The sequence below is a fragment of the Opisthocomus hoazin genome, chromosome 10 (genome assembly GCF_030867145.1).
Source record: "Opisthocomus hoazin isolate bOpiHoa1 chromosome 10, bOpiHoa1.hap1, whole genome shotgun sequence".
Lineage (NCBI taxonomy): Eukaryota > Metazoa > Chordata > Aves > Opisthocomiformes > Opisthocomidae > Opisthocomus > Opisthocomus hoazin.
Window position 1 is genome coordinate 14457241 of NC_134423.1, and position 114389 is coordinate 14571629.

General features: G+C 53.4%; 19 non-coding genes across 19 annotated transcripts; 4 read left to right on the plus strand and 15 right to left on the minus strand.

The window, feature by feature from the left end:
• Positions 1-2775: 2775 nt before the first annotated feature.
• Positions 2776-2858, minus strand: TRNAS-AGA (transfer RNA serine (anticodon AGA)). Its single transcript has one exon. It is a non-coding gene; the product is annotated as a tRNA-Ser (tRNA).
• Positions 2859-19421: 16563 nt separating this feature from the next.
• On the minus strand, positions 19422-19493 carry TRNAM-CAU (transfer RNA methionine (anticodon CAU)). The gene has a single exon. It is a non-coding gene; the product is annotated as a tRNA-Met (tRNA).
• A 1510-nt stretch (positions 19494-21003) lies between these two features.
• Positions 21004-21085, minus strand: TRNAS-AGA (transfer RNA serine (anticodon AGA)). The gene has a single exon. It is a non-coding gene; the product is annotated as a tRNA-Ser (tRNA).
• Positions 21086-29576: 8491 nt separating this feature from the next.
• Positions 29577-29648, minus strand: TRNAM-CAU (transfer RNA methionine (anticodon CAU)). Its single transcript has one exon. It is a non-coding gene; the product is annotated as a tRNA-Met (tRNA).
• A 1510-nt stretch (positions 29649-31158) lies between these two features.
• On the minus strand, positions 31159-31240 carry TRNAS-AGA (transfer RNA serine (anticodon AGA)). The gene has a single exon. It is a non-coding gene; the product is annotated as a tRNA-Ser (tRNA).
• A 10034-nt stretch (positions 31241-41274) lies between these two features.
• On the minus strand, positions 41275-41356 carry TRNAS-AGA (transfer RNA serine (anticodon AGA)). The gene has a single exon. It is a non-coding gene; the product is annotated as a tRNA-Ser (tRNA).
• Positions 41357-49788: 8432 nt separating this feature from the next.
• Positions 49789-49860, minus strand: TRNAM-CAU (transfer RNA methionine (anticodon CAU)). The gene has a single exon. It is a non-coding gene; the product is annotated as a tRNA-Met (tRNA).
• Positions 49861-64005: 14145 nt separating this feature from the next.
• On the plus strand, positions 64006-64087 carry TRNAS-AGA (transfer RNA serine (anticodon AGA)). The gene has a single exon. It is a non-coding gene; the product is annotated as a tRNA-Ser (tRNA).
• A 420-nt stretch (positions 64088-64507) lies between these two features.
• On the plus strand, positions 64508-64579 carry TRNAG-UCC (transfer RNA glycine (anticodon UCC)). Its single transcript has one exon. It is a non-coding gene; the product is annotated as a tRNA-Gly (tRNA).
• Positions 64580-72484: 7905 nt separating this feature from the next.
• Positions 72485-72556, minus strand: TRNAM-CAU (transfer RNA methionine (anticodon CAU)). The gene has a single exon. It is a non-coding gene; the product is annotated as a tRNA-Met (tRNA).
• Positions 72557-73737: 1181 nt separating this feature from the next.
• TRNAS-AGA (transfer RNA serine (anticodon AGA)) lies at positions 73738-73819 on the minus strand. The gene has a single exon. It is a non-coding gene; the product is annotated as a tRNA-Ser (tRNA).
• An 8432-nt stretch (positions 73820-82251) lies between these two features.
• Positions 82252-82323, minus strand: TRNAM-CAU (transfer RNA methionine (anticodon CAU)). Its single transcript has one exon. It is a non-coding gene; the product is annotated as a tRNA-Met (tRNA).
• A 1181-nt stretch (positions 82324-83504) lies between these two features.
• TRNAS-AGA (transfer RNA serine (anticodon AGA)) lies at positions 83505-83586 on the minus strand. Its single transcript has one exon. It is a non-coding gene; the product is annotated as a tRNA-Ser (tRNA).
• A 9315-nt stretch (positions 83587-92901) lies between these two features.
• TRNAM-CAU (transfer RNA methionine (anticodon CAU)) lies at positions 92902-92973 on the minus strand. The gene has a single exon. It is a non-coding gene; the product is annotated as a tRNA-Met (tRNA).
• Positions 92974-95481: 2508 nt separating this feature from the next.
• TRNAS-AGA (transfer RNA serine (anticodon AGA)) lies at positions 95482-95563 on the minus strand. Its single transcript has one exon. It is a non-coding gene; the product is annotated as a tRNA-Ser (tRNA).
• A 1249-nt stretch (positions 95564-96812) lies between these two features.
• On the plus strand, positions 96813-96884 carry TRNAM-CAU (transfer RNA methionine (anticodon CAU)). The gene has a single exon. It is a non-coding gene; the product is annotated as a tRNA-Met (tRNA).
• Positions 96885-104619: 7735 nt separating this feature from the next.
• Positions 104620-104701, plus strand: TRNAS-AGA (transfer RNA serine (anticodon AGA)). Its single transcript has one exon. It is a non-coding gene; the product is annotated as a tRNA-Ser (tRNA).
• A 1676-nt stretch (positions 104702-106377) lies between these two features.
• TRNAG-UCC (transfer RNA glycine (anticodon UCC)) lies at positions 106378-106449 on the minus strand. Its single transcript has one exon. It is a non-coding gene; the product is annotated as a tRNA-Gly (tRNA).
• A 420-nt stretch (positions 106450-106869) lies between these two features.
• On the minus strand, positions 106870-106951 carry TRNAS-AGA (transfer RNA serine (anticodon AGA)). The gene has a single exon. It is a non-coding gene; the product is annotated as a tRNA-Ser (tRNA).
• Between the last annotated feature and the right edge of the window lie 7438 nt (positions 106952-114389).

Genomic DNA, 114389 nt, shown 5'->3' on the forward strand with positions numbered 1-114389 from the left:
CAGAAAATCAGTGAGACTATCTAGGCGAAGGTACCTTGTTGAAAAATTGCCTCCTCCCAAATGTCTTCCTCTGAGCATGCTTTACTTCTCTGTTTCATAAGCTGTAGATGACTGGGTCCTGCACTGCTCCAAGGGGGGGGACATAGAAGATTTGGGAATGAAAGAGTGAAGTTGAGCCCAGGCAAAAGGGGAAGGTGGGGGAAGGTGGTTTAGTTTTGTCTGTGTTTCTCACCATCCAATCTATTTTAGATGGCCATAAAGTAAATTAATTTTTCCCAAGTTAGTCTGTTTTGCCTGTGATGCTAATCAGTCAATGATCTCCTGGTTCTTACCTCAACATAAAACGTTCTTCATCTTGTTTCCTCCCCCTGTCCTGTCCTGTTGAGGAGGGGGCGTGAGAGAGCAGCTGGGTGGGAGTCTGGCTGCAGTCCAAGGTCAACTCATACATGTGGCTAGTAGAAGTTACAAGTGTTGGTAAGAGGGAATTTGAGAAATAAGAAACCGATAAAATGGGAAATAAAAAGAAAGGTGTGGAGTAGAAGAACAAAGTATTTTAATGCAGTGTGGGTTAGGTAAGTGGAAAGGTTTGAGTAGGCTACAGAAATGAAACAAGTTGTAAGTGGGATGGTCGGAGGATACTTCGATCTGTCAGATAACGTCGGACCTGAGCAGGACACAGAATGGAAATGTGGAATAAGGGGTGGAGATTCTACTGTGTCTGTCTGGGATGGAGTCAACTTTCTTCGTGGCAGCCTGAGTGGTGTGGTTTGCCTCTGTGTCTCAAACACCAATATTTTGGCTGTTGCTGAACAGAGCTTGTACAGAGTCAAGTCTTTCTCTCCAGTCCCAGCCCCAACAAAGACCAGTAGGCTAGGGGTAGGGAAGAGGCTGGGAGGGGACACAGCCGGGACAACTGACCCAAACTGCCCAAGGGGCTATTCCATACCACGTGATGTTTTTCTCAGCAATAAAGCTCAGGGAATGGAGGAGGAAGGGGGCAAGTTCATGATTAAGGTGTTTGCCTTGACTTGGACAGGTTAGCCATGCTGAGCCTCTGCTTCCTACAATGTGGCTGGACATCTGCCACGATGCTAGGTAGTGAATTAACTCCTTTTTTGCTTGTGTGTATAGCTTTTCCTCTCCTGATTAAACTGTCATTACCTCGATCCACGAGTCTTTTCCATTCCCTTTGTTTTTCTGCCCATGGGAAAGGGAGTGGCCAAGAGGTAGGATGCTTATAGAGTTGCAGAAAATTTAAGAATCAGCTGAGTCACTTGGCACTTTGCAATTAACCCACTCCCTCATACAAACAGTTTTCCATTCTTACATTTGTGTTAAGTAAATACCTTCTGCTTGTATAAACATGTCTTTGGTTGAAACATACATTCCCAAAGCTCTTGTTTGTGGTGTCCTGCTGGTGTGGAGCCTGAAGTCACCGCATCCCACACCCCCTGACACTTTGGTTCTCATTTGAACAGCGTGAATTTCTCCCCCAAACACAGTGAGTAGTCACGGGCCACTGAAGAAAGCTAACAAAGGCGGTGTAGACACAGCCTGCAGGGTGAAAAGATTAAACACCTTTGTAGGGAAATGTGGAAGGGCAGTGCCCACTCCTTTCGGGGTATCTGTTCTAGGGCCTTTTTCAGTGCGACAAGGGATGATAAGAAAGGGAGGAAGCGATGAACAAAGACTTACAGGGACACAGATCTGACCAAAAAATGACAAGGGAGGCAGTGAGGAGGACCAAACCTGATCAATCAATGACCCAATTGAGGCAAAACGAAGGGAGGGTAGACAGAACAGGGTGTAAAAGGGGCTGGTCACATGTAAAATGGGGCCAGCCAGTGCACTTCTCTGGCTGAGCCCTGCGCCTCATCTCTGGAGTCTGTCCCATCATCTTATATCTCCTTATTAAATGTTTTCTCAGCTGCTGGTGGGACCTCTGTGTCTGTGAGTGAAAATTGGTACCAGCTACTGGAGTCAGACTAGGGGTTTGGATGCCCTGCAGCCTGTGGTGTCAGCTGCTGGAGTGAGTGGGGTCATAGCATCAGTTACTAGAGCAAGTAGGGGTCTTTAACCTCCAGCCCCTGGGGTGGGAATGGTGTGTGACCTGAAAGCCAGCTACTGGAGGGGGCTGGCATGAGTGAAGCGAGTGAGAGGCTCTGCACCAGAGGCAGAGTGTCTGTATCTTTTCCGGTCCTCGGTTGCAGGGAGTGTGAGTGTGTATTCATCAGCAAACATCGAGGTGGACCAGCTGACAAGGAGAGGGGCCTTGGGTCCAGGTCGGGGTATCCTGGCCAGGATGCAACCTGGCAAGTGGGTGGTCCGTGCAGTACAGAATGGGGACTGTTGAATGTTGAGTGTCTGTGGGACAAGTGTGTGTGTGTGCATCTCAGATCCATGAGATGTCGTCCCTTCTTTGTTAGCAATGAGGGCCATGTTGTGCAAGCTCTCTTTGGACATGAGCAGCTCTAGTTTCAGGTGTAAGGTAGACAGCTGTTTGGGATGTGTGGTGAGGTCAGGTTCTGAAGTTCTGCTCATCAAACAGAAAAGTGGACATCTTACTGGTCCAGTGGCTTCTCCCAACTTGCCTACCTTGTAGATTTGGAGAAGAATTTCCCACCCGAGCAGGCATTGGTAGGGGGAGGAAAGGACAAGTGTGTAGACTAAGGGGTCTTGCTGTGTCCCTGGGTGCCCTGTGCAGCTGGAGGGACTGCATCTGTGGAGCTGAGTCCCATGTTTGCATGGTGGTGGTTGCAAAATGGGCCTGTGCCCTGTAGTTGGCAGGATTCGAACCTGCGCGGGGGAAACCCCAATGGATTTCTAGTCCATCACCTTCACCACTCGGCCACAACTACCTGCTCCAGCCCTCTCGGCCCTGCTGATCACGCGCCCTCTGCAATGACACCTGGCTCCCTGGGAGTTTCAAGGCCAGGTCCCTGCAACTGGGACCTGTGCTGAGCGCAACAGGCACCGGCTGCCAGCCTTCCCGAGGCCTTGCGAGGCGTAACCCCAGGGGCTATGGCTGTAGATGCCAGCGCCCTGTCCTCAGCAGGGCATCTGCGACATCGTGCCATGGGGGGATGGTTTCACTCCCCAGCGGCCATCTCTGCTGCTTCCAGGGAAGAAGGGAAGACAGCTGTGTGGAGACATCTACGGATGGTGGTACTTGTGGGGTGGGATATTAGACCCCACTGTGCTTCTCAGATTTCTCGGAGAGGGACTCCAAGCTGTCTGTGAGCGCTAGGGTGGGAAAATTCCTGCAGGGAACATGGGGACCTCCCAGCAGCACCTCCAGCCCCTTGGGGACGTGGGGTGGTGTTAACCCTTCAACAAAGAGCACAGCTGCCACGCAGGTGGTTGTTGTCTAGAGGGTACGGTTTGTGAGAGTGGGAGAGACCTATGGAAAGGGCAAGGTGCAGCCTGGCTGAGGATAAGAGTGGAGGGGCAAAGGGAGAATAAGTGCGAGGCATTAGAGAAGGAACATTTGGAAAATGGCGTTCAGGAGCCAGTGTGGAGGTGGTGCATCCACAGTGCCTGTCTGCATGCAGAGCAAGGGTGGGAAGTGGTTACAGCTGAGAGAGTGAGCATGAGGAGCGACCTGAGGATCTGTGTGCACTGGGGGCTGGAAGGAGGAGGCCGGCCAGTATGCTACCTGCGGGTGCGGTGGGAGGAGGTCTGTTCTTTACGTAATGGCCCAAAGGCCTGTCTGTCGGATGTGAAGTCACCCTGGAGGCGCTGACCTACGCCATCCAGGCTCCAGCATTGCAGAGACATCCTGAAGTTTACTGGAACTGGGTCTAACAACGTTCATGGTAACTAAGAACTGAGACACGCTCATTTCTCTTTCATTCACATGCGCACCCTCCCACCCCAGAAAGGGATGAGAAGAAGACAGCACTGTCTTCTTCACTCTGCCTGTCCACCTTCTCATCCCGATGCTGTGGCACAGAACCAAGACCAAGAAACATCCCAGGTGTTTGGAGACATGCATACGGTGACCCCTCAGCCTTCCCTTCTCCAGCAAACCAAGCCCAGCTCTCCCAGCCTGTCCTTGTAAAACAGGTGAGCCAAATCCATTTGGCATGGCTGACAGAGCCCCTAGACATGCAGAAATGGGAGTCGGCCACACAGAGACACCGGTGGAGTCCCTGTAATAGCACCTGGCACGCAGTCATCGAGGTCTCCTGCAGAGGAAGTACACATTGAAGAAGGCTTTCCACTTGCTGCTGGGAGCAGATTAGAGCAAGAGAGAAAGCAGAAGCCACAGCATTCAGTCAGGGGAGGACGTGCACCTGCCCCACAGTTCATGCACCTCGAGCAGCAATGACTGCTGAGAGGTTTTGGTGGTGCCACGCTGAGGAGAGAAACGCATCATGTGCGAGGCTGAACAGAGACACTAGATATTCCTTTGTGCTTGGCTGCGTGCTTGCATGTAGGAGGCCTTGCTTTACTGCTGAGCAACTTAGGTGCTTTTTCCCTGCAAAACACCTGGGAGGAGCAAGGTGCATCAGCAAAAGGAAAGGAGGCATCAACCTGACTTCCTAATGCCAGGGCTCTGACTGAGATTGAGGCTCACAAAGGCAGCTTGTCCCTGCATGTTTCTGAAGGCAGCCTCCACAGCTCAGCTGCACACACACGTATGTATTTTCCTGCCACCTCAGGAAGTGTTGTCATCTCAGTCCAGTTTATCAGCCAGCTTCTGTCCTCTGCCAGGGGGTACTAAGGACAGGAAAGTCCCCGCTTCCTGGGTGTACATGCCAGATGTGCTGGGTACACGGGCAGAAGAAATGAGCTCAGCTCTCAAATGTTTTCTGTGGCAGGACTCAAGGTTGACCCTCGGAGACATCACAGGGCCATGATAACCAGGTCAGAGACTCAGCGTCCAGTTCGTTGAGGCTTTTTGGTCTTTCTCTTGCCTGCTTGCTTATTTGTGGTGCTCTGCTCTCCGTTCAGGGAGGTCCACCCTCAACTGGCGGTAAGCTCAGGACAAAGGCCAGTGCTCTTTCTTGCAGAGCAGAGCAGGCGGCTAAATGAGACAGGAGGAGAACAAACTACCACGAGCCTCCAGCTATGCTGCACAAAGTCTTTAATGGGAAGGAACAAATGCAGTGGCACAGAACAGAGACCAAGAAACACGTCTGCAGGGTTCAAGGAGGCGCAGAGAATTTCCCAAGGACAAACTCCACACAAAGCGCTTGCCTTTTCCCATTCTCCTCTACTCCGCTGCAATCCCAGCCCACCAAGAGCAGTCCCGAGCATTGGCACCCTCCCCCTGTCAGCAGGAAATTGAGCAAAGCAGAAGAGAATGAGCCCATTCTCCCGGACATCAGAGCAAAGCAGGGCCAGAGGAGGCACGGCAAGTCCTACAATGCAGAGAGGAGCAGCAGGCTCAGGTTCCCTGTTGCCAGGTGCCTCAGGACACCCAGCCCATCTGCAAGCTGTGGCCACACTCCAGCTGATGTGCAGTCCCTGCTGTCTTTCCGGGATGATCTGCCAGCTTCAGCAGTTCAGACTGCAGCGGGGGGGAGGCAGACACAGCCCTGAGCCACCCAGGCCAAGGGAGCCTCCAGAAGAGATGGGCACCCCGCCGGCGCTGAGGGAGCTCCCAACAGCAGCTGACAGAGAGGATCCCACGGCTGTGCTCTGAGGGAAAGAGGTGAGGATGGGACCCGGCAGGGTCACCACCACCGGGGAGGCCTGGATGGCCACCGTCGAGTCAGCACAGCGGGCGACACAGGGCTCGCTGCAGCTGCTTGCCAGTGGGGTCGGGCCAGAGGAGCCGCAGGGCGTTGGGAGACAGGGTCTGAAGCAAGACATGTCTCCGTGAGGCAGACAAAGCTGAAACACAGAGCACAGAGAAAACACAGACCCCAACATCAGCTTATCTATCATTTCCTCAGCTCTCTCTGCAGATCCACTTTGCTGCCCTCCATCTCCATTATTAGCTCCAATGCCCAGAAAGGGCCTGCAGCTGATCTTGCTAACACGCAGAACAGACATGACATCTCACCTGAAGGCTAGATTTGAAGGACTGGGAGCAAAGATGTGCCTAATTAGCTACTTAATCCACCAGGACCTCCTCCTGCATTTTCCAGTGCAATAGCGTGCATGAAGGCTCTTGAAATGATCCCAGCACAAATAGGCTGGGTTGGACACGTGTCTCAGAACTCACCTCTTAACATCACACGCTATGCCTACAGCTCCCACAATACTCATCGTGCTCTCCAAGTGAACTTAAAGCACCTGTGGCAGGACTGATCCTTCCCCATCTCCCAAACAAACTTTGCTGCATGGAAAAAGGCACTGGAGGCACTTGGCCATTTTGGTACACACCATCTGCTGCAGCTGCACATTCAGGTGGGCAGTCCTCTCTGCCGCTGAACCCCAGTGATGTCTTTCTGCTTGAAAGAATAACCAGCTCTCCCCAGCCACCACCACCAAAACGGAAAGAGGTCACATCCTCCTTTGCTTTTGAAACAGTTCTATTGCAGGGCCAAGCTGAGGCAGCCCAAGTATCAAACGGAGCAGCCGCCATGACAGCAGTTCAGTGCACAGGGAGAGCTGGAGCAGAATCAGACTTACCTCGTTCCTCGAGGAAAGGGAGGCGAGAGAGGAGGATGCGGAGCCTGCAGCAGCACAGCCTTTTATGCTGTGTCCCAGAGCCCTGGGGGGCCACAAACATTCCTTGCTCATGAAGCATCTAAACATCTAGCAGTTGCCACTTGCCAAGGCCTCGCTGGTGATTAAGCCCTCGCGTCTTCCACCTGAAATATTTTCCTCCCACTTCTTACCCTGGAACACCAAAACAATTCATCTGTGTCCCAGCATCATGAGGTTTATTAGTGCCAAGGTCTGTGTCTCGCGTGCAGGAAGATTTTTAGGGGCTTTGCATGATGTGGATTGCCTTATCACATTGCCTTCTTCATGGTGAGTATGGCCATCAGTCACTCTCAAAGTCAGCTACGAGGGACACCTCAAGTCAACTCTCCAGTGTTTTCACTGCAGATGCTCACACTGACCCTGAGAGACATTTCTCCCAGTGGGTCACCATAGACATACAGGATACTGTGGGTAAGTTCAAGCAGAACATCAAAACTGCACAATCGCACATGGGAGAAGAGAATCATGTCTGAAAGGATGTGGCAAAGGCCGCTGTCAAGGCAAGACCACAGTGTGCTGGAGAGGAACCCCTTGCGGGCAGGAGTGATGGCCACGAGGATCCTTGCTTACGCTCATCAGGCTGTACTGGTTCTGTGATCAAAGATATGCCCATGTCCTTCTCTGAAAGGGACCCATGCCCAAATTGACTTGTTCTGCTCAGCAAGGGCATTCTGGAGACCAAAGACCTGTGTGGACGGCCTGCTTTTGAGGACAGGCTCAGGGCAGAGAGCCAAAAGCATATGGCCCTTTCTCCTGGGTCAGAATGGAGTGGCCCAATCCATGAAATTCAGATTTCAAAGGGACGTGGGATCGATCTCCCAGAGTCCCTGGGAGTCGTCGTGATGTGGAAGAGTTGGGAGAAACCCCGAACTTGAGGCAAACATAGGTCATCATGCTGTCGACTTCAGTGGACACGGTGCCCTGGCTGCAGGCTTTTGTGACTAAGTGCACACCAGAATAATAACAGTGTAGAAAGGACCTTTGTAGGTCCTCTGGGCTGACCTCCTGCTCCAAGCACACCAAAATTCCCCAGTACCTCAGCAGCCTCAGCAGTACCCCTCCAGGCCTTGTCCCGTTGACTTCCGCACACTGCTACTGTCAGAGAGGTCACTGCCTTGCGGGCAACTGTCCAGGGCTGCACTGTACTCCCTATGGGCTTCCAGGACATGGCAGTGAGGGTGCCAGCACTGGTGAGCAGATCGCAGTGATACGGGGTGTGCTCAGGAGATCGGCTGAATAGAAGTTTACATGGGGTGCATCTACTGTCACCTCAAGGAAGCCCACTTCTCTGTCTCATTCTCAGCGGCTTTTGAAGTATACCTAGTTCTAGGTTTGATCTGCAGGAACCAGGAGGTTGGAGTGTGCTCCATGGCACATGAAGAGAACCATGAAGAGAACAAGGGATGGATGTGTGCAAGGAATGCTACCCGCTCCGCATTTCACTTTCATGCCAGTGACTAGAAACCCCTAGTGGGTAGAAGGGCTGGGAGGAGGAGAGAGAGTCTGTCCCAGCACAGCTTTCACTGCAAATCCCAGCGGGAGCCTTCACTCTGAATCCTGATAGTTACTTCCTGTCCACCCCCACACATTGCCCCATAACCCTGGGATCTTCTCACCAGTGCTGGCACCCTCATTACCTTCTCCTGGTGACCTACTCGTGGGCCCGGGAGGCTCAGCTGGGAGAGACCCTGTCTGGTAAGGTGGGGACCAGGCCTCAAGCCCCTGCTCAGGTGAAAGCGTACCTCTTTGGTGGATACATGGTTGGAGTGGGTGATCTCAAAAGGTCCTTTCCAATTCAAGCTTTTTGATGACATCTGAGAGGAGGATACAGTTGGCCTTCTGTGCTGCAAGTGCACACCGATGGCTCATATTGATCTTCTCATCAACCAGTATGACCAAGTCCTTCTCCTCTCAGGGCTGCTCTCAATCCAGTCTCCTCCTAGACTGTCTTTGTGCTTGGGATTGCTCTAACCCACAAACAGGACCTTCCGCTTGGCCTTGTTGAACTTCATGACTTTCTCACAGGCACACATCTCAAGCCTGTCAAGGTCCTTCTGGATTGCGGTTGTCACATTGCCCTCCTCATGCTAACCATGGCCGCCATTCCATGGTAAAACTGAGCCATGAAGAACATCTCAGGTCAGCTCTCAAGTGCTTTCAAGTGCAGGCACTCAGGCTAACCTAATGAGACATTTCTCCCCACAGGTCATTGCAGACACACACGAGACGGTGGGTAAGTTCAGGCAGAAGTTCAAGACTGCACAATCCCATACAGGAGAAGAGACTCACCTCCCCAGGGGTGTGGCAAAGCTCAAAGGTAAGGAAAGATCATGGTGAGCTAGAGGGAAGCCCCTTGCGGGCTGCACTGATGGCCACGAGGACCTTGCTTACGCTCATCAGGCTCTGCCACAGGCTGGTTTTTCTGTCCACAAGCCCAGGGAAAATAAGGCAGATTCATAATGAGGAAGAGTAGACCAGAGAGTCAGGAAGGTCTCGTTCAAGTCAACTCTCCATGGGACCTCCGTTGGTATGTCTCTTGAGAACTTAAGCAGGCCCTCATACTTCTTACACCAGAAGTCTGGGCTCACCTTGGGAAGTGGAGAACCTGTTCGAAGCAAGCAAATCGAGGCGTAGGAGGATGATCAAAGAGATGTGCGCATACTTCCCTGAAAGAGACCCACACCCAGATTGACCTGTTTTGCTCAGCTAGGTCACCACAGAGGCCAAAGGCCTGCCTGGATGGCTTGCTTTTGAGCAGAGGTGCAGGGCAGGGAGCCAAAAGCTCTTGGCTTTTTTCCCAGGGTCAGGAATGGGGTGGCCCATTCCATACATTTCAGGTTTTAGAGGGACATTGGATCAGTCTCCCAGAGCACCTGGGAGTCATCGTGATGTGGAAGAGTTGGGAAAAACCCTGAACGTGAGGCAAACATGGGTCATCATGCTGTCGACTTCAGTGGACATGCTGCCCCAGCCTCAGGCGTGCCAGGCATGCCACAGCTCATAGCCTCTCTCCTCCAAAAATTCTGCTTTCCTCTAGGCCGTTTCCACACATTTTAGCACCATTCCTGAATCGGCTGATGCCTACTATGAAATACTGTGCTGCTGCCGCCTTTCAAGGCACTGCCTTCTGGTGGCTGCTTAAGGGCTCATGAAATTCAGTGCCCCCCACAATAATGAAGGTTAGAAGAGGCCTCTAGAGATTGTCTGGGCCGACCTCCTGCTCTGAGTAGACCAAACTTCTCCGTTAGCTCAGCAGGCTCCAGGACTTGTCCCATGGACTTCTGAATACTGTTCACTTTTGAAGAGCTCACTGTCTCTTGCGTAGCTCTTCCAGGGCTGCACTGCAGCCCCTGTCACTTCTTTTCCCACAAAGACAGCCGGCATTAGCCTTGTTGCATTTCTTGAGTCAAGTCATATTGAACCGGAACATCTGACAGGTATAAGAACCTCCTGTAAAACTGCATTCACCGTGCCTCTTATTTGGCTGGGACACCTCATGCACATCTATAGATATTTACTTTGTAACTCTATTCTTTGCATGCTAGCCTTTCTCCTCGGTCAGCAGGGTCCCGTTGCGAACTTTGGACGATGATTGCTTTTGGTGAATCCTTGTGGAGCTGGCCCAGAGTGGGTCATATCCCTATTCGCCACGGTGAGTCCCTTTGCCACTGACCACTTGGGACAACTGTAGTTGGTAGCAGAGGGAGAACTTTTACCCCAAATAAGAGGGTTGTGGTGAAACAGAATCGATTGGGTTAAATTAAATTATTGCCCACTGAAATACATTCGCGTAGTGAGAAACAAAAAGACAAACAGAAAACACGACCTTTCCTCCCTCGTATTCTGGCTCAACTTCACTCCTCTACTCCAGACTGCTGTACCCACCCATGTGGCACAGGGGAGATGCATCTTCCCTCTGCTCTTTCTGACCCTTGTTTTTGTTTGTTTTTTTGCTTCCTTCTCTCTCTCTTTGCCATTTTCCACTCTTTCTGGATTCTCTTTTCATAGGGGCCACAAACTTTGTTGATGGCTCAGCTGTGTCCTGTAGTGGGTCTTCTGTGGAGCTGGAGGTGGCTGTGTCCACCACAGGTCAACTCCTGAGCTCTTTACACCCAGGCCACCCTGCAGCACCCCCTCTCCCCTCCACTACCAACACCTAGCCCCATGTAGCCAACACAGTGCCCACTGGGAATATCTGCTGAGCCCTGCTCCTGGCTGGACTTGACAGTGGGTACAGCAGCAAACACACTAGGATGGAGAAAAACCCCAGGTGGTAAAGTCTGTCACATTGGTGTTTCCCACACTAGCACCAGCCTGGTCCTCCTGCCCTCCTGCAGAGCCCCGGAGGTCCCCACCTGTGGCAGGGAAGTTAGGCATGGAGCTGTCTGGAGCAAGCAGGCAGCCTTGTTGCTGTGCAGGTTGGAGAGGAACTGCTCTCCACCGAGCTCATGAGGGCTGCAACCCTGCCCAGAAATCCAACTCCTAGGGGCTGCAGGACTGTGCCCAGACACAACGACCTTGCCCTACCTGTGCTGAGCTCGCCTAACAGCTCCGGGCTTGTCCTCCCTCCTGACACAGCCCTGCCCTTAATGCAGCCTGCCAGAGAGCCAGAGAAACCCCTCCGCTCTGTGCCTGGTGCCATTCCTCTCCTTCCCAGTATTGCCAGGGATCGGGATGACTCCCGCTCACCCATGGCAGGGCCAGACCAGCAGACTGGGTGCTCACCCGTCTTAGAACCGGTCAGTGACGGCGAGGGATAAGGCGGCCATTCTGAGGCCAGTGTGTTTGTGCATGTGTCTGCTGGTTCCCTCTCCTACCCACAGGCCAGAGCATGCAGCAACCAGAGAGAGGAGACAAAAGCAAAAGTGGGGTGGAGAGGGCTGGGGTCTGGGTGCAAATGTGAACATGCGAGTGTGACTGCAACGGATTTCTAGTCCGTTGCCTTCACCACTAGGCCACGATTACCTGCTCCAGCCCTCTTGGCCCTGCTGATCACATGTCCTCTGCAATGACACCTGGCTCCCCTAGGAGTTTCAGGTCAATGTTCCACTCCAAGATTTGCAGTTGGGACCTTCACTGAGCATGACAGGCACCTGGTGCCAGGCTTCCAGAGGCCTTGAGAAGAGTAACTGCAGGGGCTACAGCTGCAGCTCCCAGCATCTTGTTCTCAGCCAGACACCTGAGATGTCCTGCCACAGGTGGATGGTCTCACCCCTCAGCTGCCATCTCTGCTGCCTCCAGGGAAGAAGGGCAGGCAGCTGTGTGGAGACATCCACGGATGGTGGTACTTGTGGTCTATCAGACCCTGCTTTGCTTCTCAAGTTTACCTGAAAGGGAAGCCAAGCCTGCTGTCAGCACTGGGGCCGGGACACTCCTTCAGGGCTGATGGCGACCTCCCGGTAGCCCCTCCAGCTTCTTGGGGACATAGGATGGTGTCTACCCTTGAACTAGGAACTACAACACCTTCCACGCAGGTGGTTGCTGTGTAGAGGGAACGGTTTGTGAGAGTGGGTGAGACCTATGGAAAGGGCAAGGTGGAGCCTGGCTGAGGAAAAACATGGAGGGGCAAAGGGAGAATAAAGGGGAGGTGTGGGTGAGTCATAGGACAGCAGAGGAAGCTTGATTTGGTGGAGTAGGTTTGTCCAGATCTTCTTGCCAGAGCTGTCAAGGAATGTCCAAGGCCAGAGCAGGGACCAGAAAGCCAAATAATCTGCAAGAGCGATCACCTCCATCACCAGATGACGGTAGCTCCAATTCCCTTTTGGCACTGGAGCAGGAACATTTGGAAAGTGTTTTTATGGAGTCAGCGTGGAGCTAGTGCCTGTGGCAGTGCCTGTCTGTATGCAGAGCAAGGGTGGGAGGTGGTCACAGTTAGTGGGTGATCATGGGGAGCAGCTTGAGGAAGTGTGTGTGTGCAGGGGGCCGGAAGGAGGAGGCCGGCCAGCCTGTGAAGTCGAGGAGCCGACAAGTGCATGGGTGGCACAGTGGTGAGCACAGCTGCCTTCCAAGTCGTTGGCCCATTGGCTGCGTGTGGCCTACACAGACAATCTTTTCTTCAGCCAGCCTGACTCCACGGTGTCTTGTAGCTTCTCCTGCTCAGGAACCTGACTGCTTTCTCCTGGGATTTCAAGCAGCTCTCCTCTCCTCCCCACAGCCTTGAGACCAACTGAAAACACTGATTTGTGCCTACTGAGAAGGCTCCAGGCTGGTCTTCTGTCTGCAGTGCTGGTACAGGACCCACGTGAGAGGGTTTTTTGGCCTGGCCCAGAGCTAGTCCTGCTGCTGCTGCTGGTTGCATAGGCAAGAAAAGCATGCCACTGTGGCAGGGTACAAACAAAGATCAGTAACCTAGGTAGGTATCAAGGGACACATTGTGCTTCATGAGGACAGGTACGCAATTTAGGCTTTCTTTATGTAAAAGTCTCACTGGAATGAATTTACTCTCCATCCTCCTCCAGCCGTTCAATCTCTCCAGTGGTGACTGGTCAAACATGGGGGTGGTCACAGTACAGTGCCCTCCATAATACAGCTGAGCACATGTGTCCAATTCTTCCTGCCGCCTCATTAATCCTCACCACACACCACGTATTTTGCATCACCTTTCCTTCTTGGCATGAACATCACTCTCAGGAGATGCCACATTGCCTAGTCTCCTGCTGCATTCCTTTACACCCTGTGCCACTCACCTCTCCCCATTTCATCCCTCTACAGCAGCACAGGGAAGAGCTGTAGCCATGTTGGCCTGCAAAGGGCTCCAGTATTTTCTTTGGCAGAACACGGGCAGCCTGGGGAGCTACAAACCCTATGAAAATGTGTTGTCACCTCAGCCCAGTTCGTAAGCCTGCTTCTGTTCTCTGCCAGGAGGTACTCACAACAGCCAATGAAAAGTCCCTGCTTCCCGAGCACACAAGCAAAAGCCCGCTGGGTACACGGGCAGAAGAAATGAGCTCAGCTCTCAAATGGTTTCCATGGCAGGACTCAAGGTTGACCCTCGGAGACATCACAGGGCCATGATAACCAGGTCAGAGACTCAGCGTCCAGTTCGTTGAGGCTTTTTGGTCTTTCTCTTGCCTGCTTGCTTATTTGTGGTGCTCTGCTCTCCGTTCAGGGAGGTCCACCCTCAGCTGGCGGTAAGCTCAGGACAAAGGCCAGTGCTCTTTCTTGCAGAGCAGAGCGGGCGGTTAAATGAGACAGGAGGAGAACAAACTGCCACGAGCCTCCAGCTATGCTGCACAAAGTCTTTAATGGGAAGGAACAAATGCAGTGGCACAGAACAGAGACCAAGAAACACGTCTGCAGGGTTCAAGGAGGCGCAGAGAATTTCCCAAGGACAAACTCCACACAAAGCGCTTGCCTTTTCCCATTCTCCTCTACTCCGCTGCAATCCCAGCCCACCAAGAGCAGTCCCGAGCATTGGCACCCTCCCCCTGTCAGCAGGAAATTGAGCAAAGCAGAAGAGAATGAGCCCATTCTCCCAGACATCAGAGCAAAGCAGAGCCAGAGGAGGCACGGCAAGTCCTACAATGCAGAGAGGAGCAGCAGGCTCAGGTCCCTGTTGCCAGGTGCCTCAGGACACCCAGCCCATCTGCAAGCTGTGGCCACACTCCAGCTGATGTGCAGTCCCTGCTGTCTTTCCGGGATGATCTGCCAGCTTCAGCAGTTCAGACTGCAGCGGGGGGGAGGCAGACACAGCCCTGAGCCACCCAGGCCAAGGGAGCCTCCAGAAGAGATGGGCACCCCGCCGGCACTGAGGGAGCTCCCAACAGCAGCTGACAGAGAGGATCCCACGGCTGTGCTCTGAGGGAAAGAGGTGAGGATGGGACCCGGCAGGGTCACCACCACCGGGGAGGCCTGGATGGCCACCGTCGAGTCAGCACAGCGGGCGACACAGGGCTCGCTGCAGCTGCTTGCCAGTGGGGTCGGGCCAGAGGAGCTGCAGGGCGTTGGGAGACAGGGTGTGAAGCAAGACATGTCTCCGTGAGGCAGACAAAGCTGAAACACAGAGCACAGAGAAAACACAGACCCCAACATCAGCTTATCTATCATTTCCTCAGCTCTCTCTGCAGATCCACTTTGCTGCCCTCCATCTCCATTATTAGCTCCAATGCCCAGAAAGGGCCTGCAGCTGATCTTGCTAACACGCAGAACAGACATGACATCTCACCTGAAGGCTAGATTTGAAGGACTGGGAGCAAAGATGTGCCTAATTAGCTACTTAATCCACCAGGACCTCCTCCTGCATTTCCCAGTGCAATAGCATGGGTGAAGGCTCTTGAAATGATCCCAGCACAAATAGGCTGGGTTGGACACGTGTCTCAGAATTCACCTCTTAACATCACACGCTATGCCTACAGCTCCCACAATACTCATCGTGCTCTCCAAGTGAGCTTAAAGCACCTGTGGCAGGACTGATCCTTCCCCATCTCCCAAACAAACTTTGCTGATGGAAAAAGGCACTGGAGGCACTTGGCCATTTTGGTAGACACCATCTGCTGCAGCTGCACATTCAGGTGGGCAGTCGTCTCTGCCGCTGAACCCCAGTGATGTCTTTCTGCTTGAAAGAATAACCAGCTCTCCCCAGCCACCACCACCAAAACGGAAAGAGGTCACATCCTCCTTTGCTTTTGAAACAGTTCTATTGCAGGGCCAAGCTGAGGCAGCCCAAGTATCAGACGGAGTAGCCGCCATGACAGCAGTTCAGCGCACAGGGAGAGCTGGAGCAGAATCAGACTTACCTCGTTCCTCGAGGAAAGGGAGGCGAGAGAGGAGGATGCGGAGCCTGCAGCAGCACAGCCTTTTATGCTGTGTCCCAGAGCCCTGGGGGGCCACAAACATTCCTTGCTCATGAAGCATCTAAACATCTAGCAGTTGCCACTTGCCAAGGCCTCGCTGGTGATTAAGCCCTCGCGTCTTCCACCTGAAATATTTTCCTCCCACTTCTTACCCTGGAACACCAAAACAATTCATCTGTGTCCCAGCATCATGAGGTTTATTAGCGCCAAGGTCTGTGTCTCGCGTGCAGGAAGATTTTTAGGGGCTTTGCATGATGTGGATTGCCTTATCACATTGCCTTCTTCAAGGTGAGCATGGCCATCAGTCACTCTCAAATTCAGCTACGAGGGACACCTCAAGTCAACTCTCCAGTGTTTTCACTGCAGATGCTCACACTGACCCTGAGAGACATTTCTCCCAGTGGGTCACCATAGACATACAGGATACTGTGGGTAAGTTCAAGCAGAACATCAAAACTGCACAATCGCACATGGGAGAAGAGAATCATGTCTGAAAGGATGTGGCAAAGGCCGCTGTCAAGGCAAGACCACAGTGTGCTGGAGAGGAACCCCTTGCGGGCAGGAGTGATGACCACGAGGATCCTTGCTTACGCTCATCAGGCTGTACCAGTTCTGTGATCAAAGATATGCCCATGTCCTTCTCTGAAAGGGACCCATGCCCAAATTGACTTGTTCTGCTCAGCAAGGGCATTCTGGAGACCAAAGACCTGTGTGGACGGCCTGCTTTTGAGGACAGGCTCAGGGCAGAGAGCCAAAAGCATATGGCCCTTTCTCCTGGGTCAGAATGGAGTGGCCCAATCCATGAAATTCAGATTTCAAAGGGACGTGGGATCGATCTCCCAGAGTCCCTGGGAGTCGTCGTGATGTGGAAGAGTTAGGAAAAACCCTGAGCTTGAGGCAAACATGGGTCATCATGCTGTCGACTTCAGTGGACACGGTGCCCTGGCTGCAGGCTTTTGTGACTAAGTGCACACCAGAATAATAACAGTGTAGAAAGGACCTTTGTAGGTCCTCTGGGCTGACCTCCTGCTCCAAGCACACCAAAATTCCCCAGTACCTCAGCAGCCTCAGCAGTACCCCTCCAGGCCTTGTCCCGTTGACTTCCGCACACTGCCACTGTCAGAGAGGTCACTGCTTTGCGGGCAACTGTCCAGGGCTGCACTGTACTCCCTATGGGCTTCCAGGACATGGCAGTGAGGGTGCCAGCACTGGTGAGCAGATCGCAGTGATACGGGGTGTGCTCAGGAGATCGGCTGAATAGAAGTTTACATGGGGTGCATCTACTATCACCTCAAGGAAGCCCACTTCTCTGTCTCATTCTCAGCGGCTTTTGAAGTATACCTAGTTCTAGGTTTGATCTGCAGGAACCAGGAGGTTGGAGTGTGCTCCATGGCACATGAAGAGAACCATGAAGAGAACAAGGGATGGATGCATGCAAGGAATGCTACCCGCTCTGCATTTCACTTTCATGCCAGTGACTAGAAACCCCTAGTGGGTAGAAGGGCTGGGAGGAGGAGAGAGAGTCTGTCCCAGCACAACTTTCACTGCAAATCCCAGCGGGAGCCTTCACTCTGAATCCTGATAGTTACTTCCTGTCCACCCCCACACATTGCCCCATAACCCTGGGATCTTCTCACCAGTGCTGGCACCCTCATTACCTTCTCCTGCTGACCTACTCGTGGGCCCGGGAGGCTCAGCTGGGAGAGACTCTGTCTGGTAAGGTGGGGACCAGGCCTCAAGCCCCTGCTCAGGTGAAAGCGTACCTCTTTGGTGGACACATGGCTGGAGTGGGTGATTCTGGCGGAGATGAGGCAAGGTGAGGAGGAGGGGATGGAATTGCTGTCCCAACCAGCTACAGAAGGTTGTGGAAAGGAGGGAGTCAATCTCTGCTGAGAGGTTCAGTGCAAAAAGACAAGAGTCCCAGAGCTTGCTGAGTTACTGGGAAGCTTGGTCTGCTCAGAGTAGTGCAGTGGAACAGAGGACCTCTGGAGTTTCGTTCCCACCTCCATTATTCTGGGGTGCACTGAGGCACATGAGCCCTTGAGCAGCCACCACAAGGCAATGCCTTGGAAGGCAGCAGCAGCACAAGATTGCATAGAGGCACCAGTTGTTTTATGAGGCTATGAGCTCTGGTATTCTTAGCACGCCTGAGGCCAAGGCATCATGTCCACTGAAGTCCACAACACGATGACTCACATTTGCATGGAGTTCAGGGGTTTTCCCAACTCGTCCACATTGCAGTGAATCCCAGGTTCAGGCTCTGGGAGACTGATCCCATGTCCCTTTCTAGATCTACATGTGTGGAATTGTCACCTGGTAGAGCAGAATGGGGAAAGGCAAGCGCTTTTTGTGGAGCTTGTCCTTGAGAAACAGGCCACTCTCTGTGCCACCCTGAACCCTGCAAATTGTTCTTTGGTGTCTGTTCTGTGCCACTGCATTTGTTGCTTTTCATTGAGGACTTTGTGCAGCATAGCTGCAGACTCTTGCTGGTTTGTTCTTCTCCTCTCTGAGTTAGCCTTCTGCTGTGGAAGGAAGAGCTCTGGCCTTTTGTCCTGAGCTTACCACCAATTGTCTGTTGACCTCCAACACACCAAAGACAAGCAAGCAGGCCGATTCCCACTTCTGCCCAGCTGAGGGTTGTCTCAGCCCTTCCAAAGGGACACTGAGGTTATCAAGGACTTTGTTCATCTGCCGTGAACAGGCTGAGAGAGCTGGGTTTGGGGTACCCTGGGGAAGGGAAGGCTTAAGTGGCATCTTATGCAAGTCTCCAGACTCCTGGGATGAGAGTGTGGACAGGCAGAGTAAAGAAGACAGAGCCATCTTAGAATCATAGAAACATAGGGTGATTTGGTTTGGAAGGGACCTTATAGATCATGGCCCGTTGGCAGGGACACTTTCCACTAAACCAGGTTCCTCAAAGACTCATGCAACCTGGCCTTGAACACTTCCAGGGAGGGGGCATCCACAGCTTCTCTGGGCAACCTCTTCCAGAGGTTTACCCAAAATAAGAGGGTTGTGGGTGAAACAGACTAGATTTGGGAATATTTACTGCCAATCGATACAGGCCTACACAGAGAGAAACAAAAAGGCGAACAGAAAATACCACCTTTCCTCCCTCATATCCTGGCTCAACTTCACTCCTCTACTCCAGACTTCTCTACCCACCCATGTGGCACAGGGGAGATGCATCTTCCCTCTGCTCTTTCTGACCCATTTTTTTTTGTTTTTTTTTCTTCCTCCTCTCTCTCTTTGCCAGTTTCCACTCTTTCTGGATTCTCTTTTCATAGGGGCCACAAACTTTGCTGACGGCTCAACTGTGTCCTGTAGTGGGTCTTCTGTGGAGCTGGAGGTGGCTGTGTCCACCACAGGTCAACTCCTGAGCTCTTCACACCCAGGCCACCCTGCAGCACTCCCTCTCCCCTCCACTACCAACACCTAGCCCCATGTAGCCAACACAGTGCCCACTGGGAATATCTGCTGAGCCCTGCTCCCGGCGGGACTTGTAAGTGGTACAGCAGCAAACACACTAGGACGGAGAAAACACTCCAGGTAGTAAAGTCTGTCACATTGGTGTTTCCCACACTAGCACCAGCCTGGTCCTCCTGCCCTCCTGCAGAGCCCTGGAGGTCCCCACCTGTGGCAGGGAAGTTGGGCATGGAGCTGCCTGATGGGAAGACAGCAACACCTGTGTTCCCAGGGCAGGCAGTGCTTCCTGAGGGGAGCTCTGTGCTGTGCTCTGCCTGCTGCTCCACACCCACCAGTCTGCCTTGCTGAGGGGCACTTTGGGATTGCTGGCTGCTAAGAAGGCAAAGGAGAAGACGGCAAAGGCAGAGAGAAGGGGCTGAGGGTGCAGGGGGGCCACGGCCATGGTTTTGCAGAGAGCTGGAGCACAGCAGTGCAGGAACCACTTGCTGACTGATGCGAGGGAGACACAGTGGCTGAGACAAGTGAGGGAATAAAATGGACTAGCAGAGGATGGTTTCGATCCATCGACCTCTGGGTTATGGGCCCAGCACGCTTCCGCTGCGCCACTCTGCTCCCCCCAGCACCCAAGCTGGGCCCTCCCACAGCCCTGCCTGACACTCGCTGGCACTGCCAGCACCAGCACTAGTGCTCACATCTCCTTCCCTTCCTCTTGCCTGTGCCCTTGCCCAGGCAGGAAAAATGTCTGCCTGGAAACCTCACTGGCAGTGGGCCTCAGGTGGGAAGCGCAAGGGCCTTGCTTTGCCCTTCACCCCACATCTCCTGCCCATTTCACTGGATGGGGACTTTCCTTTGACCACCCCAGATGGCTCTGCAGGTGCTGAAGGAAACCGCAGAGCAAGGGGGCAGCTCATGAGGGCTGCAACCCTGCTTGGAAATTCAGCTCCTGAGGGCTTGCAAGGCTGTACCCAGTGCAAAAGTCACTTCTCTTCCGGCCAAGAAGGGTGACGAGTACGGTTAGCATAGAATTACCAAGGAAAATTATTGTCCCATTTTAGCTGTGCATATAGCAGTGCCCCAGCCAGATGCTTGGAGGATCCTGATGTAGAGGAAAGCAGGGTTTATATATGTTTACAGTACAGCTGTGCCGACCAGTCAAACTACTCATGTTAAGGCCTGGGCTAATCAGTTACTATTGCTTGTGAAATCACCATGTGCTTGTCGACCTATGGTCAGTGGGGTGTTCATCTTCATTGCTCTAAACCACTGTCCAGTGCAGGTGGAGGGCTTTTATGCTAGATCCTGGTCCAATGCTGTTCTGGACACGCTCATATGCCTGGGGGTATTTTGAAAGACAAATCTCCTACTGTTTTGACATCAATATGGGGTGTTCTCAGCCTTTGAGAGCTGGTTTGAGATAGGTCTTCAGGTAAAAGCTCTTAGTCCTAGGCACTCTTTGTTCCTCTAAGCAAGTTGCATAGGTGTTTGCACTTTGATTCCACGCCTGCTACAAAGGCCTTGCCCTTCCCATGCTTTTGCTGTGCTCCCCCGCATATTCCGGCTTGTCCTCCTGGCTGGCACAGGCTCCTGAAAAGCCTGGAGCAGTCCCCACCACCATGCAGCCTGCCAGAGAGGCAAAGAAACCCCTCCGCTCTGTACCTGGTGCCATTCCTCTCCTGCCCAACACTGCTGGGTATGGAGGAGTCTCCCAGTCACCCCAGGGCAGGGTCGGTCCAGGCAGCACTGGGTGCTCCCCATCCTTAGATCCTCTGAGATGTTCCAGGAAGGCTCTGGCCAGGCTAAGCTGGTAGAGCCTGTTGGTGAGGGTGAGGGATGAGGTCGGATGAGATGTCGTCCCTTCTTTGTTAGCAATAAGGGCCACGTTGTGCAGGCTCTCTTTGGACATGAGCAGCTCTAGTTTCAGTTGTAAGGTAGACAGCTGTTTGGGATGTGTGGGGAGGTCAGGCTCTGAAGTTCTGCTCATCAAACAGAAAAGTGGACATCTTACTGGTCCAGTGGCTTCCCCCAACTTGCCTACCTTGTAGATTTGGAGAAGAATTTCCCACCCGTGCAGGAGCTGAGTCCCATGTTTGCATGGTGGTGGTTGCAAAATGGGCCTGTGCCCCGTAGTTGGCAGGATTCGAACCTGCGCGGGGAAACCCCAATGGATTTCTAGTCCATCGCCTTCACCACTCGGCCACAACTACCTGCTCCAGCCCTCTCGGCCCTGCTGATCACGCGCCCTCTGCAATGACACCTGGCTCCCTGGGAGTTTCAGGGCCAGGTCCCTGCAACTGGGACCTGTGCTGAGTGCAACAGGCACCGGCTGCCAGCCTTCCCGAGGCCTTGCGAGGCGTAACCCCAGGGGCTATGGCTGTAGATGCCAGCGCCCTGTCCTCAGCAGGGCATCTGCGACATCGTGCCATGGGGGGATGGTTTCACTCCCCAGCGGCCATCTCTGCTGCTTCCAGGGAAGAAGGGAAGACAGCTGTGTGGAGACATCTACGGATGGTGGTACTTGTGGGGTGGGATATTAGACCCCACTGTGCTTCTCAGATTTCTCGGAGGGGGACTCCAAGCTGTCTGTGAGCGCTAGGGTGGGAAAATTCCTGCAGGGAACATGGGGACCTCCCAGCAGCACCTCCAGCCCCTTGGGGACGTGGGGTGGTGTTAACCCTTCAACAAAGAGCACATCTGCCACGCAGGTGGTTGTTGTCTAGAGGGTACGGTTTGTGAGAGTGGGAGAGACCTATGGAAAGGGCAAGGTGCAGCCTGGCTGAGGATAAGAGTGGAGGGGCAAAGGGAGAATAAGTGCGAGGCATTAGAGAAGGAACATTTGGAAAATGACGTTCAGGAGCCAGTGTGGAGGTGGTGCATCCACAGTGCCTGTCTGCATGCAGAGCAAGGGTGGGAAGTGGTTACAGCTGAGAGAGTGAGCATGAGGAGCGACCTGAGGATCTGTGTGCACTGGGGGCTGGAAGGAGGAGGCCGGCCAGTATGCTACCTGCGGGTGCGGTGGGAGGAGGTCTGTTCTTTACGTAATGGCTCAAAGGCCTGTCTGTCGGATGTGAAGTCACCCTGGAGGCGCTGACCTACGCCATCCAGACTCCAGCATTGCAGAGACATCCTGAAGTTTACTGGAACTGGGTCTAACAACGTTCATGGTAACTAAGAACTGAGACACGCTCATTTCTCTTTCATTCACATGCACACCCTCCCACCCCAGAAAGGGATGAGAAGAAGACGGCACTCTCTTCTTCACTCTGCCTGTCCACCTTCCCATCCCGATGCTGTGGCACAGAACCGAGACCAAGAAACATCCCAGGTGTTTGGAGACGTGCATACGGTGACCCCTCAGCCTTCCCTTCTCCAGCAAACCACGCCCTGCTCTCCCAGCCTGTCCTTGTTAAACAGGTGAGCCAAATCCATTTGGCATGGCTGACAGAGCCCCTAGACGTGCAGAAATGGGAGTCGGCCACACAGAGACACCGGTGGAGTCCCTGTAATAGCACCTGGTACACAGTCATCGAGGTCTCCTGCAGAGGAAGTACACATTGAAGAAGGCTTTCCACTTGCTGCTGGGAGCAGATTAGAGCAAGAGAGAAAGCAGAAGCCACAGCATTCAGTCAGGGGAGGACGTGCACCTGCCCCACAGTTCATGCACCTCGAGCAGCAATGACTGCTGAGAGGTTTTGCTGGTGCCGCGCTGAGGAGAGAAATGCATCATGTGCGAGGCTGAACAGAGACACTAGATATTCCTTTGTGCTTGGCTGCGTGCTTGCATGTAGGAGGCCTTGCTTTACTGCTGAGCAGCTTAGGTGCTTTTTGCCTGCAAAACACCTGGGAGGAGCAAGGTGCATCAGCAAAAGGAAAGGAGGCATCAGCCTGACTTCCTAATGCCAGGGCTCTGACTGAGATTGAGGCTCACAAAGGCAGCTTGTCCCTGCATGTTTCTGAAGGCAGCCTCCACAGCTCAGCTGCACACACACGTATGTATTTTCCTGCCACCTCAGGAAGTGTTGTCATCTCAGTCCAGTTTATCAGCCAGCTTCTGTCCTCTGCCAGGGGGTACTAAGGACAGGAAAGTCCCTGCTTCCCTGGTGTACGTGCCAGATGCGCTGGGTACACGGGCAGAAGAAATGAGCTCAGCTCTCAAATGGTTTCCATGGCAGGACTCAAGGTTGACCCTCGGAGACATCACAGGGCCATGATAACCAGGTCAGAGACTCAGCGTCCAGTTCGTTGAGGCTTTTTGGTCTTTCTCTTGCCTGCTTGCTTATTTGTGGTGCTCTGCTCTCCGTTCAGGGAGGTCCACCCTCAGCTGGCGGTAAGCTCAGGACAAAGGCCAGTGCTCTTTCTTGCAGAGCAGAGCGGGCGGCTAAATGAGACAGGAGGAGAACAAACTACCACGAGCCTCCAGCTATGCTGCACAAAGTCTTTAATGGGAAGGAACAAATGCAGTGGCACAGAACAGAGACCAAGAAACACGTCTGCAGGGTTCAAGGAGGCGCAGAGAATTTCCCAAGGACAAACTCCACACAAAGCGCTTGCCTTTTCCCATTCTCCTCTACTCCGCTGCAATCCCAGCCCACCAAGAGCAGTCCCGAGCACTGGCACCCTCCCCCTGTCAGCAGGAAATTGAGCAAAGCAGAAGAGAATGAGCCCATTCTCCCGGACATCAGAGCAAAGCAGAGCCAGAGGAGGCACGGCAAGTCCTACAATGCAGAGAGGAGCAGCAGGCTCAGGTTCCCTGTTGCCAGGTGCCTCAGGACACCCAGCCCATCTGCAAGCTGTGGCCACACTCCAGCTGATGTGCAGTCCCTGCTGTCTTTCCGGGATGATCTGCCAGCTTCAGCAGTTCAGACTGCAGCGGGGGGGAGGCAGACACAGCCCTGAGCCACCCAGGCCAAGGGAGCCTCCAGAAGAGATGGGCACCCCGCCGGCACTGAGGGAGCTCCCAACAGCAGCTGACAGAGAGGATCCCACGGCTGTGCTCTGAGGGAAAGAGGTGAGGATGGGACCCGGCAGGGTCACCACCACCGGGGAGGCCTGGATGGCCACCGTCGAGTCAGCACAGCGGGCGACACAGGGCTCGCTGCAGCTGCTTGCCAGTGGGGTCGGGCCAGAGGAGCCGCAGGGCGTTGGGAGACAGGGTCTGAAGCAAGACATGTCTCCGTGAGGCAGACAAAGCTGAAACACAGAGCACAGAGAAAACACAGACCCCAACATCAGCTTATCTATCATTTCCTCAGCTCTCTCTGCAGATCCACTTTGCTGCCCTCCATCTCCATTATTAGCTCCAATGCCCAGAAAGGGCCTGCAGCTGATCTTGCTAACACGCAGAACAGACATGACATCTCACCTGAAGGCTAGATTTGAAGGACTGGGAGCAAAGATGTGCCTAATTAGCTACTTAATCCACCAGGACCTCCTCCTGCATTTCCCAGTGCAATAGCGTGCATGAAGGCTCTTGAAATGATCCCAGCACAAATAGGCTGGGTTGGACACGTGTCTCAGAACTCACCTCTTAACATCACACGCTATGCCTACAGCTCCCACAATACTCATCGTGCTCTCCAAGTGAGCTTAAAGCACCTGTGGCAGGACTGATCCTTCCCCATCTCCCAAACAAACTTTGCTGCATGGAAAAAGGCACTGGAGGCACTTGGCCATTTTGGTAGACACCATCTGCTGCAGCTGCACATTCAGGTGGGCAGTCGTCTCTGCCGCTGAACCCCAGTGATGTCTTTCTGCTTGAAAGAACAACCAGCTCTCCCCAGCCACCACCACCAAAACGGAAAGAGGTCACATCCTCCTTTGCTTTTGAAACAGTTCTATTGCAGGGCCAAGCTGAGGCAGCCCAAGTATCAGACGGAGTAGCCGCCATGACAGCAGTTCAGTGCACAGGGAGAGCTGGAGCAGAATCAGACTTACCTCGTTCCTCGAGGAAAGGGAGGCGAGAGAGGAGGATGCGGAGCCTGCAGCAGCACAGCCTTTTATGCTGTGTCCCAGAGCCCTGGGGGGCCACAAACATTCCTTGCTCATGAAGCATCTAAACATCTAGCAGTTGCCACTTGCCAAGGCCTCGCTGGTGATTAAGCCCTCGCGTCTTCCACCTGAAATATTTTCCTCCCACTTCTTACCCTGGAACACCAAAACAATTCATCTGTGTCCCAGCATCATGAGGTTTATTAGCGCCAAGGTCTGTGTCTCGCGTGCAGGAAGATTTTTAGGGGCTTTGCATGATGTGGATTGCCTTATCACATTGCCTTCTTCATGGTGAGTATGGCCATCAGTCACTCTCAAAGTCAGCTACGAGGGACACCTCAAGTCAACTCTCCAGTGTTTTCACTGCAGATGCTCACACTGACCCTGAGAGACATTTCTCCCAGTGGGTCACCATAGACATACAGGATACTGTGGGTAAGTTCAAGCAGAACATCAAGACTGCACAATCGCACATGGGAGAAGAGAATCATGTCTGAAAGGATGTGGCAAAGGCCGCTGTCAAGGCAAGACCACAGTGTGCTGGAGAGGAACCCCTTGCGGGCAGGAGTGATGGCCACGAGGATCCTTGCTTACGCTCATCAGGCTGTACTGGTTCTGTGATCAAAGATATGCCCATGTCCTTCTCTGAAAGGGACCCATGCCCAGATTGACTTGTTCTGCTCAGCAAGGGCATTCTGGAGACCAAAGACCTGTGTGGACGGCCTGCTTTTGAGGACAGGCTCAGGGCAGAGAGCCAAAAGCATATGGCCCTTTCTCCTGGATCAGAATGGAGTGGCCCAATCCATGAAATTCAGATTTCAAAGGGACGTGGGATCGATCTCCCAGAGTCCCTGGGAGTCGTCGTGATGTGGAAGAGTTGGGAGAAACCCCGAACTTGAGGCAAACATAGGTCATCATGCTGTCGACTTCAGTGGACACGGTGCCCTGGCTGCAGGCTTTTGTGACTAAGTGCACACCAGAATAATAACAGTGTAGAAAGGACCTTTGTAGGTCCTCTGGGCTGACCTCCTGCTCCAAGCACACCAAAATTCCCCAGTACCTCAGCAGCCTCAGCAGTACCCCTCCAGGCCTTGTCCCGTTGACTTCCGCACACTGCTACTGTCAGAGAGGTCACTGCCTTGCGGGCAACTGTCCAGGGCTGCACTGTACTCCCTATGGGCTTCCAGGACATGGCAGTGAGGGTGCCAGCACTGGTGAGCAGATCGCAGTGATACGGGGTGTGCTCAGGAGATCGGCTGAATAGAAGTTTACATGGGGTGCATCTACTGTCACCTCAAGGAAGCCCACTTCTCTGTCTCATTCTCAGCGGCTTTTGAAGTATACCTAGTTCTAGGTTTGATCTGCAGGAACCAGGAGGTTGGAGTGTGCTCCATGGCACATGAAGAGAACCATGAAGAGAACAAGGGATGGATGTGTGCAAGGAATGCTACCCGCTCCGCATTTCACTTTCATGCCAGTGACTAGAAACCCCTAGTGGGTAGAAGGGCTGGGAGGAGGAGAGAGAGTCTGTCCCAGCACAGCTTTCACTGCAAATCCCAGCGGGAGCCTTCACTCTGAATCCTGATAGTTACTTCCTGTCCACCCCCACACATTGCCCCATAACCCTGGGATCTTCTCACCAGTGCTGGCACCCTCATTACCTTCTCCTGGTGACCTACTCGCGGGCCCGGGAGGCTCAGCTGGGAGAGACCCTGTCTGGTAAGGTGGGGACCAGGCCTCAAGCCCCTGCTCAGGTGAAAGCATACCTCTTCGGTGGATACATGGTTGGAGTGGGTGATCTCAAAAGGTCCTTTCCAATTCAAGCTTTTTGATGACATCTGAGAGGAGGATACAGTTGGCCTTCTGTGCTGCAAGTGCACACCGATGGCTCATATTGATCTTCTCATCAACCAGTATGACCAAGTCCTTCTCCTCTCAGGGCTGCTCTCAATCCAGTCTCCTCCTAGACTGTCTTTGTGCTTGGGATTGCTCTGACCCACATGCAGGACCTTCCGCTTGGCCTTGTTGAACTTCATGACTTTCGCACAGGCACACATCTCAAGCCTGTCAAGGTCCTTCTGGATTGCGGTTGTCACATTGCCCTCCTCATGCTAACCATGGCCGCCATTCCATGGTAAAACTGAGCCATGAAGAACATCTCAGGTCAGCTCTCAAGTGCTTTCAAGTGCAGGCACTCAGGCTAACCTAATGAGACATTTCTCCCCACAGGTCATTGCAGACACACACGAGACGGTGGGTAAGTTCAGGCAGAAGTTCAAGACTGCACAATCCCATACAGGAGAAGAGACTCACCTCCCCAGGGGTGTGGCAAAGCTCAAAGGTAAGGAAAGATCATGGTGAGCTAGAGGGAAGCCCCTTGCGGGCTGCACTGATGGCCACGAGGACCTTGCTTACGCTCATCAGGCTCTGCCACAGGCTGGTTTTTCTGTCCACAAGCCCAGGGAAAATACGGCAGATTCATAATGAGGAAGAGTAGACCAGAGAGTCAGGAAGGTCTCGTTCAAGTCAACTCTCCATGGGACCTCCGTTGGTATGTCTCTTGAGAACTTAAGCAGGCCCTCATACTTCTTACACTAGAAGTCTGGGCTCACCTTGGGAAGTGGAGAACCTGTTCGAAGCAAGCAAATCAAGGCGTAGGAGGATGATCAAAGAGATGCGCGCATCCTTCCCTGAAAGAGACCCATACCCAGATTGACCTGTTTTGCTCAGCTAGGTCACCACAGAGGCCAAAGGCCTGCCTGGATGGCCTGCTTTTGAGGAGAGGTGCAGGGCAGGGAGCCAAAAGCTCTTGGCTTTTTTACCAGGGTCAGGAATGGGGTGGCCCATTCCATACATTTCAGGTTTTAGAGGGACATTGGATCAGTCTCCCAGAGCACCTGCGAGTCATCGTGATGTGGAAGAGTTGGGAAAAGCCCTGAACGTGAGGCAAACATGGGTCATCATGCTGTCGACTTCAGTGGACATGCTGCCCCAGCCTCAGGCGTGCCAGGCATGCCACAGCTCATAGCCTCTCTCCTCCAAAAATTCTGCTTTCCTCTAGGCCGTTTCCACACATTTTAGCACCATTCCTGAATCAGCTGATGCCTACTATGAAATACTGTGCTGCTGCTGCCTTTCAAGGCACTGCCTTCTGGTGGCTGCTTAAGGGCTCATGAAATTCAGTGCCCCGCAGAATAATGAAGGTTAGAAGAGGCCTCTAGAGATTGTCTGGGCCGACCTCCTGCTCTGAGTAGACCAAACTTCTCCGTTAGCTCAGCAGGCTCCAGGACTTGTCCCATGGACTTCTGAATACTGTTCACTTTTGAAGAGCTCACTGTCTCTTGCGTAGCTCTTCCAGGGCTGCACTGCAGCCCCTGTCACTTCTTTTCCCACAAAGACAGCCGGCATTAGCCTTGTTGCATTTCTTGAGTCAAGTCATATTGAACCGGAACATCTGACAGGTATAAGAACCTCCTGTAAAACTGCATTCACCGTGCCTCTTATTTGGCTGGGACACCTCATGCACATCTATAGATATTTACTTTGTAACTCTATTCTTTGCATGCTAGCCTTTCTCCTCGGTCAGCAGGGTCCCGTTGCGAACTTTGGACGATGATTGCTTTTGGTGAATCCTTGTGGAGCTGGCCCAGAGTGGGTCATATCCCTATTCGCCACGGTGAGTCCCTTTGCCACTGACCACTTGGGACAACTGTAGTTGGTAGCAGAGGGAGAACTTTTACCCCAAATAAGAGGGTTGTGGGTGAAACAGAATCGATTGGGTTAAATTAAATTATTGCCCACTGAAATACATTTGCATAGTGAGAAACAAAAAGACAAACAGAAAACACGACCTTTCCTCCCTCATATCCTGGCTCGACTTCACTCCTCTACTCCAGACTTCTCTACCCACCCATGTGGCACAGGGGAGATGCATCTTCCCTCTGCTCTTTCTGACCCATTTTTTTTTGTTATTTTTCTTCCTCCTCTCTCTCTTTGCCATTTCCCACTCTTTCTGGATTCTCTTTTCATAGGGGCCACAAACTTTGCTGACGGCTCAACTGTGTCCTGTAGTGGGTCTTCTGTGGAGCTGGAGGTGGCTGTGTCCACCACAGGTCAACTCCTGAGCTCTTCACACCCAGGCCACCCTGCAGCACTCCCTCTCCCCTCCACTACCAACACCTAGCCCCATGTAGCCAACACAGTGCCCACTGGGAATATCTGCTGAGCCCTGCTCCCGGCGGGACTTGTAAGTGGTACAGCAGCAAACACACTAGGACGGAGAAAACACTCCAGGTAGTAAAGTCTGTCACATTGGTGTTTCCCACACTAGCACCAGCCTGGTCCTCCTGCCCTCCTGCAGAGCCCTGGAGGTCCCCACCTGTGGCAGGGAAGTTGGGCATGGAGCTGCCTGATGGGAAGACAGCAACACCTGTGTTCCCAGGGCAGCCAGTGCTTCCTGAGGGGAACTCTGTGCTGTGCTCTGCCTGCTGCTCCACACCCACCAGTCTGCCTTGCTGAGGGGCACTTTGGGATTGCTGGCTGCTAAGAAGGCAAAGGAGAAGATGGCAAAGGCAGAGAGAAGGGGCTGAGGGTGCAGGGGGGCCACGGCCATGGTTTTGCAGAGAGCTGGAGCACAGCAGTGCAGGAACCACTTGCTGACTGATGCGAGGGAGACACAGTGGCTGAGACAAGTGAGGGAATAAAATGGACTAGCAGAGGATGGTTTCGATCCATCGACCTCTGGGTTATGGGCCCAGCACGCTTCCGCTGCGCCACTCTGCTCCCCCCAGCACCCAAGCTGGGCCCTCCCACAGCCCTGCCTGACACTCGCTGGCACTGCCAGCACCAGCACTAGTGCTCACATCTCCTTCCCTTCCTCTTGCCTGTGCCCTTGCCCAGGCAGGAAAAATGTCTGCCTGGAAACCTCACTGGCAGTGGGCCTCAGGTGGGAAGCGCAAGGGCCTTGCTTTGCCCTTCACCCCACATCTCCTGCCCATAACACTGGATGGGGACTTTCCTTTGACCACCCCAGATGGCTCTGCAGGTGCTGAAGGAAACCGCAGAGCAAGGGGGCAGCTCATGAGGGCTGCAACCCTGCTTGGAAATTCAGCTCCTGAGGGCTTGCAAGGCTGTACCCAGTGCAAAAGTCACTTCTCTTCCGGCCAAGAAGGGTGACGAGTACGGTTAGCATAGAATTACCAAGGAAAATTATTGTCCCATTTTAGCTGTGCATATAGCAGTGCCCCAGCCAGATGCTTGGAGGATCCTGATGTAGAGGAAAGCAGGGTTTATATATGTTTACAGTACAGCTGTGCCGACCAGTCAAACTACTCATGTTAAGGCCTGGGCTAATCAGTTACTATTGCTTGCGAAATCACCATGTGCTTGTCGACCTATGGTCAGTGGGGTGTTCATCTTCATTGCTCTAAACCACTGTCCAGTGCAGGTGGAGGGCTTTTATGCTAGATCCTGGTCCAATGCTGTTCTGGACACGCTCATATACCTGGGGGTATTTTGAAAGACAAATCTCCTACTGTTTTGACATCAATATGGGGTGTTCTCAGCCTTTGAGAGCTGGTTTGAGATAGGTCTTCAGGTAAAAGCTCTTAGTCCTAGGCACTCTTTGTTCCTCTAAGCAAGTTGCATAGGTGTTTGCACTTTGATTCCACGCCTGCTACAAAGGCCTTGCCCTTCCCATGCTTTTGCTGTGCTCCCCCACATATTCCGGCTTGTCCTCCTGGCTGGCACAGGCTCCTGAAAAGCCTGGAGCAGTCCCCACCACCATGCAGCCTGCCAGAGAGGCAAAGAAACCCCTCCGCTCTGTACCTGGTGCCATTCCTCTCCTGCCCAACACTGCTGGGTATGGAGGAGTCTCCCAGTCACCCCAGGGCAGGGTCGGTCCAGGCAGCACTGGGTGCTCCCCATCCTTAGATCCTCTGAGATGTTCCAGGAAGGCTCTGGCCAGGCTAAGCTGGTAGAGCCTGTTGGTGAGGGTGAGGGATGAGGTCGGATGAGATGTCGTCCCTTCTTTGTTAGCAATAAGGGCCACGTTGTGCAGGCTCTCTTTGGACATGAGCAGCTCTAGTTTCAGTTGTAAGGTAGACAGCTGTTTGGGATGTGTGGGGAGGTCAGGCTCTGAAGTTCTGCTCATCAAACAGAAAAGTGGACATCTTACTGGTCCAGTGGCTTCCCCCAACTTGCCTACCTTGTAGATTTGGAGAAGAATTTCCCACCCGTGCAGGAGCTGAGTCCCATGTTTGCATGGTGGTGGTTGCAAAATGGGCCTGTGCCCCGTAGTTGGCAGGATTCGAACCTGCGCGGGGAAACCCCAATGGATTTCTAGTCCATCGCCTTCACCACTCGGCCACAACTACCTGCTCCAGCCCTCTCGGCCCTGCTGATCACGTGCCCTCTGCAATGACACCTGGCTCCCTGGGAGTTTCAGGGCCAGGTCCCTGCAACTGGGACCTGTGCTGAGTGCAACAGGCACCGGCTGCCAGCCTTCCCGAGGCCTTGCGAGGCGTAACCCCAGGGGCTATGGCTGTAGATGCCAGCGCCCTGTCCTCAGCAGGGCATCTGCGACATCGTGCCATGGGGGGATGGATTCACTCCCCAGCGGCCATCTCTGCTGCTTCCAGGGAAGAAGGGAAGACAGCTGTGTGGAGACATCTACGGATGGTGGTACTTGTGGGGTGGGATATTAGACCCCACTGTGCTTCTCAGATTTCTCGGAGGGGGACTCCAAGCTGTCTGTGAGCGCTAGGGTGGGAAAATTCCTGCAGGGAACATGGGGACCTCCCAGCAGCACCTCCAGCCCCTTGGGGACGTGGGGTGGTGTTAACCCTTCAACAAAGAGCACATCTGCCACGCAGGTGGTTGTTGTCTAGAGGGTACGGTTTGTGAGAGTGGGAGAGACCTATGGAAAGGGCAAGGTGCAGCCTGGCTGAGGATAAGAGTGGAGGGGCAAAGGGAGAATAAGTGCGAGGCATTAGAGAAGGAACATTTGGAAAATGGCGTTCAGGAGCCAGTGTGGAGGTGGTGCATCCACAGTGCCTGTCTGCATGCAGAGCAAGGGTGGGAAGTGGTTACAGCTGAGAGAGTGAGCATGAGGAGCGACCTGAGGATCTGTGTGCACTGGGGGCTGGAAGGAGGAGGCCGGCCAGTATGCTACCTGCGGGTGCGGTGGGAGGAGGTCTGTTCTTTACGTAATGGCTCAAAGGCCTGTCTGTCGGATGTGAAGTCACCCTGGAGGCGCTGACCTACGCCATCCAGGCTCCAGCATTGCAGAGACATCCTGAAGTTTACTGGAACTGGGTCTAACAACGTTCATGGTAACTAAGAACTGAGACACGCTCATTTCTCTTTCATTCACATGCGCACCCTCCCACCCCAGAAAGGGATGAGAAGAAGACGGCACTCTCTTCTTCACTCTGCCTGTCCACCTTCCCATCCCGATGCTGTGGCACGGAACTAAGACCAAGAAACATCCCAGGTGTTTGGAGACATGCATACGGTGACCCCTCAGCCTTCCCTTCTCCAGCAAACCACGCCCAGCTCTCCCAGCCTGTCCTTGTAAAACAGGTGAGCCAAATCCATTTGGCATGGCTGACAGAGCCCCTAGACATGCAGAAATGGGAGTCGGCCACACAGAGACACCGGTGGAATCCCTGTAATAGCACCTGGCACGCAGTCATCGAGGTCTCCTGCAGAGGAAGTACACATTGAAGAAGGCTTTCCACTTGCTGCTGGGAGCAGATTAGAGCAAGAGAGAAAGCAGAAGCCACAGCATTCAGTCAGGGGAGGACGCGCACCTGCCCCACAGTTCATGCACCTCGAGCAGCAATGACTGCTGAGAGGTTTTGCTGGTGCCGCGCTGAGGAGAGAAATGCATCATGTGCGAGGCTGAACAGAGACACTAGATATTCCTTTGTGCTTGGCTGCGTGCTTGCATGTAGGAGGCCTTGCTTTACTGCTGAGCAGTTTAGGTGCTTTTTCCCTGCAAAACACCTGGGAGGAGCAAGGTGCATCAGCAAAAGGAAAGGAGGCATCAACCTGACTTCCTAATGCCAGGGCTCTGACTGAGATTGAGGCTCACAAAGGCAGCTTGTCCCTGCATGTTTCTGAAGGCAGCCTCCACAGCTCAGCTGCACACACACGTATGTATTTTCCTGCCACCTCAGGAAGTGTTGTCATCTCAGTCCAGTTTATCAGCCAGCTTCTGTCCTCTGCCAGGGCGTACTAAGGACACGAAAGTCCCTGCTTCCTGGGTGTACATGCCAGATGTGCTGGGTACACGGGCAGAAGAAATGAGCTCAGCTCTCAAATGTTTTCTGTGGCAGGACTCAAGGTTGACCCTCGGAGACATCACAGGGCCATGATAACCAGGTCAGAGACTCAGCGTCCAGTTCGTTGAGGCTTTTTGGTCTTTCTCTTGCCTGCTTGCTTATTTGTGGTGCTCTGCTCTCCGTTCAGGGAGGTCCACCCTCAGCTGGCGGTAAGCTCAGGACAAAGGCCAGTGCTCTTTCTTGCAGAGCAGAGCGGGCGGCTAAATGAGACAGGAGGAGAACAAACTACCACGAGCCTCCAGCTATGCTGCACAAAGTCTTTAATGGGAAGGAACAAATGCAGTGGCACAGAACAGAGACCAAGAAACACGTCTGCAGGGTTCAAGGAGGTGCAGAGAATTTCCCAAGGACAAACTCCACACAAAGCGCTTGCCTTTTCCCATTCTCCTCTACTCCGCTGCAATCCCAGCCCACCAAGAGCAGTCCCGAGCATTGGCACCCTCCCCCTGTCAGCAGGAAATTGAGCAAAGCAGAAGAGAATGAGCCCATTCTCCCGGACATCAGAGCAAAGCAGAGCCAGAGGAGGCACGGCAAGTCCTACAATGCAGAGAGGAGCAGCAGGCTCAGGTTCCCTGTTGCCAGGTGCCTCAGGACACCCAGCCCATCTGCAAGCTGTGGCCACACTCCAGCTGATGTGCAATCCCTGCTGTCTTTCTGGGATGATCTGCCAGCTTCAGCAGTTCAGACTGCAGCGGGGGGGAGGCAGACACAGCCCTGAGCCACCCAGGCCAAGGGAGCCTCCAGAAGAGATGGGCACCCCGCCGGCACTGAGGGAGCTCCCAACAGCAGCTGACAGAGAGGATCCCACGGCTGTGCTCTGAGGGAAAGAGGTGAGGATGGGGCCCGGCAGGGTCACCACCACCGGGGAGGCCTGGATGGCCACCGTCGAGTCAGCACAGCGGGCGACACAGGGCTCGCTGCAGCTGCTTGCCACTGGGGTCGGGCCAGAGGAGCTGCAGGGCGTTGGGAGACAGGGTCTGAAGCAAGACATGTCTCGGTGAGGCAGACAAAACTGAAACACAGAGCACAGAGAAAACACAGACCCCAACATCAGCTTATCTATCATTTCCTCAGCTCTCTCTGCAGATCCACTTTGCTGCCCTCCATCTCCATTATTAGCTCCAATGCCCAGAAACGGCCTGCAGCTGATCTTGCTAACACGCAGAACAGGCATGACATCTCACCTGAAGACTAGATTTGAAGGACTGGGAGCAAAGATATGCCTAATTAGCTACTTAATCCACCAGGACCTCCTCCTGCATTTCCCAGTGCAATAGCGTGCATGAAGGCTCTTGAAATGATCCCAGCACAAATAGGCTGGGTTGGACACGTGTCTCAGAACTCACCTCTTAACATCACACGCTATGCCTACAGCTCCCACAATACTCATCGTGCTCTTCAAGTGAGCTTAAAGCACCTGTGGCAGGACTGATCCTTCCCCATCTCCCAAACAAACTTTGCTGCATGGAAAAAGGCACTGGAGGCACTTGGCCATTTTGGTAGACACCATCTGCTGCAGCTGCACATTCAGGTGGGCAGTCGTCTCTGCCGCTGAACCCCAGTGATGTCTTTCTGCTTGAAAGAACAACCAGCTCTCCCCAGCCACCACCACCAAAACGGAAAGAGGTCACATCCTCCTTTGCTTTTGAAACAGTTCTATTGCAGGGCCAAGCTGAGGCAGCCCAAGTATCAGACGGAGTAGCCGCCATGACAGCAGTTCAGCGCACAGGGAGAGCTGGAGCAGAATCAGACTTACCTCATTCCTCGAGGAAAGGGAGGCGAGAGAGGAGGATGCGGAGCCTGCAGCAGCACAGCCTTTTATGCTGTGTCCCAGAGCCCTGGGGGGCCACAAACATTCCTTGATCATGAAGCATCTAAACATCTAGCAGTTGCCACTTGCCAAGGCCTCGCTGGTGATTAAGCCCTCGCGTCTTCCACCTGAAATATTTTCCTCCCACTTCCTATCATGGAACATCAGAACAATTCATCGATATCCCAGTATCATGAGGCTAATTAATGCCAAGGTCTCAGTCTCGCGTGCAGGAAGATTTTTAGGGGCTTTGCATGATGTGGATTGCCTTATCACATTGCCTTCTTCAAGGTGAGCATGGCCATCAGTCACTCTCAAATTCAGCTACGAGGGACACCTCAAGTCAACTCTCCAGTGTTTTCACTGCAGATGCTCACACTGACCCTGAGAGTCATTTCTCCCAGTGGGTCACCATAGACATACAGGATACTGTGGGTAAGTTCAAGCAGAACATCAAGACTGCACAATCGCACATGGGAGAAGAGAATCATGTCTGAAAGGATGTGGCAAAGTCCGCTGTCAAGGCAAGACCACAGTGTGCTGGAGGGGAACCCCTTGTGGGCAGGAGTGATGGCCACGGGGATCCTTCCTTACGCTCATCAGTCTGTACCAGTTCTGTGATCAAAGATATGCCCAAGTCCTTCTCTGAAAGGGACCCATGCCCAAATTAACTTCTTCTGCTCAGCAAGGGCATTCTGGATGCCAAAGGCCTGTGTGGACGGCCTGCTTTTGAGGACAGGCTCAGGGCAGAGAGCCAAAAACATATGGCCCTTTCTCCTGGTTCGGAATGGAGTGGCCCAATCCATGAAATTCAGATTTCAAAGGGACGTGGGATCGATCTCCCAGAGTCCCTGGGAGTCGTCGTGATGTGGAAGAGTTGGGAAAAACCCTGAGCTTGAGGCAAACATGGGTCATCATGCTGTCGACTTCAGTGGACACGGTGCCCTGGCTGCAGGCTTTTGTGACTAAGTGCACACCAGAATAATAACAGTTTAGAAAGGACCTTTGTAGGTCCTCTGGGCTGACCTCCTGCTCCAAGCACACCAAAATTCCCCGGTACCTCAGCAGCCTCAGCAGTACCCCTCCAGGCCTTGTCCCGTTGACTTCCGCACACTGCCACTGTCAGAGAGGTCACTGCCTTGCGGGCAACTGTCCAGGGCTGCACTGCACTCCCTATGGGCTTCCAGGACATGGCAGTGAGGGTGCCAGCACTGGTGAGCAGATCGCAGTGATACGGGGTGTGCTCAGGAGATCGGCTGAATAGAAGTTTACATGGGGTGCATCTACTATCACCTCAAGGAAGCCCACTTCTCTGTCTCATTCTCAGCGGCTTTTGAAGTATACCTAGTTCTAGGTTTGATCTGCAGGAACCAGGAGGTTGGAGTGTGCTCCATGGCACATGAAGAGAACCATGAAGAGAACAAGGGATGGAAGTGTGCAAGGAATGCTACCCGCTCTGCATTTCACTTTCATGCCAGTGACTAGAAACCCCTAGTGGGTAGAAGGGCTGGGAGGAGGAGAGAGAGTCTGTCCCAGCACAGCTTTCACTGCAAATCCCAGCGGGAGCCTTCACTCTGAATCCTGATAGTTACTTCCTGTCCACCCCCACACATTGCCCCATAACCCTGGGATCTTCTCACCAGTGCTGGCACCCTCATTACCTTCTCCTGGTGACCTACTCGCGGGCCCGGGAGGCTCAGCTGGGAGAGACTCTGTCTGGTAAGGTGGGGACCAGGCCTCAAGCCCCTGCTCAGGTGAAAGCGTACCTCTTTGGTGGACACATGGCTGGAGTGGGTGATTCTGGCGGAGATGAGGCAAGGTGAGGAGGAGGGGATGGAATTGCTGTCCCAACCAGCTACAGAAGGTTGTGGAAAGGAGGGAGTCAGTCTCTGCTGAGAGGTTCAGTGCAAAAAGACGAGAGTCCCAGAGCTTGCTGAGTTACTGGGAAGCTTGGTCTGCTCAGAGTAGTGCAGTGGAACAGAGGACCTCTGGAGTTTCGTTCCCACCTCCATTATTCTGGGGTGCACTGAGGCACATGAGCCCTTGAGCAGCCACCACAAGGCAATGCCTTGGAAGGCAGCAGCAGCACAAGATTGCATAGAGGCACCAGTTGTTTTATGAGGCTATGAGCTCTGGTATTCTTAGCACGCCTGAGGCCAAGGCATCATGTCCACTGAAGTCCACAACACGATGACTCACATTTGCATGGAGTTCAGGGGTTTTCCCAACTCGTCCACATTGCAGTGAATCCCAGGTTCAGGCTCTGGGAGACTGATCCCATGTCCCTTTCTAGATCTACATGTGTGGAATTGTCACCTGGTAGAGCAGAATGGGGAAAGGCAAGCGCTTTTTGTGGAGCTTGTCCTTGAGAAACAGGCCACTCTCTGTGCCACCCTGAACCCTGCAAATTGTTCTTTGGTGTCTGTTCTGTGCCACTGCATTTGTTGCTTTTCATTGAGGACTTTGTGCAGCATAGCTGCAGACTCTTGCTGGTTTGTTCTTCTCCTCTCTGAGTTAGCCATCTGCTGTGGAAGGAAGAGCTCTGGCCTTTTGTCCTGAGCTTACCACCAATTGTCTGTTGACCTCCAACACACCAAAGACAAGCAAGCAGGCCGATTCCCACTTCTGCCCAGCTGAGGGTTGTCTCAGCCCTTCCAAAGGGACACTGAGGTTATCAAGGACTTTGTTCATCTGCCGTGAACAGGCTGAGAGAGCTGGGTTTGGGGTACCCTGGGGAAGGGAAGGCTTAAGTGGCATCTTATGCAAGTCTCCAGACTCCTGGGATGAGAGTGTGGACAGGCAGAGTAAAGAAGACAGAGCCATCTTAGAATCATAGAAACATAGGGTGATTTGGTTTGGAAGGGACCTTATAGATCATGGCCCGTTGGCAGGGACACTTTCCACTAAACCAGGTTCCTCAAAGACTCATGCAACCTGGCCTTGAACACTTCCAGGGAGGGGGCATCCACAACTTCTCTGGGCAACCTCTTCCAGAGGTTTACCCAAAATAAGAGGGTTGTGGGTGAAACAGACTAGGTTTGGGAATATTTACTGCCAATCGATACAGACCTACACAGAGAGAAACAAAAAGGCGAACAGAAAATACCACCTTTCCTCCCTCATATCCTGGCTCAACTTCACTCCTCTACTCCAGACTTCTCTACCCACCCATGTGGCACAGGGGAGATGCATCCTTTCTCTGCTCTTTCTGACCCATTTTTTTTTGTTTTTTGCTTCCTCCTCTCTCTCTTTGCCATTTTCCACTCTTTCTGGATTCTCTTTTCACAGAGGCCACAAACTTTGCTGATGGCTCAGCTGTGTCCTGTAGTGGGTCTTCTGTGGACCTGGAAGTGGCTGTGTCCACCACAGGTCAACTCCTGAGCTCTTCACACCCAGGCCACCCTGCAGCACCCCCTCTCCCCTCCACTACCAACACCTAGCCCCATGTAGCCAACACAGTGCCCACTGGGAATACCTGCTGAGCCCTGCTCCTGGCTGGACTTGACAGTGGGTACAGCAGCAAACACACTAGGATGGAGAAAACACCCCAGGTAGTAAAGTCTGTCACACTGGAGTTTGCCACACTAGCACCAGCTGGCTGAATGGCAGAACTCAGAGGGTTATCGTCAGAGGCGCTGAGTCTAGTTGGATGCTGGTAACTTGTGGTGTCCCCCAGGGGTCAGTACTGGGCCCAACCTTTTTTAACTTCTTCATCCACGACCTGGATGAAGAGTTAGAATGTACCCTCAGCAAGTTTGCTTATGACACAAAACTGGGAGGTGTGGTAGATACACCTGAAGGCTGTGTGGCCATTCAGCGTGACCTGGACAGGCTGGAAAGTTGGGCAGAGAGGAACCTCAAGAGGTTCAACAAAGGCAAATGCAGGGTCCTGCACCTGAGGAGGAGCAACGCCATGCATCAATACAGGCTTGGGGTGGACCTGCTGGACAGCAGCTCTGCGGAGAGGGACCTGGGAGTGCTGGTGGATGACAGGTTAAGCATGAGCCAGCAGCGTGCCCTGGCTGCCAAGAAAGCTAATGGGATCCTGGGATGCATCCAGAAGAGTGTGGCCAGCAGGACAAGGGAGGTTTTCCTTCCCCTCTACACTGCCCTAGTGAGGTCTCATCTGGAGTACTGTGTCCAGTTCTGGGCTCCCCAGTTCAAGAAAGATGAGGAGCTACTGGAGAGAGTCCAGCGGAGGGCTACAAGGATGATGAGGGGACTGGAGCATCTCTCCTACGAGGAGAGGCTGAGGGAGCTGGGCTTGTTCAGCCTGAAGAAGAGAAGGCTGCGAGGGGACCTAATATATACTTACAAATATCTGAAGGGTGGGTGTCAGGAGGATGGGGGCAAGCTCTTTTCAGTGGTGCCCAGCGACAGGACAAGGGGCAACGGGCACAAACTGAAGCACAGGAAGTTCCATCTGAACATGAGGAAGAACTTCTTCCCTCTGAGGGTGACGGAGCACTGGAACAGGCTGCCCAGGGAGGATGTGGAGTCTCCTTCTCTGGAGATATTCAAGACCCGCCTGGACAAGTTCCTCTACAGCCTGCTGTAGGTGCCCCTGCTTCGGCAGGAGGGTTGGACTAGATGACCCACAGAGGTCCCTTCCAACCCCTACCATTCTGTGATTCTGTGGTCCTCCCGCAGAGCCCCGGAGGTCACCACCTGTGGCAGGGAAGTTGGGCATGGAGCTGCCTGATGGGAAGACAGCAACACCTGTGTTCCCAGGGCAGCCAGTGCTTCCTGAGGGGAACTCTGTGCTGTGCTCTGCCTGCTGCTCCACACCCACCAGTCTGCCTTGCTGAGGGGCACTTTGGGATTGCTGGCTGCTAAGAAGGCAAAGGAGAAGACGGCAAAGGCAGAGAGAAGGGGCTGAGGGTGCAGGGGGGCCACGGCCATGGTTTTGCAGAGAGCTGGAGCACAGCAGTGCAGGAACCACTTGCTGACTGATGCGAGGGAGACACAGTGGCTGAGACAAGTGAGGGAATAAAATGGACTAGCAGAGGATGGTTTCGATCCATCGACCTCTGGGTTATGGGCCCAGCATGCTTCCGCTGCGCCACTCTGCTCCCCCCAGCACCCAAGCTGGGCCCTCCCACAGCCCTGCCTGACACTCGCTGGCACTGCCAGCACCAGCACTAGTGCTCACATCTCGTTCCCTTCCTTTTACCTGTGCCCTCGCCCAGGCAGGAAAAATGTCTGCCTGGAAACCTCACTGGCAGTGGGCCTCAGGTGGGAAGCGCAAGGGCCTTGCTTTGCCCTTCACCCCACATCTCCTGCCCATTTCACTGGATGGGGACTTTCCTTTGACCACCCCAGATGGCTCTGCAGGTGCTGAAGGAAACCGCAGAGCAAGGGGGAAGCTCATGAGGGCTGCAGCCCTGCTTGGAAATTCAGCTCCTGAGGGCTTGCAAGGCTGTACCCAGTGCAAAAGTCACTTCTCTTCCAGCCAAGAAGGGTGACGAGTACGGTTAGCATAGAATTACCAAGGAAAATTATTGTCCCATTTTAGCTGTGCATATAGCAGTGCCCCAGCCAGATGCTTGGAGGATCCTGATGTAGAGGAAAGCAGGGTTTATATATGTTTACAGTACAGCTGTGCCGACCAGTCAAACTACTCATGTTAAGGCCTGGGCTAATCAGTTACTATTGCTTGCGAAATCACCATGTGCTTGTCGACCTATGGTCAGTGGGGTGTTCATCTTCATTGCTCTAAACCACTGTCCAGTGCAGGTGGAGGGCTTTTATGCTAGATCCTGGTCCAATGCTGTTCTGGACACGCTCATATGCCTGGGGGTATTTTGAAAGACAAATCTCCTACTGTTTTGACATCAATATGGGGTGTTCTCAGCCTTTGAGAGCTGGTTTGAGATAGGTCTTCAGGTAAAAGCTCTTAGTCCTAGGCACTCTTTGTTCCTCTAAGCAAGTTGCATAGGTGTTTGCACTTTGATTCCACGCCTGCTACAAAGGCCTTGCCCTTCCCATGCTTTTGCTGTGCTCCCCCGCATATTCCGGCTTGTCCTCCTGGCTGGCACAGGCTCCTGAAAAGCCTGGAGCAGTCCCCACCACCATGCAGCCTGCCAGAGAGGCAAAGAAACCCCTCCGCTCTGTACCTGGTGCCATTCATCTCCTGCCCAACACTGCTGGGTATGGAGGAGTCTCCCAGTCACCAAAATGCAGAGCTGGCCCAGCCAGTACTGGGTGCTCAGCAGCGTGGTCCTTGCAGCCAGTCCCAAATGGAGCTGTGCCCCGTACTTGGCAGGATTCCAACCTGCACGGGGAAACCCCAGTGGATTTCTAGTCCATCGCCTTCACCACTCGGCCACAACTACCTGCTCCAGCCCTCTCGGCCCTGCTGATCACGCGCCCTCTGCAATGACACCTGGCTCCCTGGGAGTTTCAGGGCCAGGTCCCTGCAACTGGGACCTGTGCTGAGTGCAGCAGGCACCGGCTGCCTGCCCTCCCGAGGCCTTGCGAGGCGTAACCCCAGGGGCTATGGCTGTAGATGCCAGCGCCCTGTCCTCAGCAGGGCATCTGCGACATCGTGCCATGGGGGGATGGATTCACTCCCCAGCGGCCATCTCTGCTGCTTCCAGGGAAGAAGGGAAGACAGCTGTGTGGAGATATCCACGGATGGTGGTACTTGTGGGGTGGGATATTAGACCCCACTGTGCTTCTCAGATTTCTCGGAGGGGGACTCCAAGCCCTCTGTGAGCGCTAGGGTGGGAAAATTCCTGCAGGGAACATGGGGACCTCCCAGCAGCACCTCCAGCTCCTTGGGGACGTGGGGTGGTGTTAACCCTTCAACAAAGAGCACATCTGCCACGCAGGTGGTTGTTGTCTAGAGGGTACGGTTTGTGAGAGTGGGAGAGACCTATGGAAAGGGCAAGGTGCAGCCTGGCTGAGGATAAGAGTGGAGGGAGAATAAGTGCGAGGTGTGGACGACTTGCAGAGAGACAGAAGAGGGTTTCTTTTGCTGGCATAGGTATATCCAAATCTTTTTGCCAGCACTTGCAAGCATTGTCCAAATGCTGACCGTGGACCAAAATACCAGACAAGCAACACCAATAATTTCCATCAGTAGAGGAAAGTAGCTCTGTCTACCTTTCGTCTCTGGAGCAGGAATATTTGGAAAATGACGTTCAGGAGCCAGTGTGGAGGTGGTGCATCCACAGTGCCTGTCTGCATGCAGAGCAAGGGTGGGAGTTGGTTGCAGCTGAGAGCGTGAGCATGAGGAGCGACCTGAGGATCTGTGTGCATCGGGGGCTGGAAGGAGGAGGCCGGCCAGTATGCTACCTGTGGGTGCGGTGGGAGGAGGTCTGTTCTTTACGTAATGGCTCAAAGGCCTGTCTGTTGGATGTGAAGTCACCCTGGAGGCGCTGACCTATGCCATCCAGGCTCCAGCATTGCAGAGACATCCTGAAGTGTACTGGAACTGGGTCTAACAATGTTCGTGGTAACTGAGACACACTCATTTCTCTTGCATCTTGCGGCCTGTGGGACAAGGGAAACACGAGGAGCCTCTCACAACTAGATTCTTCGCCACAAGGGGGTGAAGCTTCTATGATTCCAGGGCTGCTTAAAGAAAAAAGCAGTGTTGTTCTCTGCGCTGACAGTCAAAAACTGTTCTGGGTACTGATGTTCTATGGAGGATATGGGTTGACGCAGTATTTGCAGACTCCCACTCTGTCATCAGCAATACTACAAGTAGGTGGAGTTATGAAGAGAGGGGTCATGATTGTGCATGCTCTGTTCCCTACTGAAATGCCCACACTAACGCCATGTTGCAGTCACACTGTCTATGCCCAGACCTGAAAAACAGCGCTTTCCTCCTTTCCACCACATACGCGTCCCCTGGAGTTTATTCCCAAAACACCAATGCAAAAGAGAAGTGCCATGACTGGTTTTCATATGAAATGTCTGAAGAAAATTCAGAGGACTGAGAAGCACACTCAAAACGGCTGCATTAACTTTCTTATCTGAATTATTGTCTGAACAACCTCCCTTCAAAACTGCTTCCCATCTTTGACTACCCACACAGTCAAGGAGGGTTACTGTGTGACCTTTCTCGTATTTCCACCTCCATCCACTGCTTCTTGCCATCCCATTGGGCATGACCAGCAATAGGATGGCTCTATATACCTTAATCCACATGCACACCCTCCCACCCCAGAAAGGGATGAGAAGAAGACAGCACTCTCTTCTTCACTCTGCCTGTCCACCTTCCCATCCCGATGCTGTGGCACGGAACCAAGACCAAGAAACATCCCAGGTGTTTGGAGACGTGCATACGGTGACCCCTCAGCCTTCCCTTTTCCAGCAAACCACGCCCTGCTCTCCCAGCCTGTCCTTGTTAAACAGGTGAGCCAAATCCATTTGGCATGGCTGACAGAGCCCCTAGACGTGCAGAAATGGGAGTCGGCCACACAGAGACACCGGTGGAGTCCCTGTAATAGCACCTGGTACACAGTCATCGAGGTCTCCTGCAGAGGAAGTACACATTGAAGAAGGCTTTCCACTTGCTGCTGGGAGCAGATTAGAGCAAGAGAGAAAGCAGAAGCCACAGCATTCAGTCAGGGGAGGACGTGCACCTGCCCCACAGTTCATGCACCTCGAGCAGCAATGACTGCTGAGAGGTTTTGGTGGTGCCGCGCTGAGGAGAGAAACGCATCATGTGCGAGGCTGAACAGAGACACTAGATATTCCTTTGTGCTTGGCTGCGTGCTTGCATGTAGGAGGCCTTGCTTTACTGCTGAGCAGCTTAGGTGCTTTTTGCCTGCAAAACACCTGGGAGGAGCAAGGTGCATCAGCAAAAGGAAAGGAGGCATCAACCTGACTTCCTAATGCCAGGGCTCTGACTGAGATTGAGGCTCACAAAGGCAGCTTGTCCCTGCATGTTTCTGAAGGCAGCCTCCACAGCTCAGCTGCACACACACGTATGTATTTTCCTGCCACCTCAGGAAGTGTTGTCATCTCAGTCCAGTTTATCAGCCAGCTTTTGTTCTCTGCCAGGGGGTATTAAGGACAGGAAAGTCCCTGCTTCCCGGGTGTACGTGCCAGATGCGCTGGGTACACGGGCAGAAGAAATGAGCTCAGCTCTCAAATGGTTTCCATGGCAGGACTCAAGGTTGACCCTTGGAGACATCACAGGGCCATGATAACCAGGTCAGAGACTCAGCGTCCAGTTCATTGAGGCTTTTTGGTCTTTCTCTTGCCTGCTTGCTTATTTGTGGTGCTCTGCTCTCCGTTCAGGGAGGTCCACCCTCAACTGGCGGTAAGCTCAGGACAAAGGCCAGTGCTCTTTCTTGCAGAGCAGAGCGGGCGGCTAAATGAGACAGGAGGAGAACAAACTACCACGAGCCTCCAGCTATGCTGCACAAAGTCTTTAATGGGAAGGAACAAATGCAGTGGCACAGAACAGAGACCAAGAAACACGTCTGCAGGGTTCAAGGAGGCGCAGAGAATTTCCCAAGGACAAACTCCACACAAAGCGCTTGCCTTTTCCCATTCTCCTCTACTCCACTGCAATCCCAGCCCACCAAGAGCAGTCCCGAGCATTGGCACCCTCCCCCTGTCAGCAGGAATTTGAGCAAAGCAGAAGAGAATGAGCCCATTCTCCCGGACATCAGCGGGGGGGAGGCAGACACAGCCCTGAGCCACCCAGGCCAAGGGAGCCTCCAGAAGAGATGGGCACCCCGCCGGTACTGAGGGAGCTCCCAACAGCAGCTGACAGAGAGGATCCCACGGCTGTGCTCTGAGGGAAAGAGGTGAGGATGGGGCCCGGCAGGGTCACCACCACCGGGGAGGCCTGGATGGCCACCGTCGAGTCAGCACAGCGGGCGACACAGGGCTCGCTGCAGCTGCTTGCCACTGGGGTCGGGCCAGAGGAGCCGCAGGGCGTTGGGAGACAGGGTCTGAAGCAAGACATGTCTCCGTGAGGCAGACAAAGCTGAAACACAGAGCACAGAGAAAACACAGACCCCAACATCAGCTTATCTATCATTTCCTCAGCTCTCTCTGCAGATCCACTTTGCTGCCCTCCATCTCCATTTCTAGCTCCAATGCCCAGAAAGGGCCTGCAGCTGATCTTGCTAACACGCAGAACAGACATGACATCTCACCTGAAGACTAGATTTGAAGGACTGGGAGCAAAGATGTGCCTAATTAGCTACTTAATCCACCAGGACCTCCTCCTGCATTTCCCAGTGCAATAGCGTGCATGAAGGCTCTTGAAATGATCCCAGCACAAATAGGCTGGGTTGGACACGTGTCTCAGAATTCACCTCTTAACATCACACGCTATGCCTACAGCTCCCACAATACTCATCGTGCTCTCCAAGTGAGCTTAAAGCACCTGTGGAAGGACTGATCCTTCCCCATCTCCCAAACAAACTTTGCTGCATGGAAAAAGGCAGTGGATGCACTTGGCCATTTTGTGAGACACCATCTGCTGCAAGTGCACATTCAGGTGGGCAGTCCTCTCTGCCGCTGAACCCCATTGATGTCTTTCTGCTTGAAAGAACAACCAGCTCTCCCCAACCACCACCACCAAAACGGAAAGAGGTCACATCCTCCTTTGCTTTTGAAACAGTTCTATTGCAGGGCCAAGCTGAGGCAGCCCAAGTATCAGACGGAGTAGCCGCCATGACAGCAGTTCAGCGCACAGTTTTGTGATCAAAGATATGCCCATGTCCTTCTCTGAAAGGGACCCATGCCCAAATTGACTTGTTCTGCTCAGCAAGGGCATTCTGGAGGCCAAAGGCCTGTGTGGACGGCCTGCTTTTGAGGACAGGCTCAGGGCAGAGAGCCAAAAGCATATGGCCCTTTCTCCTGGTTCGGAATGGAGTGGCCCAATCCATGAAATTCAGATTTCAAAGGGACGTGGGATCGGTCTCCCAGAGCCCCTGGGAGTCGTCGTGACGTGGAGGAGTTGGGAAAAACCCTGAGCTTGAGGCAAACATGGGTCATCATGCTGTCGACTTCAGTGGACACGGTGCCCTGGCTGCAGGCTTTTGTGACTAAGTGCACACCAGAATAATAACAGTTTAGAAAGGACCTTTGTAGGTCCTCTGGACTGACCTCCTGCTCCAAGCACACCAAACTTCCCCGGTACCTCAGCAGCCTTTAGCAGTACCCCTCCAGGCCTTGTCCCGTTGACTTCCGCACACTGCCACTGTCAGAGAGGTCACTGCCTTGCGGGCAACTGTCCAGGGCTGCACTGTACTCCCTATGGGCTTCCAGGACATGGCAGTGAGGGTGCCAGCACTGGTGAGCAGATCGCAGTGATACGGGGTGTGCTCAGGAGATCGGCTGAATAGAAGTTTACATGGGGTGCATCTACTATCACCTCAAGGAAGCCCACTTCTCTGTCTCATTCTCAGCGGCTTTTGAAGTATACCTAGTTCTAGGTTTGATCTGCAGGAACCAAGAGGCTGGAATGTGCTCCATGGCACATGAAGAGAACCATGAAGAGAACAAGGGATGGATGTGTGCAAGGAATGCTACCTGCACTGCATTTCACTTTCATGCCAGTGACTAGAAACCCCTAGTGGGTAGAAGGGCTGGGAGGAGGAGAGAGAGTCTGACCCAGCACAGCTTTCACTGCAAATCCCAGCGGGAGCCTTCACTCTGAATCCTGATAGTTACTTCCTGTCCACCCCCACACATTGCCCCATAACCCTGGGATCTTCTCACCAGTGCTGGCACCCTCATTACCTTCTCCTGGTGACCTACTCGTGGGCCCGGGAGGCTCAGCTGGGAGAGACCCTGTCTGGTAAGGTGGGGACCAGGCCTCAAGCCCCTGCTCAGGTGAAAGCGTACCTCTTTGGTGGATACATGGTTGGAGTGGGTGATCTCAAAAGGTCCTTTCCAATTCAAGCTTTTTGTTGACATCTAAGAGGAGGATACAGTTGGCCTTCTGTGCTGCAAGTGCACACCGATGGCTCATATTAATCTTCTCATCAACCAGTATGACCAAGTCCTTCTCCTCTCAGGGCTGCTCTCAATCCAGTCTCCTCCCGGACTGTCTTTGTGCTTGGGATTGCTCTGACCCACATGCAGGACCTTCCACTTGGCCTTGTTGAACTTCATGACTTTCTCACAGGCACACCTCTCAAGCCTGTCAAGGTCCTTCTGGATTGCGGTTGTCACATTGCACTCCTCATGCTAACCATGGTCGCCATTCCATGGTAAAACTGAGCCATGAAGAACATCTCAGGTCAGCTCTCAAGTGCTTTCAAGTGCAGGCACTCAGGCTAACCTAATGAGACATTTCTCCCCACAGGTCATTGCAGACACACACGAGACAGTGGGTAAGTTCAGGCAGAAGTTCAAGACTGCACAATCCCATACAGGAGAAGAGACTCACCTCCCCAGGGGTGTGGCAAAGCTCAAAGGTAAGGAAAGATCATGGTGAGCTAGAGGGAAGCCCCTTGCGGGCTGCACTGACGGCCACGAGGACCTTGCTTACGCTCATCAGGCTCTGCCACAGGCTGGTTTTTCTGTCCACAAGCCCAGGGAAAATAAGGTAGATTCATAATGAGGAAGAGTAGACCAGAGAGTCAGGAAGGTCTCGTTCAAGTCAACTCTCCATGGGACCTCCGTTGGTATGTCTCTTGAGAACTTAAGCAGGCCCTCATACTTCTTACACCAGAAGTCTGGGCTCACCTTGGGAAGAGGAGAACCTGTTCGAAGCAAGCAAATCAAGGCGTAGGAGGATGATCAAAGAGATGCGCGCATCCTTCCCTGAAAGAGACCCACACTCAGATTGACCTGTTTTGCTCAGCTAGGTCACCACAGAGGCCAAAGGCCTGCCTGGATGGCCTGCTTTTGAGGAGAGATGCAGGGCAGGGAGCCAAAAGCTCTTGGCTTTTTTACCAGGGTCAGGAATGGGGTGGCCCATTCCATACATTTCAGGTTTCAGAGGGACATTGGATCAGTCTCCCAGAGCACCTGCGAGTCATCGTGATGTGGAAGAGTTGGGAAAAACCCTGAACGTGAGGCAAACATGGGTCATCATGCTGTCGACTTCAGTGGACATGCTGCCCAGCATCAGGCGTGCCAGGCATGCCACAGCTCATAGCCTCTCTCCTCCAAAAATTCTGCTTTCCTCTAGGTCGTTTCCACATATTTTAGCACCATTCCTGAATCAGCTGATGCCTACTATGAAATACTGTGCTGCTGCTGCCTTTCAAGGCACTGCCTTCTGTCGGCTGCTTAAGGGCTCATGAAATTCAGTGCCCCACACAATAATGAAGGTTAGAAGAGGCCTCTAGAGATTGTCTGGGCCGACCTCCTGCTCTGAGTAGACCAAACTTCTCCGTTAGCTCAGCAGGCTCCAGGACTTGTCCCATGGACTTCTGAATACTGTTCACTTTTGAAGAGCTCACTGTCTCTTGCGTAGCTCTTCCAGGGCTGCACTGCAGCCCCTGTCACTTCTTTTCCCACAAAGACAGCCGGCATTAGCCTTGTTGCATTTCTTGAGTCAAGTCATGTTGAACCGGAACATCTGACAGGTATAAGAACCTCCTGTAAAACTGCATTCACCGTGCCTCTTATTTGGCTGGGACACCTCATGCACATCTATAGATATTTACTTTGTAACTCTATTCTTTGCATGCTAGCCTTTCTCCTCGGTCAGCAGGGTCCCGTTGCGAACTTTGGACGATGATTGCTTTTGGTGAATCCTTGTGCAGCTGGCCCAGAGTGGGTCATATCCCTATTCGCCACGGCGAGTCCCTTTGCCACTGACCACTTGGGACAACTGTAGTTGGTAGTAGAGGGAGAACTTTTACCCCAAATAAGAGGGTTGTGGTGAAACAGAATCGATTGGGTGAAATTAAATTATTGCCCACTGAAATACATTCACGTAGTGAGAAACAAAAAGACAAACAGAAAACACGACCTTTCCTCCCTCGTATTCTGGCTCAACTTCACTCCTCTACTCCAGACTGCTGTCCCCACCCATGTGGCACAGGGGAGATGCATCTTCCCTCTGCTCTTTCTGTCCCATTTTTTTTTTGTTTTTTTTCTTCCTCCTCTCTCTCTTTGCCATTTTCCACTCTTTCTGGATTCTCTTTTCATAGGGGCCACAAACTTTGCTGATGGCTCAGCTGTGTCCTGTATTGTGCGTTCTATGGAGCTGGAAGTGGCTGTGTCCACCACAGGTCAACTCCTGAGCTCTTCACACCCAGGCCACCCTGCAGCACCCCCTCTCCCCTCCACTACCAACACCTAGCCCCATGTAGCCAACACAGTGCCCACTGGGAATATCTGCTGAGCCCTGCTCCTGGCTGGACTTGACAGTGGGTACAGCAGCAAACACACTAGGATGGAGAAAACACCCCAGGTAGTAAAGTCTGTCACATTGGTGTTTCCCACACTGGCACCAGCCTGGTCCTCCTGCCCTCCTGCAGAGCCCTGGAGGTCCCCACCTGTGGCAGGGAAGTTGGGCATGGAGCTGCCTGATGGGAAGACAGCAACACCTGTGTTCCCAGGGCAGCCAGTGCTTCCTGAGGGGAACTCTGTGCTGTGCTCTGCCTGCTGCTCCACACCCACCAGTCTGCCTTGCTGAGGGGCACTTTGGGATTGCTGGCTGCTAAGAAGGCAAAGGAGAAGACGGCAAAGGCAGAGAGAAGGGGCTGAGGGTGCAGGGGGGCCACGGCCATGGTTTTGCAGAGAGCTGGAGCACAGCAGTGCAGGAACCACTTGCTGACTGATGCGAGGGAGACACAGTGGCTGAGACAAGTGAGGGAATAAAATGGACTAGCAGAGGATGGTTTCGATCCATCGACCTCTGGGTTATGGGCCCAGCACGCTTCCGCTGCGCCACTCTGCTCCCCCCAGCACCCAAGCTGGGCCCTCCCACAGCCCTGCCTGACACTCGCTGGCACTGCCAGCACCAGCACTAGTGCTCACATCTCCTTCCCTTCCTCTTACCTGTGCCCTTGCCCAGGCAGGAAAAAAATCTGCCTGGAAACATCACTGGCAGTGGGCTTTGTGTGGAGTTTGTCCTTGGGAAATTCTCTGCGCCTCCTTGAACCCTGCAGACGTGTTTCTTGGTCTCTGTTCTGTGCCACTGCATTTGTTCCTTCCCATTAAAGGCTTTGTGCAGCATAGCTGGAGGCTCGTGGTAGTTTGTTCTCCTCCTGTCTCATTTAGCCGCCCGCTCTGCTCTGCAAGAAAGAGCACTGGCCTTTGTCCTGAGCTTACCGCCAGTTGAGGGTGGACCTCCCTGAACTGAGAGCAGAGCACCACAAATAAGCAAGCAGGCAAGAGAAAGACCAAAAAGCCTCAGAGAACTGGACGCTGAGTCTCTGACCTGGTTATCATGGCCCTGTGATGTCTCCGAGGGTCAACCTTGAGTCCTGCCACGGAAACCATTTGAGAGCTGAGCTCATTTCTTCTGCCCGTGTACCCAGCGGGCTTTTGCTTGTGTGCTCAGGAAGCAGGGACTTTTCATTGGCTGTTGTGAGTACCTCCTGGCAGAGAACAGAAGCAGGCTTATGAACTGGGCTGAGGTGACAACACATTTTCATAGGTTTTGTAGCTCTCCAGGCTGCCCGTGTTCTGCCAAAGAAAAGACTGGAGCCCTTTGCAGGCCAACATGGCTACAGCTCTTCCCTGTGCTGCTGTAGAGGGATGAAATGGGGAGAGGTGAGTGGCACAGGGTGTAAAGGAATGCAGCAGGAGACTAGGCAATGTGGCATCTCCTGAGAGTGATGCTCATGCCAAGAAGGAAAGTTGATGCAAAATACGTGGTGTGTGGTGAGGATTAATGAGGCGGCAGGAAGAACTGGACACATGTGCTCAGCTGTATTATGGAGGGCACTGTACTGTGACCACCCCCATGTTTGACCAGTCACCACTGGAGAGATTGAACGGCTGGAGGAGGATGGAGAGTAAATTCATTCCAGTGAGACTTTTACATAAAGAAAGCCTAAATTGCGTACCTGTCCTCATGAAGCACAATGTGTCCCTTGATACCTACCTAGGTTACTGATCTTTGTTTGTACCCTGCCACAGTGGCATGCTTTTCTTGCCTATGCAACCAGCAGCAGCAGCAGGACTAGCTCTGGGCCAGGCCAAAAAACCCTCTCACGTGGGTCCTGTACCAGCACTGCAGTCAGAAGATCAGCCTGGAGCCTTCTCAGTAGGCACAAATCAGTGTTTTCAGTTGGTCTCAAGGCTGTGGGGAGGAGAGGAGAGCTGCTTGAAATCCCAGGAGAAAGCAGTCAGGTTCCTGAGCAGGAGAAGCTACAAGACACCGTGGAGTCAGGCTGGCTGAAGAAAAGATTGTCTGTGTAGGCCACACGCAGCCAATGGGTCAACGACTTGGAAGGCAGCTGTGCTCACCACTGTGCCACCCATGCACTTGTCGGCTCCTCGACTTCACAGGCTGGCCGGCCTCCTCCTTCCGGCCCCCTGCACACGCACACTTCCTCAAGCTGCTCCCCATGATCACCCACTAACTGTGACCACCTCCCACCCTTGCTCTGCATACAGACAGGCACTGCCACAGGCACTAGCTCCACACTGACTCCATAAAAACACTTTCCAAATGTTCCTGCTCCAGTGCCAAAAGGGAATTGGAGCTACCGTCATCTGGTGATGGAGATGATCGCTCTTGCAGATTATTTGGCTTTCTGGTCCCTGCTCTGGCCTTGGTCATTCCTTGACAGCTCTGGCAAGAAGATCTGGACAAACCTACTCCACCAAATCAAGCTTCCTCTGCTGTCCTATGACTCACCCACACCTCCCCTTTATTCTCCCTTTGCCCCTCCATGTTTTTCCTCAGCCAGGCTCCACCTTGCCCTTTCCATAGGTCTCACCCACTCTCACAAACCGTTCCCTCTACACAGCAACCACCTGCGTGGAAGGTGTTGTAGTTCCTAGTTCAAGGGTAGACACCATCCTATGTCCCCAAGAAGCTGGAGGGGCTACCGGGAGGTCGCCATCAGCCCTGAAGGAGTGTCCCGGCCCCAGTGCTGACAGCAGGCTTGGCTTCCCTTTCAGGTAAACTTGAGAAGCAAAGCAGGGTCTGATAGACCACAAGTACCACCATCCGTGGATGTCTCCACACAGCTGCTTGCCCTTCTTCCCTGGAGGCAGCAGAGATGGCAGCTGAGGGGTGAGACCATCCACCTGTGGCAGGACATCTCAGGTGTCTGGCTGAGAACAAGATGCTGGGAGCTGCAGCTGTAGCCCCTGCAGTTACTCTTCTCAAGGCCTCTGGAAGCCTGGCACCAGGTGCCTGTCATGCTCAGTGAAGGTCCCAACTGCAAATCTTGGAGTGGAACATTGACCTGAAACTCCTAGGGGAGCCAGGTGTCATTGCAGAGGACATGTGATCAGCAGGGCCAAGAGGGCTGGAGCAGGTAATTGTGGCCTAGTGGTGAAGGCAACGGACTAGAAATCCGTTGCAGTCACACTCGCATGTTCACATTTGCACCCAGACCCCAGCCCTCTCCACCCCACTTTTGCTTTTGTCTCCTCTCTCTGGTTGCTGCATGCTCTGGCCTGTGGGTAGGAGAGGGAACCAGCAGACACATGCACAAACACACTGGCCTCAGAATGGTCGCCTTATCCCTCGCCGTCACTGACCGGTTCTAAGACTGGTGAGCACCCAGTCTGCTGGTCTGGCCCTGCCATGGGCGAGCGGGAGTCACCCCGATCCCTGGCAATACTGGGAAGGAGAGGAATGGCACCAGGCACAGAGCGGAAGGGTTTCTCTGGCTCTCTGGCAGGCTGCATTAAGGGCAGGGCTGTATCAGAAGGGAGGACAATGCACGTAGCATGGGCAATAAACAGGAGGAGCTGGAAGCCATTATACAGCAGGAGGGCTACGACTTGGTCGCCATCACAGAAACGTGGTGGGACAACTCGCATGACTGGCATGCTGTCATAGATGGCTACAGACTCTTTAGGAAAGACAGACCAACAAGGAGAGGTGGGGGAGTTGCTCTATATCTGAGGGAGCAACTGGAATGCATTGAGCTTGGCCCGGGGGCAAATGAGGAACGAGTTGAAAGCTTGTGGGTTAGAATTAAGGGACAGGCTCATAAGGGTGACATTACGGTGGGTGTATACTACAGGTCACCTGACCAGGAGGAGGAGGTTGATGAGGCCTTCTACAGGCAGCTGCAAGCAGCCTCACAGTCACAGGCCCTGGTTCTCATGGGGGACTTCAACCACACTGACATCAGCTGGGAAGACCATACAGCTAGGCAGGCGCAATCCAGGAGGTTCCTACAGAGCATCGATGATAACTTTCTGATGCAAGTGGTGGAGGAACCAACAAGGAAAGGCGCGCTGCTGGACCTCGTGTTAACAAACAAGGAGGGACTGGTGGAGGATGTGAAGGTTGGAGGTAGACTCGGCTGCAGTGACCATGAAATGGTTGAGTTCAGGATCCTGCGTGGAGGAAGCAGGGCGATAAGCAGGATCAAAACCTTGGACCTCAGGAGAGCTGACTTTGCCCTCTTCTAGGAGCTACTGGGAGGAATCCCGTGGGCCAGGGCTCTCGAAGGCAGGGGGGTCCATGAGTGCTGATTGCTCTTTAAAAAACACTTCTTCCATGCACAGGAGCAATGCATCCCCCTGAGAAAGAAATTTAACAAAGGAGGCAGGAGACCTGCATGGTTAAACAAGGAGCTTCTAGCGGAGATCAGGCAGAAGAGAAAGGTCCATGGAATGTGGAAAGAGGGATAGGCCACTTGGGAAGAGTACAGAAACGTGGCGAGAGCATGCAGGGATGCGACAAGGAAGGCCAAGGCTCACCTGGAATTGAAGCTGGCAAGGGATGTCAAAAACAACAAGAAGGGCTTCTTCAACTACATCAGCAGCAAAAGGAAGGCTAGGGACAACGTGGGGCCGCTGCTGAATGAGGCGGGTGTCCTGGTGACGGAGGATGCGGAGAAGGCAGAGCTACTGAATGCCTTCTTTGCTTCAGTCTTCAGTGCTAAGACTGGCCCTCAGGAATCCCAGGCCCCGGAGGTAAGAGAAGAAGCCTACAAAGAGGACGACTTTCCCTTGGTCGAGGAGGACAGTGTGAGGGATCGCTTAAGTGATCTGGATGTCCACAAATCCACGGGCCCCGATAGAATGCACCCATGAGTGCTGAGGGAGCTGGCGGATGTCATTGCTGAGCCACTCTCCATCATCTTTGAGAGGTCCTGGAGGACAGGAGAGGTGCCCGAGGACTGGAGAAAGGCCAGTGTCACTCCAATCTTCAAAAAGGGCAAGAAGGAGGACCCAGGGAACTACAGGCCGGTCAGCCTCACCTCCATCCCGGGAAAGGTGATGGAGCAGCTTATCCTGGAGGCCATCATCAAGCAAGTGGAAGAAAAGAAGGTTATCAGGAGTAGTCAGCATGGATTCACCAAGGGGAAATCATGCCTGACCAATCTGATAGCTTTCTACGATGACATGACTGGCTGGGTAGACGAAGGGAGAGCTGTGGATGTTGTCTACCTCGACTTCAGCAAGGCTTTCGACACAGTCTCCCATGATATCCTCCTAGGGAAGCTGAGGAAGTGTGGGCTGGATGAGTGGTCGGTGAAGTGGATAGAGAACTGGCTGAATGGCAGAACTCAGAGGGTTGTCATCAGCGGCGCTGAGTCTAGTTGGAGGCTGGTAACAAGTGGTGTCCCCCAGGGGTCAGTACTGGGCCCAGTCTTGTTTAAATTCTTCATCAACGACCTGAATGAAGAGTTAGAATGTACCCTCAGCAAGTTTGCTGACGACACTAAACTGGGAGGTGTGGTAGATACACCAGAAGGCTGTGCTGCCATTCAGCGTGACCTGGATAGGCTGGAAAGCTGGGCAGAGAGGAACCTGATGAAGTTCAACAAAGGCAAATGCAGGGTCCTGCACCTGGGGAGGAACAACCTCATGCACCAGTACAGGCTTGGGGTGGACCTGCTGGAGAGCAGCTCTGCGGAGAGGGACCTGGGTGTCCTGGTGGACGACAGGTTAACCATGAGCCAGCAGTGTGCCCTGGCTGCCAAGAAAGCCAATGGGATCCTGGGGTGCATCAAGAAGAGTGTGGCCAGCAGGTCGAGGGAGGTTCTCCTTCCCCTCTACACTGCCCTGGTGAGGCCTCATCTGGAGCACTGTGTCCAGTTCTGGGCTCCCCAGTTCAAGAAAGATGAAGAGCTACTGGAGAGAGTCCAGCGGAGGGCTACGTGGATGGTGAGGGGACTGGAGCATCTCCCCTACGAGGAGAGGTTGAGGGAACTGGGCTTGTTCAGCCTGAAGAAGAGAAGGCTGCGAGGGGACCTTATAAATGCCTACAAATATCTGAAGGGTGGGTGTCAGGAGGATGGGGCCAAGCTCTTTTCAGTGGTGCCCAGCGACAGGACAAGGGGCAATGGGCACAAACTGAGGCACAGGAAGTTCCGTCTGAACATGAGGAAGAACTTCTTCCCTCTGAGGGTGACGGAGCACTGGAACAGGCTGCCCAGGGAGGTTGTGGAGTCTCCTTCTCTTGAGATATTCAAGACCCGCCTGGACAAGGTCCTGTGCAGCCTGCTATAGGTGACCCTGCTTCGGCAGTAGGGTTGGACTAGATGACCCACAGAGGTCCCTTTCAACCCCTACTATTCTGTGATTCTGTGATTCTGTGACAAGCCCGGAGCTGTTAGGCGAGCTCAGCACAGATAGGGCAAGGTCGTTGTGTCTGGGCACAGTCCTGCAGCCCCTAGGAGTTGGATTTCTGGGCAGGGTTGCAGCCCTCATGAGCTCGGTGGAGAGCAGTTCCTCTCCAACCTGCACAGCAACAAGGCTGCCTGCTTGCTCCAGGCAGCTCCATGCCTAACTTCCCTGCCACAGGTGGGGACCTCCGGGGCTCTGCAGGAGGGCAGGAGGACCAGGCTGGTGCTAGTGTGGGAAACACCAATGTGACAGACTTTACCACCTGGGGTTTTTCTCCATCCTAGTGTGTTTGCTGCTGTACCCACTGTCAAGTCCAGCCAGGAGCAGGGCTCAGCAGATATTCCCAGTGGGCACTGTGTTGGCTACATGGGGCTAGGTGTTGGTAGTGGAGGGGAGAGGGGGTGCTGCAGGGTGGCCTGGGTGTGAAGAGCTCAGGAGTTGACCTGTGGTGGACACAGCCACCTCCAGCCCCACAGAAGACCCACTACAGGACACAGCTGAGCCATCAGCAAAGTTTGTGGCCCCTATGAAAAGAGAATCCAGAAAGAATGGAAAATGGCAAAGAGAGAGAGAAGGAAGCAAAAAAACAAACAAACAAAAGGGTCAGAAAGAGCAGAGGGAAGATGCATCTCCCCTGTGCCACATGGGTGGGGACAGCAGTCTGGAGTAGAGGAGTGAAGTTGAGCCAGAATACGAGGGAGGAAAGGTCGTGTTTTCTGTTTGTCTTTTTGTTTCTCACTACGTGAATGTATTTCAGTGGGCAATAATTTTATTTCACCCAATCGATTCTGTTTCACCACAACCCTCTTATTTGGGGTAAAAGTTCTCCCTCTGCTACCAACTACAGTTGTCCCAAGTGGTCAGTGGCAAAGGGACTCACCGTGGCGAATAGGGATATGACCCACTCTGGGCCAGCTGCACAAGGATTCACCAAAAGCAATCATCGTCCAAAGTTCGCAACGGGACCCTGCTGACCGAGGAGAAAGGCTAGCATGCAAAGAATAGAGTTACAAAGTAAATATCTATAGATGTGCATGAGGTGTCCCAGCCAAATAAGAGGCACGGTGAATGCAGTTTTACAGGAGGTTCTTATACCTGTCAGATGTTCCGGTTCAACATGACTTCACTCAAGAAACGCAACAAGGCTAATGCCGGCTGTCTTTGTGGGAAAAGAAGTGACAGGGGCTGCAGTGCAGCCCTGGAAGAGCTACGCAAGAGACAGTGAGCTCTTCAAAAGTGAACAGTATTCAGAAGTCCATGGGACAAGTCCTGGAGCCTGCTGAGCTAACGGAGAAGTTTGGTCTACTCAGAGCAGGAGGTCGGCCCAGACAATCTCTAGAGGCCTCTTCTAACCTTCATTATTCTGCGGGGCACTGAATTTCATGAGCCCTTAAGCAGCCACCAGAAGGCAGTGCCTTGAAAGGCAGCAGCAGCACAGTATTTCATAGTAGGCATCAGCTGATTCAGGAATGGTGCTAAAATGTGTGGAAACGGCCTAGAGGAAAGCAGAATTTTTGGAGGAGAGAGGCTATGAGCTGTGGCATGCCTGGCACGCCTGATGCTGGGCAGCATGTCCACTGAAGTCGACAGCATGATGACCCATGTTTGCCTCACGTTCAGGGTTTTTCCCAACTCTTCCACATCACGATGACTCCCAGGTGCTCTGGGAGACTGATCCAATGTTCCTCTGAAACCTGAAATGTATGGAATGGGCCACCCCATTCCTGACCCTGGGAAAAAAGCCAAGAGCTTTTGGCTCCCTGCCCTGCACCTCTCCTCAAAAGCAAGCCATCCAGGCAGGCCTTTGGCCTCTGTGGTGACCTAGCTGAGCAAAACAGGTCAATCTGGGTGTGGGTCTCTTTCAGGGAAGGATGCGTGCATCTCTTTGATCATCCTCCTACGCCTCGATTTGCTTGCTTCGAACAGGTTCTCCACTTCCCAAGGTGAGCCCAGACTTCTGGTGTAAGAAGTATGAGGGCCTGCTTAAGTTCTCAAGAGACATACCAACGGAGGTCCCATGGAGAGTTGACTTGAACAAGACCTTCCTGACTCTCTGGTCTACTCTTCCTCATTATGAATCTGCCTTATTTTCCCTGGGCTTGTGGACAGAAAAACCAGCCTGTGGCAGAGCCTGATGAGCGTAAGCAAGGTCCTCGTGGCCGTCAGTGCAGCCCGCAAGGGGCTTCCCTCTAGCTCACCATGATCTTTCCTTACCTTTGAGCTTTGCCACACCCCTGGGGAGGTGAGTCTCTTCTCCTGTATGGGATTGTGCAGTCTTGAACTTCTGCCTGAACTTACCCACTGTCTCGTGTGTGTCTGCAATGACCTGTGGGGAGAAATGTCTCATTAGGTTAGCCTGAGTGCCTGCACTTGAAAGCACTTGAGAGCTGACCTGAGGTGTTCTTCATGGCTCAGTTTTACCATGGAATGGCGGCCATGGTTAACATGAGGAGGGCAATGTGACAACCGCAATCCAGAAGGACCTTGACAGGCTTGAGATGTGTGCCTGTGAGAAAGTCATGAAGTTCAACAAGGCCAAGTGGAAGGTCCTGCATGTGGGTCAGAGCAATCCCAAGCACAAAGACAGTCTAGGAGGAGACTGGATTGAGAGCAGCCCTGAGAGGAGAAGGACTTGGTCATACTGGTTGATGAGAAGATCAATATGAGCCGTCGGTGTGTACTTGCAGCACAGAAGGCCAACTGTATCCTCCTCTCAGATGTCATCAAAAAGCTTGAATTGGAAAGGACCTTTTGAGATCACCCACTCCAACCATGTATCCACCAAAGAGGTACGCTTTCACCTGAGCAGGGGCTTGAGGCCTGGTCCCCACCTTACCAGACAGGGTCTCTCCCAGCTGAGCCTCCCGGGCCCACGAGTAGGTCAGCAGGAGAAGGTAGTGAGGGTGCCAGCACTGGTGAGAAGATCCCAGGGTTATGGGGCAATGTGTGGGGGTGGACAGGAAGTAACTATCAGGATTCAGAGTGAAGGCTCCCGCTGGGATTTGCAGTGAAAGCTGTGCTGGGTCAGACTCTCTCTCCTCCTCCCAGCCCTTCTACCCACTAGGGGTTTCTAGTCACTGGCATGAAAGTGAAATGCAGAGCGGGTAGCATTCCTTGCACGCATCCATCCCTTGTTCTCTTCATGGTTCTCTTCATGTGCCATGGAGCACATTCCAACCTCCTGGTTCCTGCAGATCAAACCTAGAGCTAGGTATACTTCAAAAGCCGCTGAGAATGAGACAGAGAAGTGGGCTTCCTTGAGGTGACAGTAGATGCACCCCATGTAAACTTCTATTCAGCCGATCTCCTGAGCACACCCCGTATCACTGCGATCTGCTCACCAGTGCTGGCACCCTCACCGCCATGTCCTGGAAGCCCATAGGGAGTACAGTGCAGCCCTGGACAGTTGCCCGCAAGGCAGTGACCTCTCTGACAGTGGCAGTGTGCGGAAGTCAACAGGACAAGGCCTGGAGGGGTACTGCTGAGGCTGCTGAGGTACCGGGGAATTTTGGTGTGCTTGGAGCAGGAGGTCAGCCCAGAGGACCTACAAAGGTCCTTTCTAAACTGTTATTATTCTGGTGTGCACTTAGTCACAAAAGCCTGCAGCCAGGGCACCGTGTCCACTGAAGTCGACAGCATGATGACCCATGTTTGCCTCAAGTTAGGGGTTTTTCCCAACTCTTCCACATCACGACGACTCCCAGGGACTCTGGGAGACCGATCCCACGTCCCTTTGAAATCTGAATTTCATGGATTGGGCCACTCCATTCCAACCCAGGAGAAAGGGCCATATGCTTTTGGCTCTCTGCCCTGAGCCTGTTCTCAAAAGCAGGCCGTCCACACAGGTCTTTGGTCTCCAGAATGCCCTTGCTGAGCAAAACAAGTCAATTTGGGCATGGATCCCTTTCAGAGAAGGACATGGGCATATCTTTGATCACAGAACCAGTAGAGCCTGATGAGCGTAAGCAAGGATCCCCGTGGCCATCACTCCTGCCCGCAAGGAGTTCCTCTCCAGCACACTGTGGTCTTGCCTTGACAGCGGCCTTTGCCACATCCTTTCAGACATGATTCTCTTCTCCCATGTGCGATTGTGCAGTTTTGATGTTCTGCTTGAACTTACCCACAGTATCCTGTATGTCTATGGTGACCCACTGGGAGAAATGTCTCTCAGGGTCAGTGTGAGCATCTGCAGTGAAAACACTGGAGAGTTGACTTGAGGTGTCCCTCGTAGCTGAATTTGAGAGTGACTGATGGCCATGCTCACCATGAAGAAGGCAATGTGATAAGGCAATCCACATCATGCAAAGCCCCTAAAACTCTTCCTGCACGCGAGAATGAGACCTTGGCGTTAATTAGCCTCATGATGCTGGGACACCGATAAATTGTTTTGGTGTTCCAGGGTAAGAAGTGGGAGGAAAATATTTCAGGTGGAAGACGCGAGGGCTTAATCACCAGCGAGGCCTTGGCAAGTGGCAACTGCTAGATGTTTAGATGCTTCATGAGAAAGGAATGTTTGTGGCCCCCCAGGGCTCTGGGACACAGCATAAAAGGCTGTGCTGCTGCAGGCTCCGCATCCTCCTCTCTCGCCTCCCTTTCCTCGAGGAACGAGGTAAGTCTGATTCTGCTCCAGCTCTCCCTGTGCGCTGAACTGCTGTCATGGCGGCTACTCCGTCTGATACTTGGGCTGCCTCAGCTTGGCCCTGCAATAGAACTGTTTCAAAAGCAAAGGAGGATGTGACCTCTTTCCGTTTTGGTGGTGGTGGCTGGGGAGAGCTGGTTGTTCTTTCAAGCAGAAAGACATCAATGGGGTTCAGCGGCAGAGAGGACTGCCCACCTGAATGTGCAGCTGCAGCAGATGGTGTCTACCAAGATGGCCAAGTGCATCCAGTGCCTTTTTCCATGCAGCAAAGTTTGTTTGGGAGATGGGGAAGGATCAGACCTGCCACAGGTGCTTTAAGCTCACTTGGAGAGCACGATGAGTATTGTGGGAGCTGTAGGCATAGCGTGTGATGTTAAGAGGTGAGTTCTGAGACACGTGTCCAACCCAGCCTATTTGTGCTGGGATCATTTCAAGAGCCTTCATGCACGCTATTGCACTGGGAAATGCAGGAGGAGGTCCTGGTGGATTAAGTAGCTAATTAGGCACATCTTTGCTCCCAGTCCTTCAAATCTAGCCTTCAGGTGAGATGTCATGCCTGTTCTGCGTGTTAGCAAGATCAGCTGCAGGCCCTTTCTGGGCATTGGAGCTAATAATGGAGATGGAGGGCAGCAAAGTGGATCTGCAGAGAGAGCTGAGGAAATGATAGATAAGCTGATGTTGGGGTCTGTGTTTTCTCTGTGCTCTGTGTTTCAGCTTTGTCTGCCTCACGGAGACATGTCTTGCTTCAGACCCTGTCTCCCAACGCCCTGCGGCTCCTCTGGCCCGACCCCACTGGCAAGCAGCTGCAGCGAGCCCTGTGTCGCCCGCTGTGCTGACTCGACGGTGGCCATCCAGGCCTCCCCGGTGGTGGTGACCCTGCCGGGCCCCATCCTCACCTCTTTCCCTCAGAGCACAGCCGTGGGATCCTCTCTGTCAGCTGCTGTTGGGAGCTCCCTCAGCGCCGGCGGGGTGCCCATCTCTTCTGGAGGCTCCCTTGGCCTGGGTGGCTCAGGGCTGTGTCTGCCTCCCCCCCGCTGCAGTCTGAACTGCTGAAGCTGGCAGATCATCCCGGAAAGACAGCAGGGACTGCACATCAGCTGGAGTGTGGCCACAGCTTGCAGATGGGCTGGGTGTCCTGAGGCACCTGGCAACAGGGACCTGAGCCTGCTGCTCCTCTCTGCATTGTAGGACTTGCCGTGCCTCCTCTGGCTCTGCTTTGCTCTGATGTCCGGGAGAATGGGCTCATTCTCTTCTGCTTTGTTCAATTTTCTGCTGACAGGGGGAGGGTGCCAATGCTCGGGACTGCTCTTGGTGGGCTGGGATTACAGCGGAGTAGAGGAGAATGGGAAAAGGCAAGCGCTTTGTGTGGAGTTTGTCCTTGGGAAATTCTCTGCGCCTCCTTGAACCCTGCAGATGTGTTTCTTGGTCTCTGTTCTGTGCCACTGCATTTGTTCCTTCCCATTAAAGACTTTGTGCAGCATAGCTGGAGGCTCGTGGTAGTTTGTTCTCCTCCTGTCTCATTTAGCCGCCCGCACTGCTCTGCAAGAAAGAGCACTGGCCTTTGTCCTGAGCTTACCGCCAGCTGAGGGTGGACCTCCCTGAACGGAGAGCAGAGCACCACAAATAAGCAAGCAGGCAAGAGAAAGATCAAAAAGCCTCAGCGAACTGGACGCTGAGTCTCTGACCTGGTTATCATGGCCCTGTGATGTCTCCGAGGGTCAACCTTGAGTCCTGCCACAGAAAACATTTGAGAGCTGAGCTCATTTCTTCTGCCCGTGTACCCAGCACATCTGGCATGTACACCCGGGAAGCAGGGACTTTCCTGTCCTTAATACCCCCTGGCAGAGGACAGAAGCTGGCTGATAAACTGGACTGAGATGACAACACTTCCTGAGGTGGCAGGAAAATACATACGTGTGTGTGCAGCTGAGCTGTGGAGGCTGCCTTCAGAAACATGCAGGGACAAGCTGCCTTTGTGAGCCTCAATCTCAGTCAGAGCCCTGGCATTAGGAAGTCAGGTTGATGCCTCCTTTCCTTTTGCTGATGCACCTTGCTCCTCCCAGGTGTTTTGGAGGCAAAAAGCACCTAAGCTGCTCAGCAGTAAAGCAAGGCCTCCTACAGGCAAGCACGCAGCCAAGCACAAAGGAATATCTAGTGTCTCTGTTCAGCCTCGCACATGATGCGTTTCTCTCCTCAGCGCGGCACCAGCAAAACCTCTCAGCAGTCATTGCTGCTCGAGGTGCATGAACTGTGGGGCAGGTGCACGTCCTCCCCTGACTGAATGCTGTGGCTTCTGCTTTCTCTCTTGCTCTAATCTGCTCCCAGCAGCAAGTGGAAAGCCTTCTTCAATGTGTACTTCCTCTGCAGGAGACCTCGATGACTGTGTACCAGGTGCTATTACAGGGACTCCACCGGTGTCTCTGTGTGGCCGACTCCCATTTCTGCACGTCTAGGGGCTCTGTCAGCCATGCCAAAGGGATTTGGCTCATCTGTTTTACAAGGACAGGCTGGGAGGGCTTGGTTTGCTGGAGAAGGGAAGGCTGAGGCATCACCGTATGCATGTCTCCAAACACCTGGGATGTTTCTTGGTCTTGGTTCTGTGCCACAGCATCGGGATGGGAAGGTGGACAGGCAGAGTGAAGAAGAGAGTGCCGTCTTCTTCTCATCCCTTTCTGGGGTGGGAGGGTGTGCATGTGAATGAAAGAGAAATGAGCATGTCTCAGTTCTTAGTTACCATGAACGTTGTTAGACCCAGTTCCAGTAAACTTCAGGATGTCTCTGCAATGCTGGGTCTGGATGGCGTAGGTCAGCGCCTCCAGGGTGACTTCACATCCGACAGACAGGCCTTTGGGCCATTACGTAAAGAACAGACCTCCTCCCACCGCACCCGCAGGTAGCATACTGGCCGGCCTCCTCCTTCCAGCCCCCAGTGCACACAGATCCTCAGGTCGCTCCTCATGCTCACTCTCTCAGCTGTAACCACTTCCCACCCTTGCTCTGCATGCAGACAGGCACTGTGGATGCACCACCTCCACACTGGCTCCTGAACGCCATTTTCCAAATGTTCCTTCTCTAATGCCTCGCACTCATTCTCCCTTTACCCCTCCACTCTTATCCTCAGCCAGGCTGCACCTTGCCCTTTCCATAGGTCTCTCCCACTCTCACAAACCGTACCCTCTAGACAACAACCACCTGCGTGGCAGCTGTGCTCTTTGTTGAAGGGTTAACACCACCCCACGTCCCCAAGGGGCTGGAGGTGCTGCTGGGAGGTCCCCATGTTCCCTGCAGGAATTTTCCCACCCTAGCGCTCACAGATGGCTTGGAGTCCCCCTCCGAGAAATCTGAGAAGCACAGTGGGGTCTAATATCCCACCCCACAAGTACCACCATCCGTAGATGTCTCCACACAGCTGTCTTCCCTTCTTCCCTGGAAGCAGCAGAGATGGCTGCTGGGGAGTGAATCCATCCCCCCATGGCACGATGTCGCAGATGCCCTGCTGAGGACAGGGCGCTGGCATCTACAGCCATAGCCCCTGGGGTTACGCCTCGCAAGGCCTCGGGAAGGCTGGCAGCCAGTGCCTGTTGCACTCAGCACAGGTCCCAGTTGCAGGGACTTGGTTCTGAAACTCCCAGGGAGCCAGGTGTCATTGCAGAGGGCACGTGATCAGCAGGGCCGAGAGGGCTGGAGCAGGTAGTTGTGGCCGAGTGGTGAAGGCGATGGACTAGAAATCCATTGGGGTTTCCCCGCGCAGGTTCGAATCCTGCCAACTACGGGGCACAGGCCCATTTTGCAACCACCACCATGCAAACATGGGACTCAGCTCCTGCACAGGTGGGAAATTCCTCTCCAAACCTACAAGGTAGGCAAGTTGGGGGAAGCCACTGGACCAGTAAGATGTCCACTTTTCTGTTTGATGAGCAGAACTTCAGAGCCTGTCCTCCCCACACATCCCAAACAGCTGTCTACCTTACACCTGAAACTAGAGCTGCTCATGTCCAAAGAGAGCCTGCACAACGTGGCCCTCATTGCTAACAAAGAAGGGAAGACATCTCATGGATCTGGGATCTTGGCAGCCCTCACAAAGTTGAGATTTCGTAGCCAACATCTCACACAGGCAGAAACACACAGACTCTGGAGGCAGAAGGCTGGCCATCCTGTGGCTCAGCAGGTGGAAAAAAATGCACAGGCAGCGGCGTTGGTGGTATAGTGGTGAGCATAGCTGCCTTCCAAGCAGTTGACCCGGGTTCGATTCCCGGCCAACGCAAGAGTGCTTTTCTTTGGCTGGGCAGCATGGTGCAGCATTGCGTCTCAAACTCCAACACTGCCTGCTCAGCTTCCCCAAGCAAATTCATCTCCAACCAGTAAGGAAGCCAGAACAGAGCAGCTGCTTGCCGGGCACCTCTGCTGCTCACTAGAAAAGCCCCACTCTCAAGCTGAGAGCTCTTCCGCTGCTGCCCACAGCAGCTGTGGTTCCACACAGCCCCTGGCAACATCTTCATTTCCGGGGGGAAAGCCTCAGCACTGTTTCTGGGTACCACAAAAACAGCCCCCGCTTTATGTAAACTCTCTTGTGCAACCCTGGACTGTTCTGATCAGAGCAGCACGGAGGCCGGAGACTGTCCCTGGAACCCGAGGTGACAGGCAACACCCTCTAGTATGGTCCTCTGTTCCCTGCCATGATGCGCCCACTCTTGCTGGACAGGCTCTGTCTTCACCCCTGGTACTCCCCAGTTTCTCGCCCAGGGATCCCAGATAAGGATGTTGGTAAGAAATGCTGATACAGCATCAGCTGCTTGGGGCCCTGGCTGGGGGACAGAGACATCCACTTTGCTTCATGAGGCTAGGTATGCAATCTGGGGCTACAGTGGGAGGATGCCTGTTCTTTATTATGCCTGCCTACTACAGGGGCTCTGGTCAGGGCGGAGAATTTGCATGCAGCTCAAGAGGTCCCTGCCTCACATCCAGGTCCCCCTTTCACTGCCCCTTTCCTTCTTCATCCATGCTGCCAACGTGTCTGGGCTTCTCCTTTGCTTGCACTGCTTCCGCCAGCCTCAGTGGAATTGCTGCGGTGAACAGACCGTTCACATGCAATGGGCTTTCCTCTCCTTCTCAACCTCCTTCTCTTTCTCTGGGCGCTTTCTCCATGCGCCCTGCAGGGTTTCCCTTTTTCCTGAAGGTGCTGCACCACCCAGGCAGTCTACCAGCAGCCCCCATTCCTCTCAGGGGTGTGAGAGAGCAAACCCATCAGGGTCTGTAATGGCAGAGGGTGGTCTCCTGATGCCACAGTCACCACCATGTCCTCTTTAGCCATTCCACATCTTTCACAGAACCCTTCAACAAGGAAAGGAGGCATCAACCTGACTTCCTAATGCCAGGGCTCTGACTGAGATTGAGGCTCACAAAGGCAGCTTGTCCCTGCATGTTTCTGAAGGCAGCCTCCACAGCTCAGCTGCACACACACGTATGTATTTTCCTGCCACCTCAGGAAGTGTTGTCATCTCAGTCCAGTTTATCAGCCAGCTTCTGTCCTCTGCCAGGGGGTACTAAGGACAGGAAAGTCCCTGCTTCCCGGGTGTACATGCCAGATGTGCTGGGTACACGGGCAGAAGAAATGAGCTCAGCTCTCAAATGTTTTCTGTGGCAGGACTCAAGGTTGACCCTCGGAGACATCACAGGGCCATGATAACGAGGTCAGAGACTCAGCGTCCAGTTCTCTGAGGCTTTTTGGTCTTTCTCTTGCCTGCTTGCTTATTTGTGGTGCTCTGCTCTCCGTTCAGGGAGGTCCACCCTCAGCTGGCGGTAAGCTCAGGACAAAGGCCAGTGCTCTTTCTTGCAGAGCAGAGCGGGCGGCTAAATGAGACAGGAGGAGAACAAACTACCACGAGCCTCCAGCTATGCTGCACAAAGTCTTTAATGGGAAGGAACAAATGCAGTGGCACAGAACAGAGACCAAGAAACACATCTGCAGGGTTCAAGGAGGCGCAGAGAATTTCCCAAGGACAAACTCCACACAAAGCGCTTGCCTTTTCCCATTCTCCTCTACTCCGCTGTAATCCCAGCCCACCAAGAGCAGTCCCGAGCATTGGCACCCTCCCCCTGTCAGCAGAAAATTGAACAAAGCAGAAGAGAATGAGCCCATTCTCCCGGACATCAGAGCAAAGCAGAGCCAGAGGAGGCACGGCAAGTCCTACAATGCAGAGAGGAGCAGCAGGCTCAGGTCCCTGTTGCCAGGTGCCTCAGGACACCCAGCCCATCTGCAAGCTGTGGCCACACTCCAGCTGATGTGCAGTCCCTGCTGTCTTTCCGGGATGATCTGCCAGCTTCAGCAGTTCAGACTGCAGCGGGGGGGAGGCAGACACAGCCCTGAGCCACCCAGGCCAAGGGAGCCTCCAGAAGAGATGGGCACCCCGCCGGCGCTGAGGGAGCTCCCAACAGCAGCTGACAGAGAGGATCCCACGGCTGTGCTCTGAGGGAAAGAGATGAGGATGGGGCCCGGCAGGGTCACCACCACCGGGGAGGCCTGGATGGCCACCGTCGAGTCAGCACAGCGGGCGACACAGGGCTCGCTGCAGCTGCTTGCCAGTGGGGTCGGGCCAGAGGAGCTGCAGGGCGTTGGGAGACAGGGTCTGAAGCAAGACATGTCTCTGTGAGGCAGACAAAGCTGAAACACAGAGCACAGAGAAAACACAGACCCCAACATCAGCTTATCTATCATTTCCTCAGCTCTCTCTGCAGATCCACTTTGCTGCCCTCCATCTCCATTATTAGCTCCAATGCCCAGAAAGGGCCTGCAGCTGATCTTGCTAACACGCAGAACAGGCATGACATCTCACCTGAAGGCTAGATTTGAAGGACTGGGAGCAAAGATGTGCCTAATTAGCTACTTAATCCACCAGGACCTCCTCCTGCATTTCCCAGTGCAATAGCGTGCATGAAGGCTCTTGAAATGATCCCAGCACAAATAGGCTGGGTTGGACACGTGTCTCAGAATTCACCTCTTAACATCACACGCTATGCCTACAGCTCCCACAATACTCATCGTGCTCTCCAAGTGAGCTTAAAGCACCTGTGGCAGGACTGATCCTTCCCCATCTCCCAAACAAACTTTGCTGATGGAAAAAGGCACTGGAGGCACTTGGCCATTTTGGTAGACACCATCTGCTGCAGCTGCACATTCAGGTGGGCAGTCCTCTCTGTCACTGAACCCCAGTGATGTCTTTCTGCTTGAAAGAACAACCAGCTCTCCCCAGTCACCACCACCAAAACGGAAAGAGGTCACATCCTCCTTTGCTTTTGAAACAGTTCTATTGCAGGGCCAAGCTGAGGCAGCCCAAGTATCAGACGGAGTAGCCGCCATGACAGCAGTTCAGCGCACAGGGAGAGCTGGAGCAGAATCAGACTTACCTCGTTCCTCGAGGAAAGGGAGGCGAGAGAGGAGGATGCGGAGCCTGCAGCAGCACAGCCTTTTATGCTGTGTCCCAGAGCGCTGGGGGGCCACAAACATTCCTTTCTCATGAAGCATCTAAACATCTAGCAGTTGCCACTTGCCAAGGCCTCGCTGGTGATTAAGCCCTCGCGTCTTCCACCTGAAATGTTTTCCTCCCACTTCTTGCCCTGGAACACCAAAACAATTCATCGGTGTCCCAGCATCATGAGGCTAATTAACGCCAAGGTCTCATTCTCGCGTGCAGGAAGATTTTTAGGGGCTTTGCATGATGTGGATTGCCTTATCACATTGCCTTCTTCATGGTGAGTATGGCCATCAGTCACTCTCAAATTCAGCTACGAGGGACACCTCAAGTCAACTCTCCAGTGTTTTCACTGCAGATGCTCACACTGACCCTGAGAGACATTTCTCCCAGTGGGTCACCATAGACATACAGGATACTGTGGGTAAGTTCAAGCAGAACATCAAAACTGCACAATCGCACATGGGAGAAGAGACTCATGTCTGAAAGGATGTGGCAAAGGCCGCCGTCAAGGCAAGACCACAGTGTGCTGGAGAGGAACTCCTTGCGGGCAGGAGTGATGGCCACGAGGATCCTTGCTTACGCTCTTCAGGCTGTATCAGTTCTGTGATCAAAGATATGCCCATGTCCTTCTCTGAAAGGGACCCATGCCCAAATTGACTTGTTCTGCTCAGCAAGGGCATTCTGGAGACCAAAGACCTGTGTGGACGGCCTGCTTTTGAGGACAGGCTCAGGGCAGAGAGCCAAAAGCATATGGCCCTTTCTCCTGGTTCGGAATGGAGTGGCCCAATCCATGAAATTCAGATTTCAAAGGGACGTGGGATCGGTCTCCCAGAGCCCCTGGGAGTCGTCGTGACGTGGAGGAGTTGGGAAAAACCCTGAGCTTGAGGCAAACATGGGTCATCATGCTGTCGACTTCAGTGGACACGGTGCCCTGGCTGCAGGCTTTTGTGACTAAGTGCACACCAGAATAATAACAGTTTAGAAAGGACCTTTGTAGGTCCTCTGGACTGACCTCCTGCTCCAAGCACACCAAACTTCCCCGGTACCTCAGCAGCCTTTAGCAGTACCCCTCCAGGCCTTGTCCCGTTGACTTCCGCACACTGCCACTGTCAGAGAGGTCACTGCCTTGCGGGCAACTGTCCAGGGCTGCACTGTACTCCCTATGGGCTTCCAGGACATGGCAGTGAGGGTGCCAGCACTGGTGAGCAGATTGCAGTGATACGGGGTGTGCTCAGGAGATCGGCTGAATAGAAGTTTACATGGGGTGCATCTACTATCACCTCAAGGAAGCCCACTTCTCTGTCTCATTCTCAGCGGCTTTTGAAGTATACCTAGTTCTAGGTTTGATCTGCAGGAACCAAGAGGCTGGAATGTGCTCCATGGCACATGAAGAGAACCATGAAGAGAACAAGGGATGGATGTGTGCAAGGAATGCTACCTGCACTGCATTTCACTTTCATGCCAGTGACTAGAAACCCCTAGTGGGTAGAAGGGCTGGGAGGAGGAGAGAGAGTCTGACCCAGCACAGCTTTCACTGCAAATCCCAGCGGGAGCCTTCACTCTGAATCCTGATAGTTACTTCCTGTCCACCCCCACACATTGCCCCATAACCCTGGGATCTTCTCACCAGTGCTGGCACCCTCATTACCTTCTCCTGGTGACCTACTCGTGGGCCCGGGAGGCTCAGCTGGGAGAGACCCTGTCTGGTAAGGTGGGGACCAGGCCTCAAGCCCCTGCTCAGGTGAAAGCGTACCTCTTTGGTGGATACATGGTTGGAGTGGGTGATCTCAAAAGGTCCTTTCCAATTCAAGCTTTTTGTTGACATCTAAGAGGAGGATACAGTTGGCCTTCTGTGCTGCAAGTGCACACCGATGGCTCATATTAATCTTCTCATCAACCAGTATGACCAAGTCCTTCTCCTCTCAGGGCTGCTCTCAATCCAGTCTCCTCCCGGACTGTCTTTGTGCTTGGGATTGCTCTGACCCACATGCAGGACCTTCCACTTGGCCTTGTTGAACTTCATGACTTTCTCACAGGCACACCTCTCAAGCCTGTCAAGGTCCTTCTGGATTGCGGTTGTCACATTGCACTCCTCATGCTAACCATGGTCGCCATTCCATGGTAAAACTGAGCCATGAAGAACATCTCAGGTCAGCTCTCAAGTGCTTTCAAGTGCAGGCACTCAGGCTAACCTAATGAGACATTTCTCCCCACAGGTCATTGCAGACACACACGAGACAGTGGGTAAGTTCAGGCAGAAGTTCAAGACTGCACAATCCCATACAGGAGAAGAGACTCACCTCCCCAGGGGTGTGGCAAAGCTCAAAGGTAAGGAAAGATCATGGTGAGCTAGAGGGAAGCCCCTTGCGGGCTGCACTGACGGCCACGAGGACCTTGCTTACGCTCATCAGGCTCTGCCACAGGCTGGTTTTTCTGTCCACAAGCCCAGGGAAAATAAGGTAGATTCATAATGAGGAAGAGTAGACCAGAGAGTCAGGAAGGTCTCGTTCAAGTCAACTCTCCATGGGACCTCCGTTGGTATGTCTCTTGAGAACTTAAGCAGGCCCTCATACTTCTTACACCAGAAGTCTGGGCTCACCTTGGGAAGAGGAGAACCTGTTCGAAGCAAGCAAATCAAGGCGTAGGAGGATGATCAAAGAGATGCGCGCATCCTTCCCTGAAAGAGACCCACACTCAGATTGACCTGTTTTGCTCAGCTAGGTCACCACAGAGGCCAAAGGCCTGCCTGGATGGCCTGCTTTTGAGGAGAGATGCAGGGCAGGGAGCCAAAAGCTCTTGGCTTTTTTACCAGGGTCAGGAATGGGGTGGCCCATTCCATACATTTCAGGTTTCAGAGGGACATTGGATCAGTCTCCCAGAGCACCTGCGAGTCATCGTGATGTGGAAGAGTTGGGAAAAACCCTGAACGTGAGGCAAACATGGGTCATCATGCTGTCGACTTCAGTGGACATGCTGCCCAGCATCAGGCGTGCCAGGCATGCCACAGCTCATAGCCTCTCTCCTCCAAAAATTCTGCTTTCCTCTAGGTCGTTTCCACATATTTTAGCACCATTCCTGAATCAGCTGATGCCTACTATGAAATACTGTGCTGCTGCTGCCTTTCAAGGCACTGCCTTCTGTCGACTGCTTAAGGGCTCATGAAATTCAGTGCCCCACACAATAATGAAGGTTAGAAGAGGCCTCTAGAGATTGTCTGGGCCGACCTCCTGCTCTGAGTAGACCAAACTTCTCCGTTAGCTCAGCAGGCTCCCGGACTTGTCCCATGGACTTCTGAATACTGTTCACTTTTGAAGAGCTCACTGTCTCTTGCGTAGCTCTTCCAGGGCTGCACTGCAGCCCCTGTCACTTCTTTTCCCACAAAGACAGCCGGCATTAGCCTTGTTGCATTTCTTGAGTCAAGTCATGTTGAACCGGAACATCTGACAGGTATAAGAACCTCCTGTAAAACTGCATTCACCGTGCCTCTTATTTGGCTGGGACACCTCATGCACATCTATAGATATTTACTTTGTAACTCTATTCTTTGCATGCTAGCCTTTCTCCTCGGTCAGCAGGGTCCCGTTGCGAACTTTGGACGATGATTGCTTTTGGTGAATCCTTGTGCAGCTGGCCCAGAGTGGGTCATATCCCTATTCGCCACGGCGAGTCCCTTTGCCACTGACCACTTGGGACAACTGTAGTTGGTAGTAGAGGGAGAACTTTTACCCCAAATAAGAGGGTTGTGGTGAAACAGAATCGATTGGGTGAAATTAAATTATTGCCCACTGAAATACATTCACGTAGTGAGAAACAAAAAGACAAACAGAAAACACGACCTTTCCTCCCTCGTATTCTGGCTCAACTTCACTCCTCTACTCCAGACTGCTGTCCCCACCCATGTGGCACAGGGGAGATGCATCTTCCCTCTGCTCTTTCTGTCCCATTTTTTTTTTGTTTTTTTTCTTCCTCCTCTCTCTCTTTGCCATTTTCCACTCTTTCTGGATTCTCTTTTCATAGGGGCCACAAACTTTGCTGATGGCTCAGCTGTGTCCTGTATTGTGCGTTCTATGGAGCTGGAAGTGGCTGTGTCCACCACAGGTCAACTCCTGAGCTCTTCACACCCAGGCCACCCTGCAGCACCCCCTCTCCCCTCCACTACCAACACCTAGCCCCATGTAGCCAACACAGTGCCCACTGGGAATATCTGCTGAGCCCTGCTCCTGGCTGGACTTGACAGTGGGTACAGCAGCAAACACACTAGGATGGAGAAAACACCCCAGGTAGTAAAGTCTGTCACATTGGTGTTTCCCACACTGGCACCAGCCTGGTCCTCCTGCCCTCCTGCAGAGCCCTGGAGGTCCCCACCTGTGGCAGGGAAGTTGGGCATGGAGCTGCCTGATGGGAAGACAGCAACACCTGTGTTCCCAGGGCAGCCAGTGCTTCCTGAGGGGAACTCTGTGCTGTGCTCTGCCTGCTGCTCCACACCCACCAGTCTGCCTTGCTGAGGGGCACTTTGGGATTGCTGGCTGCTAAGAAGGCAAAGGAGAAGACGGCAAAGGCAGAGAGAAGGGGCTGAGGGTGCAGGGGGGCCACGGCCATGGTTTTGCAGAGAGCTGGAGCACAGCAGTGCAGGAACCACTTGCTGACTGATGCGAGGGAGACACAGTGGCTGAGACAAGTGAGGGAATAAAATGGACTAGCAGAGGATGGTTTCGATCCATCGACCTCTGGGTTATGGGCCCAGCACGCTTCCGCTGCGCCACTCTGCTCCCCCCAGCACCCAAGCTGGGCCCTCCCACAGCCCTGCCTGACACTCGCTGGCACTGCCAGCACCAGCACTAGTGCTCACATCTCGTTCCCTTCCTTTTACCTGTGCCCTCGCCCAGGCAGGAAAAATGTCTGCCTGGAAACCTCACTGGCAGTGGGCCTCAGGTGGGAAGCGCAAGGGCCTTGCTTTGCCCTTCACCCCACATCTCCTGCCCATTTCACTGGATGGGGACTTTCCTTTGACCACCCCAGATGGCTCTGCAGGTGCTGAAGGAAACCGCAGAGCAAGGGGGAAGCTCATGAGGGCTGCAGCCCTGCTTGGAAATTCAGCTCCTGAGGGCTTGCAAGGCTGTACCCAGTGCAAAAGTCACTTCTCTTCCAGCCAAGAAGGGTGACGAGTACGGTTAGCATAGAATTACCAAGGAAAATTATTGGCCCATTTTAGCTGTGCATATAGCAGTGCCCCAGCCAGATGCTTGGAGGATCCTGATGTAGAGGAAAGCAGGGTTTATATATGTTTACAGTACAGCTGTGCCGACCAGTCAAACTACTCATGTTAAGGCCTGGGCTAATCAGTTACTATTGCTTGCGAAATCACCATGTGCTTGTCGACCTATGGTCAGTGGGGTGTTCATCTTCATTGCTCTAAACCACTGTCCAGTGCAGGTGGAGGGCTTTTATGCTAGATCCTGGTCCAATGCTGTTCTGGACACGCTCATATGCCTGGGGGTATTTTGAAAGACAAATCTCCTACTGTTTTGACATCAATATGGGGTGTTCTCAGCCTTTGAGAGCTGGTTTGAGATAGGTCTTCAGGTAAAAGCTCTTAGTCCTAGGCACTCTTTGTTCCTCTAAGCAAGTTGCATAGGTGTTTGCACTTTGATTCCACGCCTGCTACAAAGGCCTTGCCCTTCCCATGCTTTTGCTGTGCTCCCCCACATATTCCGGCTTGTCCTCCTGGCTGGCACAGGCTCCTGAAAAGCCTGGAGCAGTCCCCACCACCATGCAGCCTGCCAGAGAGGCAAAGAAACCCCTCCGCTCTGTACCTGGTGCCATTCATCTCCTGCCCAACACTGCTGGGTATGGAGGAGTCTCCCAGTCACCAAAATGCAGAGCTGGCCCAGCCAGTACTGGGTGCTCAGCAGCGTGGTCCTTGCAGCCAGTCCCAAATGGAGCTGTGCCCCGTACTTGGCAGGATTCCAACCTGCACGGGGAAACCCCAGTGGATTTCTAGTCCATCGCCTTCACCACTCGGCCACAACTACCTGCTCCAGCCCTCTCGGCCCTGCTGATCACGCGCCCTCTGCAATGACACCTGGCTCCCTGGGAGTTTCAGGGCCAGGTCCCTGCAACTGGGACCTGTGCTGAGTGCAGCAGGCACCGGCTGCCTGCCCTCCCGAGGCCTTGCGAGGCGTAACCCCAGGGGCTATGGCTGTAGATGCCAGCGCCCTGTCCTCAGCAGGGCATCTGCGACATCGTGCCATGGGGGGATGGATTCACTCCCCAGCGGCCATCTCTGCTGCTTCCAGGGAAGAAGGGAAGACAGCTGTGTGGAGATATCCACGGATGGTGGTACTTGTGGGGTGGGATATTAGACCCCACTGTGCTTCTCAGATTTCTCGGAGGGGGACTCCAAGCCCTCTGTGAGCGCTAGGGTGGGAAAATTCCTGCAGGGAACATGGGGACCTCCCAGCAGCACCTCCAGCTCCTTGGGGACGTGGGGTGGTGTTAACCCTTCAACAAAGAGCACATCTGCCACGCAGGTGGTTGTTGTCTAGAGGGTACGGTTTGTGAGAGTGGGAGAGACCTATGGAAAGGGCAAGGTGCAGCCTGGCTGAGGATAAGAGTGGAGGGAGAATAAGTGCGAGGTGTGGACGACTTGCAGAGAGACAGAAGAGGGTTTCTTTTGCTGGCATAGGTATATCCAAATCTTTTTGCCAGCACTTGCAAGCATTGTCCAAATGCTGACCGTGGACCAAAATACCAGACAAGCAACACCAATAATTTCCATCAGTAGAGGAAAGTAGCTCTGTCTACCTTTCGTCTCTGGAGCAGGAATATTTGGAAAATGACGTTCAGGAGCCAGTGTGGAGGTGGTGCATCCACAGTGCCTGTCTGCATGCAGAGCAAGGGTGGGAGTTGGTTGCAGCTGAGAGCGTGAGCATGAGGAGCGACCTGAGGATCTGTGTGCACTGGGGGCTGGAAGGAGGAGGCCGGCCAGTATGCTACCTGTGGGTGCGGTGGGAGGAGGTCTGTTCTTTACGTAATGGCTCAAAGGCCTGTCTGTTGGATGTGAAGTCACCCTGGAGGCGCTGACCTATGCCATCCAGGCTCCAGCATTGCAGAGACATCCTGAAGTGTACTGGAACTGGGTCTAACAATGTTCGTGGTAACTGAGACACACTCATTTCTCTTGCATCTTGCGGCCTGTGGGACAAGGGAAACACGAGGAGCCTCTCACAACTAGATTCTTCGCCACAAGGGGGTGAAGCTTCTATGATTCCAGGGCTGCTTAAAGAAAAAAGCAGTGTTGTTCTCTGCGCTGACAGTCAAAAACTGTTCTGGGTACTGATGTTCTATGGAGGATATGGGTTGACGCAGTATTTGCAGACTCCCACTCTGTCATCAGCAATACTACAAGTAGGTGGAGTTATGAAGAGAGGGGTCATGATTGTGCATGCTCTGTTCCCTACTGAAATGCCCACACTAACGCCATGTTGCAGTCACACTGTCTATGCCCAGACCTGAAAAACAGCGCTTTCCTCCTTTCCACCACATACGCGTCCCCTGGAGTTTATTCCCAAAACACCAATGCAAAAGAGAAGTGCCATGACTGGTTTTCATATGAAATGTCTGAAGAAAATTCAGAGGACTGAGAAGCACACTCAAAACGGCTGCATTAACTTTCTTATCTGAATTATTGTCTGAACAACCTCCCTTCAAAACTGCTTCCCATCTTTGACTACCCACACAGTCAAGGAGGGTTACTGTGTGACCTTTCTCGTATTTCCACCTCCATCCACTGCTTCTTGCCATCCCATTGGGCATGACCAGCAATAGGATGGCTCTATATACCTTAATCCACATGCACACCCTCCCACCCCAGAAAGGGATGAGAAGAAGACGGCACTCTCTTCTTCACTCTGCCTGTCCACCTTCCCATCCCGATGCTGTGGCACGGAACCAAGACCAAGAAACATCCCAGGTGTTTGGAGACGTGCATACGGTGACCCCTCAGCCTTCCCTTCTCCAGCAAACCACGCCCTGCTCTCCCAGCCTGTCCTTGTTAAACAGGTGAGCCAAATCCATTTGGCATGGCTGACAGAGCCCCTAGACGTGCAGAAATGGGAGTCGGCCACACAGAGACACCGGTGGAGTCCCTGTAATAGCACCTGGTACACAGTCATCGAGGTCTCCTGCAGAGGAAGTACACATTGAAGAAGGCTTTCCACTTGCTGCTGGGAGCAGATTAGAGCAAGAGAGAAAGCAGAAGCCACAGCATTCAGTCAGGGGAGGACGTGCACCTGCCCCACAGTTCATGCTACTCGAGCAGCAATGACTGCTGAGAGGTTTTGCTGGTGCCGCGCTGAGGAGAGAAATGCATCATGTGCGAGGCTGAACAGAGACACTAGATATTCCTTTGTGCTTGGCTGCGTGCTTGCATGTAGGAGGCCTTGCTTTACTGCTGAGCAGCTTAGGTGCTTTTTGCCTGCAAAACACCTGGGAGGAGCAAGGTGCATCAGCAAAAGGAAAGAAGGCATCAACCTGACTTCCTAATGCCAGGGCTCTGACTGAGATTGAGGCTCACAAAGGCAGCTTGTCCCTGCATGTTTCTGAAGGCAGCCTCCACAGCTCAGCTGCACACACACGTATGTATTTTCCTGCCACCTCAGGAAGTGTTGTCATCTCAGTCCAGTTTATCAGCCAGCTTTTGTTCTCTGCCAGGGGGTATTAAGGACAGGAAAGTCCCTGCTTCCCGGGTGTACGTGCCAGATGCGCTGGGTACACGGGCAGAAGAAATGAGCTCAGCTCTCAAATGGTTTCCATGGCAGGACTCAAGGTTGACCCTTGGAGACATCACAGGGCCATGATAACCAGGTCAGAGACTCAGCGTCCAGTTCATTGAGGCTTTTTGGTCTTTCTCTTGCCTGCTTGCTTATTTGTGGTGCTCTGCTCTCCGTTCAGGGAGGTCCACCCTCAACTGGCGGTAAGCTCAGGACAAAGGCCAGTGCTCTTTCTTGCAGAGCAGAGCGGGCGGCTAAATGAGACAGGAGGAGAACAAACTACCACGAGCCTCCAGCTATGCTGCACAAAGTCTTTAATGGGAAGGAACAAATGCAGTGGCACAGAACAGAGACCAAGAAACACGTCTGCAGGGTTCAAGGAGGCGCAGAGAATTTCCCAAGGACAAACTCCACACAAAGCGCTTGCCTTTTCCCATTCTCCTCTACTCCACTGCAATCCCAGCCCACCAAGAGCAGTCCCGAGCATTGGCACCCTCCCCCTGTCAGCAGGAAATTGAGCAAAGCAGAAGAGAATGAGCCCATTCTCCCGGACATCAGCGGGGGGGAGGCAGACACAGCCCTGAGCCACCCAGGCCAAGGGAGCCTCCAGAAGAGATGGGCACCCCGCCGGTACTGAGGGAGCTCCCAACAGCAGCTGACAGAGAGGATCCCACGGCTGTGCTCTGAGGGAAAGAGGTGAGGATGGGGCCCGGCAGGGTCACCACCACCGGGGAGGCCTGGATGGCCACCGTCGAGTCAGCACAGCGGGCGACACAGGGCTCGCTGCAGCTGCTTGCCACTGGGGTCGGGCCAGAGGAGCCGCAGGGCGTTGGGAGACAGGGTCTGAAGCAAGACATGTCTCCGTGAGGCAGACAAAGCTGAAACACAGAGCACAGAGAAAACACAGACCCCAACATCAGCTTATCTATCATTTCCTCAGCTCTCTCTGCAGATCCACTTTGCTGCCCTCCATCTCCATTTCTAGCTCCAATGCCCAGAAAGGGCCTGCAGCTGATCTTGCTAACACGCAGAACAGACATGACATCTCACCTGAAGACTAGATTTGAAGGACTGGGAGCAAAGATGTGCCTAATTAGCTACTTAATCCACCAGGACCTCCTCCTGCATTTCCCAGTGCAATAGCGTGCATGAAGGCTCTTGAAATGATCCCAGCACAAATAGGCTGGGTTGGACACGTGTCTCAGAATTCACCTCTTAACATCACACGCTATGCCTACAGCTCCCACAATACTCATCGTGCTCTCCAAGTGAGCTTAAAGCACCTGTGGAAGGACTGATCCTTCCCCATCTCCCAAACAAACTTTGCTGCATGGAAAAAGGCAGTGGATGCACTTGGCCATTTTGTTAGACACCATCTGCTGCAAGTGCACATTCAGGTGGGCAGTCCTCTCTGCCGCTGAACCCCATTGATGTCTTTCTGCTTGAAAGAACAACCAGCTCTCCCCAACCACCACCACCAAAACGGAAAGAGGTCACATCCTCCTTTGCTTTTGAAACAGTTCTATTGCAGGGCCAAGCTGAGGCAGCCCAAGTATCAGACGGAGTAGCCGCCATGACAGCAGTTCAGCGCACAGTTTTGTGATCAAAGATATGCCCATGTCCTTCTCTGAAAGGGACCCATGCCCAAATTGACTTGTTCTGCTCAGCAAGGGCATTCTGGAGGCCAAAGGCCTGTGTGGACGGCCTGCTTTTGAGGACAGGCTCAGGGCAGAGAGCCAAAAGCATATGGCCCTTTCTCCTGGTTCGGAATGGAGTGGCCCAATCCATGAAATTCAGATTTCAAAGGGACGTGGGATCGGTCTCCCAGAGCCCCTGGGAGTCGTCGTGACGTGGAGGAGTTGGGAAAAACCCTGAGCTTGAGGCAAACATGGGTCATCATGCTGTCGACTTCAGTGGACACGGTGCCCTGGCTGCAGGCTTTTGTGACTAAGTGCACACCAGAATAATAACAGTTTAGAAAGGACCTTTGTAGGTCCTCTGGACTGACCTCCTGCTCCAAGCACACCAAACTTCCCCGGTACCTCAGCAGCCTTTAGCAGTACCCCTCCAGGCCTTGTCCCGTTGACTTCCGCACACTGCCACTGTCAGAGAGGTCACTGCCTTGCGGGCAACTGTCCAGGGCTGCACTGTACTCCCTATGGGCTTCCAGGACATGGCAGTGAGGGTGCCAGCACTGGTGAGCAGATCGCAGTGATACGGGGTGTGCTCAGGAGATCGGCTGAATAGAAGTTTACATGGGGTGCATCTACTATCACCTCAAGGAAGCCCACTTCTCTGTCTCATTCTCAGCGGCTTTTGAAGTATACCTAGTTCTAGGTTTGATCTGCAGGAACCAAGAGGCTGGAATGTGCTCCATGGCACATGAAGAGAACCATGAAGAGAACAAGGGATGGATGTGTGCAAGGAATGCTACCTGCACTGCATTTCACTTTCATGCCAGTGACTAGAAACCCCTAGTGGGTAGAAGGGCTGGGAGGAGGAGAGAGAGTCTGACCCAGCACAGCTTTCACTGCAAATCCCAGCGGGAGCCTTCACTCTGAATCCTGATAGTTACTTCCTGTCCACCCCCACACATTGCCCCATAACCCTGGGATCTTCTCACCAGTGCTGGCACCCTCATTACCTTCTCCTGGTGACCTACTCGTGGGCCCGGGAGGCTCAGCTGGGAGAGACCCTGTCTGGTAAGGTGGGGACCAGGCCTCAAGCCCCTGCTCAGGTGAAAGCGTACCTCTTTGGTGGATACATGGTTGGAGTGGGTGATCTCAAAAGGTCCTTTCCAATTCAAGCTTTTTGTTGACATCTAAGAGGAGGATACAGTTGGCCTTCTGTGCTGCAAGTGCACACCGATGGCTCATATTAATCTTCTCATCAACCAGTATGACCAAGTCCTTCTCCTCTCAGGGCTGCTCTCAATCCAGTCTCCTCCCGGACTGTCTTTGTGCTTGGGATTGCTCTGACCCACATGCAGGACCTTCCACTTGGCCTTGTTGAACTTCATGACTTTCTCACAGGCACACCTCTCAAGCCTGTCAAGGTCCTTCTGGATTGCGGTTGTCACATTGCACTCCTCATGCTAACCATGGTCGCCATTCCATGGTAAAACTGAGCCATGAAGAACATCTCAGGTCAGCTCTCAAGTGCTTTCAAGTGCAGGCACTCAGGCTAACCTAATGAGACATTTCTCCCCACAGGTCATTGCAGACACACACGAGACAGTGGGTAAGTTCAGGCAGAAGTTCAAGACTGCACAATCCCATACAGGAGAAGAGACTCACCTCCCCAGGGGTGTGGCAAAGCTCAAAGGTAAGGAAAGATCATGGTGAGCTAGAGGGAAGCCCCTTGCGGGCTGCACTGACGGCCACGAGGACCTTGCTTACGCTCATCAGGCTCTGCCACAGGCTGGTTTTTCTGTCCACAAGCCCAGGGAAAATAAGGTAGATTCATAATGAGGAAGAGTAGACCAGAGAGTCAGGAAGGTCTCGTTCAAGTCAACTCTCCATGGGACCTCCGTTGGTATGTCTCTTGAGAACTTAAGCAGGCCCTCATACTTCTTACACCAGAAGTCTGGGCTCACCTTGGGAAGAGGAGAACCTGTTCGAAGCAAGCAAATCAAGGCGTAGGAGGATGATCAAAGAGATGCGCGCATCCTTCCCTGAAAGAGACCCACACTCAGATTGACCTGTTTTGCTCAGCTAGGTCACCACAGAGGCCAAAGGCCTGCCTGGATGGCCTGCTTTTGAGGAGAGATGCAGGGCAGGGAGCCAAAAGCTCTTGGCTTTTTTACCAGGGTCAGGAATGGGGTGGCCCATTCCATACATTTCAGGTTTCAGAGGGACATTGGATCAGTCTCCCAGAGCACCTGCGAGTCATCGTGATGTGGAAGAGTTGGGAAAAACCCTGAACGTGAGGCAAACATGGGTCATCATGCTGTCGACTTCAGTGGACATGCTGCCCAGCATCAGGCGTGCCAGGCATGCCACAGCTCATAGCCTCTCTCCTCCAAAAATTCTGCTTTCCTCTAGGTCGTTTCCACATATTTTAGCACCATTCCTGAATCAGCTGATGCCTACTATGAAATACTGTGCTGCTGCTGCCTTTCAAGGCACTGCCTTCTGTCGGCTGCTTAAGGGCTCATGAAATTCAGTGCCCCACAGAATAATGAAGGTTAGAAGAGGCCTCTAGAGATTGTCTGGGCCGACCTCCTGCTCTGAGTAGACCAAACTTCTCCGTTAGCTCAGCAGGCTCCAGGACTTGTCCCATGGACTTCTGAATACTGTTCACTTTTGAAGAGCTCACTGTCTCTTGCGTAGCTCTTCCAGGGCTGCACTGCAGCCCCTGTCACTTCTTTTCCCACAAAGACAGCCGGCATTAGCCTTGTTGCATTTCTTGAGTCAAGTCATGTTGAACCGGAACATCTGACAGGTATAAGAACCTCCTGTAAAACTGCATTCACCGTGCCTCTTATTTGGCTGGGACACCTCATGCACATCTATAGATATTTACTTTGTAACTCTATTCTTTGCATGCTAGCCTTTCTCCTCGGTCAGCAGGGTCCCGTTGCGAACTTTGGACGATGATTGCTTTTGGTGAATCCTTGTGCAGCTGGCCCAGAGTGGGTCATATCCCTATTCGCCACGGCGAGTCCCTTTGCCACTGACCACTTGGGACAACTGTAGTTGGTAGTAGAGGGAGAACTTTTACCCCAAATAAGAGGGTTGTGGTGAAACAGAATCGATTGGGTGAAATTAAATTATTGCCCACTGAAATACATTCACGTAGTGAGAAACAAAAAGACAAACAGAAAACACGACCTTTCCTCCCTCGTATTCTGGCTCAACTTCACTCCTCTACTCCAGACTGCTGTCCCCACCCATGTGGCACAGGGGAGATGCATCTTCCCTCTGCTCTTTCTGTCCCATTTTTTTTTTGTTTTTTTTCTTCCTCCTCTCTCTCTTTGCCATTTTCCACTCTTTCTGGATTCTCTTTTCATAGGGGCCACAAACTTTGCTGATGGCTCAGCTGTGTCCTGTATTGTGCGTTCTATGGAGCTGGAAGTGGCTGTGTCCACCACAGGTCAACTCCTGAGCTCTTCACACCCAGGCCACCCTGCAGCACCCCCTCTCCCCTCCACTACCAACACCTAGCCCCATGTAGCCAACACAGTGCCCACTGGGAATATCTGCTGAGCCCTGCTCCTGGCTGGACTTGACAGTGGGTACAGCAGCAAACACACTAGGATGGAGAAAACACCCCAGGTAGTAAAGTCTGTCACATTGGTGTTTCCCACACTGGCACCAGCCTGGTCCTCCTGCCCTCCTGCAGAGCCCTGGAGGTCCCCACCTGTGGCAGGGAAGTTGGGCATGGAGCTGCCTGATGGGAAGACAGCAACACCTGTGTTCCCAGGGCAGCCAGTGCTTCCTGAGGGGAACTCTGTGCTGTGCTCTGCCTGCTGCTCCACACCCACCAGTCTGCCTTGCTGAGGGGCACTTTGGGATTGCTGGCTGCTAAGAAGGCAAAGGAGAAGACGGCAAAGGCAGAGAGAAGGGGCTGAGGGTGCAGGGGGGCCACGGCCGTGGTTTTGCAGAGAGCTGGAGCACAGCAGTGCAGGAACCACTTGCTGACTGATGCGAGGGAGACACAGTGGCTGAGACAAGTGAGGGAATAAAATGGACTAGCAGAGGATGGTTTCGATCCATCGACCTCTGGGTTATGGGCCCAGCACGCTTCCGCTGCGCCACTCTGCTCCCCCCAGCACCCAAGCTGGGCCCTCCCACAGCCCTGCCTGACACTCGCTGGCACTGCCAGCACCAGCACTAGTGCTCACATCTCGTTCCCTTCCTTTTACCTGTGCCCTCGCCCAGGCAGGAAAAATGTCTGCCTGGAAACCTCACTGGCAGTGGGCCTCAGGTGGGAAGCGCAAGGGCCTTGCTTTGCCCTTCACCCCACATCTCCTGCCCATTTCACTGGATGGGGACTTTCCTTTGACCACCCCAGATGGCTCTGCAGGTGCTGAAGGAAACCGCAGAGCAAGGGGGAAGCTCATGAGGGCTGCAGCCCTGCTTGGAAATTCAGCTCCTGAGGGCTTGCAAGGCTGTACCCAGTGCAAAAGTCACTTCTCTTCCAGCCAAGAAGGGTGACGAGTACGGTTAGCATAGAATTACCAAGGAAAATTATTGGCCCATTTTAGCTGTGCATATAGCAGTGCCCCAGCCAGATGCTTGGAGGATCCTGATGTAGAGGAAAGCAGGGTTTATATATGTTTACAGTACAGCTGTGCCGACCAGTCAAACTACTCATGTTAAGGCCTGGGCTAATCAGTTACTATTGCTTGCGAAATCACTATGTGCTTGTCGACCTATGGTCAGTGGGGTGTTCATCTTCATTGCTCTAAACCACTGTCCAGTGCAGGTGGAGGGCTTTTATGCTAGATCCTGGTCCAATGCTGTTCTGGACACGCTCATATGCCTGGGGGTATTTTGAAAGACAAATCTCCTACTGTTTTGACATCAATATGGGGTGTTCTCAGCCTTTGAGAGCTGGTTTGAGATAGGTCTTCAGGTAAAAGCTCTTAGTCCTAGGCACTCTTTGTTCCTCTAAGCAAGTTGCATAGGTGTTTGCACTTTGATTCCACGCCTGCTACAAAGGCCTTGCCCTTCCCATGCTTTTGCTGTGCTCCCCCGCATATTCCGGCTTGTCCTCCTGGCTGGCACAGGCTCCTGAAAAGCCTGGAGCAGTCCCCACCACCATGCAGCCTGCCAGAGAGGCAAAGAAACCCCTCCGCTCTGTACCTGGTGCCATTCATCTCCTGCCCAACACTGCTGGGTATGGAGGAGTCTCCCAGTCACCAAAATGCAGAGCTGGCCCAGCCAGTACTGGGTGCTCAGCAGCGTGGTCCTTGCAGCCAGTCCCAAATGGAGCTGTGCCCCGTACTTGGCAGGATTCCAACCTGCACGGGGAAACCCCAGTGGATTTCTAGTCCATCGCCTTCACCACTCGGCCACAACTACCTGCTCCAGCCCTCTCGGCCCTGCTGATCACGCGCCCTCTGCAATGACACCTGGCTCCCTGGGAGTTTCAGGGCCAGGTCCCTGCAACTGGGACCTGTGCTGAGTGCAGCAGGCACCGGCTGCCTGCCCTCCCGAGGCCTTGCGAGGCGTAACCCCAGGGGCTATGGCTGTAGATGCCAGCGCCCTGTCCTCAGCAGGGCATCTGCGACATCGTGCCATGGGGGGATGGATTCACTCCCCAGCGGCCATCTCTGCTGCTTCCAGGGAAGAAGGGAAGACAGCTGTGTGGAGATATCCACGGATGGTGGTACTTGTGGGGTGGGATATTAGACCCCACTGTGCTTCTCAGATTTCTCGGAGGGGGACTCCAAGCCCTCTGTGAGCGCTAGGGTGGGAAAATTCCTGCAGGGAACATGGGGACCTCCCAGCAGCACCTCCAGCTCCTTGGGGACGTGGGGTGGTGTTAACCCTTCAACAAAGAGCACATCTGCCACGCAGGTGGTTGTTGTCTAGAGGGTACGGTTTGTGAGAGTGGGAGAGACCTATGGAAAGGGCAAGGTGCAGCCTGGCTGAGGATAAGAGTGGAGGGAGAATAAGTGCGAGGTGTGGACGACTTGCAGAGAGACAGAAGAGGGTTTCTTTTGCTGGCATAGGTATATCCAAATCTTTTTGCCAGCACTTGCAAGCATTGTCCAAATGCTGACCGTGGACCAAAATACCAGACAAGCAACACCAATAATTTCCATCAGTAGAGGAAAGTAGCTCTGTCTACCTTTCGTCTCTGGAGCAGGAATATTTGGAAAATGACGTTCAGGAGCCAGTGTGGAGGTGGTGCATCCACAGTGCCTGTCTGCATGCAGAGCAAGGGTGGGAGTTGGTTGCAGCTGAGAGCGTGAGCATGAGGAGCGACCTGAGGATCTGTGTGCATCGGGGGCTGGAAGGAGGAGGCCGGCCAGTATGCTACCTGTGGGTGCGGTGGGAGGAGGTCTGTTCTTTACGTAATGGCTCAAAGGCCTGTCTGTTGGATGTGAAGTCACCCTGGAGGCGCTGACCTATGCCATCCAGGCTCCAGCATTGCAGAGACATCCTGAAGTGTACTGGAACTGGGTCTAACAATGTTCGTGGTAACTGAGACACACTCATTTCTCTTGCATCTTGCGGCCTGTGGGACAAGGGAAACACGAGGAGCCTCTCACAACTAGATTCTTCGCCACAAGGGGGTGAAGCTTCTATGATTCCAGGGCTGCTTAAAGAAAAAAGCAGTGTTGTTCTCTGCGCTGACAGTCAAAAACTGTTCTGGGTACTGATGTTCTATGGAGGATATGGGTTGACGCAGTATTTGCAGACTCCCACTCTGTCATCAGCAATACTACAAGTAGGTGGAGTTATGAAGAGAGGGGTCATGATTGTGCATGCTCTGTTCCCTACTGAAATGCCCACACTAACGCCATGTTGCAGTCACACTGTCTATGCCCAGACCTGAAAAACAGCGCTTTCCTCCTTTCCACCACATACGCGTCCCCTGGAGTTTATTCCCAAAACACCAATGCAAAAGAGAAGTGCCATGACTGGTTTTCATATGAAATGTCTGAAGAAAATTCAGAGGACTGAGAAGCACACTCAAAACGGCTGCATTAACTTTCTTATCTGAATTATTGTCTGAACAACCTCCCTTCAAAACTGCTTCCCATCTTTGACTACCCACACAGTCAAGGAGGGTTACTGTGTGACCTTTCTCGTATTTCCACCTCCATCCACTGCTTCTTGCCATCCCATTGGGCATGACCAGCAATAGGATGGCTCTGTATACCTTAATCCACATGCACACCCTCCCACCCCAGAAAGGGATGAGAAGAAGACAGCACTCTCTTCTTCACTCTGCCTGTCCACCTTCCCATCCCGATGCTGTGGCACAGAACCGAGATCAAGAAACATCCCAGGTGTTTGGAGACGTGCATACGGTGACCCCTCAGCCTTCCCTTCTCCAGCAAACCAAGCCCTGCTCTCCCAGCCTGTCCTTGTTAAACAGGTGAGCCAAATCCATTTGGCATGGCTGACAGAGCCCCTAGACGTGCAGAAATGGGAGTCGGCCACACAGAGACACCGGTGGAGTCCCTGTAATAGCACCTGGCACGCAGACATCGAGGTCTCCTGCAGAGGAAGTACACTTTGAAGAAGGCTTTCCACTTGCTGCTGGGAGCAGATTAGAGCAAGAGAGAAAGCAGAAGCCACAGCATTCAGTCAGGGGAGGACGTGCACCTGCCCCACAGTTCATGCACCTCGAGCAGCAATGACTGCTGAGAGGTTTTGCTGGTGCCGCGCTGAGGAGAGAAATGCATCATGTGCGAGGCTGAACAGAGACACTAGATATTCCTTTGTGCTTGGCTGCGTGCTTGCATGTAGGAGGCCTTGCTTTACTGCTGAGCAGCTTAGGTGCTTTTTGCCTCCAAAACACCTGGGAGGAGCAAGGTGCATCAGCAAAAGGAAAGGAGGCATCAGCCTGACTTCCTAATGCCAGGGCTCTGACTGAGATTGAGGCTCACAAAGGCAGCTTGTCCCTGCATGTTTCTGAAGGCAGCCTCCACAGCTCAGCTGTACACACACGTATGTATTTTCCTGCCACCTCAGGAAGTGTTGTCATCTCAGTCCAGTTTATCAGCCAGCTTCTGTCCTCTGCCAGGGCGTACTAAGGACAGGAAAGTCCCTGCTTCCCGGGTGTACATGCCAGATGCGCTGGGTACACGGGCAGAAGAAATGAGCTCAGCTCTCAAATGGTTTCCATGGCAGGACTCAAGGTTGACCCTCAGAGACATCACAGGGCCATGATAACGAGGTCAGAGACTCAGCGTCCAGTTCTCTGAGGCTTTTTGGTCTTTCTCTTGCCTGCTTGCTTATTTGTGGTGCTCTGCTCTCCGTTCAGGGAGGTCCACCCTCAGCTGGCGGTAAGCTCAGGACAAAGGCCAGTGCTCTTTCTTGCAGAGCAGAGCAGGCGGCTAAATGAGACAGGAGGAGAACAAACTACCACGAGCCTCCAGCTATGCTGCACAAAGTCTTTAATGGGAAGGAACAAATGCAGTGGCACAGAACAGAGACCAAGAAACACATCTGCAGGGTTCAAGGAGGCGCAGAGAATTTCCCAAGGACAAACTCCACACAAAGCGCTTGCCTTTTCCCATTCTCCTCTACTCCGCTGCAATCCCAGCCCACCAAGAGCAGTCCCGAGCATTGGCACCCTCCCCCTGTCAGCAGGAAATTGAGCAAAGCAGAAGAGAATGAGCCCATTCTCCCGGACATCAGAGCAAAGCAGGGCCAGAGGAGGCACGGCAAGTCCTACAATGCAGAGAGGAGCAGCAGGCTCAGGTCCCTGTTGCCAGGTGCCTCAGGACACCCAGCCCATCTGCAAGCTGTGGCCACACTCCAGCTGATGTGCAGTCCCTGCTGTCTTTCTGGGATGATCTGCCAGCTTCAGCAGTTCAGACTGCAGCGGGGGGGAGGCAGACACAGCCCTGAGCCACCCAGGCCAAGGGAGCCTCCAGAAGAGATGGGCACCCCGCCGGCGCTGAGGGAGCTCCCAACAGCAGCTGACAGAGAGGATCCCACGGCTGTGCTCTGAGGGAAAGAGGTGAGGATGGGACCCAGCAGGGTCACCACCACCGGGGAGGCCTGGATGGCCACCGTCGAGTCAGCACAGCGGGCGACACAGGGCTCGCTGCAGCTGCTTGCCAGTGGGGTCGGGCCAGAGGAGCTGCAGGGCGTTGGGAGACAGGGTCTGAAGCAAGACATGTCTCCGTGAGGCAGACAAAGCTGAAACACAGAGCACAGAGAAAACACAGACCCCAACATCAGCTTATCTATCATTTCCTCAGCTCTCTCTGCAGATCCACTTTGCTGCCCTCCATCTCCATTTCTAGCTCCAATGCCCAGAAAGGGCCTGCAGCTGATCTTGCTAACACGCAGAACAGACTTGACATCTCACCTGAAGGCTGGATTTGAAGGACTGGGAGCAAAGATGTGCCTAATTAGCTACTTAATCCACCAGGACCTCCTCCTGCATTTCCCAGTGCAATAGCATGGGTGAAGGCTCTTGAAATGATCCCAGCACAAATAGGCTGGGTTGGACACGTGTCTCAGAACTCACCTCTTAACATCACACGCTATGCCTACAGCTCCCACAATACTCATCGTGCTCTCCAAGTGAGCTTAGAGCACCTGTGGCAGGACTGATCCTTCCCCATCTCCCAAACAAACTTTGCTGCATGGAAAAAGGCACTGGAGGCACTTGGCCATCTTGGTAGACACCATCTGCTGCAGCTGCACATTCAGGTGGGCAGTCCTCTCTGCCGCTGAACCCCAGTGATGTCTTTCTGCTTGAAAGAATAACCAGCTCTCCCCAGCCACCACCACCAAAACGGAAAGAGGTCACATCCTCCTTTGCTTTTGAAACAGTTCTATTGCAGGGCCAAGCTGAGGCAGCCCAAGTATCAGACGGAGTAGCCGCCATGACAGCAGTTCAGCGCACAGGGAGAGCTGGAGCAGAATCAGACTTACCTCGTTCCTCGAGGAAAGGGAGGCGAGAGAGGAGGATGCGGAGCCTGCAGCAGCACAGCCTTTTATGCTGTGTCCCAGAGCCCTGGGGGGCCACAAACATTCCTTGATCATGAAGCACCTAAACATCTAGCAGTTGCCACTTGCCAAGGCCTCGCTGGTGATTAAGCCCTCGCGTCTTCCACCTGAAATATTTTCCTCCCACTTCTTACCCTGGAACACCAAAACAATTCATCGGTGTCCCAGCATCATGAGGCTAATTAACGCCAAGGTCTCATTCTCGCTTGCAGGAAGATTTTTAAGGGCTTTGCATGATGTGGATTGCCTTATCACATTGCCTTCTTCATGGTGAGCATGGCCATCAGTCACTCTCAAATTCAGCTACGAGGGACACCTCAAGTCAACTCTCCAGTGTTTTCACTGCAGATGCTCACACTGACCCTGAGAGACATTTCTCCCAGTGGATCACCATAGACATACAGGATACTGTGGGTAAGTTCAAGCAGAACATCAAAACTGCACAATCGCACATGGGAGAAGAGAATCATGTCTGAAAGGATGTGGCAAAGGCCGCCGTCAAGGAAAGAACACAGTGTGCTGGAGGGGAACCCCTTGCGGGCAGGAGTGATGGCCACGAGGATCCTTGCTTACGCTCATCAGGCTGTACTGGTTCTGTGATCAAAGATACGCCCATGTCCTTCTCTGAAAGGGACCCATGCCCAAATTGACTTGTTCTGCTCAGCAAGGCCATTCTGGAGGCCATAGGCCTGTGTGGACGGCCTGCTTTTGAGGACAGGCTCAGGGCAGAGAGCCAAAAGCATATGGCCCTTTCTCCTGGGTCAGAATGGAGTGGCCCAATCCATGAAATTCAGATTTCAAAGGGACATGGGATCAGCCTCCCAGAGCCCCTGGGAGTCGTCGTGACGTGGAGGAGTTGGGAAAAACCCTGAGCTTGAGGCAAACAGGGGTCATCATGCTGTCGACTTCAGTGGACACGGTGCCCTGGCTGCAGGCTTTTGTGACTAAGTGCACACCAGAATAATAACAGTGTAGAAAGGACCTTTGTAGGTCCTCTGGGCTGACCTCCTGCTCCAAGCACACCAAACTTCCCCGGTACCTCAGCAGCCTCAGCAGTACCCCTCCAGGCCTTGTCCCATTGACTTCCGACCACTGCCACTGTCAGAGAGGTCACTGCCTTGCAGGCAACTGTCCAGGGCTGCACTGTACTCCCTATGGGCTTCCAGGACATGGCGGTGAGGGTGCCAGCACTGGTGAGCAGATCGCAGTGATACGGGGTGTGCTCAGGAGATCGGCTGAATAGAAGTTTACATGGGGTGCATCTACTATCACCTCAAGGAAGCCCACTTCTCTGTCTCATTCTCAGCGGCTTTTGAAGTATACCTAGTTCTAGGTTTGATCTGCAGGAACCAGGAGGCTGGAATGTGCTCCATGGCACATGAAGAAAACCATGAAGAGAACAAGGGATGGATGCATGCAAGGAATGCTACCCGCTCTGCATTTCACTTTCATGCCAGTGACTAGAAACCCCTAGTGGGTAGAAGGGCTGGGAGGAGGAGAGAGAGTCTGTCCCAGCACAGCTTTCACTGCAAATCCCAGCGGGAGCCTTCACTCTGAATCCTGATAGTTACTTCCTGTCCACCCCCACACATTGCCCCATAACCCTGGGATCTTCTCACTAGTGCTGGCACCCTCATTACCTTCTCCTGGTGACCTACTCGTGGGCCCGGGAGGCTCAGCTGGGAGAGACCCTGTCTGGTAAGGTGGGGACCAGGCCTCAAGCCCCTGCTCAGGTGAAAGCGTACCTCTTTGGTGGATACATGGTTGGAGTGGGTGATCTCAAAAGGTCCTTTCCAATTCAAGCTTTTTGATGACATCTGAGAGGAGGATACAGTTGGCCTTCTGTGCTGCGAGTGCACACCAACGGCTCATATTGATCTTCTCATCTACCAGTATGACCAAGTCCTTCTCCTCTCAGGGCTGCTCTCAATCCAGTCTCCTCCCAGACTGTCTTTGTGCTTGGGATTGCTCTGACCCACATGCAGGACCTTCCACTTGGCCTTGTTGAACTTCATGACTTTCTCACAGGCACACATCTCAAGCCTGTCAAGGTCCTTCTGGATTGCGGTTGTCACATTGCACTCCTCATGCTAACCATGGTCGCCATTCCATGATAAAACTGAGCCATGAAGAACACCTCAGGTCAGGTCTCAAGTGCTTTCAAGTGCAGGCACTCAGGCTAACCTAATGAGACATTTCTCCCCACAGGTCATTGCAGACACACACGAGACAGTGGGTAAGTTCAGGCAGAAGTTCAAGACTGCACAATCCCATACAGGAGAAGAGACTCACCTCCCCAGGGGTGTGGCAAAGCTCAAAGGTAAGGAAAGATCATGGTGAGCTAGAGGGAAGCCCCTTGCGGGCTGCACTGACGGCCACGAGGACCTTGCTTACGCTCATCAGGCTCTGCCACAGGCTGGTTTTTCTGTCCACAAGCCCAGGGAAAATAAGGCAGATTCATAATGAGGAAGAGTAGACCAGAGAGTCAGGAAGGTCTTGTTCAAGTCAACTCTCCATGGGACCTCCGTTGGTATGTCTCTTGAGAACTTAAGCAGGCCCTCATACTTCTTACACCAGAAGTCTGGGCTCACCTTGGGAAGAGGAGAACCTGTTCGAAGCAAGCAAATCGAGGCGTAGGAGGATGATCAAAGAGATGCGCGCATCCTTCCCTGAAAGAGACCCACACCCAGATTGACCTGTTTTGCTCAGCTAGGTCACCACAGAGGCCAAAGGCCTGCCTGGATGGCCTGCTTTTGAGGAGAGGTGCAGGGCAGGGAGCCAAAAGCTCTTGGCTTTTTTACCTGGGTCAGGAATGGGGTGGCCCATTCTATGCATTTCAGGTTACAGAGGGACATTGGATCAGTCTCCCAGAGCACCTGGGAGTCATCGTGATGTGGAAGAGTTGGGAAAAACCCTGAACGTGAGGCAAACATGGGTCATCATGCTGTCGACTTCAGTGGACATGCTGCCCCAGCCTCAGGCGTGCCAGGCATGCCACAGCTCATAGCCTCTCTCCTCCAAAAATTCTGCTTTCCTCTAGGCCGTTTCCACACATTTTAGCACCATTCCTGAATCAGCTGATGCCTACTATGAAATACTGTGCTGCTGCTGCCTCTCAAGGCACTGCCTTCTGGTGGCTGCTTAAGGGCTCATGAAATTCAGTGCCCCACAGAATAATGAAGGTTAGAAGAGGCCTCTAGAGATTGTCTGGGCCGACCTCCTGCTCTGAGTAGACCAAACTTCTCCGTTAGCTCAGCAGGCTCCAGGACTTGTCCCATGGACTTCTGAATACTGTTCACTTTTGAAGAGCTCACTGTCTCTTGCGTAGCTCTTCCAGGGCTGCACTGCAGCCCCTGTCACTTCTTTTCCCACAAAGACAGCCGGCATTAGCCTTGTTGCATTTCTTGAGTCAAGTCATGTTGAACCGGAACATCTGACAGGTATAAGAACCTCCTGTAAAACTGCATTCACCGTGCCTCTTATTTGGCTGGGACACCTCATGCACATCTATAGATATTTACTTTGTAACTCTGTTCTTTGCATGCTAGCCTTTCTCCTCGGTCAGCAGGGTCCCATTGCGAACTTTGGACGATGATTGCTTTTGGTGAATCCTTGTGCAGCTGGCCCAGAGTGGGTCATATCCCTATTCGCCACGGTGAGTCCCTTTGCCACTGACCACTTGGGACAACTGTAGTTGGTAGCAGAGGGAGAACTTTTACCCCAAATAAGAGGGTTGTGGTGAAACAGAATCGATTGGGTGAAATTAAATTATTGCCCACTGAAATACATTCACATAGTGAGAAACAAAAAGACAAACAGAAAACACGACCTTTCCTCCCTCGTATTCTGGCTCAACTTCACTCCTCTACTCCAGACTTCTCTACCCACCCATGTGGCACAGGGGAGATGCATCTTCCCTCTGCTCTTTCTGACCCTTTTTTTTTGTTTGTTTTTTTGCTTCCTCCTCTCTCTCTTTGCCATTTTCCACTCTTTCTGGATTCTCTTTTCATAGGGGCCACAAACTTTGTTGATGGCTCAGCTGTGTCCTGTAGTGGGTCTTCTGTGGAGCTGGAGGTGGCTGTGTCCACCACAGGTCAACTCCTGAGCTCTTCACACCCAGGCCACCCTGCAGCACCCCCTCTCCCCTCCACTACCAACACCTAGCCCCATGTAGCCAACACAGTGCCCACTGGGAATATCTGCTGAGCCCTGCTCCTGGCTGGACTTGTCTGTGGGTACAGCAGCAAACACACTAGGACGGAGAAAACACCCCAGGTAGTAAAGTCTGTCACATTGGTGTTTCCCACATTAGCACCAGCCTGGTCCTTCTGCCCTCCTGCAGAGCCCTGGAGGTCCCCACCTGTGGCAGGGAAGTTGGGCATGGAGCTGCCTGATGGGAAGACAGCAACACCTGTGTTCCCAGGGCAGGCAGTGCTTCCTGAGGGGAGCTCTGTGCTGTGCTCTGCCTGCTGCTCCACACCCACCAGTCTGCCTTGCTGAGGGGCACTTTGGGATTGCTGGCTGCTAAGAAGGCAAAGGAGAAGATGGCAAAGGCAGAGAGAAGGGGCTGAGGGTGCAGGGGGGCCACGGCCATGGTTTTGCAGAGAGCTGGAGCACAGCAGTGCAGGAACCACTTGCTGACTGATGCGAGGGAGACACAGTGGCTGAGACAAGTGAGGGAATAAAATGGACTAGCAGAGGATGGTTTCGATCCATCGACCTCTGGGTTATGGGCCCAGCACGCTTCCGCTGCGCCACTCTGCTCCCCCCAGCACCCAAGCTGGGCCCTCCCACAGCCCTGCCTGACACTCGCTGGCACTGCCAGCACCAGCACTAGTGCTCACATCTCCTTCCCTTCCTCTTACCTGTGCCCTTGCCCAGGCAGGAAAAATGTCTGCCTGGAAACCTCACTGGCAGTGGGCCTCAGGTGGGAAGCGCAAGGGCCTTGCTTTGCCCTTCACCCCACATCTCCTGCCCATTTCACTGGATGGGGACTTTCCTTTGACCACCCCAGATGGCTCTGCAGGTGCTGAAGGAAACCGCAGAGCAAGGGGGCAGCTCATGAGGGCTGCAACCCTGCTTGGAAATTCAGCTCCTGAGGGCTTGCAAGGCTGTACCCAGTGCAAAAGTCACTTCTCTTCCAGCCAAGAAGGGTGACGAGTACGGTTAGCATAGAATCACCAAGGAAAATTATTGTCCCATTTTAGCTGTGCATATAGCAGTGCCCCAGCCAAATGCTTGGAGGATCCTGATGTAGAGGAAAGCAGGGTTTATATATGTTTACAGTACAGCTGTGCCGACCAGTCAAACTACTCATGTTAAGGCCTGGGCTAATCAGTTACTATTGCTTGCGAAATCACCATGTGCTTGTCGACCTATGGTCAGTGGGGTGATCATCTTCATTGCTCTAAACCACTGTCCAGTGCAGGTGGAGGGCTTTTATGCTAGATCCTGGTCCAATGCTGTTCTGGACACGCTCATATGCCTGGGGGTATTTTGAAAGACAAATCTCCTACTGTTTTGACATCAATATGGGGTGTTCTCAGCCTTTGAGAGCTGGTTTGAGATAGGTCTTCAGGTAAAAGCTCTTAGTCCTAGGCACTCTTTGTTCCTCTAAGCAAGTTGCATAGTTATTTGCACTTTGATTCCACACCTGCTGCGAGGGCCTTGCCCTTCCCATGCTTTTGCTGTGCTCCCCCGCATATTCCGGCTTGTCCTCCTGGCTGGCACAGGCTCCTGAAAAGCCTGGAGCAGTCCCCACCACCATGCAGCCTGCCAGAGAGGCAAAGAAACCCCTCCGCTCTGTACCTGGTGCCATTCCTCTCCTGCCCAACACTGCTGGGTATGGAGGAGTCTCCCTGTCACCCCAGGGCAGGGTCGGTCCAGGCAGCACTGGGTGCTCCCCATCCTTAGATCCTCTGAGATGTTCCAGGAAGGCTCTGGCCAGGCTAAGCTGGTAGAGCCTGTTGGTGAGGGTGAGGGATGAGGTCGGAGTACTGAGGCTTGCATGTTTGTGCTGTATCTGCTGGTTCCCCCTCTAGTCCACAGGCCAGAGCATGCAGCAACCTGACAGCAGACAAGAGCTAAAGAGGGATGGAGTGCTATGGAGTGTGGGCTCAGATACAAGCGTGGCTGCAGACTATCTGCTACAGAGGATACTGCTCAAGGTGGAGAATTTGCATGCAGCTCAAGAGGTCCCTGCCTCACATCCAGGTCCCCCTTTCACTGCCCCTTTCCTTCTTCATCCATGCTGCCAACGTGTCTGGGCTTCTCCTTTGCTTGCGCTGCTTCCGCCAGCCTCAGTGGAATTGCTGCAGTGAACAGACCGTTCACATGCAATGGGCTTTCCTCTCCTTCTCAACCTCCTTCTCTTTCTCTGGGCTCTTTTGCCATGCGCCCTGCAGGGTTTCCCTTTTTCCTGAAGGTGCTGCACCACCCAGGCAGGCTACCAGCAGCCCCCATTCCTCTCAGGGGTGTGAGAGAGCAAACCCGTCAGGGCCTGTGATGGCAGAGGGTGGTCTCCTGATGCCACAGTCACCACCATGTCCTCTTTCGCAATTTCACGTCTTTCACAGAACAGAAGGAGAAGGAGAGAGCCACTCTCATCATCTCATCCTTAAGCTGAATTTGGGAAAGTCCTGTGGGAAAGGCTGTCCACGTGTGCAGGGACTGGAGACGGGGTCAGGCAGATTATCCTCAGGACCCCAGCTGAGCTCTCAGGTCTATGATGTGTCTTCCCTTCACCATTAGCAATGAGGTCCATGTATGCACAGGAGGACCTCTTTTGTAGCTCGTAGTCAGTCCTGTCCCCTTGTCTTCCCCCACTTGCCTGCTGCTGCACACCAGTTTGCCTTTGTGAGACCTAAAGTGAGGGGCACTTTGTGAGGACTGCCAAGATCTCAGATCCATGAGATGTTGTCCCTTCTTTGTTAGCCATGAGGGCCATGTTGTGCAGGCTCTCTTTGGACATGAGCAGCTCTAGTTTCAGGTGTAAGGTAGACAGCTGTTTGGGATGTGTGGGGAGGTCAGGCTCTGAAGTTCTGCTCATCAAACAGAAAAGTGGACATCTTACTGGTCCAGTGGCTTCCCCCACCTTGCCTACCTTGTAGATTTGGAGAAGAATTTCCCACCCGTGCAGGCATTTGTGGGGACAAGTGTGTAGACTAAGGGGTTTTGCTGTGTCCCTCGGTGCCCTGTGCAGCTGGAGGGACTGCATCTGTGGAGCTGAGTCCCATGTTTGCATGGTGGTGGTTGCAAAATGGGCCTGTGCCCCGTAGTTGGCAGGATTCGAACCTGCGCAGGGAAACCCCAATGGATTTCTAGTCCATCGCCTTCACCACTCAGCCACAACTACCTGCTCCAGCCCTCTCGGCCCAGCTGATCATGTGCCCTCTGCAATGACACCTGGCTCCCTGGGAGTTTCAGGGCCAGGTCCCTGCAACTGGGACCTGTGCTGAGCGCAACAGGCACCGGCTGCCTGCCCTCCCGAGGCCTTGCGAGGCGTAACCCCAGGGGCTATGGCTGTAGATCACAGCGCCCTGTCCTCAGCTGGGCTGATGCAGTATTTACAGACCCCCACTCTGTCATCAGCAATGCTAGGTGCATCAGCAAAAGATTCAGAGCATACATGCCAGCCACGCTGGGTACTAACTTGAGGAGGCCCTCATCCTTCTTCTAGCTGGGCCACTGGCCTTACCTTGGGATGCTGAGAATCTGTTGGAAGCAAGATGATCAAAGAGATGCATGCGTTCTTCTGTGAAAGGAACCCTCCCCTAAATTGACCTGTTTTGCTCAGCAAGTTCACCACAGAGCCCAAAGGCCTAGGTGGCCTGCTTTAGAAGAGAGGCTTAGGACAGGGAGACAAAAACTCATGGCTCTTCTTTCTGGGTCAGGGATGGGGTTGCCCATTCCACTCATGTAAATCTAGAAAGGGGCATTGGATCAGTCTCCCAGAGCACCTCGGATTCACTGCGCTGTGGACTAGTTGGAAAAAGCACTAAACTCTGGGCAAATGTGAGTCATCATGCGGTGAACTTCACATGATGCCTTGGCCTCAGGTTTGCCAAGGATACCAGAGCTCATAGCCTCATAAAACAACTGGTGTTTCTGTGCAATCTTCTGCTTCCCTCTAGGCTGTTTCCACACATTTTAGCACTGTTCCTGAATCAGCTGATGCCTGCTATGAAATCTTGTGCTGCTGCTGCCTCGTGTCTGGGCACAGTCCTGCAGCCCCTAGGAGCTGAATTTCTGGGCAGGGTTGCAGCCCTCATGAGCTCGGTGGAGAGCAGTTCCTCTCCAACCTGCACAGCAACAAGGCTGCCTGCTTGCTCCGTAGTTTCCGTTAGCACTTGCCGAGACAGCTGCGGTGGCCAAAGAGAAAGTGCCCATATGAGGAGGAGATGTGGGGTGAAGGGCAAAGCAAGGCCCTTGCGCTTCCCACCTGAGGCCCACTGCCAGTGAGGTTTCCAGGCAGACATTTTTCCTGCCTGGGCAAGGGCACAGGTAAGAGGAAGGGAAGGAGATGTGAGCACTAGTGCTGGTGCTGGCAGTGCCAGCGAGTGTCAGGCAGGGCTGTGGGAGGGCCCAGCTTGGGTGCTGGGGGGAGCAGAGTGGCGCAGCGGAAGCGTGCTGGGCCCATAACCCAGAGGTCGATGGATCGAAACCATCCTCTGCTAGTCCATTTTATTCCCTCACTTGTCTCAGCCACTGTGTCTCCCTCGCATCAGTCAGCAAGTGGTTCCTGCACTGCTATGCTCCAGCTCTCTGCAAAACCATGGCCGTGGCCCCCCTGCACCCTCAGCCCCTTCTCTCTGCCTTTGCCATCTTCTCCTTTGCCTTCTTAGCAGCCAGCAATCCCAAAGTGCCCCTCAGCAAGGCAGACTGGTGGGTGTGGAGCAGCAGGCAGAGCACAGCACAGAGCTCCCCTCAGGAAGCACTGCCTGCCCTGGGAACACAGGTGTTGCTGTCTTCCCATCAGGCAGCTCCATGCCCAACTTCCCTGCCACAGGTGGGGACCTCCAGGGCTCTGCAGGAGGGCAGAAGGACCAGGCTGGTGCTAATGTGGGAAACACCAATGTGACAGACTTTACTACCTGGGGTGTTTTCTCCGTCCTAGTGTGTTTGCTGCTGTACCCACAGACAAGTCCAGCCGGGAGCAGGGCTCAGCAGATATTCCCAGTGGGCACTGTGTTGGCTACATGGGGCTAGGTGTTGGTAGTGGAGGGGAGAGGGGGTGCTGCAGGGTGGCCTGGGTGTGAAGAGCTCAGGAGTTGACCTGTGGTGGACACAGCCACTTCCAGCTTCATAGAACGCCCACTACAGGACACAGCTGAGCCATCAGCAAAGTTTGTGGCCCCTATGAAAAGAGAATCCAGAAAGAGTGGAAAATGGCAAAGAGAGAGAGGAGGAAGCAAAAAAAACAAAAAAAACAAGGGTCAGAAAGAGCAGAGGGAAGATGCATCTCCCCTGTGCCACATGGGTGGGTAGAGAAGTCTGGAGTAGAGGAGTGAAGTTGAGCCAGGATATGAGGGAGGAAAGGTGGTATTTTCTGTTCGCCTTTTTGTTTCTCTCTGTGTAGGTCTGTATCGATTGGCAGTAAATATTCCCAAACCTAGTCTGTTTCACCCACAACCCTCTTATTTTGGGTAAACCTCTGGAAGAGGTTGCCCAGAGAAGTTGTGGATGCCCCCTCCCTGGAAGTGTTCAAGGCCAGGTTGCATGGGTCTTTGAGGAACCTGGTTTAGTGGAAAGTGTCCCTGCCAACGGGCCATGATCTATAAGGTCCCTTCCAAACCAAACCACCCTATGTTTCTATGATTCTAAGATGGCTCTGTCTTCTTTACTCTGCCTGTCCACACTCTCATCCCAGGAGTCTGGAGACTTGCATAAGATGCCACTTAAGCCTTCCCTTCCCCAGGGTACTCCAAACCCAGCTCTCTCAGCCTGTTCACGGCAGATGAACAAAGTCCTTGATAACCTCAGTGTCCCTTTGGAAGGGCTGAGACAACCCTCAGCTGGGCAGAAGTGGGAATCGGCCTGCTTGCTTGTCTTTGGTGTGTTGGAGGTCAACAGACAATTGGTGGTAAGCTCAGGACAAAAGGCCAGAGCTCTTCCTTCCACAGCAGATGGCTAACTCAGAGAGGAGAAGAACAAACCAGCAAGAGTCTGCAGCTATGCTGCACAAAGTCCTCAATGAAAAGCAACAAATGCAGTGGCACAGAACAGACACCAAAGAACAATTTGCAGGGTTCAGGGCGGCACAGAGAGTGGCCTGTTTCTCAAGGACAAGCTCCACAAAAAGCGCTTGCCTTTCCCCATTCTGCTCTACCAGGTGACAATTCCACACATGTAGATCTAGAAAGGGACATGGGATCAGTCTCCCAGAGCCTGAACCTGGGATTCACTGCAATGTGGACGAGTTGGGAAAACCCCTGAACTCCATGCAAATGTGAGTCATCGTGTTGTGGACTTCAGTGGACATGATGCCTTGGCCTCAGGCGTGCTAAGAATACCAGAGCTCATAGCCTCATAAAACAACTGGTGCCTCTATGCAATCTTGTGCTGCTGCTGCCTTCCAAGGCATTGCCTTGTGGTGGCTGCTCAAGGGCTCATGTGCCTCAGTGCACCCCAGAATAATGGAGGTGGGAACGAAACTCCAGAGGTCCTCTGTTCCACTGCACTACTCTGAGCAGACCAAGCTTCCCAGTAACTCAGCAAGCTCTGGGACTCTTGTCTTTTTGCACTGAACCTCTCAGCAGAGATTGACTCCCTCCTTTCCACAACCTTCTGTAGCTGGTTGGGACAGCAATTCCATCCCCTCCTCCTCACCTTGCCTCATCTCCGCCAGAATCACCCACTCCAGCCATGTGTCCACCAAAGAGGTACGTTTTCACCTGAGCAGGGGCTTGAGGCCTGGTCCCCACCTTACCAGACAGAGTCTCTCCCAGCTGAGCCTCCCGGGCCCACGAGTAGGTCAGCAGGAGAAGGTAATGAGGGTGCCAGCACTGGTGAGAAGATCCCAGGGTTATGGGGCAATGTGTGGGGGTGGACAGGAAGTAACTATCAGGATTCAGAGTGAAGGCTCCCGCTGGGATTTGCAGTGAAAGCTGTGCTGGGACAGACTCTCTCTCCTCCTCCCAGCCCTTCTGCCCACTAGGGGTTTCTAGTCACTGGCATGAAAGTGAAATGCAGAGCGGGTAGCATTCCTTGCATGCATCCATCCCTTGTTCTCTTCATGGTTCTCTTCATGTGCCATGGAGCACACTCCAACCTCCTGGTTCCTGCAGATCAAACCTAGAACTAGGTATACTTCAAAAGCCGCTGAGAATGAGACAGAGAAGTGGGCTTCCTTGAGGTGATAGTAGATGCACCCCATGTAAACTTCTATTCAGCCGATCTCCTGAGCACACCCCGTATCACTGCGATCTGCTCACCAGTGCTGGCACCCTCACCGCCATGTCCTGGAAGCCCATAGGGAGTGCAGTGCAGCCCTGGACAGTTGCCCACAAGGCAGTGACCTCTCTGACAGTGGCAGTGTGCGGAAGTCAACGGGACAAGGCCTGGAGGGGTACTGCTGAGGCTGCTGAGGTACCGGGGAAGTTTGGTGTGCTTGGAGCAGGAGGTCAGCACAGAGGACCTACAAAGGTCCTTTCTAAACTGTTATTATTCTGGTGTGCACTTAGTCACAAAAGCCTGCAGCCAGGGCACCGTGTCCACTGAAGTCGACAGCATGATGACCCCTGTTTGCCTCAAGCTCAGGGTTTTTCCCAACTCTTCCACATCACGACAACTCCCAGGGACTCTGGGAGACCGATCCCACGTCCCTTTGAAATCTGAATTTCATGGATTGGGCCACTCCATTCCGACCCAGGAGAAAGGGCCATATGCTTTTGGCTCTCTGCCCTGAGCCTGTCCTCAAAAGCAGGCCGTCCATGCAGGTCTTTGGCATCCAGAATGCCCTTGCTGAGCAGAACAAGTTAATTTGGGCATGGGTCCCTTTCAGAGAAGGACATGGGCGTATCTTTTGATCACAAAACTGGTACAGACTGATGAGCGTAAGCAAGGATCCTCGTGGCCATCACTCCTGCCCGCAAGGGGTTCCTCTCCAGCACACTGTGTTCTTTCCTTGACGGCGGCCTTTGCCACATCCTTTCAAACATGATTCTCTTCTCCCATGTGCGATTGTGCAGTCTTGATGTTCTGCTTGAACTTACCCACAGTATCCTGTATGTCTATGGTGACCCACTGGGAGAAATGACTCTCAGGGTCAGTGTGAGCATCTGCAGTGAAAACACTGGAGAGTTGACTTGAGGTGTCCCTCGTAGCTGAATTTGAGAGTGACTGATGGCCATGCTCACCTTGAAGAAGGCAATGTGATAAGGCAATCCACATCATGCAAAGCCCCTAAAAATCTTCCTGCACGCGAGACTGAGACCTTGGCGCTAATTAGCCTCATGATACTGGGACACTGATGAATTGTTTTGATGTTCCAGGGTAAGAAGTGGGAGGAAAATATTTCAGGTGGAAGACGCGAGGGCTTAATCACCAGCGAGGCCTTGGCAAGTGGCAACTGCTAGATGTTTAGATGCTTCATGAGAAAGGAATGTTTGTGGCCCCCCAGGGCTCTGGGACACAGCATAAAAGGCTGTGCTGCTGCAGGCTCCGCATCCTCCTCTCTCGCCTCTCTTTCCTCGAGGAACGAGGTAAGTCTGATTCTGCTCCAGCTCTCCCTGTGCGCTGAACTGCTGTCATGGCGGGTACTCCGTCTGATACTTGTCTGCCTCAGCTTTTGGTTTCAAAAGCAAAGGAGGATGTGACCTCTTTCCGTTTTGGTGGTGGTGGCTGGGGAGAGCTGGTTATTCTTTCAAGCAGAAAGACATCACTGGGGTTCAGCGGCAGAGAGGACTGCCCACCTGAATGTGCAGCTGCAGCAGATGGTGTCTACCAAGATGGCCAAGTGCCTCCAGTGCCTTTTTCCATCAGCAAAGTTTATTTGGGAGATGGGGAAGGATCAGTCCTGCCACAGGTGCTTTAAGCTCACTTGGAGAGCACGATGAGTATTGTGGGAGCTGTAGGCATAGCGTGTGATGTTAAGAGGTGAGTTCTGAGACACGTGTCCAACCCAGCCTGTTTGTGCTGGGATCATTTCAAGAGCCTTCACCCATGCTATTGCACTGGGAAATGCAGGAGGAGGTCCTGGTGGATTAAGTAGCTAATTAGGCACATCTTTGCTCCCAGTCCTTCAAATCTAGCCTTCAGGTGAGATGTCATGCCTGTTCTGCGTGTTAGCAAGATAAGCTGCAGGCCCTTTCTGGGCATTGGAGCTAGAAATGGAGATGGAGGGCAGCAAAGTGGATCTGCAGAGAGAGCTGAGGAAATGATAGATAAGCTGATGTTGGGGTCTGTGTTTTCTCTGTGCTCTGTGTTTCAGCTTTGTCTGCCTCACGGAGACATGTCTTGCTTCAGACCCTGTCTCCCAACGCCCTGCGGCTCCTCTGGCCCGACCCCACTGGCAAGCAGCTGCAGCGAGCCCTGTGTCGCCCGCTGTGCTGACTCGACGGTGGCCATCCAGGCCTCCCCGGTGGTGGTGACCCTGCCGGGTCCCATCCTCACCTCTTTCCCTCAGAGCACAGCCGTGGGATCCTCTCTGTCAGCTGCTGTTGGGAGCTCCCTCAGCGCCAGCGGGGTGCCCATCTCTTCTGGAGGCTCCCTTGGCCTGGGTGGCTCAGGGCTGTGTCTGCCTCCCCCCCGCTGCAGTCTGAACTGCTGAAGCTGGCAGATCATCCCAGAAAGACAGCAGGGATTGCACATCAGCTGGAGTGTGGCCACAGCTTGCAGATGGGCTGGGTGTCCTGAGGCACCTGGCAACAGGGACCTGAGCCTACTGCTCCTCTCTGCATTGTAGGACTTGCCGTGCCTCCTCTGGCTCTGCTTTGCTCTGATGTCCGGGAGAATGGGCTCATTCTCTTCTGCTTTGCTCAATTTCCTGCTGACAGGGGGAGGGTGCCAATGCTCGGGACTGCTCTTGGTGGGCTGGGATTGCAGCGGAGTAGAGGAGAATGGGAAAAGGCAAGCGCTTTGTGTGGAGTTTGTCCTTGGGAAATTCTCTGCACCTCCTTGAACCCTGCAGACGTGTTTCTTGGTCTCTGTTCTGTGCCACTGCATTTGTTCCTTCCCATTAAAGACTTTGTGCAGCATAGCTGGAGGCTCGTGGTAGTTTGTTCTCCTCCTGTCTCATTTAGCCGCCCGCTCTGCTCTGCAAGAAAGAGCACTGGCCTTTGTCCTGAGCTTACCGCCAGCTGAGGGTGGACCTCCCTGAACTGAGAGCAGAGCACCACAAATAAGCAAGCAGGCAAGAGAAAGACCAAAAAGCCTCAGAGAACTGGACGCTGAGTCTCTGACCTCGTTATCATGGCCCTGTGATGTCTCCGAGGGTCAACCTTAAGTCCTGCCACAGAAAACATTTGAGAGCTGAGCTCATTTCTTCTGCCCGTGTACCCAGCGCATCTGGCATGTACACCCGGGAAGCAGGGACTTTCCTGTCCTTAGTACCCCCTGGCAGAGGACAGAAGCTGGCTGATAAACTGGACTGAGATGACAACACTTCCTGAGGTGGCAGGAAAATACATACGTGTGTGTGCAGCTGAGCTGTGGAGGCTGCCTTCAGAAACATGCAGGGACAAGCTGCCTTTGTGAGCCTCAATCTCAGTCAGAGCCCTGGCATTAGGAAGTCAGGCTGATGCCTCCTTTCCTTTTGCTGATGCACCTTGCTTTCCCAGGTGTTTTGGAGGCAAAAAGCACCTAAGCTGCTCAGCAGTAAAGCAAGGCCTCCTACATGCAAGCACGCAGCCAAGCACAAAGGAATATCTAGTGTCTCTGTTCAGCCTCGCACATGATGCATTTCTCTCCTCAGCGCGGCACCAGCAAAACCTCTCAGCAGTCATTGCTGCTCGAGGTGCATGAACTGTGGGGCAGGTGCACGTCCTCCCCTGACTGAATGCTGTGGCTTCTGCTTTCTCTCTTGCTCTAATCTGCTCCCAGCAGCAAGTGGAAAGCCTTCTTCAAAGTGTACTTCCTCTGCAGGAGACCTCGATGACTGTGTGCCAGGTGCTATTACAGGGACTCCACCGGTGTCTCTGTGTGGCCGACTCCCATTTCTGCACGTCTAGGGGCTCTGTCAGCCATGCCAAAGGGATTTGGCTCACCTGTTTTACAAGGACAGGCTGGGAGAGCTGGGCTTGGTTTGCTGGAGAAGGGAAGGCTGAGGGGTCACCGTATGCATGTCTCTAAACACCTGGGATGTTTCTTGGTCTCAGTTCTGTGCCACAGCATCGGGATGGGAAGGTGGACAGGTAGAGTGAAGAAGAGAGTGCCGTCTTCTTCTCATCCCTTTCTGGGGTGGGAGGGTGTGCATGTGAATGAAAGAGAAATGAGCATGTCTCAGTTCTTAGTTACCATGAACGTTGTTAGACCCAGTTCCAGTACACTTCAGGATGTCTCTGCAATGCTGGAGCCTGGATGGCGTAGGTCAGCATCTCCAGGGTGACTTCACATCCGACAAACCGGCCTTTGAGCCATTACGTAAAGAACAGACCTCCTCCCACCGCACCCGCAGGTAGCATACTGGCCGGCCTCCTCCTTCCAGCCCCCAGTGCACACAGATCCTCAGGTCGCTCCTCATGCTCACTCTCTCAGCTGCAACCACTTCCCACCCTTGCTCTGCATGCAGACAGGCACTGTGGATGCACCACCTCCACACTGGCTCCTGAACGCCATTTTCCAAATGTTCCTTCTCTAATGCCTCGCACTTATTCTCCCTTTGCCCCTCCACTCTTATCCTCAGCCAGGCTGCACCTTGCCCTTTCCATAGGTCTCTCCCACTCTCACAAACCGTACCCTCTAGACAACAACCACCTGCGTGGCAGCTGTGCTCTTTGTTGAAGGGTTAACACCACCCCACGTCCCCAAGGGGCTGGAGGTGCTGCTGGGAGGTCCCCATGTTCCCTGCAGGAATTTTCCCACCCTAGCGCTCACAGACAGCTTGGAGTCCCCCTCCGAGAAATCTGAGAAGCACAGTGGGGTCTAATATCCCACCCCACAAGTACCACCATCCGTAGATGTCTCCACACAGCTGTCTTCCCTTCTTCCCTGGAAGCAGCAGAGATGGCTACTGGGGAGTGAAACCATCCCCCCATGGCACGATGTCGCAGATGCCCTGCTGAGGACAGGGCGCTGGCATCTACAGCCATAGCCCCTGGGGTTACGCCTCGCAAGGCCTCGGGAAAGCTGGCAGCCGGTGCCTGTTGCGCTCAGCACAGGTCCCAGTTGCAGGGACCTGGCCCTGAAACTCCCAGGGAGCCAGGTGTCATTGCAGAGGGCGCGTGATCAGCAGGGCCGAGAGGGCTGGAGCAGGTAGTTGTGGCTGAGTGGTGAAGGCGATGGACTAGAAATCCATTGGGGTTTCCCCGCGCAGGTTCAAATCCTGCCAACTATGGGGCACAAGCCCATTTTGCAACCACCACCATGCAAACATGGGACTCAGCTCCTGCACGGGTGGGAAATTCTTCTCCAAATCTACAAGGTAGGCAAGGTGGGGGAAGCCACTGGACCAGTAAGATGTCCACTTTTCTGTTTGATGAGCAGAACTTCAGAGCCTGACCTCCCCACACATCCCAAACAGCTGTCTACCTTACACCTGAAACTAGAGCTGCTCATGTCCAAAGAGAGCCTGCACAACATGGCCCTCATGGCTAACAAAGAAGGGACAACATCTCATGGATCTGAGATCTTGGCAGTCCTCACAAAGTGCCCCTCACTTTAGGTCTCACAAAGGCAAACTGGTGTGCAGCAGCAGGCAAGTGGGGGAAGACAAGGGGACAGGACTGACTACGAGCTACAAAAGAGGTCCTCCTGTGCATACATGGACCTCATTGCTAATGGTGAAGGGAAGACACATCATAGACCTGAGAGCTCAGCTGGGGTCCTGAGGATAATCTGCCTGACCCCGTCTCCAGTCCCTGCACACGTGGACAGCCTTTCCCACAGGACTTTCCCAAATTCAGCTTAAGGATGAGATGATGAGAGTGGCTCTTTCCTTCTCCTTCTGTTCTGTGAAAGACGTGAAATTGCGAAAGAGGACATGGTGGTGACTGTGGCATCAGGAGACCACCCTCTGCCATTACAGACCCTGATGGGTTTGCTCTCTCACACCCCTGAGAGGAATGGGGGCTGCTGGTAGCCTGCCTGGGTGGTGCAGCACCTTCAGGAAAAAGGGAAACCCTGCAGGGCGCATGGCAAAAGAGCCCAGAGAAAGAGAAGGAGGTTGAGAAGGAGAGGAAAGCCCATTGCACGTGAATGGTCTGTTCACCGCAGCAATTCCAATGAGGCTGGCGGAAGCAGTGCAAGCAAAGGAGAAGCCCAGACATGTTGGCAGCATGGATGAAGAAGGAAAGGGGCAGTGAAAGGGGGACCTGGATGTGAGGCAGGGACCTCTTGAGCTGCATGCAAATTCTCCGCCCTGACCAGAGCCCCTGTAGTAGGCAGGCATAATAAAGAACAGGCATCCTCCCACTGTAGCCCCAGATTGCATACCTAGCCTCATGAAGCAAAGTGGATGTCTCTGTCCCCCAGCCAGGGCCCCAAGCAGCTGATGCTGTATCAGCATTTCTTACCAACATCCTTATCTGGGATCCCTGGGCGAGAAACTGGGGAGTACCAGGGGTGAAGACAGAGCCTGTCCAGCAAGAGTGGGCGCATCATGGCAGGGAACAGAGGACCATACTAGAGGGTGTTGCCTGTCACCTCGGGTTCCAGGGACAGTCTCCGGCCTCCGTGCTGCTCTGATCAGAACAGTCCAGGGTTGCACAAGAGAGTTTACATAAAGCGGGGGCTGTTTTTGTGGTACCCAGAAACAGTGCTGAGGCTTTCCCCCCGGAAATGAAGATGTTGCCAGGGGCTGTGTGGAACCACAGCTGCTGTGGGCAGCAGCGAAGAGCTCTCAGCTTGAGAGTGGGGCTTTTCTAGTGAGCAGCAGAGGTGCCCGGCAAGCAGCTGCTCTGTTCTGGCTTCCTTACTGGTTGGAGATGAATTTGCTTGGGGAAGCTGAGCAGGCAGTGTTGGAGTTTGAGACGCAATGCTGCACCATGCTGCCCGGCCAAAGAAAAGCGCTCTTGCGTTGGCCGGGAATCGAACCCGGGTCAACTGCTTGGAAGGCAGCTATGCTCACCACTATACCACCAACGCCGCTGCCTGTGCATTTTTTTCCACCTGCTGAGCCACAGGATGGCCAGCCTTCTGCCTCCAGAGTCTGTGTGTTTCTGCCTGTGTGAGATGTTGGCTACGAAATCTCAACTTTGTGAGGGCTGCCAAGATCCCAGATCCATGAGATGTCTTCCCTTCTTTGTTAGCAATGAGGGCCACGTTGTGCAGGCTCTCTTTGGACATGAGCAGCTCTAGTTTCAGGTGTAAGGTAGACAGCTGTTTGGGATGTGTGGGGAGGACAGGCTCTGAAGTTCTGCTCATCAAACAGAAAAGTGGACATCTTACTGGTCCAGTGGCTTCCCCCAACTTGCCTACCTTGTAGGTTTGGAGAAGAATTTCCCACCCGTGCAGGAGCTGAGTCCCATGTTTGCATGGTGGTGGTTGCAAAATGGGCTTGTGCCCCATAGTTGGCAGGATTTGAACCTGCGCGGGGAAACCCCAATGGATTTCTAGTCCATCGCCTTCACCACTCAGCCACAACTACCTGCTCCAGCCCTCTCGGCCCTGCTGATCACGCGCCCTCTGCAATGACACCTGGCTCCCTGGGAGTTTCAGGGCCAGGTCCCTGCAACTGGGACCTGTGCTGAGCGCAACAGGCACCGGCTGCCAGCCTTCCCGAGGCCTTGCGAGGCGTAACCCCAGGGGCTATGGCTGTAGATGCCAGCGCCCTGTCCTCAGCAGGGCATCTGCGACATCGTGCCATGGGGGGATGGTTTCACTCCCCAGTAGCCATCTCTGCTGCTTCCAGGGAAGAAGGGAAGACAGCTGTGTGGAGACATCTACGGATGGTGGTACTTGTGGGGTGGGATATTAGACCCCACTGTGCTTCTCAGATTTCTCGGAGGGGGACTCCAAGCTGTCTGTGAGCGCTAGGGTGGGAAAATTCCTGCAGGGAACATGGGGACCTCCCAGCAGCACCTCCAGCCCCTTGGGGACGTGGGGTGGTGTTAACCCTTCAACAAAGAGCACAGCTGCCACGCAGGTGGTTGTTGTCTAGAGGGTACGGTTTGTGAGAGTGGGAGAGACCTATGGAAAGGGCAAGGTGCAGCCTGGCTGAGGATAAGAGTGGAGGGGCAAAGGGAGAATAAGTGCGAGGCATTAGAGAAGGAACATTTGGAAAATGGCGTTCAGGAGCCAGTGTGGAGGTGGTGCATCCACAGTGCCTGTCTGCATGCAGAGCAAGGGTGGGAAGTGGTTGCAGCTGAGAGAGTGAGCATGAGGAGCGACCTGAGGATCTGTGTGCACTGGGGGCTGGAAGGAGGAGGCCGGCCAGTATGCTACCTGCGGGTGCGGTGGGAGGAGGTCTGTTCTTTACGTAATGGCTCAAAGGCCGGTTTGTCGGATATGAAGTCACCCTGGAGATGCTGACCTACGCCATCCAGGCTCCAGCATTGCAGAGACATCCTGAAGTGTACTGGAACTGGGTCTAACAACGTTCATGGTAACTAAGAACTGAGACATGCTCATTTCTCTTTCATTCACATGCACAACCTCCCACCCCAGAAAGGGATGAGAAGAAGACGGCACTCTCTTCTTCACTCTGCCTGTCCACCTTCCCATCCCGATGCTGTGGCACAGAACTGAGACCAAGAAACATCCCAGGTGTTTGGAGACATGCATACGGTGACCCCTCAGCCTTCCCTTCTCCAGCAAACCAAGCCCAGCTCTCCCAGCCTGTCCTTGTAAAACAGGTGAGCCAAATCCCTTTGGCATGGCTGACAGAGCCCCTAGACGTGCAGAAATGGGAGTCGGCCACACAGAGACACCGGTGGAGTCCCTGTAATAGCACCTGGCACACAGTCATCGAGGTCTCCTGCAGAGGAAGTACACATTGAAGAAGGCTTTCCACTTGCTGCTGGGAGCAGATTAGAACAAGAGAGAAAGCAGAAGCCACAGCATTCAGTCAGGGGAGGACGTGCACCTGCCCCACAGTTCATGCACCTCGAGCAGCAATGACTGCTGAGAGGTTTTGGTGGTGCCACGCTGAGGAGAGAAATGCATCATGTGCGAGGCTGAACAGAGACACTAGATATTCCTTTGTGCTTGGCTGCGTGCTTGCATGTAGGAGGCCTTGCTTTACTGCTGAGCAACTTAGGTGCTTTTTGCCTGCAAAACACCTGGGAGGAGCAAGGTGCATCAGCAAAAGGAAAGGAGGCATCAACCTGACTTCCTAATGCCAGGGCTCTGACTGAGATTGAGGCTCACAAAGGCAGCTTGTCCCTGCATGTTTCTGAAGGCAGCCTCCACAGCTCAGCTGCACACACACGTATGTATTTTCCTGCCACCTCAGGAAGTGTTGTCATCTCAGTCCAGTTTATCAGCCAGCTTCTGTCCTCTGCCAGGGGGTACTAAGGACAGGAAAGTCCCTGCTTCCCGGGTGTACGTGCCAGATGCGCTGGGTACACGGGCAGAAGAAATGAGCTCAGCTCTCAAATGTTTTCTGTGGCAGGACTCAAGGTTGACCCTCGGAGACATCACAGGGCCATGATAACCAGGTCAGAGACTCAGCGTCCAGTTCGTTGAGGCTTTTTGGTCTTTCTCTTGCCTGCTTGCTTATTTGTGGTGCTCTGCTCTCCGTTCAGGGAGGTCCACCCTCAGCTGGCGGTAAGCTCAGGACAAAGGCCAGTGCTCTTTCTTGCAGAGCAGAGCAGGCGGCTAAATGAGACAGGAGGAGAACAAACTACCACGAGCCTCCAGCTATGCTGCACAAAGTCTTTAATGGGAAGGAACAAATGCAGTGGCACAGAACAGAGACCAAGAAACACATCTGCAGGGTTCAAGGAGGCGCAGAGAATTTCCCAAGGACAAACTCCACACAAAGCGCTTGCCTTTTCCCATTCTCCTCTACTCCGCTGCAATCCCAGCCCACCAAGAGCAGTCCCGAGCATTGGCACCCTCCCCCTGTCAGCAGGAAATTGAGCAAAGCAGAAGAGAATGAGCCCATTCTCCCGGACATCAGAGCAAAGCAGAGCCAGAGGAGGCACGGCAAGTCCTACAATGCAGAGAGGAGCAGCAGGCTCAGGTCCCTGTTGCCAGGTGCCTCAGGACACCCAGCCCATCTGCAAGCTGTGGCCACACTCCAGCTGATGTGCAATCCCTGCTGTCTTTCTGGGATGATCTGCCAGCTTCAGCAGTTCAGACTGCAGCGGGGGGGAGGCAGACACAGCCCTGAGCCACCCAGGCCAAGGGAGCCTCCAGAAGAGATGGGCACCCCGCCGGCACTGAGGGAGCTCCCAACAGCAGCTGACAGAGAGGATCCCACGGCTGTGCTCTGAGGGAAAGAGGTGAGGATGGGGCCCGGCAGGGTCACCACCACCGGGGAGGCCTGGATGGCCACCGTCGAGTCAGCACAGCGGGTGACACAGGGCTCGCTGCAGCTGCTTGCCAGTGGGGTCGGGCCAGAGGAGCTGCAGGGTGTTGGGAGACAGGGTGTGAAGCAAGACATGTCTCCGTGAGGCAGACAAAGCTGAAACACAGAGCACAGAGAAAACACAGACCCCAACATCAGCTTATCTATCATTTCCTCAGCTCTCTCTGCAGATCCACTTTGCTGCCCTCCATCTCCATTTCTAGCTCCAATGCCCAGAAAGGGCCTGCAGCTTATCTTGCTAACACGCAGAACAGGCATGACATCTCACCTGAAGGCTAGATTTGAAGGACTGGGAGCAAAGATGTGCCTAATTAGCTACTTAATCCACCAGGACCTCCTCCTGCATTTCCCAGTGCAATAGCATGGGTGAAGGCTCTTGAAATGATCCCAGCACAAACAGGCTGGGTTGGACACGTGTCTCAGAACTCACCTCTTAACATCACACGCTATGCCTACAGCTCCCACAATACTCATCGTGCTCTCCAAGTGAGCTTAAAGCACCTGTGGCAGGACTGATCCTTCCCCATCTCCCAAATAAACTTTGCTGATGGAAAAAGGCACTGGAGGCACTTGGCCATCTTGGTAGACACCATCTGCTGCAGCTGCACATTCAGGTGGGCAGTCCTCTCTGCCGCTGAACCCCAGTGATGTCTTTCTGCTTGAAAGAATAACCAGCTCTCCCCAGCCACCACCACCAAAACGGAAAGAGGTCACATCCTCCTTTGCTTTTGAAACAGTTCTATTGCAGGGCCAAGCTGAGGCAGCCCAAGTATCAGACGGAGTAGCCGCCATGACAGCAGTTCAGCGCACAGGGAGAGCTGGAGCAGAATCAGACTTACCTCGTTCCTCGAGGAAAGGGAGGCGAGAGAGGAGGATGCGGAGCCTGCAGCAGCACAGCCTTTTATGCTGTGTCCCAGAGCCCTGGGGGGCCACAAACATTCCTTTCTCATGAAGCATCTAAACATCTAGCAGTTGCCACTTGCCAAGGCCTCGCTGGTGATTAAGCCCTCGCGTCTTCCACCTGAAATGTTTTCCTCCCACTTCTTACCCTGGAACACCAAAACAATTCATCTGTGCCCCAGCATCATGAGGCTAATTAACGCCAAGGTCTCATTCTCGCATGCAGGAAGATTTTTAAGGGCTTTGCATGATGTGGATTGCCTTATCACATTGCCTTCTTCATGGTGAGCATGGCCATCAGTCACTCTCAAATTCAGCTACGAGGGACACCTCAAGTCAACTCTCCAGTGTTTTCACTGCAGATGCTCACACTGACCCTGAGAGACATTTCTCCCAGTGGGTCACCATAGACATACAGGATACTGTGGGTAAGTTCAAGCAGAACATCAAAACTGCACAATTGCACATGGGAGAAGAGACTCATGTCTGAAAGGATGTGGCAAAGGCCGCTGTCAAGGTAAGACCACAGTGTGCTGGAGAGGAACCCCTTGCGGGCAGGAGTGATGGCCACGAGGATCCTTGCTTACGCTCATCAGGCCGTACCGGTTCTGTGATCAAAGATATGCCCATGTCCTTCTCTGAAAGGGACCCATGCCCAAATTGACTTGTTCTGCTCAGCAAGGGCATTCTGGAGACCAAAGACCTGCATGGACAGCCTGCTTTTGAGGACAGGCTCAGGGCAGAGAGCCAAAAGCATATGGCCCTTTCTCCTGGGTCGGAATGGAGTGGCCCAATCCATGAAATTCAGATTTCAAAGGGACGTGGGATCGGTCTCCCAGAGCCCCTGGGAGTCGTCGTGATGTGGAAGAGTTGGGAAAAACCCCGAACTTGAGGCAAACATGGGTCATCATGCTGTCGACTTCAGTGGACACGGTGCCCTGGCTGCAGGCTTTTGTGACTAAGTGCACACCAGAATAATAACAGTGTAGAAAGGACCTTTGTAGGTCCTCTGGGCTGACCTCCTGCTCCAAGCACACCAAAATTCCCCAGTACCTCAGCAGCCTCAGCAGTACCCCTCCAGGCCTTGTCCCGTTGACTTCCGCACACTGCCACCGTCAGAGAGGTCACTGCCTTGCGGGCAACTGTCCAGGGCTGCACTGTACTCTCTATGGGCTTCCAGGACATGGCGGTGAGGGTGCCAGCACTGGTGAGCAGATCGCAGTGATACAGGGTGTGCTCAGGAGATAGGCTGAATAGAAGTTTACATGGGGTGCATCTACTGTCACCTCAAGGAAGCCCACTTCTCTGTCTCATTCTCAGCGGCTTTTGAAGTATACCTAGTTCTAGGTTTGATCTGCAGGAACCAGGAGGTTGGAGTGTGCTCCATGGCACATGAAGAGAACCATGAAGAGAACAAGGGATGGATGTGTGCAAGGAATGCTACCCGCTCTGCATTTCACTTTCATGCCAGTGACTAGAAACCCCTAGTGGGCAGAAGGGCTGGGAGGAGGAGAGAGAGTCTGTCCCAGCACAGCTTTCACTGCAAATCCCAGCGGGAGCCTTCACTCTGAATCCTGATAGTTACTTCCTGTCCACCCCCACACATTGCCCCATAACTCTGGGATCTTCTCACCAGTGCTGGCACCCTCATTACCTTCTCCTGGTGACCTACTCGTGGGCCCGGGAGGCTCAGCTGGGAGAGACCCTGTCTGGTAAGGTGGGGACCAGGCCTCAAGCCCCTGCTCAGGTGAAAGCGTACCTCTTTGGTGGATACATGGTTGGAGTGGGTGATCTCAAAAGGTCCTTTCCAATTCAAGCTTTTTGATGACATCTGAGAGGAGGATACAGTTGGCCTTCTGTGCTGCAAGTGCACACCGACGGCTCATATTGATCTTCTCATCAACCAGTATGACCAAGTCCTTCTCCTCTCAGGGCTGCTCTCAATCCAGTCTCCTCCTAGACTGTCTTTGTGCTTGGGATTGCTCTGACCCACATGCAGGACCTTCCACTTGGCCTTGTTGAACTTCATGACTTTCGCTCAGGCACACATCTCAAGCCTGTCAAGGTCCTTCTGGATTGCGGTTGTCACATTGCCCTCCTCATGTTAACCATGGCCGCCATTCCATGGTAAAACTGAGCCATGAAGAACATCTCAGGTCAGCTCTCAAGTGCTTTCAAGTGCAGGCACTCAGGCTAACCTAATGAGACATTTCTCCCCACAGGTCATTGCAGACACACACGAGACAGTGAGTAAGTTCAGGTAGAAGTTCAAGACTGCACAATCCCATACAGGAGAAGAGACTCACCTCCCCAGGGGTGTGGCAAAGCTCAAAGGTAAGGAAAGATCATGGTGAGCTAGAGGGAAGCCCCTTGCGGGCTGCACTGACGGCCACGAGGACCTTGCTTACGCTCATCAGGCTCTGCCACAGGCTGGTTTTTCTGTCCACAAGCCCAGGGAAAATAAGGCAGATTCATAATGAGGAAGAGTAGACCAGAGAGTCAGGAAGGTCTCGTTCAAGTCAACTCTCCATGGGACCTCCGTTGGTATGTCTCTTGAGAACTTAAGCAGGCCCTCATACTTCTTACACCAGAAGTCTGGGCTCACCTTGGGAAGTGGAGAACCTGTTCGAAGCAAGCAAATCGAGGCGTAGGAGGATGATCAAAGAGATGCGCGCATCCTTCCCTGAAAGAGACCCACACCCAGATTGACCTGTTTTGCTCAGCTAGGTCACCACAGAGGCCAAAGGCCTGCCTGGATGGCTTGCTTTTGAGGAGAGGTGCAGGGCAGGGAGCCAAAAGCTCTTGGCTTTTTTCCCAGGGTCAGGAATGGGGTGGCCCATTCCATACATTTCAGGTTTCAGAGGGACATTGGATCAGTCTCCCAGAGCACCTGGGAGTCATCGTGATGTGGAAGAACTGGGAAAAACCCTGAACGTGAGGCAAACATGGGTCATCATGCTGTCGACTTCAGTGGACATGCTGCCCCAGCCTCAGGCGTGCCAGGCATGCCACAGCTCATAGCCTCTCTCCTCCAAAAATTCTGCTTTCCTCTAGGCCGTTTCCACACATTTTAGCACCATTCCTGAATCAGCTGATGCCTACTATGAAATACTGTGCTGCTGCTGCCTTTCAAGGCACTGCCTTCTGTCGGCTGCTTAAGGGCTCATGAAATTCAGTGCCCCCCACAATAATGAAGGTTAGAAGAGGCCTCTAGAGATTGTCTGGGCCGACCTCCTGCTCTGAGTAGACCAAACTTCTCCGTTAGCTCAGCAGGCTCCAGGACTTGTCCCATGGACTTCTGAATACTGTTCACTTTTGAAGAGCTCACTGTCTCTTGCGTAGCTCTTCCAGGGCTGCACTGCAGCCCCTGTCACTTCTTTTCCCACAAAGACAGCCGGCATTAGCCTTGTTGCATTTCTTGAGTCAAGTCATGTTGAACCGGAACATCTGACAGGTATAAGAACCTCCTGTAAAACTGCATTCACCGTGCCTCTTATTTGGCTGGGACACCTCATGCACATCTATAGATATTTACTTTGTAACTCTATTCTTTGCATGCTAGCCTTTCTCCTCGGTCAGCAGGGTCCCGTTGCGAACTTTGGACGATGATTGCTTTTGGTGAATCCTTGTGCAGCTGGCCCAGAGTGGGTCA